Below are 138,520 nucleotides of genomic sequence, written 5' to 3'. Positions count from 1 at the left end.
TGCAGTCTAATAAATGACAGCAACATGATGTGAATATACAACGATAAAAATTCACATATGCAGGCCTGTGGAATACTGGCTAGGCTGTTCTCCTAACTGCAGGAATGACAATCAGCTCAGTAGGTTGTCTTTTAACACAGATGAGCGCTGAAAGGTTCTGTTCCATTATTGTAATGCAGGAGTAGTTTGGATTGGATGACAAGGAAAGTTGTCATAATGTCAATTTACAATAAGTTAAGACTTTAGCCAAAATGTATCTATCTCCAGTAGTATCTCTTTCCAATCTGCCAAATGCACATTGTTCGGGTGGTGATGGGGATTGACAAAGGTCCCTGGCTGAAATCGAACCAGGAACGCCGTGGTAATTGTACATGGTATGTACTGTATCTTATCCTCCCAACAAACAATCTTGAGCAAAAACATATTTATATGTATTATATACTGTATGACCACATCCTCGACAGACCAGTGTTGTACGGCATTGCACTGTAAACACCGGTGATGTGCATGGGGATCACAATACAGGATGGCACAGTGATCATTATAGGGACTTAATTATCCACTGAAGTGACCTTCCCATTCTGGCTCAGAGCAGCGCTGGCACAGGCATTAGGCAGCACAGCGACGGTCTTTAGATGCCAGAGATGCCTGCGAGGACCAGCTTGTAAACTGCCTCTTTCACATGAACCCAAGGAAAAAGGCAAGTTTGAAAGCCTTTGCATGCTTGAAGGCAAGGCTTAAAATAATCGCGTGGTTGATATATTGGTTAAACGCTGCCACCACAGCTGGATCCTCAATTACGGCGCAGTGCAGATAATGGACCGTGCTATTTTCAAATGAGATAATCAACAATAAACAAATTGTTCTTTGATGGCCAGAAAAGTGAATAGGCTTCATAAACTGTATGGGGAAAGTAAGACACAATAACAATAAACTAAGTGCTATTACAAGCCCCAAGGACTTTGTACACTCTATCAAATCAATGCAAGCAGTAAACAGCACAAAAATAACTTCATTATCCTTTGAAAGTCAAGCACCCAAAAAAAGGAAGACGGTGCCTGATTTTTCAAATTTTACAACATATTTTAATGGAACTTTAGAGTCAAGTAGCCCTATGTAAAGGGAAATGATATGATGCCAGAGGAGGGAAGATGAAGACAGGATACTAGAAAAGCATGTCTCACCATTTGCATTCTTCAGACAGTGCTGGAAGTGAAGCCACTGCTGCTGATGAGGAAATATCTAAGCACACAGACGACCTTGTCATTTTCAGGTTAACTTATGAATTTTAAATAAGGGCCTCATGGCTTTTTTTTCCCTCTGTGCACAAGCTCTTTCTTCTGACACAAATGGGTCAGTGCCTGGCTTTGATACCTTAGTTTATTAGATAGCGCTGACTAACCTGCCACTTGGTTGCCTCACAAGTCTGAGATCCTAAAGCTTTTTGACCGCAAGCCTGTCAAACTGCTCAGCCCTTTTCCCTGTCTGACTGACGGCAACATTTGTGCAGCTCAACGCCCGTGTGCACTTCGTGCTCACAAGAGAGATAGATAATGCATTTATTTTCGATCCATGACAGCATTCTAGTGAGTATCTACAGCAAAGACACAAATAGTTTTTAGAAGAAGAGTATTTATTACAACTTGAGTCATTATTTTTGCTAGCTGTTACGAGTAAAACACCTCCAAACCATAGGCTATCTTATGTATTTACAGAACCATAATAATAAAATATTCATTTCTGTTAAATGCAGAATATGTGACGTGTGGGTGTAGAGGATTTGGGGCTGTGGCACCTTTGACAGAGGTTGAGTAAAGACAGAAAGTAATGAGTGACTGCTCGTGCTTCTGTGTTGAAGTGATTTTGCTACATTCCCAGATCTCAGCAATTATTTTGGTGATTTTGGCCAAAACTACAAAACATCCGACACAAGTTGTGATACGTGGCAAATTTTCCTTCAAGTGCCAACTGTATAAAAAAAAAGTGATACCACTGAGGCTCAGCAGTCACCCAAATCCAGCCTTCTTATTACATTTGAGGGCGATACAAGCTGAGGAGGATGGGATAAAACTCCCTCAGGCTTGACGTTCACTAGACTCCTGCAGGAGCAGCTGCCTCCGCTGCTCTGCTCTCCTTCCCGGACCCCTCTGAATGATTTAAATGCCCCTGGATAAAAAAAGATCTGGACCAAGGGAAGGAAAACAGGGCCACTCCTTGGGGCAGAACCTGACATATATGGCTGAGGAAATGTTATTCCGTCAAGCTGCACTGCGACAGAATGTTGTTGATATGGTGAAGTGTAACAGCAATTCACTCATTTTTATGTCTTATGTGTAAGATCTATTCAAGGATTTCCTTCCGTTCATCCATATTCCAAAGAGAAAACACCAACGTTTTTGGATCAGTACACAGAGAAGATCCTTCATTTTCTTTTCACCTATTTTCTCTGACAGTTTATATACTTTTTGCATGGGAGTCTAATAATGTTAGCAATTGAGTGTGACAAGCTCTCAGATGATGAAGCTCTCAGGAGCATCCCAGTTTAATTAAATATTGATAATTTCAGAGGGAGGTGGCACCAAAGTGCTCTTCAAATTCTGCTCCTCTGAGCAATCATTTTGTAGTCAGTCCACACTTCACTCATTCATTTAACACTACCAGACCATGTCGGGAGGAAAAAACACCTCTTCCACTAGCTGTATCAGTTCACATCAGTTCACAACAACAACAGCATAGCAACACACTGGACTGGCGTTCCATCATCACTTCATGAAATCCTTAATTCCACCTGAGTTATGCATCTTAGACAGATGAAAATGAATCATGTTGGTGGATCTGTTTTTGTCAGCTAGACTGGTGGCAAGAGCTGAGTATATTTTGCTTAAACAGGAAATGAATCTTTAGTTTGAATTGGATCCATTTTCTCCTTTAAGCAGCAGTGTATTAGAGGCCAACGGGGACACCTTAAGGTCTATATTAGCATTCAGTCCTCTGCTGCCCAAGTGTCACCATGGGGATGTTATTGAGATCTGCAGGAGCTCACATAACAGCCATTTATCAGTCTACAGAAAATAGTCCACCACTCTTAAGAAATATCATTGTCAACACTCAATCACATCAATTCTTTTGCTCAAATATGTTATTATTTCTGTTCGAATTCTTTTGTCATATAACTTGGCTGGCCAGGTGCCACCAATGAAACCTGGGAGGATATTTCTTTGACAGTTCAAAACTGTACTTAAAATAAGATAAACCTTTAAAGATGGACCATGTTATTGGAAAATGTTCTCCAAATAAAACTTCAGTGTGTTATCGAAAGAATGAAAAAACACATAATACACTGGCAATGGGTGTTGTCTCCTTAGCGTATAGGCAAAACAGCCTATGGCAAGAAAGCTTTTTTCAAGGTTTTAGTTTCAGTAATCTGTATCAACACAACACTTCCCAGAATTTTGGTTTGTGACCCCTTAAAAACCAAGCAATTTCGCTTCACAGGCTATAGCCTCAGTGTGGATGTTAGCAGTTCAACCAAAGAGTAAATGCATCCAGTGCTTCACGCGAAAAGCGCAAAACTTGGAGAAAAATCAAGAAAAAAATGTGTAACAAAAATAGTTTTTCTTTCCGATCCCTTTAACCATCTTGTGACACCTCATCTTTGGGACCCCTGGAGCTCTGGATGGCCAGGTTAGGAACCACTGCTTTACATGACAAACAAAACAGCCTTATAATACTTTAAATCAGCAGTTTTTCCAGTTCTTTTCAGCCTACTAGACACCAGGTCATGAAAAGACCCCATTTTCAAGCCCCATTTGTCTAACACACTGTTCATACATTTTAGATCATAAAAGCTTGAAAAGGAAGCTAATCGGTATCTGGCTATACTGGCATGTTATGTGTACTGTATGATTCCCTTCCCAAAGCTGTTGGATGTCACTGTTATGTGCTGATTAGAATCCCAACCAGCCCTCCCTTTCATTCCTTGTTTCAGAGGAGGGGGGGGGGGGGGGGGTTGAATGGAAGCACCACAAAGCATGCCTTTTCATGGGAATGAATCCCCCTTTAGCCGAAGATCTCACCCATGGACCAGGGAAGCAAAGACCTGGAACTAATTACACTAACGAGTTCACCCTGATCCCTGTAATAGCGAGTGAGTGGAATCATTAACAGCCGTTTAAAACACGCAGATGTACGTGCACTTGGACACACAGCGCCAAATAAATCAAATACAAGGACTTAAGTATGGTTCTCTTGCTGCCCCCCCCTCGCCTGGTCAACACACAGATATGTGCATGAAACAACAACTCTCCCTGGGGAATTTCATTGCCTCCCATCTTTGCACTTGAGCACAACAGAAAGCATCATATGCTCAAGGCTCAACAAATGCACATAGGTTTTTTTTTAATTCAGCTTGTGAACGGACCCCCCCCCCCAAAAAAGTGCCTGAATGGAGGAGGAATTTAAATCTCAATGCATCGTTAGACAGGAGACATCACGTTGGCATTCAGGCGCTGCCAGACAGAGAGCCTGTGCCAACCACAAACGCTCTGAGAGAGTCTGACAATAACCACAGAGCAGCACGGCAGTGAAGCAGCTCAGGCTGCAGGGATCTGCCACAGACTGGGAAGCAGGACTCACTCCAAGGTTAACACCGAAATTGGCTTGTTTGTTGACCTGTATGGGCTAGAAGATAACAACAATGGGGTTGTAAACAAAGACTGGCGGAGGGCTTAATGGACAGCAGCACTCCCCTATGGGACAGTGCTGGAGAAAAGTGGACAAAGCAGCTGGAGCAAACTACAGTGTGTCTGCTGCAGAGAGGAGTCATCCAGCCAGGCCATTAGTTGCAGGATCTCTCACTGATACAACTTGTTTTAAAAGGTCATAGACAAAGACAACAGACTTGTGCTTTAAGAGTTATTCTCCCTATGACCTACATGCACCAACTACGTCCCAAGAACTCCCCCAATTTGCCTTTTCACTCAAATGTCTGCAGATCCCCCCCCCCCCCCCCCCCCCCCCCACACACACACACACACATTGCACTGTTGTGAAGCGAAAGGGACACAAAAGCAGCCAAAGCCACCTGGGAAAGCGATGTGAACTCACTGTAGTTTGATAACAACCGCGGCGCGCATCCACACCCATGTGGATGCTGACCTAAATTACGCCCCCCCCCATTGCAAAGCATCTGTACTGAGGCTTCCCAGCAAATCCGCCTCTATACGAGTCCCGTCACAGCCCACGTTTGCGACATCAAAAAAAGACAAGAAAAGATCTGGACCAGCGCAGCAGTTCTCAGTGTGTTACGTAACGTCTCTAGCAGGCTGTATGTGGACTCACCGTAAAGAGTAAAGGCTGCTGCTCTGACTTTATCCTCTCTGTCTTCAAGCCCGGCCGTCCAGCATGGCCAGCAAGACTTCGCTCGAATGAAGTATGTGCGCCTCTGCTCGGTCGCCCCGCAGAGAGAGATGGATGGCACGGCGGCTTATTTATTCCTTCCTCCTCACAGTCCCGCGGAGAACATTTACAGTCGGAAGCAGCTTCACCCTCTGGCAGCAGCAGGGATAGAGACTTCTCCAAGAGCCGCGGACAGCTCCGGTGCTGAAATCTTTTGCCTTTTATTTTTTTCCCTCCCTCTCTCCCTCTCTCTCTCTCTCTCTCTCTCTCTCCCCCCCCTCACCCTCCTTCCTGAGCTACTCCCTCAACGTCTGAGGAGTCACGCAGCTTGCTGGCAGTTGAGGCAGCAGGAGGAGACCTTGGTGCAGGCTCGCAGACGGCCACTCAAGTTAAATCACGGATTTATATTCATCATATTCACCCCTCCTCCTCCTCCTCCCTCCTCCCTCCTCCCCGTGAGTTAGTCGTGATCATCAATTGGGTTAATAACTTGTGGGCTCCTCAATCAATCTTGGACCCGGAGCGTCTTCATTGGACGGGGCCAACCAGGACCCTGCAGATCCCCCCCCAAAAAAAAGAAATGACGTTATGCTTCCTCAGCAGCCAATTATTTCACGCAGAAATTCTAAAAACGTACATGGGGGGATCATTTTGGAGAATGGGTGTGTAGCTCTGAGGCTTGAATTCCATTTGAGTCCCATGTTTTGCATGGGGGGGGGGGGGTGAGGGGGTGGATGTCAGCAAGGGAAGCCTGGAGTCAGAATTTAGCATATGTGTGACATATGCAGACCTGCCTCTGCACAGTACAGATTAATTGCACTGCTGTGAAGCTGAGAGGGAGGGCAGAAGGATGGTAATCCTCAAATTCTGACTTTAAACCACTTTTGTTTTATTCTGGGGGGGTGATCCTCACAATGGTAACCAAATCATCATATATGAGTTTTGAAAACAACCCATTCTGTTCTCCTTATGCACCAGGAAATATCCAGTATATTGAACATCCTCCATTAAAGAATCACCAGTGAAGTTGCTTTTGGCCCTGCAATCATCGTCAGATTATTGTGACTTCTGTTAGAATAACCCATTCGATCTAATGGATAGTGTCCAAAAACTATAACAGAATTTCTCTTTTAAAACAAAAACATGTGTCCACAACTCAGGCAGTACACAATTTTCTTGACATTTAGCAACATATGTCACTTGACAGTGAGCTAAATATAACCATCCCTCATATGTTTACTGTAGGGCTCCAACAAAAACAGTAAAATCCTGACATTTGAGAAGCTGGAAGCAGTCGTTTTTGCTTGATAAAAGGTTAAGGCAGTTATGAAACTGATAACGATTTTAGTGCAGTATTTAACAGGTTCAGTACTTAGAAATCTTGTTGCTGGCACAGATATATCTCAGTATTAGCTGAATGAATGAATGAATGGGAAAAATGAATCTCAAAGTTGTACCATAATAACCTCAGCTTAGTATGCTTTGCATCACACGTGGTTCCTTCCGGCGTCAGTCCCACATGAAACCGATATACAAATCTTGACATGCAAAAATATTAACTAATCCTCTACAGAGAGAATGTCTGCATTTTTTAATACAAATGCCTACAGATCATCCATTACAGCGTAGATGTGTTACTCCTTGCACATGAGGTGTAAAAATCCAAACAGATGAAATGCGAGTGTATGTGGTGTGACAGTTCACAAAGGCAAAAGCTGAGTCAGTATCACTGCTGCAGCTTGAAAGGCAGGTTCTCCAGGGCCGGTCCACAGGAGGGGATATGGTTGATGTATGAACAACTGTATGTTCCCGGTGTCCTACTGTGTTTTTCCACAGCCTGCTGGTTGAAATGGAAGGCCCATGCATTATTAATGAAGACATAAGTGCACACTGACCCATCGGTCTTGAGATGCTCGGCCTCTTTTGTCAGCGAGGGGGTGGGGGTGAGCTATGGTATGTCACAGGAGAAACCTGACCCCCCTTCTACCTGCCTGTGACACCTTTTCCCTGTAGTCACCTCCACGCACAAATAGGATATGGATTTTTTTTTTTCCCATGTTGGCTACATTGTGTTAGGCTACTACAGACTTGTTGTTCAATGAGAGTTACACATTAAAAGAAACACGTCACCTTGAAAAATGAAATATATCAACCAAACTCTTTTGGCATTTTCTGAATGTGTGTTTCATATACATAGACGAGTGACACTTAAAGACGAGAGACTTTCATTTCACTTCTTTTTTTTTGTTGGCAGAAATGGGTTCTAGATAAAGACAAGTGGCGGAGGCAAAGCCAAGCTTGGACCGTATTTAAAAGAAGTATTAGGCTGGGAAAGCAAATAGCAATGGCCTCAGTTCCTCTTTCAGGATAGCTGCAATGGTCTAAGTGGAGCTGCCTGTCACTATTAACAGTCTATTCACAGTCCCGTTGCATTCTTACAGTAATAGCATTCCCATGGGTTTGGACTTTGCAATCACTGCATTTTCTGCGCTGAATGACTTTCCCTGCAGAAAGAGAGCCGTGGGCCTCATGGCACCTGATTGGTCTGTTCAAGTGGGCAGTAATTGTACCTTTCTGCTGTTCTGAGAGGATTTCTCAGCGAGAGCACCAATTAGAGAAATGACGCCTTATTCTGCAGCTGCCATGTTATTAATCTCCCCACTAATCACATCCAGGTCGGTAGGAAGCAAAGGCAAAATCTTCGGCCTTTATTTGAGTCCGTTTTTATTGCTGACCAAAATGATGATTTCAGGTGCTTGTACTAATTCACTTAAAATCCTAAATGTTGCTACATGAGGAAGCCGAGAAGGCAGCAAGCAGGACAGAGCTGTGCTGTGCTCCAACCTTATCATGGGATAAAGTAATATGTAAATACAAAGAAAAATCTCATTAATGAATTAATACATATTAAGGCATTTCAAACAGGTGAGACTCCTAAAAATACCATAATAATAACATAATACTGCCAAGTCAAGATGCAGTTGCATTTTTCCCTTAGCTTATCATTCAGTTTCATATTTCATTCATCATAGGTCATGTTTCACTCACTATTCTCAGGTTTCTTTCTGTATGCTCAGGCTCTCATCCAATACAGGTTTGTATACACTATTCTCATATTTCATTCGAAACACTCCCGTTTCATTCGGCTTTCTTGTGAATTATTCATGAATTATGGGTTTATGTACATACAGCATGTACACTGTACTTCCTGTATTGCGGTTGTACTTCTTCGCAGCATGACCGGCTGCATTCAGGAAGCTGCATTTGTCTTTTAGGTTATTGGAAAAACCGTCATGTCAGCATGACACCCTGATCCTATGACCTTAGTCATTGTGGCAGACTCTCCACACAATGTGTTGCTCGGTGGTCACGCATCCTCATGGACCATGTGCTTTCACTTGAAAGAGGATGAATATGTTACCGAGCACTGAAGGGGACAAACACCATTTTACACCATTTTATTCCTTTTGGTCGGTCACTTAAAGAGAATAAATAAGGCAAGTCCTCCAGTCTTTTTCATGTGGTTCATGGACACATTGTCCTCACTGGAAATAAAAACAACAGGAGATTGCATTGATCTTGTCCAAATGCCGCATGTGTTTGCATTAATATCCCGAGATCATTGAGCATATTCAAGTGTTGTATTAGAGTCTCGCTAGTGACAGTAACAATGTATACCATTTCATCATTTCAAGTTTTCATTCTCCTCTTGTTTTTTTGTTTTTTTGAGCATGTTAGACTGCAATGTTCCTTCATGTCTGAGTCTTTCAAAAAGTCTCTTTTATTTCTGGACGTCAAACTTCTTTTTATTCAGCTCACAAAACTGAATAAAAAAGCAACAAACAAAGAAGATACAGAGGTCAAACATGGTGATTGCCCAAAGGCAGCAACAGCTGTGCATGCCAAATAATTATGGTGGAATCGCTTTGCTTTTGGGTGATCTTTTAAGTCACATTATCTAAACATTTATTCAACATTTTACAGGGAGATCTTGACTGCAGGCGGTTTAGGATCAGCCAGAGTGAAGGCTGTGGATGAGACTCAGTTTTGTTTCATGTCCCAGCATGATCAGATTAACTGGAAGATGACTCAGCCTCGCGCACACAAGGATTAGGGGGAGAAAGTTGGAGGGATGTTTCAGAACTTCACTATAAATGGGAAGCATAACTCTTAACATGTTCAACACTTTATTTATTTTTATTTTTTTTCATGTATTGTAACTTTTGGCCTGCATTATAACTTGTATCATTAAGTGTACAATAATCTCATGATACTATTTATTTTTCATTCAGAAATCTATGCTGTATACGTATTGTCGTCTCTCCGCAAGCATGGCTTTAAAGGCTGTAGGCTGGAGAAACCTGTTGATGCCAATGCCAACACTGTTGCCAGGCAACGGATCAGCCTTGCAACTAATTTAGATTCACTCCAGTTCAGCCAATTTTCTCTTCCAAAGTTTGAGAGTGTGAGTTTAAGGATTCTTAGAAACTGCACAATCAGTCTGTCAGACAACACCTTGTCTTATATAGCTTTGTCTCTCAGAGGACACCGTCACTGCAGTCAAGCCTGCCTTCACAACTAGAAAATGTAGTTTGTGTTGATTAAACTTCCTTGTTGTTTCACATATTTCTTTTTAGGCTTTCACTCGGGAAGTTACATTCTGAAATTATTTGGGATGCTTTTGAACATTTAGTGCTTAAGAATTTGATGTAGCATTTGCATCTCATATTCAAACTGTCAGGACTCCAAATATGCTAATGTGAACATCTCAATTTGGTTCTGATTTCTGTTTCCATGGTAATATTCCACATGTACAAGCCATTTTGGTGGAAATGAATGATGGAATGATACACATTACCAGCTCCTGATTCTGATTTCGAACCACCAACATACAACTTTCTGTACATTATAGAATTGTACATTGTCAAACTCCACTACCGCCGCCCAGACAATGGTGGTAAGCAGTAAGAGAGGAAGGCATTGTGAAGTCACACACCTGGTAAAAAAAAAAAAAAAAAAAAAAACCACCCCAAACCACAAGCCATTTCAAGGTAAACAGCTTATCAGCATGAGCAATAAGCGTTGGTGCAGGACAGGTACTCAAATATCTGCGGGGGAGGAAGTTGTGAATATCATACACCTCCTGCTTCCAGGTGAAAATGTTCAAACTGTATTTAACATACTGTATAGCTCAGATCCTTAAAGCTACAGATCAAGGATACAGGTTAGTATGGTGGAGCAGATTGCAGGCTTATGATCTCCTTAAAACAATTTTTTCTAATGCTTTATACTATGTATCTCTGACAGCTGCAAATTGAGTGATAGTTAGTCTGTCTGTAGTCAGTCTGATTGCATTACCATAACTTGGTGACATTAATATTAGCTGTTGCAAGAAGCGAGTGGCAGCTGCACAAACAACCATCTCTTTTGGGCATTCATGTTTTTGCACAGTGGATGTAATTTAAACATTCCAGCAGGGACTTTCTTCTTCTTTCTGAGTCAAGTCAGGTCAGAATAAGACGCCACGTTAATATATGGCATCTAAGCGTTAGTCTGATAGCGGCATCTATTGCACCACACGATGTGTTGAAGAAGCTGATAGCAAAGCCAGAAAGTCTGTAATAAAAAGATGCAATGATGATGTTGAACTATATTCAGCAACGTCTCTCTCCACTGTGGCCTCTAGCCTTAAAGCGGCCATAATAAATATTTTCAATGCACTGTATGATTACTTGTATGTTAAAAAAAAAAAGGGTCACTCGTAATGACAAACTCACCTCATTGTTAAGGTTTTCTGGTCCACATATTTACTGTTTTGGTTCACTCTCACCGCTCACACCAACACCGTTTCTAGACCCAGCAGGTAGCTGTTTTCAGTAAAGAAGCTCAGACAAACCAACTGTACGTTACCTGCGCAGCAACAAATGGTAGACAAACAAAGTTTGCTGCTAGCTGGTGAACACAGTGAAGCATTTAGCAGCTAAAGAGCCAGATATTTTCCAAATGAGTAAAATGAGAGTGAAATTTGGACTTACATCCTTCAAGTAACCAGAAACACAACTCCAAATGAATGCTGGACGTGTAAATATCAACCTAGATGGTGATAATATGATTAAGATATGATTCTGATGCCCCCAAGTGACCATAAAATCTATTGATGCAGATTTTAAGACAGATATACAGCCTGCTGAGCATTACCCCTACCCTCAAAGCACAGCGGAGCCCAAACTCAAACAACTGTGGTCATCTTTCCACTCTGGTGATAATCTTATGCCATCTCCAAAATTTAGTGCAGTCCTAAACTCTTAGTGTAGTAGGTGGCATAAAAGATACAGACACCGCCGCACCGTTGTCCAAAAGTTGTCCGACATAGCAACAGTAACAAAGGATGGGTCACACACTGCTCACACACTTGTTTCACCCAGAAATGCATCCCATTACGGAAGCTAAAGATGCTCCACAACATTTCTCCATCGTTATTTAAATGTAAATATGACTGCATGTTGTAGCTTTAAATTGCATGTTTGCCCCCTTTGCTCCTGACGTCTGTACTCGTCTCACACACCCCTGCATTACATGATAGAATGAAGTGGTAATTGGGTTTCCGTCCTCGCGCGGAAATCCGATAGACTGCTGCCAAATGCTAATCTCTTATCTACCTGTCCATCATTGCACAACAGTATGACAAAGCGGAGACGAAGAGCACTGACTCATCCGGAGCACAGCTGCTCTTTGTCACATCGTGGAGCTCATTCAGCGACATGTGGCTTACCTCCTGACTAAGCACAGTTGGTGTGATTTTATCCAGATGCTACCTGCCATCTGATGCTGCTTTAGCCTTCCCATTCAATCACGGCTTTATCTGAACACTGTTCTCTCTCCTCCTCGTCAAACCGGAGCGAAGGATTCACTCTGATACGCTGAGCATTGTTTACCTCTTGGTTTAGCAGATTGCATGTCACGTGTTGCACAATTTCATCATTTTCTAAATTGAATTTAAAATGTGCGCCTTCATGGTCATTTCCTCAATCCTCGAGGCTGATTAATGATTTCGAGATGTTTTCTTTTCCTCAGACAATTTGACGTCTTCGTCTGACAACGCAGATTTATTGCCAGATCTGACAAACCCCCATTATTCAGCATCAATCCCAAGAGCTGACACAGTGGATCTGGCGTCGAGGCATTATGGGCCGCAAGCATCCATTAGGACCGAAAGAAGGGAGGGCCAAACACAATATCTGACAGCTTGAGCTTCTGAATTTAATTAAATGTGTCACAGGTTTCTGCCTATTTATGGCCTGGATAGAGTAATAGGGACAGGCTATAACTCCTGCAAAGCACAGCAAGGAAGAATTTACCTCATTTATCTCCCACTGTGAACAGAGAGCAACATATTTTCAAAATGTGAGCACTTGGAGCTCTAGCACCAACACACCAGACTCGTGAAATGGATTGTTAGAGAGAAGATAAGGGTGATATAAAAAACAACAACAACATACGTTTAACAATATAGGGTAACAATATTGTAATCCTTAAGAGAAATACAACTTAATTTAGGGATTTCACTTCATTTCAACTAGAATCCACAGAGCCGTGTCACACATTTGGGATGTCTTCAAATTGCAGCAGGAAGCTGCTCAGACGATAATAAATGGGAGGGGGACTTTATGGATCTTGAATCTGGATTTGTCTAAGCATTTGCAATGAAATGAACTTCATTTTCTGGCAGTGATAATCAATCTATGCTAAGAAGAGAAAGGTACACATTATCCCAGCAGATTCAGGAGCAGAGCGAGCTTTTGTCTCTGATAAAAAATTGATCTGTCCCACGGCAAGCAGGCTGAATAATGTATTTGAGGACTGATAATCATTCATGTCTTGTTTTTTATATTATGCATTGCACAAAGTGGTGTGATTTGATGGTGGAAGATGTTGCGCTGTAAATATGTTTTTGAACATTCCCAACTTACCTATTCCCAACAACTTTTTTCTTCATTTCCGGTGTTTGTTTGTTTTTTAGCTTGGTGGATAAACATTTGTGCTTAGTCACCCTCCTTTCATGTCCTAAATCTGGTTTAGCCTGGATTTGTATTGATGACCTAAATTTGAAGGCTATATACTTTTCCATTTGCTCAAAGTTGTGCCAATTCAAAAGCTTGTTGATGCAATTTTGTCAGGAATCCGATATAAAAACAGAGACGGCGGCTGTGAGTGGAAACAGTGGGCGAGTCATTAAAGGACTGTGTGATATCTGTAGGATTGTTTTATCTGAGTTTGAAATGACATATCAAACTCAGATAAGGTCTAGATGTATTTATTAGAAACATCATCTGTACATGAAGATGTTCTGTCATGTAATATTGAGCGACTGCATCCTATTTGTGCCTGTTAGCAGAAATAGAAAAGTTGGAGAGAGTATAAATACTTCAATAAAAAAGAGATGTTTACCCACCGCTACCATGGAGTACTTTCTGCTCACACCAGCACGTGTAGAGATGTAGTGTGATCTGTGGCTACCAAGGTAACCCGCTTCTGCTGCAGAGCGCTCTGAAAGGACCTGGCAGTGTTAATTAATTCGACATGAGGTGACAGAAACAACATCTGAGACCACCAGAGAGTCTGGTTCAACCTCCCAATTTCAACTACGAATAGAGCTATGGGAAGTTTTCAGGGAGGTGTCTTCCTCTTGTTTATTTAGACAAACTATTGTCCACACGTGACGTATTCATCTTTTAATATATGGCAGTTAATTTCTGTGCACTCCGCGGAGGGCAGTAATGAAAGGAAAAGCCATTAGCTGTGCATATAAGAACCACCTCGCTGCCTCTTTTGCGATCCAGATCTCAGAAATCAGAAGTAGATAATGTGTAGAGTACAAATGACAGTCCATATTTCCATGGCAGCAGCCCAACAAGAGCATTTTAGCACAATTTAATATTTGATAGGACCCCTTCCTGTAATGGAAACCCCATGTTTCAGCTGCACCTGATGGGGGAATATCACAATAGACAGGATGTGGTCAGCAGTCTGGATGTCAGCTATACAAAAACAAAGAAAACATACAAACTAACAACAAGTCGCCTACTTGAATCAACACACATTTTTGGAAAGCGCTGGTGGGTGAAGATCAGCTCCAATGAGTGACATCTCAGGGTCTGTTGTTTTCAAAGTACAAAAAGCAAAGACAAATATTCTATCACCCGGCTGTTCTCTCCTTAATTTGGACGCTTTACATATTCAAGTTCAAAGCACCCCAGGGGCAATCCACCACCACATCCAGTGCATATTGAACACATCATCATTCAATGCTCAGTGAATTATCATACACAAATAAAAATGTAATTAGACTTCTGTGCGGACGAAAGAAAGGAGGGATATGACAAACCCATTTATAAAAACTGATGAAAAACAGACAGCTGCAGGCAAAACACAGCGTTGCAATGATCTAATTACTTTCTTCCGCACATCCTCCACAATTACAGTACAGCTGCCTCCCCAAATCACTGGGTATGTTAATAAGTAAAATATCTCATGTTACAACTCCATTACACAGAAATAAACAGAGAAGTCGCTGGCTGAACAGGCTGGCTAATTGGAGCTCCACATGAAGCCCTCAGGGGTTTATTATCATTTGTCAGGTATTTAGTTTTGATGTATTATGTGTGTCACCCTTTCATGTTCCAGCTAAACAATGTTAAATGTTAATGCTCTCGTGGCAGAATGGGAACATTCAGGGAATCCTTGCAGCCAGGTTCCAAAATCTTATGGAAAGCCTCCCTAGAAGAGTGGAGGCGGTTGCAGCAACATCTTAATGCCCATGGTTTTGAAATGAGATGTTCAACAATCAGACATGGGGGTTGTTTGGTGTCGATATACTTGTGTAGTGTAAAACAAGAGGAAGAGTCAACCGGCATGCTTTGAGCTAAATGCTAATATCAGTAGGCTAACATGCTCACAATGACAGTGCTAACTTGCACTGCATTTGCTAAGCTGAGTTTTGGATGTATTGGATCAAAGTATTGGACAAAATTGAAATTTTGACCTGATGATGGCGCAAGAGAAAGAATCAGGGAATCACCACTGTTGTTACAATTCATCCTGAAGGGGACATACATGTCTGTACCAAATTTCAAGCTAATCCATCTAATAGTTGTTGAGACATCAACCTGATATTGCTTCCCAGAGCCATGTCGTTGGATGTTTGACATTGCAGAAAATGTTCAAAGAGATCCCCATCACTGATAGTAAAAAGCTGATTGAGAAAGTAGTTTTTCAGTGCTTTAAACATTAATGCCAGGATATGTTGTGGCTAACAAATCCTTTTGTGGCAGTCTTTTCAGCCTCGATGAGCTGGGCTGCAGGATCACTCAAAAGTCTATTTTAGGACACATTTGCAGGTTGCTGTAAAGCTACACCTCTGGTCTAAATATCAAATGAGTGGATGAGCTGCAAAGTCTCCTCTTGACACCTGTGACATGGGAGTTGAAGGTCTGACCACAAGCAGGGGAGAAATAAAGCACGATGACGACACCCCGTCATTATGCACAAACACCTTGGCGCCTCGCTATATCACCCATGATGCTCTCATGTACTTGAGTAAGAAAGGCGTGCTTAGCTTGCATGCATAATTGATGGAGTCAGGTTAGATGAAAGACGGATATGATGTTGTGCACAATGAGAGTCGGAAAAAAAACATTTCCCTTAGGCCGGGCCCTAATGTGAAAGGAAATGGACTGCCACTTAACGCAGATGCACGATTATGGATGCTGCCAAAATGAATACACGATGGTCAAAAGGTTAAGAGGGATTTATAAATAGGACTGCCTATCAAGTCGTATGCCGAAGATTTGAGCACTTATTTGATTAAGAAGAGTGCTCACTGGGTAAGGCGCCCACCATGTTGCTGGGCCTTGAATTTGAATTTGGTTGCATGTTGTTCCTCATTCTGTCCCGGATCACTCGACTTTCAAATGTCAAACAAAGGCAACAAAGACAAGAAGAATGCTTTGGAAGTTACTACTTCCAAGTCTGCGTACTGTCTTTAAATCCAGTATTTTCTTTTTTGGTATCAGTGTGGCTTTCTCTACTCTTTGGTAGACAAAGGAATATATGGTGGCATTTACCCACAATATAACCTGTGATGCCTTTTTTAATAAATTATAGCAATTGGATGTCAGACTTTATAGCAGCCAAGCTGTTCTGATTTATTATCTCACATGTATCAGAATAAAAGCTGGCAGAGTGACATTTCTGTCACTTGCATCCATAAATTGACATTACTTGTGATTCATTTATGACTCAGAATGTATTCCATAATGGCGTTTTAAGCTTTTTTATGGACAAATGTATGTCTATGGTGCTTCGAATTGTTTACAGCTTTTTACTGCCAGCCGGCACAGACAGGTCTATCCTCCCACCTATGGCATTTTGATTTTGTGATATGTTGTGTCATCTGAGAGAAAGGTTCATGCAGCCGTACACAACTGTTCATCTTTCTCTGCTTCATCCTGAAAGTTTCATTTGATGTTTTATTGAAGCTGCTTTATTGCTACTCTGTGTAATCTGTCATCTTTTTGTGCCCACCAGCTCTGGGCAATCTATGCTGCGAAATGGATTGTGGAGGCAAGTTAGACAGACAGCTCGTTGAATAAAACTCTCAATAGCATCAAAAAGTTAGATAACTACAGTTTTTCCCATCCTTTATTTATTTTCTTCCTGAGATGGTTGTGTGCGGCACGTGGCTGTTGTATGCTTTTGTTTTGTATCATTCTTTGGTAACAGTAGAAATGGAAAATTGTGTTTTTAATGTTACTCACTGCTTCTGACTGATGACTTTTAGATAGCAACTAGAATTACCGCCCTGTGGCTGTATGCCTCTGCCAACCAGTCAGGTTGCAGTTAACATCCATATCCGTCCAGCCTCATAAAATACATGTAGTTAATACTTGGAATTGAATAAAAGGGTTAGGGTTATTGCGCCTTCCATAATAATCGTAATACAAAATAATTTCAGTTATATGTAAACCTGTGTATGATTAAGGAAACTAGCCCAACCTAAAATCATTTTTATGTTCCTCTTACAGATACAGATATCTGAGCTCTGTGCTTTACTGTCTTATCTTTGTCTGATGTTCAATTGCAGCTTCTTTTCAGGAGAATATTAACTGAAAATAGAGATATAGGTTAAATGTTTTTTTAACCCAGAAAACGAAGTTAACGGCAGTTTTCAGCCCTGAGTAATGCCTGCAGGTATTCCTTTCAAGCAGCATACCAGTAAGATGGATGACGGTATTTAACCTGAGAGGCGAAACCCAGGGCAAATGAAAGTCCACTGTACTGCTGCTTGTTAAGATAATTACTTTGAGTGCATGGGAATGACTGAAGGCAAGTCTGATGGCAGTTTTGTCAACTCAGATTCATTTCTTATTTAGACTGTGGTGGCTGGACAGTCAGAGGACACTGTTCAGGGAGACTTTAGTAAGAAAATCAACCTGAAACTATATAATAGTAGAAATGATGCACTTGCATGGCATCTTATTTATATACAGGTTTGCTGTGTGCCAATTAGTATGGGGTGATTTGATTAAACACAAGTTTAGATAGGAATATACACTGTGTAAGTGTAATAATCACTGAAATAATAACAATTACATTTTGACCGCTGTTGAGCTTTTGTTTTCTTGTTCAGCAGGGATGAAGGTCGTCACTGTGTCAGGCCAGATGCTATAGTGGAAAGTGACACATACAGTTGCTTTGCATTTTGCAGTTTGGATGCTTGTATTCAAAGCTCACGCTGTGCCATGAGTGAATACAGGATCACAATTATTGCATACTGAGATCTATGGCTGGCATTCTATTGAGAAAAAGTCCTCAGTGGATGACTACACTTTTCTCAATGTGAGTTTGCACCAAAAAGAGCATCCAAACAAGCAGATAGGCAGATATCTCAGAGGGAGTCAAGCTTCTTTTCTTGCCCATTCACAGTGCTAGGATTTTCACAACAAAAGCCAAGTCCATCAGTCAGTGGGGATTGGGAATCAATTCTTCTGTGTCTGACAATTTATAGGTAATCCACTACAAGATATATAATCCTGTTCTTTTAAATCCTGAATCTACTACAGAACTTTTCCAGTGAAAGCATCAGACAAGTGAGCTTAGCAAAGTTAGAAACCATAGATGATATTATGAAACAGCCTACAGATGTATCCCATGGGTTATAGACTGTCAAAGCATGCTGCTGGTGTTGAGACAGCAATTACAGGTAGTAGAAACACCTTAATGCACCTGAAGCCCTGAGATTTGTTATCATGTCCAAGTTCCGAGTCTCAAATCTTTAATGCCTCCAGTCCTCAGATAGAAGTTTAAAAAAGCTGTTTTCCTCAGTGTAGCAACTCACCACTTAAAGTCCTCTAGATTAATCACAATTTCTGTATATGTGCCAGTGTTGGCCAGCTGACACATATTTCAACTTCAGTCCTTTGGCAAGATGTTTTGAAACCAATTTCTGTCTCAAACCATTAGCCAAGGAGTGTTTTGGAGCACTCTGTGACCCCAATTACCTGAATTAACATGCGCCTTGGTTGACTGGATTGTAACCAGAAAGCACTTAACCAATAGGCATAAATGCACTCAAGACACATTGAGAATAGAGACTAATCTGAGCGCTCAGGGACATAATTTGACCACGTTAACAATAAAATTTTAAATAGCTGTTTTTCTAGCCCGCATAATAAAGCAACTTAAACAAGCTGTTCACACAGTAATACAGCTTAGTTGTTTGTCAGGATATTGCTGAATGGAATACAAGAGAGACAGGGTATTAACAATAAATATAAATGAGAGGATATGATAGTTATGACAAACTGCTGAGGGAAAGGTTAATGCCTGGTCGGTGCCATTGTTCATTTCGTCTACGAAAACTTATCAAGAGCTGTGGATGTAGCTTTAGCATTACTTTCAGTTGGCTATCTTTCATGTTTATACAGTAGCCTATTGGTAGGAACGAGTACAGGATGAATGTAGCCCTCTAAATCTTCCTCTAGATGTTCACTATAAGAACAATTTTGTGTTAATTTTCAGACAGATAGCAAAGCTAATTTTCGCCATTCGCGCAATTTCAACACATGGTCGTGTCTTCACATCTTTTCATTGACTTTGTATGCAATCGCACCGCCTCGAGTTCTGGTTGAAAACACAGTCAGAATGTTTAGAACACATACATATTAAAAAAAATCACACACTAAACACTTGAAAGTTGTTTAGTTTTGTCAACTAAAACTAGCAGTAATGTAATGGCAAATGTGACTTTTGACTATGCACGAAATATAAAATACATAGATTTTATTATAACCCTCTTTCAGTTCTTTCAGTTAGACTCTCCCGATTGAATACAATTGTCTTGTTGAGCCTAGTCATTACTTAGATCTACAGTCCTATTATATAAAAAAAGTTACTGCTAAAAATATCAATGACCCACATTATATAATAATAAAGGAGTTAAAAGCTTTCTCTGGCTCAGAGATATTTTCAACAAAGTAGAAACAACACTGACTGAAAGAAAGAAAAAACATCAAAAACACTGTCCTGCTCTGAATGTAACTGATACCTCTTTTCCTCGCTGTAGTAAATCTCACTAACTGTATTGATCTTTTTCCCATCTGGAAGTAAGTGGCTGAGGTGAGAGAGCCTCCACCATGTTGTTTTGCTCTCACATCCGTCTGTGTTGTCTGTTGGCTGCCTGCAGCTGCAATAATAATATGAATGTAATAGACCCCTCCTGGCCATGTTGGCCCCATTCCCCAATGCATGGACTTTATTATGATTATAGTCCCTCCGAGGGCATGTAGAACTAAGATCAGCTTTGCCAATATGGAAGTACACTGACGAGAGACTGCAAAACAAATTCTGAGTGCCCCTCAGCCAGCAAGCAACTCAGTCACAGGCACAGAATTACAACTATTTCAATTATTGTGAGTGTGTGGATCTGCACTGTAGATTGAAGTTCAGCTAAATTCTGGAGATCCAACTGATCCCCTTACTGTTGCAAAGTTTATTCATACCAGTATGTTGGATTTTCGCCTCGCCTACCCTGAAAATGCTGACATTCCCATAATGGTTTTACCAATAAAGAAGTGACTAAGTACCCATTTTTTTTCTCAACCTAGACCTATAATTCACTGACCATCAGTGAGATAAAGAATTTCCTATGGTCCACTGACCCCATAACCTTTGACTCTTAAGTGTCTTAAGTGGTATTCAGTGGTTCATAAAAGCGAGCATCACTCCAAAAGCCAACAAGCCTGACTGCTAACAACATGCCAGCTGGATGAGGAAAGTGCACTTTGAAGGTTGACAAAAGAGACACCAGGTCTTTAATCACACTGGGAAACAAAAGCAGCCTATTCTAGTGATTCTGTCTTTGCTAATTTTTCACATCAAACCGTGGGACATTATGCCAGATAAAGCTGGCAAATATTATCATCAATTCAGAACTCTGTTTTAGCGTGCCAGTGTGGATGTCATCCTCTCGGCAACGGGTTAGCCACCAGAAGCAAGATCAGGGGATGTTACAGGTAAGTAGAAGTAGAAGCTGTCATAAAATAAGCTCAACACAAAACTCACATCAAAGTCTGGCTGCAAATGTGGTTTGAACCCACTATTCACTTCCATGGTTAAATCATCAGCTTTCAAGAGAAACTGCTTCGGTGGAGTATCTGATGCACAACCTGCTGTCAGCCCACCTTGAATCAAGGTGAATCTACCTTCCCGATGGGCATGTCAACAAAACTAACCACATATCAATAATTCTGCTCGGTTTACAGAATCCCATAAGGCCTCTGCTGTCACACTTCAGCCCTAAAATAACGTGATGTCTCATGATGGTGTCTTTGTCCTTGTCTCTACTGAGAGGGAGGTTTATCTGTCCTCTTGGCATGCTTTCAATCATTTAATCAAATACCCCTAAACAGAAAAAAGTTTACTTCCTGTTGACGAATTCATCAAAATACCTATCCTTTAAACACTCACCACATGTAAGGCTTGAAAGGTGGCTCTGAAAAGTTTATAGATTGCTCCTTCACAGAGGACAGCAGCTGTAGTCAGCTTCGATTCACAACAGCTACAACGGATTCCAAAAGTGACCCAAAAGTCCTCTCATGTGTTACCGTTACATTCGAGTGGAAGACCCAGAATGTAGTTCAATTTGAAAGTAATGACTTCTTGCTCTTTTTGTAAAACACAAGCTAAATATTACCACGTTATTTTGCATGAAAATATTAGAAAGACACATATACCAATACACAGTAACTGATAACAGAATTAAAATTTCTGGAAAAAGAGGCACGACTTTGGGTGAAAAGAAATTGATTGTGCAGTGGAAAAACACCTTTTCACCCAGATGTTTAGAAGAGTCAGCTGCTGTCCTTCATGAAGTAGCAAGCTATTTTTCTATAATTTTGCGAAACCACCTTTGAAGCCTACAGGCGATGGCAAAAGAGGTTTCTGGTGGAGTATTCCTTTTAAAAGAGCACAGAAGAACACTAAAGTGTAAAATGTTTGATATTCACCCTTTAGTGTTCTTCGGTGCTCTTTTAAAAGGAACCAGAAACCTCTTTTGCCATCGCCTGTAGGCTTCAAAGGTGGTTTTGCAAAATATATCAAACATTTTTTGACATGCACTCCATTGGGTTTCATGATAACATTGTCGACTGACATTTGAGAATGTGATTTACTGTTTTTCAACTACCGTCAGTCTGTTGCTGATATGAACCTTTCTCAGACATAAGACTCGATCTCCTTCAGGAGAGCATTCTCTTCCAAAATGCACCCATAAAAAGCATCCCATATAGTCTCTTAGAGAGGACAGCAATTGTCCAGCATGCCTTGGCTGGATGATACATTAGTGCGCAGAGGTTGTAGATGGTGTTTGGAGGCTGTGGGGGTTGAAGAGCAGTCCATTGGCTTCGTCCATTAGCTTAATGTGTTCTTCTCCACTCAATAGCCGATACCCTCAATGCCCCAATGTCTACTTTTTCATGTGCTCTCCTCTTTTCACATCTCTGTTGTGTTTGGGGAGATGAGACAGAAAATATTGCACTATATTAGGGAGTTATGCCTCCTCTAACAGCCAATAATGGGTCATGTTCCTTTGTATCAGTGCCTTTCATAATGCCCTGAAGGTACTCCGAATAAGAAGATGAAAGATGGCACCTTTGCTAGTTTAACTTCATCTTTTTATTCTCTTACTTGCACCACAAACACACCTTTCCACACTGGCTGGTTTGATCTTTGCCTCAGACATGGCTGGGCCATCAAGAATATATATAATATACGCATATTTTAGCATCATTTTATTTGTTGCACAGCTTAGTTTTCAGTGAGAGATGTAATATCTGTTTGTCTCAAATCTACTAGAACAAAGTAATGGCCCTGATTCTGCATTCATTCATACGTGTCTTTACTGTCTAAGAGCATCCAGTGGATGTGCCACTGCGTTGGCTGGCATCTGCCGCAGCCTCAGCAGCCATATGCCTCACAGCTGTCAGTGCTGCTGAGAGGTCCAGAGCTCACTGCTCCAGGTTTTAGATATGCAAACATGTGATGATTAGGCATGCAAGGGAGAGACATCACACTTTTCGTGATATAAGTGAGAATATCCTGCTGACTGCGGGAATGTAGTAACGTAGAATCTAGTTTCCCTGGAAAACATGCTATCAAATGCCCAATAACGTGCTCTGAAAATAAAGTACAGTAAAAACACAAAATGGTAATTTTGTCGCAGCTGGAGAAATTCTGTAATCAACATGGGTTTTAAACCTGGCAATGAAAACAGATGAGAAGGATTTCAAATATTCCCAAATGAGGGGACAGTTGTTAACTGTCTTTCCATTTAAACCTGATTGTAAACTTTGCAGTAATTGGAGGGATAATTAGGCTATACAACTGTTGGAGTATACTGTATCTGTTATCTCACACAGTACTGTACTGTACGTAAGAATCATTCATAAATGTTTGTGTTTCTATGTAAAACCTGCTTTTACGTTTTTAGCCATGCTAGCAATGTGGCTCTAGGGATGGAAATCATTGTCTGTTGGTCAATAGGCCAGCTGGTCCACCTCAGCTATTAAATTGATTGGCATGAAATGTGGTGTAGATATCCACGGTTACCAGAAGATGAATCCTATATATGACTTTGGTGATGTCCTCATGTTTGCATTTGTGGTTTTGACAACTATTGGATGGATTGCCAGGAAATTTAGTACAGACATTTATGTTCCTCCTCAGGGGGAATTGTAATAGTTTTTTTGTGATCCTGTGACTTTTCATCTAGCACCATCATCAGGTGAGAGTTTCCATTTGTCCAATATTTTGATTTGTACTTTCTACATACTTGCAACATGAATGACATATCCGATCAGCTTCAGCTGTACTTTAATCGAAGATGGTGAACATGGTAAACATTACACCTGTTCAGTATCAGCATGTTAACATTGTCATTGTGGGCACGTTTGCACGCTGACGTTTGCATTTAGCTGAAAGCACCACTGTGCCGAAGTACAGCCTCACAGCCGCTAACATAGCTGTGGACTTTTGGTCTTGTTAATATCTTTTTTAGAGAAATGTTCAATCAAGCACGGCAAGAGGACATACACCACCTGCACCCACACACAAAGACATAGTGCTGCCAGAAAGTGCTACACAGTATGTCTGAAAATAATGAGTGTCATTAGCCAGTTGTCCAGGTGGGCAAGAAATGGGCTGCAAATATTCCAATAAATAGAGTTTTTTCTTGGCTGAGCATCAAAGCTTGTTGTGCACCTGTGGGCAGTATGGTAGAATCAAAACAACCCCCGTTATGTTTAGCTGGAGCATACCACCACCTGTTTTAGTTTGTCTATTGAGCATGATGCTTAAGTGTTTAACCACTCCCTGAGTGCTCTCTGGGTCCATCAGTTTGTCAAATCTAAATCAATGATATTATTTTTATATGGTCTGAAAAAAAGTTAATGAGTTATCACTGCCTTATGTGCCCCAGGCAGTGGAGAGGCATCTGAAGTGGGCTTGTATGTGTGTGTGTGTGTGTGTGTGTGTGTGTGAGTTCATGCTGGAGGAAGCCTGGGATCCCAGGAGCCACGGAGAAGAAAAATATTCCCCCAGAGAAGAAGAAGGGACAGCGGAGACTAATTTGGCGGATTACCGGGCAGCTGGGGAAAAAATAACATACCAAACACGAGTGTGTGGACCGTGTATTTCACAGGTGGTGTTGGTTGCAAAAAGAAGACTACTTTTCTTTCAGGACACGGCTCTTCACTTTGTCGAGCTCAGGAGTTTTCTGCCTGCCAGCATGACAGACACGAGAGTCAAACCAAGCAAATACAACAACATGTACCTGAAGGAAGCAAAAGGTTGTCTTTGCCAACAAAAATACAGAGTGAAATTTGGATAGCCTTTTCTTTTTCGCTTTTCATAAGGTATTTAGAGGGATTCATGGGCATAGTCAGAAGCTCATTTGCTTTTATTATTTTCTTTTATTTTAGTGTTAGGAGCAGCGTCTTCTTGCAGGTTAAAAATTGTTTTCTTTAAAACAAAATATTGGTATTTTTCAGTGAATATTCTATATCAACTTAGCTGATTGTAATTTTGCACCCATCATTTGGCCAAAGCGCAGTATTTCTATCAGAGGACAGTTAAGGAAAAATTATTCAATATGAATATGTAAGAACTTATAATAGTTGTAAAATGATGATTAAAACTGATTCCACCCCAGAAAAGGGTCTGGACTATATTCATCAGCATGAGTAAGAAACAAAACAGTCACAAACTGGTGTACAGTCAGACATCTGTAGAGCAGTTTACAGTTACCTGATGTGTGGATTGTCATTTTGAAACATTTAAAGATTAGCCTACAGTATAGGGACAGTTTTAACATAAAATCAGCTCTTATCAATGCAAAAGGCATGTGAAAGCAAAGGATGGCAGGCTGGACCAAGGCAGGTTGGCACACAGATAACTCAGCCCACCATGACACAGCATCTCTCAAACAGCTGGTGCCTGGTTGCCTCCTTCCTCACAGTGCTTGTTGTGCTTGGTCACTCTTGTAACTGCAGGAAATGTCGGTTGGTGATTATATGATCTCTTCTGGCATGATTGGATGACATATTAATGGCACAGTGTGTGCTTAGTGGATTCAGTGCTCTCTTGCATACTAGACTATGATATGACATTTTGTCAGCAGTTAAGGCTGCAGTTAAGGCTGTGATCTTACAATACTAAAAAATATCTACAGGTATTATCTGCATTATTGAATGAAATGAAAAAACACCAAACCCCCCCCCCCCCCCCCCCCCCCCCATAAAACAGTGAGAGGAGGTGTCATACATTTTGGCCTGGAGTCTGCTGCACACCTCCATCTCATGCAACAACATCTCAGCAGTCAGTCAGTCGGTGAGGGACATTAAGTCTGATCAGCCACTCAGTGGTCTGGCAAAAAAGGGTACTTACAGTATATCCAAGATAAGGAGGGCTATAATGTAGTCCATTCATACGGTCAGTATTACAATCAATAAACCTTCATCAATCTGACTCAAAGTCAGTCATCTAATCTGATCCCTTTGGAGCAAGCATGGGTATCATCCAATGCAAGCAGTCTAGTGTCATTACAAATGTAACACTATATCACTGCTGTTGTCAGCTGCACACAGACAGATCCATGTAAAATGGCATGTTGTGACTGAACGAGTGAAAGTGGACACGTGAACATCAATAACTGAAGGGAAAAATTAAAAATGCAAAAGGTTTTAAAGTCACCATCTATATATAATACGTATGTCAGTATGTGCAAAAGGAAATGTCCATCAGAAATCTCCATCACATATTATGGCATTCCTACGTATCTGACCTGAAAAATTCACACATCATGCCTTTTAGCATTGTCAGTGTGAGTATCTGGGATTATTAAAAGAAAATAGTGCAAATGCCAAGGGGATCTTTCAGGGCACTATATGGAGCATACACGCCACACTCAAATAAAAGGGCTGAATATAGTGCACTATATAATATATAAGGAGTGACTTTGGACACAGCGTTCGTCTTGTTTTCTCTGTCGCCGGTCTGCCAATCGCTAACCTGTTCTGTCATTTCACGGCAGACATTTTGACTTGTCACAGTAGGAAAAGCACAGGCGTTACTAATGACATTAACGATGGCTCTGGTCTGGTCAAGTATGTCCCAGTAAGCTGTGACAGCAAGCCAGCATGCACAATATCAGGAACCCTGGAGATGAGGCAGCTAAATGGAATTCAGCCATCATTAATTTCATTATTTGCACCTGTGTTTTCCCTGCTGGGCATGTCAAAACGTCTTCAGTGAAAAGAGAAGGTTTCAGAACCTGCCATTCCCTCCCTGTCCGGCACTCGTCCTCAGTGTCCCTCTCACCACCTGTCACCACCATCTCCACACCTGCTCCCACTTCCCTTATCAAGCCCCCAGTATATATAGCTCTTGGTCATACTGCCTCCCTTTTGACCCTCATCTGCCCTTTTGGATTTTTATCTGCTTGTTTATGCCCCTTTTAGACTTGGTTTCCTGTTCTGACTTTGTACCCTGATGCAGACCTCTACCTTTTGACTGATCATTTGTAACCATAAAACCACAGCCAGCTTTCTAATTTCTTGAAATCCTAGCTGTAGCTCGACACTTGTCCAAATTTAGAAATCTCTGTTACGCCTCGAAGGAAGCAAGCAAGCAAGCAAACGAGCAAGCAAGCAAGCAGCTCAATACTTCTATCAAAGGTGTGAGAAGTCAGGGATATCCTCGGGGCGCCGTGAATCACCCGAGTCGCATACTGGATTTTGTTTTAAGGTGGAAGTGCTTTGATATCACCCAAAAAATATTGCCTGACCAGCATGGGTTATTTGTTTGGAGTAGCTCAAGGATGCTGAATCCATCTGACTTCCATGGACCATACCTTGAAGGCACATCCCTCATGAGCAAGTCAAGTTTGGAATTAACTTGGGTAATGTGCAATACCACACACAAGTGGGACACTTGAGAGTTGGATGTACTGTATACAGTTATTTAGTCCATTTTATAAAACCTACTACTGATGCTAAATGTCATTGAGGGAAAAATGAAAAAATAATAATGCAGAAACACAAATTCTAAGAATGGAAAAATGGCCCCCCAAAATTGTGTTGCATTGACAATCATTGTTTTCTTTGCTGAAGAAATAGTTTCAGTGTTATAAGATAACTGTGTAAAGTCAGTTATCTGTATTTACTTTATGAGTTCTTACCATAGACTGTATATAAAGATGGACGACATGACAGCTCCCCAAAAGTGAAGCCAAAACATCTTCATCGCCCCCTGGGGGCTGGCTGCACTATAGGTCATGAGCCCCGCCTCCTCCACGTTAGTGGATGGGACATGGACCAAAAATCAAATTACACATCTAATACATTTTTCCTAAAGATGGTTTCTGTCATTTTAGGTAGTTCTTATCACACTGATGTATGTTTAAGTGTTCATTTTTCTGATAAGTTTGGTTTTAATTAGTTATTTGATGCTATAAAAACAGAGTGAAACATCATGATTAACAGCTGTGATTGACTGTGGTGTGCTCGCGATTGGGTCAGATGGGTGTATGGGCGGGACCTCGACCATGCGGCTCCACTGCCCGATCACCACTGCGCAGACTCTGGCTCCAAATTAGGTCACCAGTGCAACATGGCAGCGGCCGTATCCGGAATATTTTGGCTTCATATACAGTCTATGGTTCTTCCTCAAAGACTTATGACTTGGTCTAATTTCACCTGATGCAGTAAACCCAGTCTGTGCATCAAGTTGGTATATTAGGCCGTGAGACCATGTTACAGGTGCTGGACCTGAGCACAAGCCTCAGCAACCTGACCTTTTAACCTTTTTTGTCCTCAGGAGGATCAATAGAAAACCACTAGGTCACTTTAATGCCAGCATCTGGTCTTTCTTCCACTTCAGAGCACCAATGGTGATGCTGACAGTAAAATTGCCTCAGCGGTTTGTATAGCAGCTATTAAGGAGTTCTGTGTAAGACCTTCTCAGCTTTGTGACCTTTTTAAAAAGTAGGGCACACACATTAGACAAGCTGAGGTCTCCCTCAAGCACGGAAACCTTTACCAGCTTTCAAAAGCCCCAATGAAATCCTCTTTACACAAAAAAATGTTGGATGAGATTGCTATCTTATCACAGCCAATACTTCTCTTTCACACTTCAAACGCCTACAAGCAATTTCTGTTCCAAGGACTGAAACATAACCACTCGCCCAGTCTTAAACCTTTTGTCTATTTGTGTGTCTGTTTTTGTTATGCTTTTGTTTTCTTCCAGTCCAAGATGATATCATCATTCTCCTGGGAAAAGGCGCTGTATGTTGTACAGTATGTATGTAGAGCACAATGCATGATCACCATGAACATAATCCTTATTACAAAAATGTAAAAAATATACTAGACATGTAGTTAAGACATGGAAAGACCAGACAGGCGAGAGTATGTCAAATTACATACACAGGATGCTGACTTTAACTCTCACAGTGGGTGCTCTCTTCCAGTGTCCCCTTGATGCTTGAATGCTAAAGGTTTCACCACTTTGAAAAAGCACCTCTTGTTGTTCGAGCAGCAGTCGGTGGCCTTGTGTGTGTTTGGTGTTAACTGGGCAATAGAGCATTAGCCATCTGTCACACTGCACTAGCATCCTAACTATAATCTTGGCCTCCATCAACTTCTGAGGGAAATATCAGCTCCTTAGCTACTAAATGCTATGCTATTTTCACCAACTAGTTGCTAACTCTGTCTGCTGTGCATGTGACAGCGTACAGTGTGTTTATCAGAGCCTTTTCATCGATAGCAGCTGCCTGTTACCGACAGAGTAAAGTTTCGGTAACAGGAAAACCAAAACAATGAGCTAAAAGACGCTAAAACGCAGGAACTGCCGAATTGGCTGATTGTTCAGTGTGACTTCATAATTACAAGTGACACCAAACATTACACATTGTGATTTGATCCATTGTTCATGTACAAATATGGATTAGTTCAGCTTTAACTAACCTTTTAACAAATGCTTCGTCAAAAATATCAGTATCATTTTTTTTAGATTAACATTAGTATAATCCTATTATAATCCTGTCCTTGTATATTTTTCCTTCTATTTGTTACAACTTAATATTATTATTTTTTGCGCTATTGCATCCTGAGCCTCTTTTGAACAGTTTCTCCTGAGGTCTCTTCCATTAATTGCATATGCGTCAGTTTTTCCTAGATTTGGGCTGGACCAGAACTCATTGCTGTTTTTTGTGTAAAAGGCTCAGTGTGTAAAGATAAATGTGACTTAAATTGACTTCAGTTAATGTCTTTCCCAAGTGAGGCACACTGTCTAAAAACACATTTACTCCCACAAAGTTTTTGGGTTTGAAGGCTGAACCCTGTGAAATATTCTTCAGAAAGTTCTGTTTTTAGAACTTTGATTGCAAAGTTGCCACGTTTTTGTACAGCGTGTAATTATCTGTGTCTCAGAAAAACTAACTCTGCTAACTCGGAGCATTCAAGCAACAAATTGTTTCACACAGTGGATAAACACATATACCATTTTGAAAAAGAAATCTCTCCCTGGCTTTGATACAGCTCACTGAGGCAGATCTCACCTACAGAAATGTGCCACAGGGCCGAAGCCAACAGAAGTGCATTCGTGTGCAAACACATTGTGTCTTATAGCTCCTCTGTGTATGTCCTTCAGTTGTTTATGTGTGCGGTTGCTGTGACCCAGCTGATTGGTCAGGTCCCGGCCTGCCACTACAAATCCCTTCAAGCATAAAAATGTCAGTCTTTCTGAACATCGGGTACCAAATTTTGTGTAAGTCAAGGCCATTAACCCTCAACTGGAATATGTCCAGTTTATTTTGTGCTCTGTCCCTACGGGCTCTGCATACACCTGCATTTCAGTGTGTAAGTACAGTGTGACATGTGCTTGTCTGTGTGTTTGCCTCTGTGTAAAAGTGTTTGTGTGTGTGCATGCCTGCAGGTGTGTATTTACATCCTGGATAATGTCCATAGATTGGTATGCACAAAGAAGTCATTTCCGTGCACAAGCTTTTATCTGTGGTTGTGTGTATTTCCATTATTGCACCATTATTTTATCCCCAAAATTACAGTGAACATATCGACATGGATAATTATGTCCCTCACGAGTTGGGTGAGAATTGTTACTTAACAAATGACCCAAATTATGTTTCATGACATATTCTTCCTAGAGTTAATCTCTAAAGGATTTTTTTAGAAGTCAATGTAGCTTTAAGCAAGATATCAGAATCAGTCAATAACAATAGTTGCTATATAAATAAAACCAGTACAATCATATTAGTAGTAGTAGTGAGTTGGAAACCTTGACAGAAAAAAAACATGATAAATCAGTGTCCTTCAAAGTTTATGTCATCAGTGTTATGTAAAATGTGAAGGTGAAAGTCTTCATTTTGTTTGTGTGCGTGCTCTAGTTCCTCTGTTTTTGTAAGGAACATTTTTACTCTTCGACCTTGAGGGCGAGGACATCTTGAATGTTCCTCACTTCTTTAATTGACTGTTTGAGGGCTAAGACTTGGTTTTATGGTTGAGTTTAGAATTAGATTTAAGTTAAGGTTATTGAACTCATTATGTCAGTGAGGGTCCTCACAAGTACAGAGGTACAAGGGTTAGGGTGTGTGTGTGTGTGTGTGTGTGTGCTTTAATCTTGCTGTAGGGTTAACTCATTATCAGGATAGCAACCTGTTCACACGGTCACATCATGTCTTGTAGAGTCTATAACCTGCGGCCCTCACTGTGCATTCCAAGCCTTATTGTAACTGCCCCTTTTAGAAGCACTCAGCCTTTTACTTTGAACGTGTTCCTTTTGAACATGCTCCCTTTCCGAGTATGTTGAACCCTCTGGCAGGTCCGCTGATGTGGTAAACATCGCTGGCATCAGATTCAGGTATAACAATAGATTATACATTATCCCTGTACACTGAAAACAGACTTATAGAGACTTAGAAGTATATGAAATTCAATTCAGTAAACATCTCGGTGACCAACAATGTATCTGGTATTTATGTAAATGTTGTATTATATATTCATTTCCTTCTTATCACTATGAGCTTGAGCTAGAAACAAACTTTACCAATTTAAATACAAATGTCCCTAAATAAAATGTCTCTTTAAAGGGTGTTTCATCACAGCAGTGTACATTGCATTATTAGGCAGACAGAATACAAAATAATATGGAAATGTTCCCTGGAGGCAACTGAAGTCATTGAATTGTTTTCTTCTTCTTTTTTTTTTATATTTAGAATTCTTTTTTTTTTTCAAAGATGAGCTCAAACCATCAAACAAATAGCTGAAGTGAGACTGCGCAACTAATTTAATGCAACTGATAAACCCACTGCAAACTTTTCAAAGTGATGTACATTATTCACCACCATTGTGTATTCAGTTTCACATTGGACAAAATTACTTTCAGTGGCTGCTTTGATCTTTGTTGGGTAAAATCTTGATTGGAAACAAAAAGGATTTGAGGCATGCAGGTAAACATGGCGACAAATTACTGATTACAGTTATAGATTTGTATTGAAGACGGGGTTTGCTGTAAAAGCAATAAAAGTACAATCCAGAAACAATTACATCCTTGTGATGAGTAACGTTCTTAGATCCTGCAGTCCTGCAGATTAATGAAGAGATTACTCTCGTCTCTCTCTCTCTGTGATTACATAAATCCAGAAATGTGTATAGTGGGACATTTCAAAAGCAAATGAACGAATATTGAAATTTTATTAGGGTTGTAATCACCCAATCAACCATCCATCCATCTCCATCATTACAACTCATGATGTTAATATTGGATAAACAATTGTCATGTCCCTAATCACACAATTCAAACATGTTTATTTATAATCCAATCATTTATGATTTATTTTCAGATAAACATAATCTGACGGCACAGCATTTCTTCTCTTTCAGAATCAGAATCAGAAATACTTTATTGATCCCCAGGGGGAAATTAGACACGTTACATTACGTTTCATGAAGACCAAATCAAACAGGCTTTTACAAGACATCAGCACACCGCTAATATTAGCCTACTTAAAAAAAGAGACTGATTTTCCTTTTATTTAAAGTTCTAACCCTTAAGATTTTCATGAAATCAAACAATGTTTTTGATTGTCTGTAGTTTTTCAACAATAGCCATTCAATGTATTTACATTCTGTAATTACCTCTCTAAATGGTAGTTTCCATTGTTAGTGGCGGAGTCCGCCATTCCCTCATAGGACTTAGATTTCCTTCACATGCACAAGGGATTCAATGCATGCATGTAATCCAGTGTCACTGTTTGTAATATTATCTCACTGATGCAGCCTCACTGCTTAAAGTTGACTCTCTGACAGCCGTATCAGATTTGTATTAAATTACTGCTAATGCAAACCCAACATTTCCTACAGTTTCTGCCACCATCAAAATAATTTGACAATAATATTAACATCAAGCATCAAGTGTTCTTCTTCTCAGAAAAGCAGAGAACTTCATCCACAAATCAATTATGTAATTTGTTTGAGAAGCAAATGTTACTGTGTCTAACATTTCCTACATGTGGCGTGAGAACAAAGTTTAGTTGTGTTTTTCTGAAACCATTTAGGATGACTCAGTACTCAGTAATATGTATCGAAAGTTAGTTAGCATTAGCCATCATAAGCTAGGCTAATAAGCCTGTAGCAGCAAGACCCCTGAGTCTATTGAATTAAGCAAGGGTGTGTTTTATTGCTTGTGAATTTAACTTCTTTGTAAGGGGAAGAGTAATATAGTCTCACAACATTAGATAAATTCATAAAATAATCCCTTTAGTAACATAAAAATGTCTAGCTCCAACGTTTCCAATTCTGAGGATACACATCAAAAAAGCTATTTGGGGATTTCTACACTTGAATGCCTACTTTTACTGGAAATACTTGATTTGTTTTACTTAGGTAACTTTTAGAAAGTAGGACTTTTATATGTAATTTTTACACAAGAGAGCAAAACATTTAAGAGAATCTTCTGCCTTAGCTTTTGCTTCCTATTCATATCAACTCACATTTGACTTGGTCGTTATTAAATAATCTGCCAGAAAACCGTATGAAAGGTAAATCTCATTTTGTGTGTGTTGAGAGAGACACTGGTTGGGGAAAAAAAGATTAGATTAGAGGCGTTAGTCCTCTTTTAACAGGATGTTCAATTAACTACAGCTAACCTGATGAGGCCACGTTTTTGGACTCAAAGTTTTCCTTCACAGATGCAGTAACTGAGCCTTTGTTTGTGGCGTAATGGCTGAAAATAGATTCACTCAGAGTCTGCATCCTATTCATTCACATTGGAGGAGCTACAGAAAGTGATGATGGATATCATCAAAACAATTTTATGTGGGGTCCCCTGTGGAAAGATCGAGCCATTCTCACTGAACTCAGAGCACAAACATCAGAGGGCAGCCTGATGGTTTTCCATCCCCATCGTACAAATTGGTCTGACTTTAATAGTTGATGCAAGCTGAAATGCGGGGATTGTTGTCCAAAGGGCTGTTCATCTGATAATGATGAGCAATTAGAGGAGTACTGATGCTTTGAATGGAAGCTTGGCAATCTGCTCCACAGCTTCACAATCACAATGGTGTTTCACATCCAAAATAATAATAAGAGATCCAAAGCTTCAAACAGCAGCCGCTAGTGATGTTTTCCTGGATGTTACTGTGAAGTTTTTTTTCAAGTTGATTTTATGGCTAGAACCACTTATTGGTATACCGATAAGTATAGATAGCTGCATTTTTCACCATAATCACAAATCACACTGGTATGAAAACACACTTTTTTTTGTACTCAATACAACACAAACACAACATATCCAGTGAGCCGCTGACCTCAGTTCTAACATTTAGTAAGAAAACAGGGTATCAGCAGCGTATAGCAGGATGAGCAAAACTATTAATAGCATCTTATTGTCTGAATAGCATCTATGGAATTCATGCGGTGAGCAAGGCCATAATCACTGAAGCAGATTCCTCTTACATCTATACATCTTCTGAAGCTTTTAGCTCTGTGAATTCTTACAGTAGAAAGTTCCATTATCACATTTTGCGACGACTGTAACCATTCATCCAACAGGAAGCTAATGTGGTGGTGTCCAGCAATAGCTTATGTTGCGTCGCAGTCAACCGTGCACCAAAATCACCATTAAGTAATAATAAGATTAGTTGCAAAGTCTGAGAATTTTTATTTTCTATATTTGGCATGAATTTCCTCCAGCAGAAAATTAAGACTTTCTCCTCGGTCATAACAAAGTTTCTTCAAATAACAGCTTTATATGGCAGTGACACCCCCCAATAGCATAAATGATAACAACAGCATGTGAAAATACGCTTCTTTGATCATTGAAATCATACACTGTTTTTAATGAATAATGATAAAAAGAGATTTAAAGAGCAACTTGCAGTTTGGAGACTCCAGTGAATCAATGTATAGGAAAATGATGTTGAAACAAAAAACAACATCTATATACACTACAGTAACATCTGCAGTTGGTTTTTTTTAAGGGAGTTTAATTTCCACCTCAAAAAAGACAAATTATTGGCCGTGACGTCACATGAGGGAGAGCCGCCAAGCTATGTCGAGTTTAACATAGTTAGCATAGCTAGTCTTGACACTGGTTGTGAATGTATAATCATAAGCATACCACGGACCACGGCCTTATAATTTAAAATAATTTTAAATTAAGTGCCCAAGAGACCGGGAACAGACCAGGATTAGAAGTAATAATGTGGTGTGAGGAGAACCAATGGGTGAGTGACCAGTGTCAGGCTATAACAAAACTAGTATAGGTTGTCTAATACTGGCAGGAGAATTGATTCTTGAAACTAATGCGCAAGTATCAGCATGTATCACTCTTCTTTAATTGAACACTATGTTTTACTGCAGTGGTGAGAGAAATAATCTATTACTCTGAGTTCTTTCAATTATCCGATTAACTACACAATTAGAATAAAAGCCTAGAGGGTCAAGGTAATAAAGCACATGTTGATGCTGAGTGTTCAGCAGGCATCTAAACCCAGAAGTCGTTGCTTTTATTTGCTTATCAGCAAAGTGTCCCACCCACATATCCATCCATCCATCCCATTCTCTCCAGACAAGTGAACACTAGACCCCAGCGTGCTTGTCTCCAACGGATAAGAGATAGGACAGACGTAAAAATAAAAGTTTTCAGGTGCAGTGAGATTTTCACACCCTCGATGGCACAAAATAACAACATTTATTGGGAAAAAACAGATATGTGTAACAAAACTAATAGAAAAACTCATTTGACTTCAATTTGAAATGTATTCTGTATCTCAAGGTATAATATATTTACTGGGAAAAACAGGTTTTTAATTTGCAGCTCACTCTCACTGTTGTGGTCCATTTTTTTCTCCATCAACAAAAAGTGTCACGTTTCAGGTTTACGCACATCAATCAGAAGTAGAGAAATGAAAATGAGCAGCTGAACTAACAATCCATTGTTCATAGCTGATGTGGAGGCACATGACCTCTTGTTGGACCTGAAGTGAAGCTTCTCCTTGCAGTTTCTACATGGAAAGACCAGGGCTTGCCTTAATCTCTAATATAAGGAATTTGAGCTGTTCCTTATATAGAGGCTGAGGCAAGAACTGAAAATTCCTTGAATTTAATCTTGTCCTTTACCTGTTTATGCAAGTGGGATGTTTGAAGACTTAGACTTATGGGTACTGGAAATGTGGAAAGCCCCGGTGAATAATGAATGAAGCGCCTTGACTGATGGGCAGTAAAAACTTATGGCAGCACCCATCCCCTCCATCAAGTCCTGGGATCAATAAACAAAACATTAAATACTAACTTTATGCACCATTTATAAATAGTTTGCACTGCAACAATAAATAATCTTAAAATTGAAACATCACAACAGGGAATGAACTGAGACTAATCTGGATATTTATTTATATTTATAAATATAAATTAAGAGGCCAAGATGTTGTGTAAAAAAGTTTTATTACATTTTTACACAGAATGTAAAATCATTTAATTAATCAGTTATTCATATATTAAATCTTTTAGAACTGAAGAAAAAAAAAATAGTCCCATCATCATACAACCTAGCCAAACCATCACTTGGGCTGATGTCAGCAGCCGCTCTAAATGACCACTTACTCCCGTACAACAGCCTGAGAAATGCAGCACTATTGCATTGTAGCTAATTCAACCTGAGCTCAACATCCCTTCGATATCATGCATTAGCTAATGAGCTTCAGCTGCTGACTACAGCTGCAGAACAGTAACAGATCTTACAGCGAACACTGACTCAGACGTCCTGCAGAAATAAATTAACTGACAGTGTTTCTGGAGGTCCTGGACTGAACGACCCTGCCAATTTAATGACATCATACACATAAAAAAAAGGCATTACTTAAAGCTAGGCACCTATTCCAGGAGGGGAAGAAGGTGTATGAGGCCTAATTAAGACAAAAGTTTTATTTGAGATTAAAAAAATGTATCATCAGTGATTAAAAAAATCTGAATTATAAATAGGCAATAGAGTTAGAATCAGAACCCTAAAAAAAATTCAAGACAGATTAAGAACCCGAAACTGTGTAAAAAAAACAAAACAACAACAACTAACCTCACTGTAATACTATAATATGAATTGGCAGTAACCAGACGCACTGTCTATTTCAACATCTTGAAGATACAAAACATACAAAAAAATGGAAAAGTTCCTCCAGCAGACACTTAAGATGACAGACATGCTGTAATGCACTTGGATGGATTTCACCAAACGGAGTAGACCAGTTTGCAAATTGATCGTAAAGTCACTCCAGAACATTGGGTGGCAGATTGGCTTCAAAGTGGAGAGTCACAGGTTCAGTTTCTGCAGTAACTGTGATCACTGGGAGAAAGGATCAGCTAAATGGCTTCAGTGTAAATTTCACTGTCACTTGTTTATTTTATTTTACATAACATTAAACTATCAGCCAGTCTGTTGCATGCAACATGTACATCAGCCTCAAAGGCCAATTTAGTTTAAATGCTGGAGTTGACAGACATGTAGCTGGTGTAAACTGTGTGTAGTTAGTGAAGCTTTTTGACTGCTGCACCATGAACCACTTGCAAGACTGTCTGGAAGGTTTCATTCATACTGCAAGTTAGAAAACTTAGGAGAAACATTCACAAACTGCTGTTCTCTCTGTAACCACATACAACTCTGAACCCCAAAGGCCTTCAACCTCATCAGCTGAGTGAGGTGGTTTACAAGCTTATCATCTTATCACTGTGAAACCCCCCCCCCCACATCTTCTATGCGAGTCCAGATGCTCAAGATTTGATGTCCCTCTGGCTGGAAAGGAGGCGGGCCTTAGTGTCAGTAACGCACAACATAGCCCTCAAAAAGAGTTACAGCAAGAGGCAACCTCACATGACATGTTTGTGGGGATCCTTATGGGAGACACCGATGGCAATGTTTTTATAGAAAAACTTTACAGTGACCACTATGTCCATTTTCTCTGTGGCACAGTGAGATCTGGTGGGCGTCTGTGGTAAAGCAGCAGCAGTGCTGTCGCTACCTGGATGCATCAGGGATGAGTCTCTTAAACCAGCGGCCCACGGCCACGTCCACTCTCAGCACTAACGTGACCCCGATCAGCAGAGACACGCTGCTCACCAGGAACCCTGAGGCCTCAAACATTAACCTGGAAGGACAAGACAGAGGACTCTGATGCTGGGTGGTACCGATTGTCATTTAAAAATGCTATCATCTCCAACGAGCTGTGTACTAATAGAGGCTGTGCAATACACCTACGTAACAATATGACAATATAGTACATCTCAACTAGATAATATAACTCTACAGATTACCAATCACAACATGCAGCTCCAAGATCAAACACTACCAAGTTCTATACATGAACATTTTTCATCATAATACTTCAGAAATCTGTATTTTCTTTCACATAAAAATTAAAATGATTTGGAAAAAAGCTATTTGTTTCTTCGGAAACAACAGTGCATATTCACAAGCATTCACTAATATTCACTGGACTGGGAATGAGCAGCATAAAACCATTAATAAAAAATAAAAAGGTAGGAATTTCCTTCTTTAAGATGAGCAGATGCAAATATGTCTATCTAACATATGTCCACAGGAAAGCAGGCCGTCACTAATGAACAGCCCGGACAGAGGAAGTGGATGGCAGTTACACCGTGTACATACCCTCAGAAGCCTTTACTGTTAGTGAGTTTGTGTGAGCTGGGAAATCCATTCAGGCACTTACTTGGGTGCGAAAACCTTCCACACCATTAGGTGTCTCCTGAGGATAGCAGCTGCACAGACTGACGCAAAGAGCTGTGAAGAGATGCACAGTTACTGACTGGAGTGATGGGATACTGATAACATACGGAAAGGGGAAGACTGAACAAAAGAAATAAAAACTAAATACAATAAAACAGGTTCAAAATGAAACGAAATGTTTTAAATAGTTAATAGCCGAGTGAACTAAAGCGTTCCATGGTCTATGGACGTACCTGTGCTCCGTGAATAAAGAGGTAGCGTGTTGAGAGTTGTAGAAGAGCAGAGCTGAACTGCTGGGGATTTTCTCTCAGTCTCATCTCCATCACAGCGTCCTCTCCCTCTTCACCACACGCTCTTCCTCCCCTGCTCCCACGCACCTCACACACAAGGGGCCAGAACAGCAGCAGGGGACAACCCACTGAAGACAATGAGACGTGGACACACAATTACAAATCAGCCAGTCACAGATTCAGTTTCATTTCTAGCATTGAGCTGAAAACTCTATAAATTAGCTGCTTTGTTTGTTTTCATTTCCTTTTAGATTAATTCTGCTTGCTCGGTTTCTATATTTCCCCTGAGCAACATCCACCAAAATTACACCAAATACAAAATGCATCACTTGATACACATGTAAAACTGTAAAACAGTGTATTCTTAACTGACATAACTTTATCTTAAAAATGTATTTCTCATGATGGTTATATCTTGGCAATGGCATGTTTCAATGTGTCACATTTATTAGTATTATTATTTTATATATATCATCTATATATACAAATAGACTTTTATTTTGTTGTAAATAAATATGCATTAGCCATGTAGTCAAAACAATACTTTTGTTCTTGAACAAATCAGCGTGCCATCATTTTTGCCATCCTTACTTTTGCAATGCAACAACAACCTATTTTCCCTAAAGGATCATGATTCATTTATTGCTGCTTCTCTAGATAATAACTACCTGCAAACAAGATGTGTGAGGCAAAAGTGTTGAGGGTAACCAGTGAGGCGGGCAGTACGGTGCCTGTGTGTCCATCAGGGAAACCCACGAAGGCAGCGCCCCACTGGATGGAGGGGAAGGTGGGAAGGTGACCTGTGGCATGGAAGAACTGGGTGGCAGCCAGGGACCACAGCACTATTGGAGTCCAGGGCACGTTAAAGCCACCTGGGGGAAACAATGGGAGGTGGGTGAGCAGAGTAAAATCTTTCCTTTTCTTTTTTTTTTTTAAAAAAGGAGAAAGTCCACATCATGAGGGACAAATAAACCACACAAGAACAGATGTGTGATTCCGAGACTCTCACCAGAATATGTATCATTCAGGCCACTGAGGGTAGCGGAGGAGGCGTGAATGTGCAACAGAGCTCCCATTTCAAGCAGCAGCAGGAGGAAAGACAAAGCCATGCCCTCTGGGTGCAGCAGCAGCAGACCGATTCCCAGCAGGCCACAAAACAGCAGCAAAGGAGCAGAGTAGACAGTTCCCAGTCCATAGGCCTCCACAGCGGGCCTGCTGTCCACCTCGCTGCTCCCGCTCAGCTCTCCGTCGTCCAGGGAACGACGCATGCGCTGGTAGATCTGGGGGATGAGGTGGTGAAGCTCGGCTTGGGGGCTGATGCCGGTGCTCGCTCGGTAGCTGGGCGGGGGCAGAGACGGACCTCTGGCTGTAGCTGCAGCCCTGGTCTTCACGAACACAGTGAGAGGATCGAGCCAGATCAGGAAGAGCCCAAGTCCCAGGAGACAGAAGGCGGCCCTGGGGAGGGCCAGCTGGGCCAGGCTGATCAGCTCGGCCAGATTCCTGAAGCTGTCCTCTGGTGTGGCACTAACAGCCCAGTGGAGCCCCAGGCACACAGACAGCAGTGGGAGGATCCAGCGGGCCGTGAACACCGTCCCACCTGAGGAGTTGAGGTTGCCGTAGTGGCGGAGGCAGCGTCTCAGCAGATACGTCCACAAGCCCAGGGAGCAGACAGAGAGGACATAGTGGAGGTTCTTCAGCTGGCTGTCCTGCAACCGGGACAGAGGAGAAAGGAACGGGGACGGCTGGCAGGAGCCCTGTTCTTCCCGACAGCCGTGGAAGGAGAGGGAGAGGTAGAGGCTGCCAATTAGAAGTCCTAAGCAGGCCAGGAGGGTGCTGCTTTCTTTCCTCACAGTCGATGGGGACAAGGCTGCGGAAGGCAGGAGCCCTGCAGGCTTCAGAGGGTCATGGATGGGGGGTAAGAGCAGGCCATCCCAGTTGAGGTGGATGGGAATGTAGAGCGCCAGAGAGAACACCAGAAAGGTCACTGCGCGACCTTCAGCGATCACGTAGCTATCCGAGAGCAGGGAGGCACAGCGGAGGAGTGGCACCAAGAGAGGGGGGACGAGGAGGTGGTGCGGGGTCAGCCAGGTTGCACACTTTGGAGCTTTAGATCCGTTCTTTGCCAAAGTAACTGTCCTGGATCGACGAGCTCTCCACAGAAAGAGAAGTTCGGAGCTGAGGGCAGCAGCTGCCAGGCACCACGCTACCTCGATGTAGCCTTGTGTGAGCAGCTGACCAGCAGCCACACAACCCCCCGTTGTCAGTGCCACGACTACTGGGGCCTTCAGTCCGGGACCAGTCTCCCTGATCAGCACGAGGGACAGCTCAGACAGGACGAAACACATCAAGCAGGCGAATGCCAGGATGGCTAAGCCTGCTGCCATCTTGAGCGGGTGGAATTGAGCCCAGGTAGCTCGGCAGGTGTCTCTGACAGAGGTGAGGTAGGCCTGCAGGGAGGCGGCCAGCTGTGGGGAGGGTGACCGACCCTCTCTAACCGTGGTGAGGTACTCAGAGGAAAGGCGGGAGAATTCATCCTTCAGCCGAGAGAGGCTCTCTGGAGGGATGTCTTTGGCCATGCCAGAGTAAGTCTCCAGGAAACGGTTGACCTTCAGAAACACAATGGTCACATGAGGCGAAATTAAATACACACACACACACAAAAAAAAAAAAAAAATCACACAACTACTGAACGTGCTTATGTGAAGTCTGAAGCTTTTTCTGTGTGGAGAAAAAAAACTCTATTTGTACCTGTTTTGCATTGATCCACAGCGCCTCCAGCTGGCTGAGACCTCCAACTGCACCTTCTGTCTGCCCATAAGGAGGGAATAAAGGCAGGAGAACCTGGCCCACGCTGCTGTACGGGATGGGAACTCCCAGTAGCAGAGCCAGGGTGGGCACCAGGTCTGTCTGGGGCACCACGTCCGGATCGCTCTACACACATGAGAAAATAAAAGCCTGCTGTGTTAGAGATGACTATTCCATTTATCTGTGATTTAAAGCCCTGCTCTGACAGTTCAGAAGAGTCTCTGTGTAATGAGGACATTTAAAGTGAATCTATGAATAACTGATTGCAAAATAAAAGAGTGTCTCAGTCTAAGAGGACACCATGTCTAATAATCTCCCCTTTTCTTGTAGTACTGCCATTTCTGTGTAGTCATGTAACTGATTTTTTTCCACAATGTATTATGTAACACTCCAATTACACTACAATTATGGAAATCAGCGGTGAAGTTCACTTTTCTAGTGTGAGATCCACTTTTATCCCAGAGGAGGCGGAGACCACCTGCCAGCATCAATTTAGCAGATTGAGGGAACTGCACAGCCGACCGTGAATGGAAATGATCATGCATGGAATATTCGATGTTTCATAAGACAGCAAACACTCTGATTTGGTGGGATAAATGTGATGGAAACGGATATTTGTTGATAAAGTAAAAAGAAATAAAAAACACAAATAGATGGAAGCAGGGACAAAACAGGAAATCTGAAATATATAAGATGATCAGCAAAATTATTATTATTATTATTATTATAATTTAGTCTATTACAATTCTATTATACTTTTTTGTCATTACTGTTCTTCCTTATTAATAGAACTTCTACACTTTCTACGCTTAAGTCTTAATTAAGACTTTGAAAGACCTGTCTATAAACCCTGTATTTCTTAACTGTCAGTATATCATTTTATTCACTTACATAGTGGACCAGAACTATAATTTAATTAGGCTTATTATTGTTTTTTGTTTTTTTTACGTTAGACCTGTGATTTATTTTGATTACCACTTCCACTGTGTTTCTATTGTTTTTATATTTGCTACATTTACATTCATTCATTTGGCAGACACTTTTGTCCAAAGTGACGTACAAATTAAGTACTATCCAAATCAAGATCAAGATACGATTTTAGAATCTTTCACCTAAAATATGTCCTCGTGAAGAAAATTGCAAATTCGAACAAAATGCTGCAGGTCTGTGTTCAACGCTGAAGGAAATAGACTAAAAAGATCCTTTACATTTGTATTTATCCCTTTCCCTCAAGCCTCTCTTCAGCACAGCATAGCTTAAAACCTTTTTAAAACTGGTAAGTTGGCTAGAATTCATCCTACTAACTTACCACAAAATAACGTTCTTTTGTATGTCCTTCCTTCGCATGACTGTATTAACCACCTCATGTTAACACTGACTGTGAAAAAGGCAGCTACTCTACTGACCTGGGACGGCGGTCGGGGAAACAGAGGCGAAGGACTGTAGAGGAAGATGGCAGCGTCGGTCTCCTTCTGACTTTCTCCACCGTGATCTCCGGTGTCCGTCATGCCGTGATCTCCCATCACCACCAAGAGGGTGTCATTCTGCAGACGGTCAATCACAGACCTGGAGGAAAAGGATCAATGTAGTCAGAGGGGTTTCAAGAAGAGGTTAATTAGGAATCATGCGATTAAAATACATGATTTCTCAGATAAGGAATATCTGAATTTTAAGTTAAATTGTTAATTAAACATTAATTATTAGCAGTGCTAAAAATGGTAACAGTTTTATTCCTTAACTTAAAGTACAATAACAGTGTCACTAAGAGACACTAAGGGTGCACTATGACAGTACGTAATGACTGCAGCTGGGGGACGCCGTGAAACAAGCTTGCAGCAGCTGTACTGTTGTCTAACCTGATGACTCCATCCATCTGGGTGAGCTTGTCGGCCATGGCCGGGTGGTCGGGACCAAACCTGTGACCGCAGTGATCCACTCCGAGGAAATGAGCGACCAGGACATCCCAGTCATCCCCCACCACTGTCCAAGAAAGTGAGAGACGGAGACATGTGAAGCACAAGTACAATACAAGAAGAGGTACAAAATACAGAAGTGTACCCAATTGTGCAATTCTACTTTGCATACCATTAACAGCATGTCAGTTGCTTATGGTCTTGCATAGCTCACCAGTAAAAGTTTCTGTCACACTGTAGCCTGCACATAATGCATGTCAAACTGTAAACTCTCATGGTACAATAAAAACATATTAAGCAAATACACACTGGTTGTGTAGAGGTGCTGGAGGATCCCATTGTCCACAGTGTGCAGGTCCTTGACATTGAAAGAAGGGAATGGCAGAGAGCGGTGGAATTTCTTAGGAAAAAGACTCTCCCATGTGTCGTCGCCCATGAACACCACTCGTTTGCCTGTGAGGGGACACACAACATCGTCATTTAGTTTGTGCCAACTAATTTTCACCTTAGTTTTAAGACTGGACTCAAAGATTTGGGTGGTAATTATTCATTAATTCATGGCGGTGTAGCTAGATGTTCAACATGCTTGAAAGTTTTAACCGATAGACAGCAGTGTTCTACCCTTTAATAGTCACCACTGCTGTCTATAATAATAATAATAATAATAATAATAATAATAATTGCACTTTGTTAGCAGCTGTGTTATTACTCACCCACTTGCCCAAACTGGTGGATGAGGTTGTCCTCCAAGATGGCACTGGATGCAAAGTTATTACCTACATCCACAAAGGTAGGCAGGGAGCCGGTGGTGAAGCCCTTGATCCTCTGCATGGTGGTCGTAGGCGGGTCAGCACGGAAGGGGTACAGACGGCTGTGGGAAGGCCTGACTGAGACTGTCTCCTCCAGCACGGGCAGCTTGTTCTCATAAGGCCGGGGCGTCGTGTTGTTGCGGTCGAACCGGGCGAAGTCAATCTTGAGGGCGTCGATGATGAGGAGGACGACCCTGCGGAAACGCGGCTGGGCGCGGCAGAAGTCCACGGGCTCCTCTCCGGGCTGCAGCACGTCCCCACAGGTGCTGGTCCTGTTCACTTCCAGCCTCACCAGCAGGAATCCACCCACGAACAGGTAGATGCCTACAAAGTACACCGCGCACATCCAAAAGAGCAGGGACAGCACCGGGAGCCCCTTCATCCTAAACACACGGGTCACAGCAGTACAGTTAAAATTCAGGCACACTTGTTTCACACCAAGGTACAAAAAAAAGTCAAAGGAGCAGCTGTCTGTGGGCAACACCTGCTACACGAGATGCTAACGCTGGCAGCGTGTAACTTGGCAGAAACCTCAAGTTCCACTTCAACCAATAAACACGGCACAAGGCGTTCAGACGTGACAGGTAATATTAACTAGCTAACGTTAAGAGGAGGAGACGGTTAACGTTAGTAAGTTAACGCTGTTAGCCGCGGCTAGCTCGCCTCGCTCTTGTCACTGACCTTGTAGCAGTCGGGTTTTCGTCCTCTCTCGGCCGGAGGGCGGACGTGAGTGTGTGCGTTAACAACGCGGGTACAGGTGTCTCAGGTAAACAGAGAACGACGCGACACCACGCTCACCTTCATTGGGGCACCGGTACAATGAGATTAGATGGCCGTTGACAGCTAGGAACTCCAGCGTGCATGCAACCCGGCGGAAATATGAGGCGGACGTTTTTCTGTGTAGCACAAGAATTAGCAATATTTTTGCCCTACAGTTCGACTTTCAGGCACATCTTGGTCCCAACCGTTGGATACAACAACTGAGACGCAATAAAACCTAGTATTACTCTGTAAACCAAACCAAACCTCAGCCGGGTCTGTAAATCAGAAAAAAAAAAAATTGAAGAAGGGCTCAGTTGCTCAGTCGTCATAGATATTTTTTTCACAGTTCTGATGTCTAACTGTTATGATGAACAATAATGAACCAAGGATTATGGATAACTTTTAAAGTTATTTAATGATTTAGGACAATTATTAACTTGATTTAAAATACCATGCATACAAAACTACATGCCTCAAGCTGTTCATGTTATTTTGGTCTAACCGTCCGTAAGACAAAGTAGAGGGCTCAAACACCCACTGGTTGAGAGGCGGGATGTGTCTGTGTCTGTCAAGGAGCCAAAAACTCATTCAGTGTTCTGTGGATTGTAATTTTGTGAAAAACAATCTAGAGCAGATAACTTTTGTTAAACAAATAAACAATAAATAAATACATTCTATTTAAAGTCTGAGCCATCTCCATTATGGTGCGTCATGCCCTTTTTTGTCTTCTCCTATGCTGCCAAAACCTTTCAGTTAATAGCAGTTTTTATAATTCCTTTTAATGACATTTGGTGTACTTTGGAACACAAAATGAATGAATTCATGAATTCAGGCACTTTTGTTTCTCCCCAGCATGCCACATGGAATGAACCCTGGCATATTTGTACCATAGCTCCACTGATTTCAAATCATAATGGTACATTTTGAAATACATTTATTGACACACAAACCTAGTCAACTCTTTATTTTTTTTTTTATTTCATGGTAATTTAACATTGAACCCAAACAATGACCAAAAACATGGAGGTCAACTTAAACATCCATTTTCAGATCATATGCATTTCTTCATCATCATCAACAGAGGCCTTCCAATGATTACATTTGACGAAGTCCAGTCGTTTCTCATGAATTGTTCTACACCACCTTCTTCTTACATAATTGTATATTTTTAAACAAGTGCTTCACGTCATTCCATTCCACCACGCCAGAAACCTACTGAAAGTCTCTTTACTTTGTAAGTCTTAAATGACACACCTGCCAATATGTTTTTTGCACTATTTTTTCATAAACCTGTAAGCATCAGTGAGGCCTATGAAATGACAAACTTGCTGTCTTTGCAGAGAACCATGAAATGTAATAAATATATTCCATAAGACATAAGAGGTGAACACAAATACAAAGAGGACAGGAACATCTGTTCCTCGGGCTGACTTTGTATACTAACTAGTTATCGAGAGGGAACTATTTCTGATTAATTTAAAAATGGGACACCTTCTCAAGATGATTAAAGATACTAAAGCAAATACTGAACTACGTTTTTCAGGGACATAATGTTTTAATTTAACATGGGCCAAATTGTGAGTTGACTAAACTTTCCACCATTCTGAGGCATCCAACCAGACATCACATGTAGCAACTCTCAGATGCTGGTCCCAACGACGCTGAATACAGCTGAAGAATTGTCACTGAGGGCTGTTAACAAGCCGAATCAAAGCAGATGGCTCACCTGAGCTAACTGTGATTACCACATTAATACTAGTGAACCCGCAGAACCTGAAAACTAGTGATTTGGGCCAGCCCTGGAAAACAGGTTGCCAAAGGAGAAAACATTGTATGTTTCACTTAAACTTTGAAGAAGAGCAGCCAAATTCAAAACCTTTACATCCAATTCTATTCAGATGTATGCAATAATACATACCTCAACTTATTTTTGTGTCCACTGGCCACAGTGGCCCAAACCCTGTTATCAATTTCTCCATTTTGTCAGCCTGCCAAAGTCACTGGTATGAGTATATTTGGCTGAAGGCTGGTGTTTATTTCCCCAATCTGACAATAACTGTACATAAACAATAGTCAGCGAAGATTAAAAATCCTCTTACAAAAAGGTGTGATTTTTCCCAGGACTCCAAGGAAAAACATCCCAGAAGTTTATAAAGTTTTTCCTTCTGTCCTGCCAGTAGACGGTTATGTGAACTCTGCTCACACAGCGATGCCTTGGCGCCCCAATAACTGAAACATAAACTGCTGCTCCTGGTGCCATTTTACTGCTTTGAGTTCATTCACTGAGTTCATTCACTCTGCTATTGAGGTGGTGCTGATTGGTTGACAAGCTCTTCGCTCTTCTCCTCCACCGCTTCCCGTGCTACTTTTGGGCTCGCCTTTGCCAACGTGCCGTAAATGGTCATAGCCTGGAGCGCAGGGACAAGGGATGAGAAGCATTATTGTCATGACGGACGACAACAAAAAGCAACAAAGATACTTTATCTGGTGGCGATTAACATGAATAACATATAATGATGTAGGTATACACACCTGTGTGACCATTCCGCTAATGTCACCAGTATTAGAGGGCAGCAGGATGGTGTTGGACTCTTTGGCAAGGTTGGAGAAAGCAGACACGTACTGCTCGGCCACACTTAGTGAGGCTGCTGCATTCCCATTCTGTACGATGCACAATAAAAATGAGCAAAAGTAAGTGAAAAATCTCTAATTAGCTTTCATACATAAAACTGTGATGATTAAAAAACAAAAACCACTGCTTCACCTGCTCAGTCAGAGCGTCCGACAGCATATGGATAGCCCGAGCTTTAGCCTCTGCTATGGCTAAGACCGCTTTGGCCTCACCTGGAGGGAACACAGCGATTCGTCACATGTAAGTTGTGTAAGTATTTTCAGCCCTATAACCTCGACTTAAAACATGATTAACAGCAGCAGATATGGGAGAAAGCAAGAACCACCCCTTTGAGCACAGAAGCTGCATAAAAACTACAGATTATTCAACTCAAACTGGGTCTCTGAGTGCACCCACCAGCCGCTTTATTGATCTGCTCTGCTTTTTCGCCCTCCGAGGCCAGAATCTGAGCCTGTTTACGGCCCTCAGCGACGTTAATGGCCGCTTCCCTCGTCCCCTCGGACTCCAGCACTGTGGCTCTCTTCTTGCGTTCAGCCTCCACCTGTGCAGAGGAAACACAAAAAACTCATGTTAAAACTATTTTCCTGCTCGACCAGAGTCTGAATTTTTATAGTGGCTTTTGTCTTGCTACTACAGCGAAAGCAACATGGCAGTCCGTTGTTGCTGAAGGCGTATAAAGAGTTCTTCACTACTACGATGTACTGACATAAGAGAAAACTCAGTTAGCATGAATGAAAAAGGATGAGTTGACCTTAGTTGTCCAGCAACATATTCATTCTCTTCGCCTCACCTGCATCTGCATGGATTCTTTGACACGAGGTGGAACATGTATGTCTTTGATTTCATAACGGAGGCAACGGATTCCCCACTCGTCTGACGCTTGGTTGATGGAGTGGACGATGTTGGAATTGAGGGACTCCCTTTCCTTAGAAAATTAAAAAAAACAAATGAAACAAAAATCGGAACATTAGAAGTGCTTACGACACCTTCAATTACAAGCCTACAGAACAACATGAGACACAGCGGTAGTTCGTCATTACCCTGAACACTTTGTCCAGTGTGAGTTTGCCCAGTTCTGAGCGCATGGTGGTCTGTGCCAACTGCGTGACGGCGTATTCTGGATCCTCAACACCGTAACTGGCCTGGGAACAAACACAACTGGTCATATTATTTATCAGAGTACAACAATACGATGGAGCGGACAACCATTCCAGCATCTGAAGCAGGTCTACGTCTTAACAACGCACCTTAAAAGGGTCTAGGATCCTCAAGTAAAGCACTCCATCAATCTGTAGTGTTACATTATCTGTAAAAACAAGGTACACTCATTTTAAATATACTGTATATCTATTCAATGATGTCACACAAGCTTAGCTGTATATTAATCATCAGGAAATTTGATACTTTATTGACCCCTCACCTAGAGATACTGCAGACTGCTCCGGGACATCAATGACAATCTCTTTGAGACTTTGCACATAGCGAATTCGATCAAGTAAGGGTATGAGGAAGTTTAAACCCTAAAAGAGATCAAAGGGTTACTGAGCTAATATTTGACATGAGTGTTCTTTCATCAGGAATCTTCTGAAAATAAGGGGTCATACCGGCTCTAAGATCCGGTGGAAGCGACCCATCCTCTCCACCACCCAGGCTTCCTGTTGGGGCACAAACAGGACCACGGTGTTCATGGGCAAGCTGGACGCCCATCGCTGCTGTGCTGGTGTGACCCACAACCTCGGCGCCGTCCTCTGGGTTTGCTACGGAGACACACAGTTACAACAAAATGCCATGAGACTGTAGAACTTCAGCTTGATGAATGAACGTCATATTTCAAAATCCATCCTTAAAAACATGCTTTCCAAACCCAAATCCTGCTTGATTCATCAATTCATCGTTTAGTCTATAGAAAGTCAGAAAATAGTGCAAAAATGCCTCTAACATTTTCCAAGAGCCAAAGCTGACATCTTCAAATGGCATGTTTGGACGAATCAGCAGTTGGAAACCCAAATATATCCAATTTACAATGAAGAAAAGCAGCAAGTTCTCACACAGGAGAAGCTGGAACCAGCAGATACTGAGCATTATTACTTTATCAATGACTTACGAGTAATCACTGCAAATAAAACACAACCTAAGATTAGAATCTCACAACTTAAGTCTAAACTACTGCTCTGAGGGGTATAGACTGCAAAACACTACAACAATTAATTAAATAAATAGTGATTTAGAACCATTTGTAGATTTACGTTGCTTCAGCTCACTTTATATATTGTACTGTTTCTTATTTTTGGTCAAGCTGCTCAATGTATTTCCTTCCTTTGCAGAACAGTATGTATGTCTCTATATATATATGCATATTTATATATTATGTAGCCCAGTAGTACGTTTTCTACCCAGAATGAATGGTTAGCATGTCAGTCAGTGGTCAGCTAAAAAAAAAGAAAAAGGTGCCTGTCTTGTAAACTTAGTACGGGGACTCAGCGATACTTCTATCGGGATGAAGAGTGACATTTCGTGGATTATGAACACACACACACTGAATGACACTCTAACCGCGGATGGGTGAAGAGCTGTCAGCAGGTCTGCACGAGCTAACAAGCGGGATGTGGTTGTGACGCTTTTGTTTACCTGCAGAAGCGCCCCGCCGGTCCGACACAGCGTCCGCAACATCATTCAAAATAAAGTCAAGGGATTGTATAAAGAAGATTCAGCTTCGAAGACTGGACTCTAACTAAACTCTGTGCTCATGTGTGTGACCCTTGCCGATGAGGAAATGAAAGTTACATCAGTGGTGCGACGGTGAAAAACCCCGCCAGTGCGGGCTACAAGAACCAAGTGGCTATGGTTCCGTTAGTACAATAATGGTCTACAAGAACAACTACTACTTCTACCAATAATAATAATAAAAGCCAAATTTCTTTTTGAGGTCAACCTTTTAAATGCCCCATATTTTATGAGGAGGGGAAGGAGTAAAATAGTCTGTAACAAATTGTAATTTGTGTAAAAGTGGCATAGTATTACTAGAAATAGACTACAGCAGATATCACAAACTCAGATGTAAGCAAAGACAAACAGTATGTGGTAACTATGCGAATCTTCTGCACCTATATAGCTTCGCAGTACCCTCGGTTATTCAAGTTTTTGTCTTTTATCCCTTCCATTAAATAAGTCCGTAAATGCGTCAGGACCCATTGTAATGACTCACTGCATACACAGGGTGGTGCTGTTGATTTTGTTTGAGCTCTGCTGCAGCTGTACAGTGTGGCTCCCTGGAAAAAAGGTCATACTCAGATTTACTAAACTCTAATTTATTGTTGTTTGGGGTCCCCTGGTTTATGTCATGGCTTTTAAAATCACACCTTGAATGTGGCACATGGAGTGTCAGCTTAGGTTTTAGGTGCACAGAAAAACTGGGACAGATGTCAAATGTTGTGGTAAGGACCAAGTAGATAGTGGACAGCCAGGGATTACGCTAATATATAAATGCATTATGTCTTTTTTTTAATTGTTGGGTATTACATGGGCTGCTTTTCGTTAAAGCTCTTGAAGTGCTTGATAATCCTGGCCTGACTTGACACTTCCCACAAAAGCATACAAGTAAAACACATTTAAATAGTATGCAGCAACTATGGCTTAAAAGAATCAAACCACAGAAAGGGTAATGCTAAAGATGAAGATAAAATATTGGGATAAAAATACATGGGAATAATGCATTGATAAAACTGAGAATAAAAAGAACCATAAACTGAGAAATAAAAGATAATTGAGAAACTAAGAAATCAGTGGTCTAGTATGTTGCAGATACATTAGGAGAAATCAAAAGCCATAAAATTGTAAATTAGCTACCACTCACATCCACTTAAAAACACATTTTGTCTGAAAAGGCATATGTTAATAAATATAGGAGACTAATTATAAAGCCACAAACAAAATAAAAATAACAAAAATAACAGCTATTTTAAAAAGGTCATGAAACAGCTCAGCATTTCACTTTTACAAAAAGTTTCAGGTGTTTGGTCTGCTTACAATCTGTGTGCGTCACCTGTTTCTTCCCCCAATCTGTCCCTCTCAGCGATTGGTCAGATTTCTTTAGGCGGCTCCGCCCTCCAGCTTCTCATTGGGCGTGTCAGACGCCAGTAACAGGTGCCTCTACCACGCCTGCCCCCTCCCACAGTCCCCTCAGATTGTCAGTCTGAAAAACTGTGATGAGAGTTTTAACAATGGCGTGGCCGTGGCGGAGGGCTGCCGCTCTCTGCCCAAGTCCAGCACCAGAGAACCACCTGTAAACACCGACTCGGAGCTTGTCAGCCGTTTGAAAAGTCATTTAACGGACGTTGCAATGATACCGGACAGAGTAAATCCCCGCTGAGAGGCTGCCCTACAAACTGTGTGAAACTACTGGATTGTCGCTGGGAGCGCTTTGCCATGTCGTTACTGTGCGTCAGAGGTACGTTTTAGCTTTCTTTTTTTTTTTATTTCTTTATGCGCTTAGAAGCGACCGACATTAAGAGTTAGTTTTACTCGTAAAACCCGAGTTTGTTGAATTCCATCTGATAATGTCAACGAAATTTTACAGAACAGGTTTTCTGGCAGGCGGGCATCCCCCCTCCGGGACTCACAACAGGTTTTAGAAAAGTGGCTAAAACGTTTGTCCTGTCGTGATTTTACGTTTTTTTTTTTTTTTTAAAACCCAGACTCACAAAAACAATACTCATAGTTGAGACTGTTGTCCTAACTAGGATGTCATATGTTATCTCTCTGCTATGGGAGCCTACCATACCAGCTGTTTTAGCAGAACCACCACTGACCTGTGGTGTGTGTTGACTTTGAGATATCACTGAAAAACAGTAGCCATGAGTATAATCTGTCGTCAGTGTAGGGTGACCCCTGCCCAGAATAAGAGTTATGGATTGGGAGACAAATAAACTGATATAATATAGGTTTTGAAAATGAAGTGTTATTTGATGTGGATTTATAGTAACTAAATCACACGTACAGCAATGTTAATGGAACTAACAATCTGACTGATAAATATACTGGATGATGAAAACTGATACCAGTACCCTGGTGTAGAGTCCCTCCTGGGTAACTTCCAAATGATAATAACAATATAATAATTTACTTAATGTGTATTGCATTTGTCAAAACGAGGTTAAAGTCTTTTTTACATGGACATGATATGTTATTATTCATGTTAACATGAAAAAAAGAAGGTGGAGGACAAACCTTGCCTGCTTTAGCATCCTTTACAGCAGCAAAGCACATTATGCAATATCCTATTCTGTGACAACGAGACCTATGCTCAGCAATTTGGTCCAGTTCTGCCAGGAGGGGGGGAAAAAACGACAGAAAATCATGCTGCAGGCTCAAAACAGAGCTGCAGGCTTCATTCACTTTAACCGCACATGTATGCACATCTGTAATGACGGAGCCAGCCCCACCAAACTACTTGTAATATCATTTTTTCGAACAGTGCTTCTTATAAAGTTTGGCATAAAGTGTTATTTTTGTTATTTAAAAGGAGGGATTTTATCAAACTTTTTTTTCTTCCTCTTTTCCTCGTCTTCTTTTCCCTTTCTGTGAATAAGGACAGTATTAATTTTAAACATGGTAATTCAATCTTGTTCACATGTTTTTTTTAGAAATTACAATAATTGAATACAATAATTAAAAAAAAAACATTTTTAGAGTTTTAAGACAAGCTATTTTAGTCTGTAATATACCTTTTTTGCAGTTACCTGAAATATGGACAACAAACATCCATCCAGTTGTGTCCCTTGTGATAAATGGAGACAGGATATGCTGACCTCTGATCTGCAGTACCCTTTCCTGTACTGTTTGTCGAAGTTGATGGCATCCTTTGCAGAAATGATGCGTGAAATGTCACTGAGCATTTGGGTCATAAAGTGAACTTTTGTTTGTTTTAGGACTTGAAATCAAAGTGGACTAAAAGTTGAAACTGCTGCTAAACCTATGGCAGGGTTTGCAACTTTCATTTGTCTGAAGACAGGGAGTATATCCCTCCGTCCTGTTGTCATGTAACTTGATGATCTGTCCTCTTTGAAACGACATTCTCCTTGAAGCCAGTAAATCGCAAGGCCTGTTGACGAAGGAGAGGGAGATGAACACATGGAAGAAATACGTTTTTGAATGCATTCGGTCTAATGCCCTTTTAGTCTGACTGTTCTCTTGCTTTCTACTGTATTATTATTGCTAGTATTTTACCTGCGGGTGATAGCCACAAGCTGGACACAAGTCAGTATTGTGTCGGGAATAAATCCTACACTCCCCAAAATATCCTGAACCCTTCTCAAAATCCCTGTATGAAATTGAAAACACAGTCGAGACGTCAGGCCTTGTGTCTTGTCACAGACACAGCTAATTCTGTTCAAACATCCTTTAGATAGCTCCACTCGTTTGTGTTTACACAATCAAGCAAACGCCTTCTGTCATGGTCTGAAGTTTGTTTAATGCCTTTGCAAATGTTATCCGAGTCACTGTTGTGTAATGACTGTCACAACCATGCAGAGCAGGAATCCTCTCCTGTTGAAGCAGCATCAGCCTCTCATAAAATGATCCTGCTTGTTGATAGTTAGATTGCACTGCTTAGCTTGCTGGTTAATTTAATCTAGCTAGTAGCTATTTAGCTAATAGATCGGTTGCAGTGAAGTTTGCAAGTTGTGTTCACAAGTAACAAGTGGCAAATTGCTACTCAGCGTCCTTTTAAGTAATTGCTGTGCGCTATTATGACACACAAACATGACAATGCCTCACTCATAAAATATGTGGCCTCTGCTGTGTGATATTGCTCTGCCGCTCGTTTTCCCTAATATTACATTTAATAAAAATTGAGTAATTTCTTGTGAGGTTAGAGGAAGCACTCTTTATTTCAGGCTAAGCGTTGTGCCTCCACTCTAAAATGGATACAGTTCATCAGCCCCTTCATATGTGGCATGCAGTTCACTGCAGATATTCCATTAAGGATGGCTGATTTCAGATCATCCTGTCATCACTATCTTACAAAAAGAAACCCAACAATTTTTGGATGTGTGGGGAATATTAAATTCAAAAGAAAATCAGTTTAAACCTGTGTGCTCCTTCGAAAAAAAGGTGAAGAATCAAGGTATTTTTCTGCAGAACCTGAAAACAATGAGCCTCAGAAGTAATTCTGGCATCAATACACCAAGCTGGGGAAGTGAAAGGCTCCAAGCAGGGAAAAGGTCCAAAGAGGCGAGTCAGTTTGGTGCCACTTACTTCAGAAAGCAATTAAGAGTTTCGTGATAAATGGGGCCTTTCACTTTAGAGCTTGTCCATTTATTGATTACTGTTATGGAGAGCGTAAGCTGGTAGGGGTTATGCAGCCCATAGATAACAGGGAAAAAGGGTGCTTGGGCAGGGGTTGATGTTGTGACTCATCCCCCTGGTAGTTCAGCTCGACAGTGTTGCTTATTCATTGCTAGCTGAGATGCTGCATCTCCATGGCGATGTCTTCCCACAACGGATAAGTGGTTGCCCTTGCAAGTGGACATGTGGGGGAGACTCCTGCTGTGGATCAGGGCAGGGCCGAGTGGACACATGGCACACATGGCTCACATGGACCCCATGATTCTGCAGCATTGGAAGTGTGCAGATGCTGCTTCAGGCATGTGATTGCTTTAGTGACGGAATAGCTGATATTTTCTGGGACTAGAGAGTGGTAGCTGGGGCAGGTTGCAAACATATTTTTCTTGTTTTGAGAGAAGGAGTCAGGCTAAGTTGGAGCTCATACACAGCCATCAGAAAGAAGCTTTTGTGGTAACAGCTGGTCTTATGAGACTTGTAATGTCTTTTGAGGGAAGTGGTTGTGGACAGAGTTGATGGCAGTATTCCCTTTGTTGTCCATCACCCGTGTGTCATGAAGTTAATTGATGGTGGGCAGCAGATGATGATCCGCTCGGACCGGACCTGAGGTTGTTATTGGTATATGAGGAGGTGGCAGGCTGGAGGGGGTTGGGATGTGGGACATTTTAAGCTATTAAAGCTATTAGATTTTCTAAGTGGCAGGTAAATGTGGGTTACATTACATACATGTTTGCCAAGTGAGAGATCTAAGCTTTAGTCTGTGTAAGTAATGCATTGGACTGATACTTGATATATATATATAGATATATATATATATCTATATCTATATATAGATATAGATATAGATATAAATGGATATAGATATAGATATAAATGGACAAAACAGCAAATCCAAATATTTGAGAAGCAGGAATAACAACTTTCTGTCATGGATTAACTTCCTGTTCACCTAATCATTGTGGCACTAATTATCAGTGAAAAGCTACTTGGCCGTATCAGATGGAATTCTTTGGTCCCGGGGTTTAATTGCCGGCTGAGCAGTATCCACACAGTATGTTGAGTCTGTTTCATGCATCGTCGTGCCTTTTGTTGTCGAGTCTTCTGTTGACATACGGTCACATTTGTTTAACTCCTCATTTGAAAACAGTGATGTAGCAGTTCTTTGTCATGGCACACACCCTCGCAGCCATTCAAGCGTTCAAGCCATGTATTAAGAACACAGCTACAAAAACTACTTCACACTACTTATCACAACTGCATTGACACTGTTTGCTTGACGCCATTTTTGTTTTGGCTCTGTGGAAGACTGAGTAGGTGAGGAGATAATTCCAAGAAAAATAATTTAATAAAGGATGAGAGAAATGTAGGCCCTGCAGGACTGAAAAGGATAGAGTGGTTGAGCGTAGCGGGCAGCAGAGTTGTGGAATTATGAGGGAAAGAGGCAGAGTGAGACGAGTGAGAGAGCGCTTAGAGATTGTGGGAGTAATCCCTTGGCCATCTGTTGCTCTCTCTCTCTCTCTCTCTCTCTCTCTCTCTCTCTCTCCCCCCCTCTCCCTCTCCCTCTGGCCCCACCCGATCACATCCAACAGCCAGCACAAAGCGGAAGTACGCCACTGCCTGTAGTGGATTCTGGTGTCATTTCCTGTTCCTATTTTCCTGGTTTTGGCCTGACCTTCCCATGACGGTGTCCTTTTATTTGGATCATCCACACTTTATGTCAGTTTCTTTAAAGGCCCTGAAAACGTCTCTTCTTAATCGAATGTACTTAATTTGTTGTTTAATTAGTCATGAATATGTACAGAAATATTCAATAATTTAAACCATGTCTTCAAAAGCCTCTGCCATCTGAACATGAGTAGATTTTGAATGGGGCTGCATATGTAATACAAAAAAGAAAATATATGTGTATACTTGCAATTTCCACACTTTTGTGAAATGTGGTTATTAAGTCTTGCTGATATATGAGCAAATCCACAGAGCTGCATTTGTTAAGGCCAGTGTCCAGTTTATTTAAGTAGTCAGACGACGAACTAACAACTACAAAAGCATAAATAGTTATGGTGAAAAGGGCAAACTTTATACTTTCCTGTGCTGTGGTGAAATTTTGTCAGCTTTTAAGTCAAACCTGTGTACCTTGAAATTAAACCTGAGTAGAGCTTGTAATATTAAATAAAGGTTGCAGTTGGGATTCTGATCCCTCCCTCTTCTGTGAAAAAGGCCTATGAGCCTTTATAATGTTGTTGAACAACATAATATTAAACTATTTTATCTTGACCTTTTTGTTTTAAGGGCTATTTGTGAATTGATGTTGTACACTACATGTTTAAAGTTGAACCCCAGAATCAACTGTGACCAAAACATGCACCTGCTTTAACATACTTGAATCAAGTTGCAGGCATGTTCAGAAGAAAGTAAGCACATTGGAGAAAGAAAGAAAGAAAGAAAGAAAGAAAGAAAGAAAGAAGGGAAATGCAGAAGGTTGATAGCATGATTGTGTAACTAGCCCTTGCTAATAGTGAGCTAAATGGCCTCTTAAGCCATGGAGGGGCCAGGACAGAAAATGATAAGCATCAGTTTCCACCATAATGGTCCCCTTGTTTATTGCCCTCTGCTCTGTGTACCACAGCCCTAAATAACATCATGCAAATTAGTACATAAGGCCAGCGTGCCAGCTCATTTGCTCCAGTGACAAAGAGAGGTAGCCATGGCTGAGACGCCTCAGTGGAAAGCCAAAAAAAACAATTCACACTGCTGGTTTCTCTCCACATTTCCACTGCTCCCTTTCTGCCTCACACTGAGGTATGTAAAAGGCAGGAAACGCTTCGGAAGAAGTGACGAGGTAGTTTTATTCATCCTTTGTGATAACTGAGTTCCTTTTTTCCTCATTGTTATCCGAAAAGTCAACACTGGAAAAAAAAACGTAGGGTTTCAAGGACTCCTTAATTTTTGTGGTTGTTTATGGCTAAAATTGTCAGGGAATCACTCAAGAGTGATGTGTCGGGACAGGATGGGGAAACAAATATTCTCCCGCGCAGTTGTCTTAATGTGCACGCAGAGAAGACGGGATGTCACATGAAAATATGGAAGCGTCATTTGTGACTCCATCATCCCGTCCTGCCCATCTGCCATCTCAGGCTCCAGAGGTTTAGTGGGTTACATGCCTGAACACATAACCCTGCCACAGCAATCACAATTAATCCCCTACAAAGCGCTTCACAATCCCATAAACGTTATTGTATAGATGCATCAAGGGGCTAAAGATGGTAGCTCTAAAAATAAACCAAAACACACCAGTAAGCATTTCCCCCCCTTTTTCAAGATATTTTTGCTTTTTAGCTTTTAGAAAATGGCTGCTGTTGCCAGACATTTTTCAATTTTGTTTTTTGTTATCTAATACCCATCTGCCCCAGTCCACTTTTGCCATTGTGTTTTGTGTGTTTGTTTGCCAGCTGTTGTGTTTTGTGACACAGCTGTCTAGGCTTATGCTTCTTGATTATATTAAAGTTGGTTGCAATCAAATGAAAGTTATTTGTCAGCTCTGATAAAATGTCAATCATAATTTAAAAACTCTTACTCAATGCAAGGGTCATATTATACCTTTATGACATGATAAACAAATATTCCAATACACAAGTTATACCTTTTTTTTTAGCATATCTGAGCTGCCATGTGTCTCTTTGTCAACTTTCCTAAGTGGTTCCCAGGGAGATATAATATTTACATGTGAGAACGATCGAAGAAACTTGACAAATATAAATGATGTGAGAACAAAGATGGATCATGGAAATCAAACTCGATTATTCTTCCTCATCTTCTCGATGGGTATAAGACTAGATTGTTACATAAAGATTAGTTCTTCAATGACCATTAAAATGGAAAGGTAAAACACGTAATGGGGAAATGGACATTTACATGATAATATCCTGTGTCATGGTGTTTGTGTGTTTTGTTTCATCATAAAGCCACCTAAAAACATTGGCTGTTTTAGTTTTTTATTAAAGCTGCCCACCAAAACAAAATAGCTCATCCATTTTGATCAAGCTGATCAAGTGTTCCTGCTCTTGCAGACGGCAACATCGTGAGGCCATTGATGCGTCCGCGTGATTCAGCTGTCACGAGTCATCGACCCACGGCTCTTTTGTCTGCATATAAATGAATTTGCCAGGCTTCAATAATATGAGATCCTGGTCCATTTTCCATGACTCATGCCTCCACGTGTTAGCATTTCTGACTTGGTTTTTTTCCCTACTGGTTCACCAGTGTACTCAACATCTCAGTTTTTTAGTCATTTTTTTTCTTCATCAACTTCAAGTCAATCAAGTCCTGCTGAAGAATTACATCACATTTCAGTTCCAATTAGCCTAATCAGTGTTTTCATTTTGTGTTACAGTGAAAAAAGCCAAGCTCCAAGGACCTTCAGGTGAGTACTTTTCTATTGACAAACCTTTTTATGAACATTTACTGTATTCGTGTGGTCATACACTCTCCCATCATCCTAGTGTTTCCCATTTTTAACATGGACACTGTCTCTCAGTCCTCATTGAATTTGTAGAGCGGGAAGCTGTAAAGCATGTTCTTAATTTCAAGAAGAGTTGGGAGAGATACTCTGTGGGTCCTGTGGGGTTGTTAATGTCGTTTGAAGACAAATGTTCAATGACATAATCTACAACTCTCTCGCCTAGTATCAAGCTGTAGAATTTACTCATCAGATCCTCAATAATGCGGCCATTTGTATAGAGCCAGACCTCTACACAGGCCACCTAACAGTGTTGTTTTTGGAAATATGCCACATGCACTCATTTTCTCATGTAGGTTAATCAGTCAAATGCTGGCAAGTCACTGAAAGCTAGGGTTGATTTTGCTTTATGTAATCCCGTGTCCTTCTTCGCCTGGTCGCGCACAGGTGAGCTTAGATCGTTGGCGACTAAGTCCAAATCCCCACACTCTCCACCTAAGCAAATCCCTCTGGCGTCCAGCCTCACGCCTCCCTTTAAGCCCTGTGACGTTTCTGGCAAAAGCAGGCAGCATGGACAGAAAGTCACTGCGGCTTTGGATCTGCCGGTGACATTTCATTCTCGTTCTCAGTCCCCGACCGGTCCCGTGTTCGCTGAGGCTAATTGCTAAAAGTTAATTATCCAGCAGGTATTTTTCTTAGTCCCGCCCCTTCATCTGTGGGAAAACTTTTTTTGTTTGTTTGTTTGAGGTGTCTGCATTGTGTCACAAACAGTTCTGTTTCACTGACATATTGATTTCAGATTGTCAGCCTTTGCTGGCCTTCCTCGTCTGTCTGTGCCCTCCTTCCTTCCCTGAGCCACACCACATGTGGCACCTGTCCCAGAGCAAACATCAGGGATAATTCAGTTAAGCCTGTCGTCTCCCTTAGGCGAAATGTAAACATCAGTCACTTTTTTTTTTTTTTTGCTTCAGGGCAAAGAAGGATTTGTCAAGCGCTGTCCTGCGTGAGATTTAGAACACCAAAGGTTCTGTTCATGTGATTATATGAGTTTGTTTTGCATATGCTTCAATAGAGTGGAGTGAAATGTGCCCTGCGTGTATGAGAAGCCAGCCCGGGAGGATTGGAGGACCTTTTTTTTTTTTTTTTTTTTGCATTGAACATGATTTTACATACTTCGACCATATCATCATATTCACCCATATCGTACATATTCTTATTCATATTGTGACATTGATATTACAGCCCTAGTAGTTGCGACCTGCTCAATCAGGTCTTTTGAGGAAATGTCACCAAGCAAAAATCTCCCCTAGTCCAAACATAACTCACTGAGGCAACATCAGCTTAACTAACTGTGGAAATAAGACAGAGATTGTGAAGACAATGTTTGGCATGATGAAAAAGTTTAATAATGATATTAACTGTGAGCCTGAATATGATTATATTATTATAATCAACTCATGTTTGTGTCATCGTTAACCAAAGCATGATTTCGGCACAATTTGCATTTAAGTCAGGATTTTTTACAATATACTTTGTATAGATTACAGATTACCGTCTTGCTACAATGGGCCTATGGAGGCTGAAATGGATCACTGTCTTGTTATGCTGCAAATACAATCGATTGTGCATCAAAGCTGCATATTCTGCTGTGCAGATCTCGTACTTACCATTCTTGTGGGAATTCTTGGAAGAAACAGCCTTGGTTAGGGACTGGCCCTTTGTTGGTTTTATTCAGGTTTAAGGAATGAATTACTTATTTTAACAACGTGTGATTTATTGGAAGAGCCCTCAGAAGTTTACATAAGGCTGGTCTGGGATGTGTGTTTGCGCAGTGCTTTCACCACACCTTCAGATTGGTTACTTACTTTGGAACCCTGATGTTAAGTTGTTTCTGGAGAAATACTGTTCATGTAGAACTGAAGGTGACCTTGGGTGGGCCAGTGGCTAGCTGTCTGACTTCCCACTGATTGCCACAGGAAACTGGGCCTTGATAAGGGCTGTGTGTTGCTGGTTTTGTGTATGTGTGCGTTCAGGCCTCTGAGTGTATGCTTGTCCACACATATTCTGTCTAGATATGTAAGAATTTAGATTTTTTTCTTTCAACAATACTCTTACAACTTATACTACAACTATACTATATGCTCTTACTTCTTACAACTTACTGTGTAATTGTTCAGAATACACATCCAAGTTTTACTGTTCAGTCCAGAACTCAATGTACTGTAGATGGAGAAACTCTCATGTGGTTGTCCCAGCAATGGTAGAAAAGTCCTTTTAATAGGTTTATTTCTTCTCCTGCATGCAATATTGATGAGTGGTCTGAATTTGAAATGTCAGCCTTCCAACTGCCTGCGTTTCCTTGACTAATTTATTGGAAAAAAAAAACTCATCATCAATCAATAATGGATGAAGACACTTGACTGAGGGGTGAGTGGGTGGTTCACAGGCAGGAGCAGCGAGTACTGTCTCAAAACATGGACAGGACAAGAAACCACAATTCACCTCAGCTGATCCCTCCTCTCTACAACACACTGACGAGTGTGCTTTCACTGTGTCACTGTGTGTGTTTGCGCAGTCTGTGTGTGTGTTTGCGTGTGTGTGTGTGTGTGTGTGTGTGTGTGTGTGTGTGTGTGTGTGTGTGTGTGTAATACAGAGAGAGAATGAGAACATGTGCATGCATGTGTTTTACTGTTAAGACCAGTTCTCCTCACTCTGAGGAAGATCCCACAAAGCTAACTTTTTACAGTGTTTAATTCAGATTAGGTTAGGTATATTATCAGTCGCTATTGCATCATCAAAGATGTCAGAAATTGCAGTTTTATGGGCTGCATGTACAGTGTAGCTCAACCAATGCTGGATTTTTGAGGCAGATAACTTGAATTTGAGAGTTAAAAATCAGATTATGATACATTGGCCATTTTTACATAACAGAAACAAATATTTGATAAGGATCCTTTAAATGTGGTTATTAAGGATTTGTGACGAAGATATGTCCTGAGTCGAATATTTTTCAGTTGAAAAATAAACTATAAACTATCTATAAACTTATAGATATATAAACTTATTGTTTTCTGGTAATAATCTTTGCTATAGGATAGATTTCTTTTTGTTATTTATCGGCCCACATATACACCAATTGCAATATATCTGCAATAAGCTGCTTTTATCAGTCCAGCTCTAATGTACAGTATATTTGACTTTCATGTTACACAGTAATTATTTTGTTAATTACTTTACTTTGTTATTATTTTGTAATAATTCAGTAGAGCTGCAACGACTACTCGATTAATCGATTATTCGATCAAAAGAAAATCATTTCAGTCATTTTTCAAGCAAAAATGTCAAATGTTTGCTGTTCCAGCTTCTTAAATGTCAGGATTTGTTGCTGTTCTTTCTCATTTATGTTAGTAAATGAAGAGTCTTTGGGTTTTAGACTGTTGGCTGGACAAAAGAAGCAATTTGAAGGCATCACTTTAGGTTCTGGGAAATTGTTATGAGCATTTTTCAAAATGTTTTGACATTTTATAGACTAAATGATTAATTGATTCATGGATAATGAAAATAATCCTTAGTTGAAGCCCTCATTTCCATTAAATTCCTGTTTAGAAAGTTACTATTGAGTAATATTAACAGTTGCCGTCATCGTTGACCTCAATAGCAACTCTTTATAAAACTACATCTGAGGGATCATTGCTAGAAATGTTTTTCTGTTATGTGTTACGTTAATGTTACAGGTAAAAATATTGGTATCGGCCTGACAAATCCAGTATCAGTGTCAGGCTTCAGTGTGCAGGCGTATACTTTGTGTTTTTCCAGGCCGTTATTGCTGCTTTCTCCTCAACAGTGCAGATTGCAGATCAGCCATATAGTGGACAGCACCTGCCGTAAAGGGCCCACAGCCTCTAAGTGGCTCTTATCTAATCCATACATCCCCTTCCCTTATCTCATCTCTTCTATTCATGGGAGCCTGCCCAAATGTGGCACAAGGCAGGGACTATCTAATTAGGGGAAAGGCTTGAGCATCCCCCCGGCTCCTTTGTAATAATGCCTGTGTTTTGTCTCTGCTGTCCTCTCGAGACACTTATTAGGTCTGTGTCACTCATGGTGCTTGTAGGATGGACAGTGAGGGGGGGATCTCTGGGTGCATTCAGCGCAGCTTTTTTTGTTTTGGGGCCTAATTTAATCTTGATGTTGTGTGTCAGTAAGAATGCACCTGTGTCAACTGTTTGTTGTCTCATTGTGTCAAGAGTTGCGTTTACTTATCAGGCCGCTGTAAAGGCTACGTGCAGAGTAAATGTTTCAATATGTTGCTGGGGTAACCAGGAAAATCTTTGTTTAGTGTGGCCTACAAAGGAGCAGCTGATGCCTTGCTTTTATTTCCCATAGACCAAAAGGTGTGTGCGTGCGTGCGTGCGTGCGTGCGTGCTGTAATACGTGTGCATGCATGGGGGCCAACATTCAGGGTTTGCCTGACAATTTGGCCCCAGGGTTTCCCTTGGGTATGACAATACTGTGGGTTTAAAAAACAATACATATTTTACATATTGTATGCTGAAATTTCAAGATAAATGCATGTGTTATATTTTGGGTTTAATCAATTTGATTTTGTGTATTTTATACCATAATTATTTTACTATCTTTTATTATGTCATGTAAAACATCAGCAGTTTAAGCTGTTCCTCCAGCTGCTCTGGTGCACAGGTAGGGTGTCAGATTTATGCTGCTAGAAAGGGAGAGTTGCAGGGAGGACCACCGGTGGTGCAGGGCTGGTAACTACCAGAGCGAAACTGAGCCCATCAGCAGGCACGTGTTGACGCTCCTTCGCCCCACTGCGGGAAATGAAAAGTGGTGGTTGTGTCACGGGCCGTCTAATCATCTCCCCGCCCAGCGTTGACAGCTGGTGCAGACGTTTGTTGTTTGTTGTCCGGCACCACTGGTTGAGAAGGGGCTGACGGGGATCACTGAGGGGTGTGAAAGTTGTCTACACAGACCAACAGATTGACATATTGACAGGCTGACAGAGTGACAGCACTTGAATCCATGTCTGGACGGCTGGTTTCAAAAGCCATCAGGATTCCAGCAGTGATCATTTACTACAAAGATGGCCAGCTGTCATATTTAGGCTTCGTTTGAGGATCCCATTGTTTACCAAAGCGGCCTTCACCTCTTGACCTAACTGAATTTCAGTTTTAGTCTTGATGGTATTGGGGCTGACAGAGACCTTTTCTGCAATAGTAACAGGTCAGGAGTGACTCCCACTTCATTACATCATCAGCAGACCTGCGTCCCCTGTTACATACTGTATGTTTAGAGGGCAATTATTAAGAAAAGCCGTAATTCACAGTGCAGGAGAGACATTACAGGCAGTTGGATTCTGCTGCGTGGGTTTGGCTCTGTTTGGAGATTAACAGGGTCAGTTTGCTGCCCTGGCCTGGCCTGGCCTGGCTTGGCTTGACATAGTGTGGGGGGAGGAGGGAGGAGACTTATCTGCTTTCACTCTCACTAGAGCTCCTGATGTCATTTTCTACCTCACAAAGCCACAGTAGAACTGGCCTGGTTAGTATTACTTCCATCAGACGGAACGTGTGAAAGTGTGTTTCATTTCATAACACCCTTGCGTGTATTTTGGCCCAGTTGTGTCTGATAAATGACCCTGTAGATGGCTGCAGATATGTTAACACTGTACTAATAAATTGTATCTTTTCTGCCGCTTATTTACTCCTAATTTTTTAGGAGTAATAGATAATATAGTATACTCTCCCTAATACAACCCCTCTACATGCTCTCAGTGTATACCACCTGACTATAATTTCAACTCAAAATCTCCCTTTTTCCTTTTTTTCAGACAAGTTCAACACCTATGTGACGCTGAAGGTGCAGAATGTCAAAAGCACAACTATCACTGTGCGGGGGGAACAGCCCTGCTGGGAACAGGATTTCATGTTGTAAGTTATTAAACGCAGACACAGTCAGGTCATGCACGAACTTATTCAATTTTTTTGTATATATGTTATTATTTACTTTTGAGTTTCCCAACCCTAGTTCCTACCTAGCGCTTAGAGCCACAGGAAAGGTGTGTGTTTTTCAGGCTGTGCCACTCTTTCTAGGAAAGTATCTCGATAAACAGCTGCCGTTAATTTCCTCCTTATAATTCATCGGTTTAATTTCCTCATTTTACTTTCCCTGTGAAAGGTATCTATGGTGACGAGAGAGCCAGCACGTTGCATGTGTGTCATTGTTTGTCTTTTGTGAACTCCCTCATTGCAACAGTGTTTGTTTTTCCAGACCTTCATCCTTCTACTGTCCATTAATGATGTGTCGGCTAATTCAACATAAAACATTATTGTTCATCTGCGTTTCCAGCAAATGTGCAGCACCTGTTGCTACAAAATATGTTTATTAAATGCTAAGAGATGATGACTCATCTCAAGTAAAATCTAATGAAAGGAATTCCAAATTTCCAAAGTGTGAACCCCCACAGCTAACTAGCAGCCAATTCTGCTGGATGTTTAGATATGCTTGAAAGATGTTACCTCCATCTTGTCTGGAAATATAATCTAAATTAATGTAATTAAAAAACATTGTTAGTCTATGACTTGTTGAGCTGTTGTTATATCTGCGTCCTAGTAGAAAGAGAGACATATTCTCCATTTTTCTTTTAATTTAACATTATGTGCTAATGCAGTTGCTCATTTAAGGATCATTGCAGCAGCAGTTGCAACATTTTTAATGTGAAAACCACATGATCCTTTTGACATTTTTCATGATTATGCTTATTATTTTTCTTCTGGATTAGATTGTTGGAAAACATAGCTAATGCTCATAGTTTGATTTTGGATGGTGCGTCCTTTAATGCACCAACAAAGAAGACTTTTTAAATTAATTTAATTAAAGGAATAGTTCAAACTTTTTTGGGGAAATGCGCATATTCGATTTCTTTCCGAGAGATGGATGAGAAGATTGATCCCACTCTGTCTCAATGGTAAATATGAAGCTCCTGCCAGCAGCTTAAAAACTGGAATCAGATGGAAACAGTTAACCTGGCACTGTCCAAAGTTGAAAAAGATCTGCCTACCAGCAACATAAAATCTCACAAATTAACACGTCATCTCATATGTTTAATCTGTGTAAAAAGTGAAGTATAAAAAGTACATGTTTTTACAGATTAAACAAACAGGTCAGTTTTGTTATCTTCAGACAGAGCTAGGCTAGCTGTTTACCCCTGTTTCCACTCTTTGTGCTAAGCTAACTGGTTTCTGGCTGTAGCTTCACATTTACCATACAGACACAAGAGTGGCATCGATCCCCTCTAACTCCTGGAAAGAAAGGGGGGAAAAGTGTATATCCCAAAATGTCAAACTATTCCTTTAATATTACCGGAACTATAAAAAATAAAATAAAATAAAAAAAACAGTACTGTATTGCTTTTTGAACCCTGTGGTGCAATAGAAGATAGGAAAGCAACCTGTATGTTTTAGATGTATGCAAATTGGTGGCCAATGTTATTTCATGTGACCAATATGATCCTTAAAGGCTTTAAAAGAGTTTGTGAAAATGTTATGCTTTCATAAAAATGTTTCCACAGTTCCATATTGATCTGTATCTAGCACTGAAGATGCTCGAGTTGGTTGGCACTGTAATGTGATTTTATGTTGTCATGTAACTCATTAACTGCCTGTGCTGATTGTCTGCTTAACATTGATTTGTATTAATTGCCTGCACTGTCCATGTCCTACTTTACATGATGCTTGCCTTACTCCTCTAAGCTTTTTATCCTGTTCAGCTGCTGTTTTGCTTTCTCCTGTTCTAATTTCAGATGTTGTGTGCTTTATTGCTGTTTTAATGGCTAATTTAACACCTGGCCAAGGGACAACAGTTGAAAATTAGCCTTTTGGCTGTATTGTCCCTGAAAATAAATAAATGAATGTGTTTCTGAATTGTAAAGTGGTTTTTAAAGTGATGTGGAAATGACAGGTGATCAGGGAGAGACCCGCCACACCTTGTCATTTGCGTTTTTTTATGTTGATTGCGGTCTTCAGTCTTCTCCATTATCTCTATGTTTTAATAAATAAAAGGCATGAATGACACAAAGATAAAATAAAAATCTCCATTATTGGATAACCAAATCCAAATGGCATCCTAAACAACACAAGTCTCTCAGTTAAAATTAGCAACAGTTTGATTTGAATTTTTGCTAGGTTCATTTATTCTGTGTCATTTCGAATGAGCACATCATTGAGAAAGCCTGCATCTCTGCACCTGCACGCCCTGGATCATCAGCACCCCTCCCCTGCACTTGTCTCAATTAGCTGTTCTCTTTGATTATCTTTTCTCTCATCTTCCTTTTGTTTGGCCCGTCGATAGTTGTAAACTGCCACAGATGAGAATATGCAAATGCCGTTGTCACGCGGCTCCTTTCAAATTTGATATGCCATTTTTATTGCTGTCATCAAGCTGTTTTTGAGCCCTTTGAATAGCATGTTGAATGACAAAACAAGGCTTGAATGGATTATGACAGCTAACACACAACAAAAAGAGGAAGTAGCCTTTGTTTTCAGCCAGTGGTGGGGCCTGGCAGTAATTATATAGACATTTCTGGTTAATTGAGTGTGAATTGAATGACATACTGGAAAGTTCTCGCTTTTTTATTTATTCTTATAACAAAGCCTCACGCTATATACAGTTTCGCCCTTTTATCGAAACTTGACATTGCTTGATACCCGGAATACTTCCTCTTTCCACAGTGAGATCAACCGGCTGGACCTCGGCCTCATTGTTGAGGTGTGGAACAAAGGCCTCATCTGGGACACCATGGTGGGGACAGCCTGGATTCCTCTAAAGAGTATCCAACAATCAGAAGAGGTTGGAATATGCACCCACACGCAAATCACATAGTCCAAAGAAAAAAAGTAAAAAGTAGGAACGATTTCATTCCAAAACACCAATTTTGGGGGAAAAAATGTGACCTGAAATCCATCCATGAGTAGAAAAGCTTTTTTGCATTTCCCTACTGACATTACAAGGTTTCTCATTTGTAAAAAGGTACTGTATTTCACTTTAGCATTTTCTTTTACCTCCATAGACATTCAGATACAACAAGGCTTCAGATAATAATACAAATGCACAAAAAAGAGCAAGCAAGCAAGCAAAACTTTATTTATATAGCACATTTCTGTGCTGCACAGAACGTGAGCTACCACGGAAGTATAATAATAACACTACCTGAGCTATATTAATCTTGGAAAGAAGGTCCAATAGTCAAGGTAAATATCAACATACATATCTAATTGCAGGAGGGCTCGGGCGACTGGATCTTTCTGGATGCAGAGGTCCTGATGAAAGCGGATGAGATATATGGCACCAAGAACCCAACACCTCATCGAGTCCTTCTGGATACTCGCTTCGAGCTGCCTTTTGGTGAGATATCATGGCCGCCAACCCCTTTTTTTCCAGTTGCTTTGTATTTTAGCTGCATATGAAACCTCCAGAATGAAATGGCAAATTTCAAAGAATAAAACCACACCACACACAAAGGTTTAGGTGCTTATGTAAGACACTTCCCCATGCTGTCATCTCAAGTACCTGCTCTGACAACAAGGGGGTGCGTCAGTACTGTAGAGAGGACAGTAGTGACTCTGGTTACCTGAGGGCAATTCAAACCTGGATCCACTGAGTTACACACACGCACATGTTTCCTGCTGAAATGTCAGCAGCCGGTTTCCGAGGCTACAAAGGAGAAAGTATCCAGCCTGGGGCACTGTGTAACAAATTGATGTCGTCTTGTAACCTGGTGTCCTGCAGTCTTATGCAAGCATACCTTGCATTGATCTGCCATCTCAACTTGAGTAGAAAATATAAGGATGTCACATTTTTCCTGAATACAATGAAATCATAATATACATAAGCTTGTTGCATGATGTGACGAAGGACACTTGTGTTGAACAACTGAACACCAGAAACAGAGCACTCTTAGATATTCATCTTATTGACTATTGTCTACTGTATGGTTCCATTGGGGATAAGGCGCATCTGTCCTGCTTAAATTGAGGGCACTGACTCATCAATGGCAGATCCCCCTTTATTAACTTAGGTTCAGTAAATGTAATTTTGTCTTTGCCAGGTTGTTCCGTTGTGGCCAAGAGTATTAAGGAACCATTAAGAATGCTTATATATATATTGCTAACATGAAGAAGGGGAGAATATGGCTGAGAGAGAGTGTCAGTCCATTAACCACTTACTCTGGAATTGTCCACAGCAGCATTTGCATAAATATGTAATTAAAGCTGCAGTTTTTGGGTGGTTTTCTGGCTAATTTGGGGCAGAGGAAGTCCACAACAAGCTTATAAAGTTGTAACATGTTAGCAAACGATTACCTGTTTACACATCCAGCAACATTATCATTCATTTGGAGTTGTGTTTCTGTCTGCCTGATTAATATAAGTCCAATATTTACCCTCCTCTTGGCTCTTGTTTGGTCTTTATCAACTCCTTAAAAAGCGATCTGGCTCTTAAGCTGCTAGATGTTCCACTTTCTTAACCAGCTAGTCGCTAACTTTGTCTGTCGCCTGATGCCGGACAGGTAGCGTACAGTGCAGAGTTTAATAGAGCTTTTTTTTTTGCTGAAAACCACTGCATGCCATGAAATGAGCCATGAAACCGAAACAATGAGCTAAAAGAGGCTAAAAGCTCACTAGCATTGCAGAGTTCAATGATACTCATTACGAGTGTCCCCTTTCACAATACTTTTGGTAATTTGGTTCATTGTTAATATAGAAATTGATCAGAAGAGCGTTAATGTTTTCCATAGTGGTGGCCATAACTCACTCACTACATATTGATCAGTTTCATTGATCAGCCAGTTTGCTAGACTAGAAATTGCTTGATAAAAAGGATTCCTGATTAAAAGTCCCATTGATAATTAACAGTATGAGTTAACTAATGCACTGAATTTCATTACGTTTTTTCCCCAGGGGACAATTCAATCTCCAAAGATCCTCCAAAGATTGGAGGGTGAAATGTCCCCTGTGCTCCTCCCGCTCTTTCTGTCTTTGACACACAGTTCCACAGTTCCACCTGCAGTATCTCCGTTACCAGCACTGCGTAGATAGCTCAAGCCTTGTGATCAAAAGGCATCAAAGTTAAAGCAGGGCGTCTGTCCACTGGGTGGGAGAGAGCCTCTTTCTCTGTTGTAAGAGGAGACCTTTCAAGGTTGCAGGAGGCCATCATGACTCTCTGTGCCACCAGAGCCATTCATTAAAGCTGTCGGTCGGTGTGTCTTTGAAGCCCTGGCCTTTGTGTGTGTGGCCTTTAATGTGCATCTGTCTACAGAGCACCACAAATCCCCCTGAAAAGTGGGAATGGTGAGAGTTCCTGATTTTTCTTTTAAAATATTTTTTCTGGCTGTTGGCATTTTTGAGATAGTATTTTTTATTCTGCGTTAGAAACTATAAGTCTAAAATTTGACATGTTATGTTACTGTCAAGACTCATCTGTAGCATCTCTGTCGCTGTGATGAAAAATGTTCCTGTCAATTCCCCTTAACAGTTTGTGGCCATTGCTAACTAACTATTTTCATTTCCTCATTCCTAAGAGGCTCATGAGAAATTAAACAGGCATAAATGTATTATGATGGCATGCTGGAATATGATGCTTGAAATCAGAGGAAGCAGGATGTTGACTTCAAACACGGGTTAACGTGTATGTGTGTTTGTTGTATGCTTATTTCTGTACCAGACATCCCAGATGATGAGGCGCACTACTGGACAGGCAAGCTTGAACGCATCAATACATTGAGAATTGATGATGAGGTAAAGTGCAAATTACAGAGATCTGCTTTTATTTGTATGAAGGAAAAAGCATCAGTGTGATGTAATGATAAACAAAGTGTATATCCTGCTGGTTACGCAATTAAGCAGATGAAAAAAAACTGCTTGTATGTTCCTGTTTACTACTTTTTGTGCGAATGACGCAGAACTGCTGTATTTATTTTTGTCAATGCTGATGGAGTGGTGCTAGTAAATTACTGTGGTAATTATAACAACATGACGACATGAAAAACATACTTGATGCCTGCTGTTTTTCTCTCTCTCTCTCCCCTCTGTAGTACCCTCTTCAGGATGACGTTCAGAGTCGCCCACTGCCATTTGCGGCTTCCCAGTGCTGTGAGTGTGCCTGCCCATGCTGCTCTCGCCCTCTAGATGGAGCCAGTTCTCCACCCTTCAAGCTCTCAGGCTTTGATATTATTTCCTCTCACTTCCTTGACCGTGTTCTACTGCCTGCCTAATGTATTAACAGTTGAATCCTCTTGATCAGAGTCGATACATTTCAAATTCCCGTCCATATTTCTACAAAGTTAGCTGAGAGCCCTTTTACATGTTAAATATTCTCACTGTTCATATATTACACATATTCTCACAGTATGTCAAGTTGTTTTCCACTCTGAGAACCATTGATGGGGTTCTCTCATCCTCCCACTATTTCAACACAGGGACACTTCTTTTTGTTTTCACAACCCCTACCTCCTCTGACTGTACCTCTCACTTGTAACGTCTGCACTTTCACCAGGCAACTATTTCGGATGGGCTGACTCACTGAGTATGTAAAACACACTTTGATGAAATTCTCCCCCTGGCCAGTCCTCAGTGCCCTCTGCATGTCCCAACGCCCCATATTCCCCAATAACATGTAATCGATAAGGTTTCCATGCAGTATTCTCATTATTTCACTCTAACACTTGATTTTCCTCAATGTTTTCCTTAATTCCCTATGGCCTCTTTACTTCCTTTCCTGCTCTTGCTTTTTTTCCTATTTTCTATGCTCTGTGCTGATGTCATATAATTTTCATGATTCATGTATAGTTTATCCTAAATTATTTGGTTTAGCACACATCCTGGAAAAAAAAGTCAGGACAATTCATGAAAAACACTGATTTGTTTCCTCTCTCCCTGAAATTGTGCTCCACACATCTTTCCAAAAAGACTTAGTTTGAATTCAATAATATTAGGATCAAACATATTTGAATATGATTAGTTATACCTATAGAAATATTTCTGAGAGTCTGCTAAACAACAGGAGCCTATATCAAATCTTAAAGGGTGTAAATTGCAGTTGCATCCCTAAAGTGATAGGTGGCAGTCTTTGCTAAACTATATTTCTACACCACCTTGACATTTTGCTGTCCTCCCACTTTACTCCAAGAGATATCAACAGAATCAGTTTATCCTTCACCCTCTCACTTTATCGCTTTGGAAAGATAAACCTCAGCTCAGCTGTCCCCTCCAGCTGACGCCAAACTCGTGGTTAGCTCTTGAAATAAGTTTTCCAAGGGTCATTACTGGGGTTGGCAAGGTCACTTTCAAAAAGTGTTATAAGTAGGTGCTGTTCTAATGAGGAACACTGGTCTATTATTATAATAATAACTGTGACAACAACTGTATTTAATTATTTTGTAAAATTGTCCTAATCTTTCTTGGAGAAAAACAAAAAGTACTTGATTATATACAATTGCAGCTATACCGGTGGCTATAGTCTTTTAAAAATGCATGACCTTTGCCCTCACAACCTCCCTATTAACCTGGCATCCCCAGTTTGTTTTCTTCAGCTCTTAACAGTTTGGTCCAGATCATTTTATCTAGGATGCATCCTAAGCTTTGACATGGGTTAATGATAAGTAAGGATTTGTAAAAGACTTGCTGTCACACGAAACATACTTACTAATGTTTTAGGAAAGAGTAATTTATTCAGCTTATCCTGTTACCTGTTGCAGCTCTGGATGACCAGGACAGCGCTGTTGATGACCGGGATAGTGACTACCGCAGTGAGACGAGTAACAGCCTACCTCCGCGTTACCACACAACGGCTCAGCCCAACTCCTCCATGCACCAGTATCCCATGGGACCTCGGCAGCAGCACCATCCAGACTCTTGCACAGACTCTGTCCACAGTTTTGACCTGGACTACCGGGATCAGAGAGGAAACAGGTAGACAGAGTATCCACAGAGTCACACACACACACACACACATACACCTTCACTCGCTCAGTCACTTTATATGAAACAACACCTGAAAACCCCAAAACATTCGAATAGTTTGCTTGGCTAAGAATCCAACGTGGCTGGAGCTTTGTGCTTGGATTTTTTTGTCTGTAGGCAGGCTTTCCTTTGTGCCGTAGTAGATGGTTTACTCTGCTGCTTCAGTAGACCAGGAGGGATCCATACTCTAGAGGTGGAATGGATCCTCAGCCGAAGTGCTGGAGTGCATTCAGCTCTCTCTTGCTTTTTAATTGATATTATTGTTGTCCACTGATTTGCACATCAGGAGGCATATCACACTATTTGTTTAGTATGATTGACGTCAGAATGTAGTTGAGATGGCCAAAAGTGTGTGTGGTGATGTATAAAATGATGTATTAACGTTGGAATAATAAGAATATTAGAGGAAAAGACAACATAATATAGATTAGAATGCTATGTAATAATAATACAGCATTATTATCATTATAATTATTATTACACAGCTGTTTTGAAGCCAATTTTGGTCCACAAGATGAATGGTCTCGGTGCAAGGAATCTACTTTTGTGCACTCATGGATTGTCATGGAATACATGTGTACCAGTGAGACTGCTGCAATTCTGCCTGTGTGGACTGATAGTGAGTTGATCCGGATAATTCTACATCAGAAAAAAATGGGGATTACAGCCAGGGAAAGCTCATTGTTCGTATTTCTTTTTGTCTTGAGGGTCTGTTGTGTTGGTTTAAGTTCCTGGTAGTTTGAAAGGCTCTGAACTTGGTTTAGCCATATCACAGAGGAATGTCACACATGGAGGGAGCGGGTCAGTGGCATACACACACATTTCTTTGGTGATTAAAAACTTGTTTAGCGAACGCCATATGGTGATTTAGCAGGCATTTCTCATCTCACTGGTGTCAGGCTGAGTGTTTAAGTGCCGATAAGCATGACTGTTACTGTAGGGATTTACGAAGATCTAAATTCACAGAGGCACACAAACGCTTTCACACTTGCATACACATACAGTTTTATTACCCATGCACGCTAAAATGTGTAACAAGATATTTTTCAGGCAATTTCTATGGTTTTGTTTTCAATGTATCGTTCTGGTGATAATATAATAAAGCTGTCAATATATATGATATATTTTCTTTAGATTTATGTAATCTCTGTTAAAGATGTTGTAATTACAACACTGATGAGTACGCTGAAGAGCAAAATTGTGTTTTCACATTTGCTTGAATCTGTTTTCATCTTAATTTCTCGTACTGCTTAACTTGTGTTTGCATGTTTTTCTTCTTGTTTGTTTGCTTCGTCTTTTCTGTCCCTGTATCCTTTCCCATCCCCTTGTTAAATCTATTCTTTAATCTAAATTAGATCATTAAACCAGAAAGGAAGGGTCAGAATTATACCTGTAGATTCTGGCATGGGGGTTGAAGATTGGGAAAACAAATACAGGCAGGGCAAGCCTCAACTGAGTGACTTCTTGGAAGATCAGGAAGACAATGTTATCCTGCGAATGGGAAGACCCTACCCTGAGCCATCACACACCCCTATCCGACAAAATACTCAACATAGTGGTTTTCTGCCTGCCACCTATCCTGAGGGATATAACACTATTGATCGGCGGCGAAAGAAGAAGATAAGGGACCCAGGAGGGTTGCTCAGTACAGAGGCAGACAAAATGAGAGAAGAGGCTTTTCCCTCTGACCTTGCACTGCTCCGTGAGAAGAGAGGGGAGCTGTTTATGCGGCAGGTAGCAGAAATGCAAGAAGAGGAGGAGCGAATGACATCTTGCCTCAAACCATACAAGAATGGGCTTCTCTACAAGACAAGGATGTGGGCTAAAAATGAGCTGGACACCACTTTGGAGAATTATGTGGCATACAAAAAAGAGCAAGATGCTAGAATGAGGGCACGGTTTGATTTTGATTTAGAGAGTTCTGAGGATCTGCACTACTCCATGGGAGCAGACGAGGATATTGATGACATTGCCTTTATGGCAGAAGACTTTAACCCAGACGCAAGACATTACAAAGATGGATATTCTTTCTCCTATGACAGCCACATAGAAAATTCTCAGGGTCTTCGAGAGAAGAAGTGTGGAAAAGCTAAAATTGGAGGATGGGCTCCAGAGGCCATGCTCTCTCCTGTGGAGGAACCCAGTGATGAATATGTAGACCCTATGGATGAGCTGCAGTGTCTAGTTGAAACAGTTTCTGAATACCTTGCTGAAAAAGAGGAGGAAATTAGCAAGTATGGTTCCCTTCCTAAATCAAGCAAATCTAGGCTATCATCCCAGGGTAGCAATAGAACCGATTCTTTTGGAGAGGACCAAAATAGTTCAACAAAGGATCCTAGAGGAGAAACCCAATCACACCCTCCTTCTGATCAGAGCATCTCAGGAGTCAAAAATGCCATGAGCTCATTATTTAGTTCTTTCACTGACAAAGTCGGAGGAGGCCCCAAACAACCTGTCCCGTCTCCACAAGCACCATCTGGACAACCCTCACAATCTGGACTAACAAAACTGTTGTCCTTTATTCCTAAATCAAATAGCTCAGCTCCTGTAGCTGTTGTATCTCCAGTAGAATGTTCTCCTGAAAAATCATTCAGCTGTTTGCCTTCTCAACCACCATGTGATGCCAATAGAAAAGGTCATAATCAAGAAACAAAAGCTCCCACAAGGAGTCTGACTCAAACGAGTACAAAAGAATATGTACCTGAGTTTGCAACCAAACCTCAAAGTGCTCCAGGAAACTCAGTCATGGGGAAGTTTAATCCTTTAAAGCTTTTTTCAGCAGGAGATAATGAGAACTCAGCTGAATACAAACAGACACCAGAGTCCACATATTCACAAGGCCATACACAATGGAATGAGAAACAGATTCATCAAGGTAAACAGACAATGACAGCAGAAGGAGGTGGAAAATCAGAAAAAATAAGTTCATCACAAGAGATACATTTAGGGCAAAAACAAAATGAAAATACACATGGCAGACAAAATCCAATGATTTACAAACAAGAAAATGTGCCTGTTCTGGGGCCAGCAAGGCCAACTGGTCAAACACAATCAGCAAACACTGGATTCTTTAGCCCTTTGAAGAAATCGTTCAGTTCATTGATCACACCTGCTGTCCCTGTTCCACCTCAGGGAGTTCCACCTGTGGCAGTTTATCCAGTGTTTAGATCCACAGAGAATCCCCGACCAGAGAAACCAGTGGAGGACCCATCATTGAGTAGTAAGCTTAAACTGCCTTTCCTCTCCTCTGAAAATGTACCCACTCAGCAACATCCTAAAGCAGAGGGAGGCATGCTCTCAGGTTTTTTAAAGTTTGCATCCAGTGAAGATGTTAGTGCCTCCATGAACGCAAAGAATCCCGTGCAATCATATCATGATTCAACTTCAACAACCTCCACCACCTTTACAAAGGATCCTTCTGTGCCCCAGGAAAACACTGAGAAAGGATGGTTTTCCAGCATATTTAACCCTACCTCTGCTCCCTCTGGTTCAAACCAGAATTTTACCAGTAATCAGCAATCTCAGAACAGCGAAGTGCCATATGGTTCATATGCACAACATACATCAAATCACAAACAAACAGCAGCCCATCATGGAATGCAGCATCAAGGTCCCAATCAGCCTGATTCAAGTTTTTTGACAGGTCTTTTTAAAGGGAGCTCGACAGAGGACATCTCTCATATGGGCTCTAATCAACCAAAACAAGGAGGACTGCTATCTGGACTTCTTAAATTTGGCTCTACTAGTGACCTATCTGGCAGTTTGCCACAGCAGGCTTCCCATAACAATCAACCACCCAGGAACAGTAATCCCCCACAGTTTCCTCCTCACCCTCCCCCACAACAACATTCTTCAGCTCCACAGACTGGGGGCCTTGTCTCAGGGCTACTGAAGTTTTCATCAACAGAGAACATACCGCAAAATGTCCAGCCTTCTGAAGCTGAAAAGCAGAGGAACATCCCTGGCAATTACTCTGGTCAGCAGAAGACTTTAGATGAAACTCAGCAAACACAACCACGGCAAAAGGGACTGTTGTCTGGTTTGCTTAAATTTGCATCCTCTGAGAATATTTTAAGCAGCCAAACAGTTCAGCAACAACAGAGCAGTGTTCAACAAAATCAACAGAATTTCAACCAACAGAATACTTTAGGTCCAAACCGAGGGCCTCATCTCAGGAATAGAGCATCAAGTCAGCAAGTTGTCCCACAGGAGACAAGTAAACCAGGATTTACTCGACAACAAACAGTTCCACTCCAACAACCACCATCCCACCAAGGTGGTCTTTTATCTGGTCTTTTTAAATTTGCTTCAGCAGACAACATAAACGCACAAAAGCACCCATCACCTCAACAGCACGGAATTACCCCAAGTAAATCCAGCCATGAGCAAACAAGGGCAAGTAATATCCCAATATCCAACCAAAATCAACCACAAAATAGCTCAACACAAAAAGCAACTCAGGCAAGGGGTCTGCTTTCTGGACTTTTCAAATCCCCCTCAGAAAATATGGCTCAACAACAGCAGCCCAAAATAATCCATGAGACACAACAACAAATCAAGGTGCCAAGCAGCCAGACTGCTGAAACAGAGCTGGAAACAGCAGATCAATCTGGAGTGCTCTCAGGGTTGTTTAACAAGTTAACAAAATCACCTGAAAACATTGACACAACCTGCCAGACATCAACAGGACAATCACTGCATCAGAATCCCAATAATTATACAGTCACAAAGAAGACCCCACTGCAAACACAGGCACACACTAATGTAACACAACAATCCTCTCAAGAACATGCAGCAAAAGAGAAGAGGATTCCAAGAACTGCCCAGCAAGGGTTTTTATCTGGACTGTTTAGCAAAAATGTAACTGAGGACCCTTCTAATCCTAAACAAGTAGAAACATCATGTCAGCATACAGAACAACAGACACCATCAACTAAGTTCACTGAGGTACGTTCAGGCATATTAAAAAGTGCTTCCTCAGACTTAGGCAGGGACAGCTATCAAAGAGTTGTTCCAGATTCTGTCAATCCAGGACAGAGTAGACACGCTTTAATCCGTCCACCTACCTCAAATAATACTGAGAGTTTAGACTTAAGAACATCAGCTACTTTTGCAAGATCTCTTCAGAGTCAGGCAACATACTCCTCAATAAGCACAGGTAATTTGTCTCAGTTATATTATTCTGGCTCACTTCAGTCAGTTCAGCCAATGGCTTATAGTACAGGAAATGTTCATTCCCTTTTACAAAACCATACAAGTTCTTCAGTAATGACCATGCAGCCATATATTGGCGGAAGTAATTCCTCTTTGTATGGAGCTACAAGCCAAAACCTTTGCCAAGGTCAGTTGTCCCCTTATGGAATAAGTCCATCTTATGATGAAAACCAGTGGATCCGTGAAAGTGCTCTATGGCAGCAGTTTCAGAATGAGTCACTGAATTATCAATTCCAGGGAGAGGATCAAGTGTATAGTCAGAGCTGTGAAGGTGCATCATCTGCTCTTTGTGGCAACTCCTCAAATGTGTATCAGCCATTTAACTCCTCTACACCATGGCAAGGTGATGTTTGTCACCAAGATCAAATTGGACAATATCAGTTGGAGGGACACAGGAATGATGATCCATATCCCAAGAGAAGATTATGGAACAGTTATGAAGACTTGGGAAACATAGAATATTCACCAAATGAGGAGGGTGCATTGAACTTAACTACTAAACAGAGTAATGTAAAGTTAGGGAAATGGCACTCTTTTAATGATGGTAGCACTTATAGCTTGAATGGGGTTTCATATCATGAAGGCTATTATGAGGAGACTGTGCCAAGCTTATCTTATTCGGCTAACTGGCTATATGGAATGGATAATGCAGGCCGACAAAATTTTCATACTGATGGCATGATCCATCAGAGTCAGTTTAATTTGAATAGACCAGTAGATTCAAACTGTCCTCCAAGTGCCAAAACTGAGAGGGAAGACTCCCTGTACCTCGAGGACACTGAATGGTATCAGCAGTGGCTTGCACTTTTGGAGCAAGGAATGTGGTGGCCAGCAGAAGATGGTGACTGTGGCTACTTTGTTTACACAGATCATGAGTACATTTATGCCTTGCTTACAGATGCAGCAGGTGAATACGTGTATGCGTGTGCCCCCGAAGGTGAGTCTTGGGAAAATGCACAGAAATTAGATGGTTTTCCCAGTGCTTGGCTGCACAATGAAATGGTTTTAGTCTGTGGTTTTAAAATTCCACTTTACAATGAGGATGAGCTTCTTTGGCTACCTGGTCAAGATCACAGTGATTCTCAACTTCTTAATGCCCCCCTAGATTTGTCTGCCGCCTATAGAAAAGGAAATCAGATCATGAATTTAAATATTGAGCAGTTCTCTCAAATGTTTGAAAATTCATTTCTGTCACAAGCGCAGCAAGGTGTAGATTTCACATCTTACAGATTAAACAAAGTCAGGATGGATCCAAGACAGCCCAGTTATGTCTATGAAGACCAGTGCAAAGATGTTATTGACCTTTCCTGTCGTAATAAAGACCGCATTGGTCCATATTGGAACAACCAGGAAATGAAGACATTTCTTGCTCAAAAGGTTGCTGTTTCCCTGAACTCTACTCCTACTGCGATTTCCAATCAGCAGCCACTTTACAACTGTTATGAACCTCGCCAACGGCGGCGTTCATCCACTGGGGTTACAGTGAAGCATGTAGATGATGTATTGGAGGAAGAATGGAGGAAGAGAGTGTCTCCAGGAGAAGAACAACCTAATCGTCAAGTCAAAAAGATTTCTTCCCTCATATCCTCTTTTGTGGGCAAAACATCACAGGTGGAATTAAACAAGACTAACCTATCCGGTAATCAAGCTCCTGACAAAAATTCGAAGAACATTCTTTCATCAGGTTTCCAAAGTCTGAAGTCAAAAATCATCAAAGAAGAATCTACTGCTGTTGTAACTCAGCCAGAAAGTGTTAAACAACAAATGCCCAGGCCAGCTGCTATGCAGGAAAGAATTTTGCCCACAGTACCGACAACTGCTCAAGTGACTCACCCCTCAATACAATCTCATACAACTTCACAGAAACCAAGACTTTCACGTCAGACTACCATGGTACAACAAGCAACCCCACCACCGCAGCCCAATGCCACAGTGCCTTTAGGATTAAAAGAATCACTTATTAAACCTGGTTCACCTGGACAATTTACAGCTGATAAGCCAGTGGATATACCAGTGGAGAAACAATCTGAACAACCACAGGCAGGCTTCATGAACTTTCTGAAATCTGCAGTAGGAAAAGAAGAACCAAAGCCAGATCCCCAGAAATGTTCTCAGACATTTCCCAATCAGCAGAGCAAAACCAGCAGCACTGCTTCTTTACCAGACAGTGCTTCTACAAATAAAGAGGCTACAGGAGTTTCAAATCTCTTTGGATCAATTAGTAGCCTTTTCGGTACCGAGACCTCTCCATCACAGAAAAATCAAATGAAACCTAGTGTTACAGATGGTTCACTGACATCAGCGTGTAGACCTAAGGGTATACAGAGACAACAAACAATGGATCAAAGTGGTACCTCTCGGCCCATGCAGAGCCAACCCCCAAACAAGGGTATATCCCAAGCATTTCCTCCCAATTCTTCCACAGGCCCTGTTACAAGTCCATCAGAAAGTATGCCACCTACAGAACAGAAAAAACACGAAACAGGAACTAAACCATCTGGTGGACTGTTTGGATTTTCAATTGGAGAAATGCTGACAGGATCAACAGCAGCTTCCCAATCTGGACCCACACCTCAAACACCTGCATCAGCTACAGCTCCTCAAGAAGAATCTCTTGGTAAAAGTATATTATCAATGTTTGGTGGGCCAAATCCTCCACAGGCTGCACCTAAAACTGGGCCCTTGCCTCAAGCACATCCACCTAGTGCAGCCCCACCACCTCCCCAACAGGAATCCCTTGGTAAAAGTTTATTATCAATGTTTGGAGGATCGAGTCCTCCTCAGCATCCTCCCCAAACCAAGCCTGCTCCTGAGGTACCACAACATGGAACTGTTCCCCCAAAAGACCCCCCAAATACAGGATTCCTTTCAATGTTTGGTGGTCCCAGCTCCCAACAGTCTCCAGCCCAAACAGGATCTCTTCTAGGGGGAATTCTGCCTGGGTCATCGAGTTCAAATGAAAGCCCAATGAAGGGACTGTTCTCAATGTTTAGTGATCCCAGTCCTCCACAACCTCAACCTACAACATCGCCATCTCAACAAAGAGTAGCTCAATCACAAACTCAACTACAAGGGGAGCCTCAGACACAATCTAAACCGCAAGCACAGCCTCAAGCACAAGGGCAGCCAGTCACTGCTGTTCTTGGGGGCATATTGGGTGGCTTGTCTTCCTCTAATGAAAGTCCAAGAAAATCTTTGTTCTCCATGTTTAGTGGCCCCAGTACTCCTCAAACACCAGGAGCTGGTGGAAGTGCAAATTTATCTACTTCCCCAGGGGCTGCAGCACCCAAAGAACCTGCAAAGAGTATACTAGCCGTTTTTAATGATGTTGCCTCACCCCCACAACAAACTCCCAATTCATCATCTGCTGTTGTTACAGCTACTAAAGACCCACCAACTACTTATTTCCAACAAGGTTCTTCCCAAATGACATCTGTTTCCAGTAGCCATGTTCCAGCGGCAGCAGCTACCAGTGACATATCAAGTGAAGTGCATGTTAGTCCATCCACTGATACTACTGTAGATACTACACAGGGTGCCACAATTAAAGGCACTGATATTGCATCTATGGAACCAAATTCAGAATGTGGCACTGTGCAAAAGGAAACAAGCACAGAAGGTGCACCCCAGGATCCTGCTCCCTCTAAAGAACCAGCAACTTCTGGCCTTCTGTCTATGATCAGTGGATCAGGCCCACAGAGTTCATCTTCACAAGCCGGATTCATTTCAGACAGTCCAGGAAAAGGTTTGCTTTCATTATTTTCTGGCCCCAGCACTGTAGGTCCTCCACCCACAGGGTCTGCACCTGGATCATCAGGCCCCAATGACCCACCAACCAAAGGTTTGTTCTCTGTGTTTGGAGGTTCTGCCCCTCAACCCTCTTCTCAGCCTGGAAGTTCTATATTAGGAGCAATGTTTGGAGGCTCTTCACCTCAAACACCAGCTTCTCAAACAGGAGGATCATTCCTTGGTGGTTTATTTGGAGGGTCTGCTCCTCAGGCTGCTCCTCAGGTTGGTGCCACTAAGATTGGAGGCTCTGCTCCTCAGACAGCGGGACCTCAGGCAGGGGGATCGTTACTTGGAGGCTTATTTGGTGGATCTGTTCCCCAGGCTGCTGGATCTCAGACTGGAGGGTCTATATTGGGTGGGATTTTTGGAGGATCAGCAGCTTCAACTACAGCACCTCAGACTAGTGGGTCCTTTGGTGGCATGTTTGGTGGGGCTGCCAACCAAACTTCCACATCCACAAATAATAGTTCTATATTTGGAGGTATTTTGGGGGGATCTTCTCTGACAGCTACTGCACAGACTGGTGTATCTAATCTGGGTGGCATTTTACCTGGGGCTTCTGCTCCTAATGAGATACCTGATAAAAGTTTGCTTTCAATGCATGGAGGATCTGCACCACCTGCAACACCCACTGCAACAGCTACACCAAAATCTAATGATGACAAGAACATGTTAACTACAGCTCTTATCGACACTACTTCAGGTGTAACTGTTCTACCAAAACCCAGTGATGACAGTAAACCTGCTCCAGCTCTAGCTGGTCCTGAAACATCTGTAATTGACCCTGCTACCAAAAGCAAAGAGCAGGCAGAAACACTACAGCAACCTGAAAGTACAATTCAGTGTCTTGAGGCAAGCTTACCTAAAACTGATGGCAATGTTATAGAAGAAGTTAATTGCCAAGATATTGACAAGCCCACTGCTTTAGCTAATGATGTTCAGCCTAAAGAATCTGAAATTTGTGCACAAGAACAACTACCTGCAAGACCAGAGCTTGTGAGTGGTCAGCCGAGTCAAGATGCAATACCACCTAACGTAGTAGAGGAAACACCAGCCACTCAGTCAACTAGTGCTGTTGTCCAGGGACAACAAAAGCCTCCAGAGCCAGGTAAATCTGTTGGTGACTCATCAGTAGATACAGTTACAGGCTTTATGTCATCCCTTTTCAAACCAACAGTTGCTCCCTCTGAAAGTCCTCAGCAACAGCAGAAAAGCTCACTTTTTGGACTGGGAGGAACAGCACCCCAAGTTGCTACTGGTCAGGCTGGAGGATCACTATTAGGAGGTATTTTTGGAGGGTCTAACACCGAGACAGCAGCTCCCCAGACAGGAGTATCATTACTGGGAGGTTTATTCAAGGGGTCTGCTCCTCAGTCTGGTCCTCAAACCACTGCCCCTACCACTGGAGGGTCCATATTAGGTGGGATGTTTGGAGGAGGATCCACTGCCAAGTCTATGGGTCCCCAGACTGGTGGATCATTACTAGGTGGGATGTTCGGAGGATCTTCGCCAACAGCACAGCCTGGTGGTTCTTTACTTGGAGGAATGTTTGGAGGAGTCACTGCTCAGACTGCAGGATCACAGACTGGAGCATCAATACTTGGGGGCATAGGCGGATCTTTATTTGGGGGTATGGGACAACCACCTAAGCCATCTGAACCAATGCCAGCTGAGCCCAAGCCAATGCCTGGCACTACTCCACAGTCACAGATGAAGAATGATAGTGTGCCACCAAAAGCATCTCCATCCGGCACTGAGACTAGCACGAACAAAATAGTGGACTCAAACCTACCAGATAACGATCAAGTAAAATCTGGCACCCTAACAAGTAATAGTGCCATGGAATCTGAGGCAGCTTGTGCAGAAACCTCTGCTGTCACAAGTACTTCACTAAGCACTACATGTGACCTCACCCATCAGGTCGATAACAATGAAAAAGAAAAGTCAGCTGTTGAGGGAGAGATGATACATGAGAAGCCCATGGTCATTAAAGGAGACTCTGAGAGTAAAGAAAGTGACAAATCAGTCCCACCTGATACCCAAAAAGCAGATAATAATGTAGCTCCTCCAGTTAATCAGTTGCTAAACAATGCAGAGCCACCTCAAGCGAAGCCTCTGTTTGGTTTTATATCAACACAGAGTGATGCAGGAAAATCTCTTGGATCCCTATTTTCACCAACAATGCCGTCAGGTGCTCTGTCAGTGCCTCAAACAGAAGGCGGCAGTGGTCTGTTTTCAGGATTAAAATCCCTTTCTGGAGGCCTATTTCAAGAGGAAAAACCTGTTGCTGGAAAACAAGAGCCACCCACCACTTCATTATTTGGAGCAAAAATAAGTTTTCCTTGGCAGACAGAGCCACCCAAGCCACAAGCTGTCCCAGTTATAACATCTCAACCCAAAACTAACAACATGCCAGCAAGTGGTCAAACACATACTGTACAACAAAAAGTTGCAACATCTGATGCCCAAAAAACTGAATCGGTAGGTTCCACAGATGATATAACAAACCCCCAGATTTGCATCTCCACTCCTGAAGTAGATCCTTCAGCATCCCTGACCCCAAAGGAGAAGGAAAGGCTTGTAGAAACATACCCCTCTGCAGGTCCTACCTCTGGAGTGCAGCTGGACAACCAGTCCGAGAAGGATCTATTGAATGCAAAAAGGCTAGTAAAAGCATAATAAATGGCATCCCCCTTCACCATTTATGATGCATTGACATCTTGGAAAAAAATGTTATCCCTGTCCAGCTCTGCAATCCTTTCTCACTAGCTTAATTTAATATTCAGCTTGAGTGTATGTCCTATATGTCTGTGTGTGTATTCTTTGATATGGGTATTTTGTGTGTAGCATACATAGGTTTACATGTCATTTCAAAACAGAATTCCAAAACAAAATTTACATATTTATACAACAATAGTCAATTCAAAAGTGAAAGTACTTTATCATTCATTAGTTCATTAAATAGAGATAATTTCTTGTGCTTCTCCTCTGATAGTTTGAGATTGATTTATGGATAGCCTGAACTTCCATACTCAAATGATGCTGATTGTCATCCTCATAGTTCTACACTTACAAATCAGGTAAACTAATATCCTGCAAATCAAAATTCTCAACTATGTTTGACAAATTTAGTTTTAGTTTGTGAAAAGACTTCAAATATAAAATCAAATAGTGATTACAACATTATAAACAATGTAAATTTTGTTTGAGCATGGAATTCTTGCATTGTGTATTATTTTATATGGTGAAAATGATTTTGGAAATATTGTGTTTATTGAGGTAAATCAAATATTGCAAATCCTTACCATTTAATCAAATGTTATAAATGTAGCTAATTTGCATTCTGCCCCTATAATTAAATTGATTAAGAAATGCCACTTTATAAAAAGTAAAATTTAAAACGCACGCACACACACACACACACACACACTCTGCATATTTTATTGTCCACATCCATCTGTACTTCAACCCTGTGTCTCCATAGGATTACTAACCATCATACACTGTGTATATCTGTTCTGTCTCGTGGACAGGTGAAAGGAAAACATTCACAATAAAATATGCAGATGTAATTGTGTGCAGAAATATACCCTTTTTAGTAAGGATCAGCAGTTCTCACACCACAAAACAGAGCATACTCTTATGTGTTCACATTTTCATTATTTTCCAACATGCAACAGCCTCCCAGCAAGGTTGGGAATCTTTTTAGGGCATGATGTGGTGTGTGTATACTATACCAATTAATCATTTAGAGATGTTATTAATAAAAGTAGACCTTGGCTAAATAGTTAAATAGTGTTTGCAATTAATTCTTAGTAGATGGGTGGGGTTTATTACAACCCAAAAATTATTCATTGCGTTGATTGTCTGCAGTATGAGCATTGAAACTATCTCTAAAATGAAGAAGTACTTAAAACTAGTTATATGTAACAATCCCCACTTATTTAGTCTTGGCTAGGGGAAAATATATACCACAAGTTTCTGATTTAAAAAAAGAAATATTCTGACATTGAATATTTTCCTCACTCCTCTTTCACCATTGTAGTCCAGTGGAAAGTAGTCGCTTTGGGTCATCAGGAAACCTGAGCCAGACCAGCTCCCAGCTTAGTGAGACTGGCCAGGAGAGCACTGGAGGGTCAGAACTGGAGGAGTCCTTCCACTCCTACCACAGTACTGGCTTTCACCCTTCCACCAATGGTCAGCCACGCACCAATGGGCAGCCACGCACCAATGGATACTCCACTGTCTGTGAGCAGGAAGTGCATAGGCTGTCCCCTGAAGTAGGACGGGGCCTGAAAAATGACACTCCAGCAGAGAGAGGGTCCTCTAAACTCCAAAGGTACGTTTTTTGCTCAGAATTCATCTCAATTTTGCAGGTGCTATAATGAAGATGCATGGGAACTTAGAGATTTTCTCCATCTCTTCCTGCTGTTCTACTCTTATATCCATGTAACCCAGGTTCCATGATGATGGGCCGCCATTACCATTTTCCCCATCCAGAGTTCGTTGGTTGAAGGCCATCAATAAAGTCAGGGTTCAGCTCCGGGAGGTAGGCAGTGTTTCACCTCAGTTCCTCCACCGATTTCTGATCTCTCATCACCTCTTAAGTCTGACTTTCTTGCCCTCTTCTCACCTACCACACATACACAAAGAATACATGTTATACAAAACAGGCAGTTATTGGAAAGTGGTTGAGTTTAACCTCTCTGGTTGTTTAAGATGATGCACTAAAATGTTAAAATTGCAATTGTTTTTTTATTTTTTACATTAAAACATGTTTTCTCCTCTGCGCCCACATGGTTACATACATTCATTCCACAGATAATTTTCATGTTGCATTTGTATTTCCCTCCATTTAACCTTCCTCATCTGTTGGGCATTACAAAAATAATGGGGTGTTTCCTTGTGCCCAAATTTTGAGAATTCAGACAAAGGTATTGACTCCCTGAGTAATAGATGATAATATGTTCCATTTGGAGCCCCTACTATTTCTGAAAAATACAGATTTAGGCATTATTTATGTCGGTACATTCAATGTCCTTTTGATCGAAAGTGTAGGAAATCATATGACATTGTCATATTTGGCTTTTGGTGCCTGAATAAGATGCCATGCAGCCTCATATTGAACCAATCTCCAATGCCAATTCTGGAGAATTTGTATCCAGCGCATGTCAACAGCTGTTGAATCTAATCCTGCATCAAAGTCCGCTTGGAAGGTGGATGGTCATAATGAAAACATCAGAAGATATCAGCCCTAACTGGGGTTCATCCCCTTGATTAAGCTTTTTATGGCACAGCACTAAAGGATAGCTCAAATATAACCTTGCACATAATGATTGGTTTGCATGGACAGGTTGAGACGAACATGCACTGTAAATGATGGAAGTTGTCTGATTGAAGACATGAATATAAATGGAAAGCAAGGTGAAAGCTGTATAAGTGCCATTTATCACAGGACAAAGGGAAACACTTTCTAAATGCTGACAAGAAGTAATGAATTACAATAGATTGTTAATCTGTCTAGCAGTGCGACAGTGGCCAGCATAATATGAATGCTAGACCTGACACTGTAAAACATCCTCACATGCTTGCTTACATTCAAAGAATAAAATGAGATGAGATGTGTGGCGTGTTCACAGTTTTCCTCTGCACAAATCTAGAGCAGGAAGTGGCTGCCAGACCCATTTCCAGTATCAGTTTCAATACCCATATTTGATATGACTGAGCTGCAATCTTTGAATAGAAATTCCAAGGATGTCACTGAATGCAGGGAAAACAGTGGTATTGATATGTTTATCAGTAGTGTTTTCACTTTTTATGAATAGAAAGAGAAAAAAATCACAAATATCAGCAACTGGCAGATGTGGAAACAGGAAAAAGAGTGAATGAGACTGAGAGCTGGCACTCTCACAGCCTCAGATTAGCTTTGTGCTGGAATACATTGCCAGAGGACAGAAGGAGAGAGAGCAGAGAAAGCAAGCAAGAGGGTGGGCGGGAAGTAGGGATGGCTACTTAACCATGGGTGAACTGCTGTGCGATCGCGGTCTACCACTGTCGCGTTTGCTATTCCAGTGGTAGAAATGAGGGATTCAGCACTTCTGCATCTCTGTCAGGTAAAGGAGATCTGCTGGTTTGATTGAGGCAAAGCAATTCATCAAATAATACACCTGGGGATACATTTTGAAGAAAGACAGGGAAATTACCTTTACTGATGTGCTCAGCCACCCTCCATGCAGGTTTAATGGATCTTGCAAGATGATATCTACAGGTTGTTCTTGATTATAATTTTTCCCTATAAGGTAAGGCTTACATTTTAATATATATTTCTGTCCTTTTATGCATTTAGGTCTTAAGTTTGTTTAGACTTTGATTAAATGATACATGACGACACATGTTATACTGTATGAAACTTGTGTTTGGCTAATTAACATAGAAAAGGTCTTTTTTCAGTATTAATCTACATGTTGATACATTTTGAATGATTGTCATTCTTTGAAAAGAGGTCAACTTAAAAACTTTAAAAGCAAGATGTCTTGTATTTTATCCCGGCCATAGACCATTTAGTAAGGAGAGAAAAGAGACAATGCCTTGGACAGTGGGCCTAACCCCAACCAGCCCCTCAACAAGTTAATTAATAAATCACTATTAGAGCGCACACATGGTGGATAATGGCTGTCAGTGCCAGTGGCTCCCAGAATGTTTTTTTTTATATATATTATTATTTGGTATGTAATGTGCTATACAACAAATGTGTTTAAGCCAGTTGTTCCTGTTATTCTATTTATTTTTAGTAAGAGTATTTAATTAACTCATCTGAAATTACAGAACATTAATACAAGATATTTTAATGGGGAGCATAATGCTCCCAGTTAATTTCAGATGATGACCCTGATTCCATTTAGCTGATACGCTCATCAGCTTAATTTCAAATTCAGTAGTGATAGGAGACATTCTATTCTGATAGGCTTGATTATACTTTTCTGCCTACCAAACCCTTATCAGGCTAACACACACCTTCAGTGTTCAAGTGCTTATTGGAGACCTCCAGTCCAGGGGTGGGTTAATGTAGTTAGTAACTATATACTCTGGAATAATTTACTTAATGGAATAGGTAATCCACTTTCCAAAATGAACGCTAAGGCACATCATAGTTATGTAATCTTATGTAAAATATATGTCATGTATTATGTTCTCTCATAAAATAAATTTGACAAAATAATTGTCATAAACTTGTTAATTAAAAGAGTGGAGGAAAATACCTAGAAATTAGCATGCATTCTTCTTAATCCATAGTGCGAGGTAGTTAAAAAACATGATATTGTGTGTGTGTTTTGTTTAGGGCTGTAATTAAAACCTTTATCCAAGTTCAATAACATTTTTAGGAGTCCTTGCTAAAGCTGTAGCCCCATTTTTAGTTACAGATAGTTAGATGAGATAAAGCAATCAAAGAAACCAAAGAGAGATTAACAGTTCTTTTTATATTTGTTCTTAAAAGTTGGCGTTGAAAGGTCAATGCAGTTCAAGTGTCAAGACGTTCCAAAATAACTTCCTGTTCTCTAGTTCTAAAAAAGCAGTATTCTTTCCTGTCTCTGTCTGACCTTTAGGGGCAGTCAGCAGGAATTGTTCTTGGGCCCTTTACAATTATAGGACTTTCTAAATTCCTGATGTAATTATCCTCATGGTCATGCTCAGTGGACAAAGATGATATCATTGAGCTGTTTCTAATATATACTATGACTAAATGGAAGGAGCATATAAGACATATCAATATAATTGATAGTGCCCTTTCTATTTTGTAAACTAGACTATGTTTATCGTATTTACCAAGTGGTTGACATGCAGAAATAAATGTTGATACACATTTAGACTACAGACTTTCCTGGATTATGTAATGCCATCAGATAGATTTATGTTGCATTTTTTTTGCCCTCTAGTGTATACACTGTAGGCTATGGGTCAGAGCTATCACGCTGTACAGCTGGTATGGGTGTGAAAGAATGACATGGCCTTAGAGGAGAGAATTGACCTGTCATCTAATTACTGAGCTGCCTTTCTAAAGCATCCTAATTACATAGATCTAAGCAGCTGCATGTCGTTCATTCTGCAAGTTGCTACTCTGACTGAAAGGATGTCAGTTAAAGGAATACTGTCTATCCTACTTCTATACTGTACTGAGCAGTGTAGTCTCTTATAGTGACCTGTAAATATCAGTGCAAGACTTCATATGTGTGTTGTATGTATTGCAAAAACCGACTAAGTAAAGCATCACTCTGCCTTTTTTTTACTGTTGAAATCACAGTGTCAGAAGTTGGAATTACTTCTTGTTTTTCTCTCTTAACTGTCTGGTCTGTTGGTCATAAAAATAGAATTCCAGTAAATTCAAAAGAAATAAGATTAATGATGAAACTACTTATTTGATTCTCTGCAGATTCATTCCACTTCCTTTAATAACTGCATTTGAAAATGCATTTCTCCTTTTTAAGTACTATATACGAACTTGTGGAGGAGTTTCTTCATTTGGTAGTTTAATAATAATAAATAAATAAGTTTGGTTGATATTTTATGGCAGAGACAGAATGAAGGCCTAGTAGAACTACCAACCAAATGAGCTACAAATAAGATTCATATAGTACATTTAATTGACACACAACAAATGCAGAGTTTTCACTGCTTTGTCAACAAAATAACATTATTTTCTCTTGTCAGTCATGGTGCAGGCACACAGTCATTTGAAGTTTAAAATGTAGGTTTATGCTTACACCAATTTAAGGAGGAGACACTGAGGCAGTGGTTTGTCCATGTTTGGGAACAGCTGATCAGCAGCGCAACTTCTCAGGGATGTTGCCCAGAGGACACCTCAGTGGACAGGATGAACCCTACAAATCAGAGCTACTTCCACTCTCGCCCAAGAGGGGAGACCTGCAGAAGAAGAGATCACAAAGCCCCAAAGTTGGGCAAAGCCTGCGCAGAAAGCTTCAGAAGTGCCTGCAGGGGCCAGAGGATAACTCCCTTAATGACCTGTCATCAGTGGACACTACCTGCACTAAAGCGGAACTCAACCCGTCTGGGGAAAACAGCAGTTCTGATTACCAGGATGGCATTGGGGTTGTGAAGAATACTATACCCAGACTCACTGAAAGAATCAGAAATGAAGAAGAGGAGGGAATTGATGATGAGGAGGCAGAACAAGGCTCTAGTAACATAGTGGAACATATCCTAAAAGAGCTGAAAGGCATCAACAAGATCCAGGAGGAAATTTCTGACCTGAGGCAGTATCTAACATCTGTGCGAGGCTCAGTGGATGAAGTATCTTGTTGTGTTGATGCAGTGCTCAGTGAAATTGGTGAGCTGTACTCTGGGGCTTCAGCTGCACCTCTTCCCAGTCCTGTTTCTCAATCCCCCCGCATCAGGCGAGGAAGCCTGGGTAGGCAGAACGCCATCACATCTCTTCAAGGGAGAGACACCAGTCCATTGTTGGATCACAAAGATTATGGAAAAGATTCAGGATGTATACCATCTCACAGATCCCCCAAACAATGGCATGTTGATAGAGTCACTCTCCATTCAGACCAGCAAACAGACCAAGAGAACAAAGAGCAGAGTTCGAACATGCACATGCTAGGCCCTACAAAACCTGACCCCCGCTACCTGGAGCTTCATCATGGCCATGACTACCAGAGCACCAGCTCTTTGTCATCGTGTCACAGCTCCAACTGTCCTGAAGCAGGCTTTCTCTCTGGTGACACAGAATATGTCAGGTGGCCTTCTGTTGACATGCAGCACAGTATAAGTGGAGAAGGAGGTTGGAGTGAGGAGGACATCTGCTCTTGCGCAAACAGTGCAGAAGAGCTAGACAACTGTGTAGGTGTCTGGAACAGGTGTGCCACAGGGGAGACACAAAGCAGCACACCGGGTCATTCTTCACACAGCAGCTCTGAGCACCTCTCATTGCTGTTTGGACAGCATTACAACTCTCCCTCGAGTTCTTCCAGTATGGTGGACTGGAGGCCTCCCAGACTACAAACTGAGGAAGAAAACTTGGAGTGTGACTGTTCTGCAAACTGCCCATACTCACGCAGTTCTGGTTACCACACCATGGATGCTTGTGCAAATGAACTGGGTAGTGGACCTTCCAGAAGTCTGAGTTGCTCTACGGTGCTGTTGACAGACTGTGATGATGGTTACCTGGAGCCACACTCCCTGTGCGATGACTGTCCATCATCTGGTGACACTCTTGATCTGGGGTCTGCTGACAGTTTGGACAGGGAGTGGACAGATCACAGCATGTCCAGAGATGAAGCTGGAGAATCTTTGTCACAGGAGTCCTCTGAAATAGATCCTGATAGCGCTAAGACTCCCATTGTAGGTTTTGATGTAACAACTTTTAGCAAGGCTGTACTCACTGTCAGGTCAGCTTTAAAAGGGGCTTTGAAAAAGTTGGAAGGATCCAACCCTGAAAGTGTGAAAGATGATAGTGGGTCTGAGGCATCTCCCTCCCCTGTCGGACCAGCTAGTGAACCCGAGGAGCAGAGCAGTACAGAGTATACAGAGGGAGAAATAAGTCTCACAGACAATCACATTCAATTTGGCACTCCAAAGGAAGAGAGTGAGGTTTCAGTCTATGTGGATTGTTGTGAGACCCATGACAACCTGCCATGCTCCCGTCATGCCTCCCCCCATAAAGCAAGGCAGTCTCCCTGCACCCCAACTGAATATCACTCTGTAGAGATTTCACAGGGCAAAGGAGAATGTGTAACAGATGAGGAACTGTCCAACCTTGACTTAACTCCGGACCATTGTCCAGCAAGGCAGGGCGAGAATCCACTGGGTCCATCGCTCAGTACAGATGAGGTGCGCTTAAGTCCAATTAGGGAAAACCACGTTCTTGATGAGCTAAATCTAGGAAAGCCTATCGACGCCAGTCACAGAGAGCGTATAGCAAATTTTCAGCGCATTCTGAGGGAGAAGAGGCAAACCCGTCACAGACTGTCCAAATCTGCTCAGGGGTCCCAGGGGTCCCATGGCTCTCAAGGGTCTCAGGGATCCCAATCTCAAGATGAGTTTATCCCAGGTATTTTTTCAAGGGTATTTTCTTTTACTTTAATCGCTTGCAAGTCTGTTAAAAACAGCAAAAAATACATCTGTAATGATCTGATTAAATTTAAATTGAATGTATATAGCATTATACATGTTTCATTTATAAACACTTGTTGATTTGAGAGTCATTACTTGATTTGTTGTCTCAAATCACTGTCTTGAACATATGCTTAAAATAGTTTGCTCAATTACAGCTACTCTACACGATTTCTAATCCTTCTGTGATTTCTTTTTTCTTCACAGAGTGTGGGAGAGAAGATAATCAGGTCACTCATAAATATTAGCTCCATATTTAAGCTAGACTTTTTTTCTGTTGATTTTGATTGTTGTGGGATAATTGTGTTATTTTTTCCCCCCCATTATTTGCTCGTGTGTATTCCAAAGCGTAATGCAATATGCAAATGGTACAGATTATCATATGGGTAGATATGTAATATTTATTGAAAACTTCATCTTGCTATCCTGGAAAACACATTTGTCCCATCACTTAAGTTATTCTGTACGATAAATAATTTCACTGGTTTCATTCATGTGGTAGCTTAAGAGTATGATTCCCCAGTGCTAGTGTTAGTGCAGCTGCTTTATGTTTTCCCCAGAATTTCTTCAAACACTATCAGAAACTCATACTGTGAGAGTGAACCCCAGAGGGATCTCCATGTTAGACTAAACAGAGACAGATATACAGACACTGATGAAAGACTTAACCTTGAGGAATAAGTACAAGATCTTGTGTACATGTGTAGTCCCCCTAGTCAACCTTTTGGTGGTTTTATGGAATCCTTGCTGTTAGCTTTTATCTACTTCTTCTAAGTTATCTGGGGTGTCTCTTAAAACAGTCTGTGGGCAAGTTATTCAAACTGATTTTACTTGAATCTTGACCTGTGAAATAGAATACCCTCTGTGGTTTTGTATCTGTATAATTTTTTGTATAATGTTGGTCCACCATTGCATTTCACATAACATCTTTTACAATTAGAGTAAGGGTTCAGCAACATTTATTTGATCCTGTGTTTTAAAGGCATCATCACTTACTTTTTATTTGACTTTCAATGTTCTGTAACATCAGAGAGGTGAAACTCAACCAAATGTAGCTTTCCAGTAGGTCCGTCTTCTCACAATATGCTGTGTATAATGTCAACCTTTTTAAGGTGTCAGCCTAAACTCTCACATTTAAAATCTTGTAGGTTCGAGATGAAGAACCCAATGCTAGACAGGCCTGGGTCAAACCAGGGTAAGTCATATATAGTTAACAACTACATTTGGTTTGCTTAACACAATTGGAAGTATAATCTTTGGTAATTTTAATAGTAGTGTAACTATAGTCATGTGACCGTGTTGTGTTGTTGTTGTGATGACTTTTTATTCACTTTTATACTATTTCTGTTGGTGCATAGTGGCGGATCGGGTCTGTATGGAATTGACAGCATGCCAGACCTGCGTAAAAAGAAGCCTATCCCCTTGGTCAGCGACGTGGTCAGTACGAACCTGTCATTCCTTCACTATGTATACTGTATGTCATATGTCATCCAGTTTGTTTTGTTTTTTCTTTGTGAGTGCATGTGTTTCTATTTGTGAGATCACCACAAAAGTCACAGTTATTCTTTTTTACCTTTTGAGCTGAATTTGGGATGAGATTGTTATCAACGAATGGAGACATATATAAAATCAGACTGCTAATTTCTCTCTCCCTCCTCTCTTAAACGAAACTATTCCCCACAACTCTCTTGAATGCATTCACTCTCCTTGGTCAGGCTATGGTAAGTTAATAGAACCTAGTTGCCACTCCCTTTCCTACTTAAGTACAAAATATCAAGTAGGACAAATAAAACAATAGTTGCCTCAAAACATGTATGTCTATAGCATGTTGATCTGTTTGATCACAAACCTCTTGTTTAATACAAATTACAAACATTTGCATGCGTCCTCTTGGTCATGGGTAGCTTTTCCTCCTACTTGATATTATCATTAAAATATATAATCAACAAATCATTCCCCCACTGTTTGGTTTGTATTTTCCTTCACCTGCTGAGCCATGTACAGACAATATAATAAAAGCACATGGGTAGAAAACACTACTAACTGCTGATGGTTTTGTTATTGTTTTATAGTGTTGATACTTGCATAACTTTATCCTTTTTAGTAATCTCCTCTTCGCCAGTTGCTTAAAACTAATAATACTCACATGGGTTTTCTGATCATCTGGCAGTGGGGAAACATGCTATGATAACCCTACTCACCACCCTTACAACCTCCCCGGCCACCTTTTTAACCATACTGACCTTCATCATTATAATGATATTTTGAGGTGTGCTTGGTTGTGGGTTGTATATGCGTTTAATGAATGCTAACTTAGCCAAAACGTTGTTCAGTCTCTCGTTCAAGCCAGGAAGGCGGGGATCGCATCTGCCATGGCTGCACGGTCCTCAATTAAGGATGGGGAGCTGGTGAGTATAACACCTTAAACTTTCACTGCATTCATTATGGAACGATAATATCATCAGCTCCACAAAAAAAAGATTATCATTTTTAAATTCAGTGCTCTCACGATTTTGTAGATCAATAGGGTAGGTCACATTTTTCCCTATGACTGAATCAGGAATTCCATGCATCAAAAATAAATTCTCCCCTCTCTAGAAAAACCATGTCTACAAGAAGACCCTGCAGGCTCTCATCTACCCCATATCCTGCACCACACCACATAACTTCGAGGTGTGGACCGCCACTACGCCCACATACTGCTACGAGTGTGAGGGCCTGCTGTGGGGAATAGCCCGCCAAGGCATGCGTTGCTCTGAGTGTGGAGTCAAGTGCCATGAGAAGTGCCAAGAGCTGCTTAACGCGGACTGTCTGCAGCGTGAGTACCGCCCAGAAAATGTTTAAACCAAGTTCACGAGTGATCTAAAAATGCTGTGTTTACAAGGTAGGCACAAAGGTTCATGAGTAGTTCGATGAATATAGAGGATTTTGAGCAGTTTCTCCAAATTGTTAAATACGTGTGTTTGTTAAATGTTTAGGTGCTGCGGAGAAGAGCTCCAAGCATGGAGCTGAAGACAGGACTCAGAATATTATCATGGCCATGAAGGACAGGATGAAGATCAGGGAAAGGAACAAACCAGAAATCTTTGAACTTATCAGGGAAGTGTATGTCATCAGCAAAGTCATCCATGCGCAGCAGATGAAGACCATCAAGCAGAGCGTACTGGATGGCACCTCAAAGTGGTCTGCCAAGATCACCATCACAGGTATTCTACCGATCAAAATTGACAAATTCAACCACAACTTTAAAGTTTTCTCCACAGCATCACATGGAAGTCTTGTTAATGCTAATGGTTGTCCCTCATGTCTTTGTTTCTCCATCGTCGCAATAGTTGTTTGTGCCCAAGGGCTTCAGGCAAAGGACAAGACAGGATCCAGTGATCCATATGTCACTGTTCAGGTGGGCAAGACCAAGAAGAGAACAAAGACCATTTATGGCAACCTCAATCCTGTCTGGGAGGAGAAGTTCCACTTGTAAGTCACCAAAATGCCTTGGCTATAAAATGTGTGTATAAATGTAAAACTTTTCTTGCTCAAAGTTCTTTCTAATAGTGTGAGTGCCAACAGCAGGGCACACACTAGCCTCAGGCTTCTTTTGAAAAAAAATGTTGCCTTCATGCTTGTTCTTCATAAATATCATACCAGCTCTATTATTATTATTCTCTCGATATTTATTATGAAATTGTATCCTGTATTATGCTGTACTTTATAGTTTAAGTTTATATGTTTTGTTTTTTCATTTTCCTGTTTTTCACCAGCGAGTGCCACAACTCCTCAGACCGTATTAAAGTGCGCGTGTGGGATGAGGATGATGACATCAAGTCGAGGGTGAAGCAGCGTCTGAAGAGGGAATCTGATGATTTCCTGGGCCAGAGTATAATTGAAGTTCGAACACTGAGCGGAGAAATGGATGTCTGGTACAACCTGGGTCAGTATGCTGACTTTTTTATGGGCATGCGGTACAAAGCGTACTGTATGTATACCAGGAGAGGAATGAAACACGGCCTGTTTTATTGGTGTATTTTTAGATGATAAGCACTTAATGGAACTAGGCTATAAGTCAATCACAAATGATCTGGTGAGAAACACAACCTCATGGATCAAGAAAAGATTACCATATAAAGATACATGTTGTTCCTCATTTACCATGTCTGTTTTTGCTGTAGTTCTACCTCAGGCTTTTTCTCGCTAGCCTGCAAAGGAATCATCTACAAAAATCCTACATTTCATTGTACATTTCTTTCTCTTTATGAAGGATTGATTTGCTTCTGATGAGGCGTACAGTCTTACCATATCTGTGTGTTTCTGTTTGGCGCTAAGAGTTCTGTTTTCAGTAAGTCCAGTCAGTTGTTTGTTTGAACCTCATTACCCATGTCTCCTTTGCCTGCAGCTACTTTTTTTTCACACAGGCAACTAATAGCCCTCAGGCCCCTATTGGCCTGCATGAAACAGGCTTTCCCTGGCAAGCTTATTCTACGAAGTCCCTTGTGCTCATTCCAGGAAAAAATAAAACTTGTTTCATTATAATCCCTGAACTATTCCTCTGGGTATGAAGACATTTTCATTAGGATGAGGCATGAATACAGTCACAAGCACACAGGAGCTGATTGTACACTGGTTACAACCAGCACAGGGTTGTACCGCACAAATAAAGGTAGCTTGGATCCCTCTCAGGATAAAATCTCTTCCTGATTTTTATCGTGCAGACAAACCACATTGTCTTTGGAATTATATTTCTGAATGACTATCTCTGTATCGCTGTCTGTTTCCTTTTAAAATCTGTCTCCTGTGCTGTCAAACAGCTTTTATCCAGACATCATCCCGCTGTTGGTCCATAAACACTCCCCAGAAGTTGATTGATAGATTTACCCACCCCCGGCGTTATGTCATATTGCTTTGATTTCTTTAAAACACTCCTCATTTCCACATTCATGTTGCATGTAAGAGTGAGGCGTTAAGTTCTTAAGCGCAAATCATCTTTGGGTTTCTACTTGATTAAAGTAATGAAATTGACTTCACTGTGGCAACAATAAATCTTCCACTGGAACAGTATGGCACGGAATATGAATGTGCCTATAAATCTGCTGTTGTTTCTTTTAAACTGGGAGACATGAAGAGACGTCAGTTTAACAACCCTCTGATAATCACATGAACAACATACTCCTTTGGTTGGGAGTCATTAGGACTTAGAATTCAAAGCAAAATTTATGATCAGTCATGTAATGTGCCCCATCCATTTCAAACATCCTCATCTCTGTCTTCTTGTGCTCCAAAGCGCCCCTCCCCTGCCCTCCTTACCCCCCCCCCCCCCCCCCCCCCTTCTCCTCCTGATGTGTGATTATCAAGTAGCAGCACTCCAGTCGGAAATCGACCGCTCTGCCGACATGTACAAATTGCCCCTAATGATGTGCCTGTCAGGGCAAATAGCAGGGGTGAGCCACCAAGCACTCCACCTACAGAGAAGCTCCGGCTCAAGTGTCTTCTGTGATCAAGTGCAGATCCATATAGCCCACTGCCATTGTCTCCCTCACTATCAGCTGGAGGACTTCTATTAGAGTTGCCGGCTCTGCACTGCCATCAAACTGTGGAAACAGAACCCCCTACAATAGAACTGCCACGTTAATAGTCTGTAATTACTGTTGTGTTAATGGACCTGGTTTCATGTGCCTCCGTGTCACAGATCTGGATTGGAGTTATGAATCAAGAATGTGTGCATTTGTGTTTAATTACAGAGAAGCGGACAGACAAGTCGGCCGTGTCAGGTGCCATTCGCCTCCAAATCAACGTGGAGATCAAAGGAGAGGAGAAAGTGGCTCCATATCATGTGCAGTACACCTGTTTGCATGAGGTATTTGATTCTGCAGAATACACGGGTTGTGGTGGAACCTAAACACGCAGGAGATTACTTACTAGTACTCAGTGTACCCTCACCCTCAAGTATTAGTACTTGAGGGTGAGGGTACACTTGATTTTTAAATTGGCCAAGAGTTATTATTGGACTTGAAATCTCGCAGGATTGTTAGAGTATAACAGGGCAAATTAATTTACTGGGCATTTAACAAAAAATACTGCTGGAATCTTTTGGTGTAGATAGCGTGTGGATGTGACTGATATAGACAGGATTAGAATCACAAATATACTCCTGTAACAATTTCATAATCCTCCCTGTTCCCTGGAAAACTCTATCCAAATCGAATTTAATAGGGCATAGGGCTTACGGCATGTGCTTATAAAATAGACCACCCCATAATAACACAGGCCAAAAGGTTTTACCCCCATCGCTATCTTCACCGCACGGATCCTGTTAAAGTTAACTTGAGTTTAAACCCCCACATACTCGTAAATCAAATTTGGTTCTAGGTCTATGAACGATATGCCACTCAAATGACATCCACACCATGTTTCTGTCCACTACAGAACCTGTTCCACCACTCGACCGATGTGCTTGGCCAAGGCGTGGTGAAAATCCCAGAAGCTCGTGGAGACGATGCGTGGAAAGTCTACTTTGACGACGTGGCACAGGAAATAGTGGACGAGTTCGCCATGCGCTATGGGATTGAGTCCATCTACCAGGCCATGACGTGAGTTTGAGATATCACATAAGAACTCTCTCTCTACCTGTCCATGTGTTGGTCCCTTGTTCCTCGCTCTCTCTCTCTCTCTCTCGCTCTCTCTGCCTTTTGCTCTCATATCAAAGTGCCTCTCGTTGTCCCTGTTGGCCTCAACATGAAAGAAAATCAATCATAAATGGGCTGAGGATGGATCCGTCTCCATGAAATGTCATCCTCCATACAGATGCCCGTTAGCTGGGCCCATCATTCACAGAAAGCCCACTCCACTGGGCCGTCCTTCAGCCTAAATGTGCCCGCTAACTGATGGGCAGATGAAATGACCGTTCCTAATAGGAATCATTACGTGAAAACAAGACCCCTGAGAGGACGCAGGCTGACCAATTAAAGGCACAGCTATTCACGGTGTACATTGCTTTGCCAAAAAAAACTTTTCTCTGTGACAACGAAATGTCTTTGTAAGTGTGAGTAGGTACAAATGGGAGGAAGAGGAGGCCTGCTGCCCAGGTCTTTATCAAGCTTTCCTTGGTGCTTCTCTTTCCAGGCACTTTGCCTGTCTGTCGTCCAAGTACATGTGTCCCGGGGTTCCTGCAGTGATGAGCACCCTGTTGGCCAATATCAATGCCTTCTACGCCCACACAACCGCCTCCACCAACGTCTCCGCCTCCGACCGCTTTGCTGCTTCCAATTTTGGGGTTTGTATTACTGTAGCACACACACACACACACACACACACACACACAGACAATAAACATGTCTTGTCTTTTTGTACATACACACGCACAATCTCTCATCATTTCTTTTTTCTTTTATACATCTTACAGAAAGAACGCTTTGTTAAGCTTTTAGACCAGCTGCACAACTCCCTGCGCATTGACCTCTCCACCTACAGGGTAAGTTAGATTGTACTAAATAAATATCACCACCTTTAATGACTGATATTGTTCTCAATTTACTTCTACAATCACTTGTTTTCATGACTTTAGAGGATACATTAACCCATTTTCAGAAAAGAATAGGCCGTTCTACTTTCATTCTATTTATGGAGTGTGCTCATGTAAGGTTAAGCAAGTGACACCACCGCTTACATGGGAAACCTTTGAATCTAAATTTTATATATAAATGCATATATGTTATAGCTGTCTGCAAGTATAAACTGTAACAGCAATCTGATTATTGATTTTGCCTAAATGATATGTACTATACTCCTGTAGTGGTCATTAATTATATTGAATTTAGTAAATTAAACTTAATGAAACTTGTTTTTCCTCTGTAGAACCACTTTCCTGCCAGCAACAAGGATCGCCTACAGGATTTGAAATCCACCGTGGACCTTCTGACCAGCATCACCTTCTTCAGGATGAAGGTAGCTAAAAGTGTTTCATGTATTATGTCTTTCTTTTTACCGTACTCTCAAATCAAGTCAATTGATTTTTAAATTAGACATTTTGCCATAGCTTGACCATGAAGTTACCACCTGATAAACTGGATGCACAGTATTTAACTTGTTCATTGCAGATAACCCTGTTGTCAGATACTGCAAATGATTCACTGCCAGTGTTGCTATCTTCATCTGGTGTTCAGGTCCAGGAGCTGCAGTCTCCGCCCAGAGCCAGCCAGGTGGTGAGGGACTGTGTCAAGGCCTGCCTCAACTCTACTTATGACTACATCTTCAATAACTGCCAGGAGCTGTACAGCAGACAGTACCAACCTGCTGACACGGTGAGTCACACACTAATCATCCAGCTGTGCCCGGTAAACTGCCTTGAGCCTGACTGCCAGGCATTGCAGTGACTACATGTCTACTAAAGCAGACATAAAATCCATTCTACTGATCGTGTTTATCCTCTATCAAGTCTTGTTTTGGTGACTGACTGTGTTGTGTTATTCTAATCTAGAACAAGGAGGAGCTCCCGTTGGAGGAGCAGGGTCCGAGCATCAAGAACTTGGACTTCTGGCCCAAACTCATCATGCTCATTGTCTCCATCATTGAAGAGGACAGGAACTCCTACACACCTGTGCTAAACCAGTTAGTAAAGGGCTTACACTTCCTTTATCTTTACTCTTTAAAAATGGCAGGAAATCTTGAACAGTTTCTGCTATATTTAGAAGGAGATTCACTTTTGTTCCAAATGTTCTGAACACCTTATATGGATGCTTATATGAGGTTTCTGTTTTTTCTGTCTCAGAATTCAGTTGGATTCATGTCACAAGTTTGTCTTTCTCTCAGATTCCCTCAAGAACTGAGCGTAGGGAAGGTGTCAGCGGAGGTTATGTGGACATTATTTGCTCAAGACATGAAGTATGCTATGGAGGGTAAGTCCACACTCACTGTCAGAAACCCATTATCCCACTCATCGTCACTTGCTGTGTTATATCAATGACGCAGTAAGTTATCATCATTTCCGTCTCACCCAAATCTAACACCAAACATTGTCTTAATGTAGTGTGAGTACTGTAGGTAATGTGTCTTTGGTTCCTACCCCCAACTCGCTCAATAATATATGATAGTTCTTGCATACATGTTTCTGCAGTATCCTGTAGAGCCGTAGATTCATAGTACATAGTATATTCATAATATAGTATTATTCTGAAACTGGAAATGGCAAGAAGCGAAGACGAAGAAGAGAAGTTTTGGGGTAGAAGTGATACAGTTGCATTGAAGAAGTGAAAGAGCGAAATAATAATTGGATGTAAAAGCTGCTTATGTCTCCCAGGAGCCTCTCTGTGATTTTTCCTCTGCTGTACTGTACAGCACCATCAGTCCCCACAGGCTGTCAGCTTTTATCCCAGCCCCTGTCCTCAAGATGAATCCCCTACAGAGACTACCACTGACTGGGAAGTGTCTGTTTCACATACTACAGTACAAGTGGTGGCCCCTTCATTTTCAATCTGCATTAATATAAAATGGGATGGAATGAGTCCTGAGAGATTTTGCTCCAGAAGCACTACCAAAAAGATCTTAGAATTTAGGAGTACTAGTAGTTTTTAGTAGGTCACTAAAAAAGGACACTCAAGTGGTTAAATTTGAGCTGTTCTTTGTTATTGCTATTATATGTGAGTAAACACTAAATGAAGCATTGACTTTCTGTCACTGTCAAGTCACATAAATCTGTGGGCGAATACATAAAATGGGATTAGTGTGTGTGTTCTGTTGTTTGTTTGAATATTAGACCACCAGAGGATATTTTGTCTAGAGAAAAATATTTGTATTGTTTTATTAGGGGAATTATGCCTCGACTCTATGGGAATAACTTCAGCATAGATACTGGTTTAGGTGTCTTGGAACAATACTCACATGCGCATACGTACATTAAAAGCACTGTTGGTTGCTTTTATGGTTGCTCCTGTTACGTACTGGCTGTGAACTGATCCATTCCTAAAGTGGTTTCAAAGTAAGTGATGCGAGACAAAATCCACAGTCTAAGACATACTTTAAAAAGTATGAACCTATCCTGTAATCTTGAAATTAGGATTATGTTTGGTGTGGGTAAGATTAAGATTAAAGGTGCACTCTTTAGCACGTCCATTAAATTGGGAGACTTGTATGAAGCAAATTTAAAAAAGAATGGTCCAAATCGAAGCAGCAGAGGACGATATCCTGATTTTTTGTCCACTGTATGAGTCACTACCTAAATACCCTTGATCCTACCCCACCCATAATGCAACTTGATGGCATGAATCTCTCCCCCTCTGTGGTACAAACTCATCACAACGCTCACAGTCTCTTTGTGTGTTTGTATCTGCAGAGCACGAGAAGCACAGACTGTGTAAGAGCACCGACTACATGAACCTGCACTTCAAGGTCAAGTGGCTCTACAACGAATATGTCAAGGAGCTGCCAAACTTTAAGGGGGTTGTTCCTGACTACGCATCGTAAGTGCTTTTAACTTATTCACTCATAGGCACGGGGAAACATTCCAAATATCCAATTAATAAACTGATAGGTCCCTAACCCAGGTATTGGTTCGGGTTATAACACCAGGAGAACCCCAGTAATAATAACTCTAGTTGTGTTTTATTTTCTCTTGTAGATGGTTCCTACAGTTTGTGCTACAGTGGTTGGATGAAAATGAGGATGTGTCTATGGAGTTTATGCATGGAGCACTAGAGCGAGACAAAAAAGATGGAGTAAGAAAATTTTAATTGATCTTTCATATGTTGTTACCTCTACGTCTACCAAGGAGGTTATGTCAAATTAAGATAACTGAAAGTTGTTTTATAGCAACAATATACTGAGTACTGATAATAACTAAGTATTGTGTATGAATTTGTTTGTGTTTTTTTTCTACACCGTCTCAGTTTCAGCAGACATCTGAGCATGCTCTGTTCTCCTGCTCCGTGGTGGACATCTTCACCCAGCTCAACCAGAGCTTTGAGATCATCAGGAAACTGGAATGTCCTGACCCTAACGTCATGGCTCAGTACAGCCGCCGCTTCTCCAAGGTAAACACACTTGACTGGATGGTGAAACCTGAAAGCACCACATTGTAAGAGGATTTGACTTGGAAAACAGAGCTCTTCTTTATAGCTCATAGTAGCCGGAGCTACATGGAACATGTCGTGGATTTGGGTCTAAATAATTGATAATGAATTGACTGTCAATGATCATGTTGGTCTTTTACTTCCAAAAGCAGCATCTGACTGTGACTATTTTCTTTTCTTAGAAACACTATAACATGAGTGAAATTACAAAACAGTGACAGCACTGTCTGGAGGGACATTAACTTTTTTTGTAAAGGGAATTTGATATTTCCTCATTAAAAAGAAATGTTGAATTGGACATAATACCCCCTTCCTGGGGGACGGAGGGGAAAACACAGTTTTGTGTTTTGGTATTTGCTTTCCTGCATGCCAGAGAATACATAAAGGGACATTCAGGAATGTTTCTAATACAGTTGGGAAAGATGTTCTTTCGGACATACTCCCCGAAAGTGTCATATAATCCCCGTCAACGTTGTGAAATAAGTAGTTGGATTTTAAACTGGTTGTAAATGGTTTCAAATGAAATGCTGTTCCATACACAGTTTTAATGTATTTCTTCCTCTTCATCTTCACAGACTATTGCCAAAGTTCTTCTTCAGTACAGTGCCATTCTGACCAAGAGTTTTCCTTCTTATATCGACAAGGAGAAGATTGTAAGTTGTCAACACCTTATAGCAGGTCATACCTTTGTGTAATATATGTATTGTGTTTAAAAAAAGAGTTCCTGCTACCTGTGTATGTAATCTCTCTTTTCCTGTGTCCTCTTGCAGCCGTGTGTCCTGATGAATAATGTGCAGCAGTTGAGAATCCAGCTGGAGAAGATGTTTGAGTCGATGGGTGCCAAACAGGTAAGTCAAAAGACTAATTTAATGTGCTATGGCATCACACTGGATGGATGACAGTATATTTAATAGTTAAAACCTTGAAAAGTAGATATTTTAGCGGTTGCTACCTGTACAACAGTTGTGTTTGTGTCTCTCGTGTGTCAGATTGCCACAGAGGAAGCGCGGGTATGTGCAGTCGTGGTAGTTGTCATGTGAAGTAGATGACTAGTAGTGCTAGATTAGGACATAGTCCTGACTCTTAGCCAAGGACGTAGTAGAAGCAGTGTATGCTGTGGATGTTATTTTCTTTACATTACATTCAGGTTGTTTAAAAGGTCTATACGTCGCCCCGGTGTCTAATGTGATGCTGTCAATGAAAGTGTAACCATAGATCAACACTGACAGATATTAGACCCTGTGCTGCCTAAAAGGCTAGAGAATATTAAGACGGAGACTTAATTAAATCACGTCCTCTGTATTAGTGTCCTTTAGTGTAGCTACAGTAAGGACAATCAATAGCTTCTCTGTCAGCCGTGACCTCCCTCTGCTTTGAATCCCTACCATGCTTTATCCTGTAGTGTCGTATTTTCTACTAGTGCTTGGTCGGTTGTAGGATTGTAGGTGTTGGACACTGTAGCCAAAGGTTCAACCGGTGTGTTCACTTTACGATTAAAGCAAAATGAAGTGGTGGAGGAGGCGGAGGAGGCGGAGGCAGCAGAAGAGGAGGAGGTAGGTTTCCATCCTGGTCTAAGCAGATATTTGGTTGCGTAATCAGTTTAATGGTGTGCAGTACACCACTGTATTGATTATTTCTCCTATTCCTCTGGCTTGGACAGCATCTCGTAACTGAGGATGAGGAGGCAAAGGCTCTGGTGGGTACTGTGGATGGTAGCAGATTAAATTCATTAGTACAGTACTAGTTTGAACTAAAGTTTAGACACTAGTAGATCCACAATCGTATATAGCCAACCCCTCTTTAGCATTTACAGTAGCTAACTGTTGTACCTTTGGCTAATTGGCACACAAAGTGCTGCTGAGGTTGAGTGGAATGTATTTGATCATGATAATTATCTATCTCGAATACTAACGGCAGGTTTAAGGAAAGGCTTTTCTGACTCTGTTTTGCGAAAGTGTTCATTAATTACAAAATGAAAGTCCGCTTTAGCAGATGAAGAGATGGTAAACCCTGGAAGTAGCCTCATTGGACCAGAATGCACTGCTGCCACAAGACATGTTACATTTTGTGTGTAAGGGCAAGACTTTTCTTGTCTCACTCCTTCGGTACTATCTCTACCCAACAGGATGCACAGCTGAATGCCTGAAGTTTGGGGGTTTGATGGTTACATGCAACAATAACGGAGTTGGATTTTCTTTCACTATTTGTATTCTTGAATCTGGTCGATTTGAGCCTTTATCTTTGAGGTTCATGCTCTGGAGAAGTCTTTTACTGATGTCGCCTGTGTCCGATAATTAGTTAAGCATCACGTCATGATGGGATGGAGACGAGAGGATGTTACAATGTGAGCTCCCTTGAGAGGTCAATAGAGTTTGTGTCAAGAAGTCAGGCTGGCTGGCTTGTTAAGATGGAGGGAAATCATTGGAAAGAGAGAAGGTGATTTGATGTAGCTCTCTTGCTGCATTTCTATGGCATATTTTTACAGAATAAAACACATCCTAAGGTCTTAATTTTGACCAACTAGCTACTGCGTTTTGACTTTGCAGGGCACATTTAACAAAATGTATTTTTTGGGAGAGTGAAGTCACAATCATGTTTTCCCTCTCTTTTCTAGCGCAACAATAGAATGCTAGCATGGCAGGCAAGTTGACTGTATATGCATGCATGTTTTGTGATACATGACTGCATATACTCGCATGTTCATCACACTACTTATGGAAATGAAATATGGCATCACTTGTAATATTTTTTGGGGAAATAGAGGCGGCGAAATTAGCTTGAAAGAACAAGCTTTGTTGAATACGGTTGTGGTTTTTGCGGCTATGATCAACTTTATTATTTTGTGTTGTCTTTTCACCGCCTCTCCTAGTTTGAGGAGAGTGAGGAGGAGGAGGAGGAGGAGGAGGAGGAGGAAGTAGGGGAAGAAGGGGAGAAAATTGAGGTTGAGGTTTGTTGCAGTCTGAAGTGGTGTTAACCCGTCATTCTTCCTACTCCCAGAAACATCAGTGACACTGTCCTACTGGTTATCATGGTGGAGTTTATTGTGTGCAGTTTTATCGTCATCTGTGGTGATTTCTACCTCGAGTCTTCTCCCTTCTTTCAGTGGCATTTTCCCTGGCCTCTCCTCAAAACATTCCCCCTGAAACAAAGGTTATTTGTGAACTTTTTGTTGTACTTTTCCATTAATTTGTGTTTTCTTTGCAACTCTTTTTTGTTTGCAATAGACCGACAAGGAGAAGGTGGGTGCCATATGCTTTCCAATGGGAAAAAACAACTTGCAGTATTTGTGGTGTTTTAAGTGGCTTACAGAAAAACCTTATGTTGGAGATTATCTAGTGCCTCAAGTGTGGTTATAACAGAGCAGGATTTTTTGACAGTTTTTCATCTTTATTTCTTTTTTTCTTTTTTTTAATCTCAAAACATTTCCACCACACAAAGATGGATGCACCAGTAGAAAAGGTAGGTTACATGCATACCGGGGTTTGTCTGCTGCCACAGCACTTAATATAATGGCCATCGATCCTCCTGTAGTTACCCATAGAAGGGAAAATTGTCATTCCAAATGGGAAATGACAGTTAATTGAGGTTGTCCTGTCTTACCCTCCACCTCTCTCTGCTGTCGTAGACTGAAAATGCACTTGAAGACAAGAAGGTGAGTGTAGGTGTACAGACTCATCCATATTTATACCCCCATGCTCACAAAAACACTCTTCGGGCAAGACAAAACACATACAGCACATTACAAACACAACACAATCCATTCCTCGCTGCCTTTTCTCCCCTGAAGCCTTCCCTTTGTTTGAAACCTCAGTAATGGTGCTATGCGACCCTGACAGGCCATTGGACCACTAACGCACCATGACTTCATCATATGGACTAGCTCCCCCACATTTAGATGTTGCCACAGTATACCTGTGTTAGGTATGCTGGTGGTAATTCATGGATGGTTTCCTACTTGTTCCTTCAGCCTGTGCTTGTGAGACTCATTACTTGTACGACACACATCTCAAGCAGTATTTAACTTCTTTTTTCAACGAGTACAAACATTACAGTACAACCTCTCATCCCTTTGTTATCCCTTGGTATGAAGCATGACAGACTGGCAGTGTCTGTGTGCTTTTATTCATAATAACATGATGTAAGACAAACTGCTGGATATTGAAGTTCTTTTTTTAAATCTGAAATTCTTGCTGCAAATTGTAGCTTCAAGCTTTTGCGTTGAAGTAATAAGTTTAAAGGTAATTTGGGGTATTTTGGCCAAAAGCTGCAAATATGAACTGGTGAAAGCCTTTCATGACCTGCTGTTAAAGAGTCCTCCGTGTTCAGAGGAGAGCTGGCGCATACTTCCTCTCTTGAGAATGATGATTATTATTGCATTTTATAGTGTTGTAAAAGCTTTTTGAATAAACATATTTTGAACATTTTTTATGTGCAATAAATGACCCTAAATCAAATTCTATCGAGCACACTTCACTGGTTCTGTCTGCCTGCCTCTCTGCAGATGGACACTGAGGCCAGTGACTTACTGAACGACCTGCAGGTGAAGCTGAACAACGTGCTGGATGAGCTCAGCAGTACATTTGGGAACAGGTAGCCTAATCCTGACACACACACACACACTCATATATTTACAGTTAAATTTGTCACCACACATGCATTTGTGCTGATTGATCATGTTCTTTCTTTCTAGTTTCCAGACGCGTATCAATGATTGTATGCGACAGATGGCGTCTCTGCTGTACCAAATCAAAGGGCCGCTCAACGCCAACAACAAAAACCAGGTGGATGCCGACTCTGACAACATGCTACGGCCTCTCATGGATTTCCTGGATGGAAAGTGAGTGGATTAACAAAGATTTGAGAGTTCTTTTCCCCACTCTGTGCCATATTGCCATGTTTTCAGCCACTTTGACAGGTGCAATCCTCTCTTAACTTCTGTCCCGTTTGTTTGTCTCCCTTTTTCTACAAATTATTCATCTGTGTCTTAAAAGTATTTCCGTAATTTGATCTTGAAAAAATCATTTTGTTTTTAACAATTTTCAACAATACGAGCACCAATTAGGGTTAACACACCGTAGCACTGTCAATGGTGCATGTGTCTCATCAACGTGTGTGTGTGTGTGTGTGTGTGTGTGTGTGTGTGTGTGTGTGTGTGTGTGTGTGTGTGTGCATGTTTTTGCAGGCTGACACTGTTCGCCACCGTATGTGAGAAGACTGTGTTGAAGCGTGTACTTAAGGAGCTGTGGAGGATCGTAATGAGCAGCCTGGAGAAGACTATTGTGCTGCCACAGGGCAACGATACCTTTGTAAGCTCAGCATTCGACGTTATGTGTCTAATGTTTGTGTGTTTGCCTCAGCATTTGTAGATTCTGCAGAGTGATTTGACATTTAAGTGCAGATTTCAGAGAGCAGCAACTTTGTTTTTCAGGGTGCACAGATTCTCTCAGCTGCAAAAGAACTGGGTCAGCTCTCCAAACTCAAGGTATCTCCATCTGTTTTACACCATGTTAAATTACCTGCTGGGGCTCAGTTTTACCAAACTCTGACCACAAATGACTCATTGAGAGAAAGTTCATCTATTTTTGTGGAATTAACTCGTCTCTTTGCTCATCATTCGGATGCACAGGATCACATGGCAGGGGAGGCTAAAAGCCTGTCTCCCAGGCAGTGCGCTGTCATGGATGTGGCACTGGACACTATCAAGGTCAGTTTATACCGCGGGTGTTGGTTTCATTAGGGTGCCGGGTCAAATTAGCTCCATCAACTATTCATCCATTAATGAAGTACCCTGAAAGGTTATGTGAGCAGCTTGTGACCATAAGTTATCTGATTGAACAGGCCAGGAAAAGGTGTGTGGAGGATAAAGTGGATGAAATGAGGATTAGCCAAGTTAGCCGGATCTTTTTGGAAAAATGCTATATCCAGGAAATACAGTGACTTTTTCTAAATTTAAATGTAAATCATGATTTTCAACTTATTTTGATTGATTTATCGCTTCCACAATGATTGATTATGCTCAGAATGCACTTCTCAAAACGCAACATGGTTTCTTTTTGCCCGGAGCAAAGAAAAAAAACCTCACCTTGTTTACTTGAGTAGCTGCTTGTTTCTGTAGTTTTCATATAACACCCAACAATGTTTTACAAAGTCGAACGCCCACTTCCAAAACCATCAAAACCTCCAGAGCGTATAAACCAACTCTGCTTTCTTTTTGGTTTAAAATAATTCCTGAGCAACATATAGTAAACCTCCAGCTGTTCTTTCAGATGTTTATACGCTGACTCGCCCTTTGTCTCCTTTGCAGCAATACTTCCACGCAGGAGGCAATGGGCTGAAGAAGGCGTTCCTGGAGAAGAGTCCTGAGCTGTCCTCGCTACGCCACGCTCTGTCGCTCTACACTCAGACGACAGACACACTCATTAAGACCTTTGTGACCACCCAACATGCACAAGGTAGCTCAGACCACTGCCTAACAATACATCTAAATAGGTATAGGAAGAAAGCATTTCTTTCTACCACGGTAGACCAGGAGAGGGCACTGTGTGTATTTGATAACAAAGCTTTTCATTGCATATTCCCTCTGTAAGGTTCACACCTGTATTTGGTGTGTTGAAAGTGTCTTTGATGCTGGAATCTGCTGACGTGTTATCGCTGTCTTCTCTTTATCTCCTGTGCTGCATCTGTGCCAGTGCACAATGGAAAGGGTATTAGGTTAACTCCCAATGAAAAAATACAGCCCAGCAGGGGTAGGTTTCATTGAAATCTTCTGCCAGCCCTCCTCTCCTTCCCCACCCGCTCTCCCTTTGTACATTCTGGTGGGTAGGTCAACCCTAACCCAGCCTGTATCCCGCTTCTCCTCCTGACTCTGCATTATGAATCAAAGCTTCGTTTTTTTGCCCTCATCAGGCCACATGTAAGCTCATTGATGTGTCTGTGTGTGCTTTTAAACCAGGTTCAGGGGTGGACAAGCCAATAGGTGAGGTGTCTGTCCACATTGAACTGCACACTCATCCTGGGAATGGAGAGCGGAAAGTTACCGTCAGAGGTCTGTTTGAGTTTTCACTAAACGTGACACTAAATATGTGGCATTTGTTTTTCTCACCTGATTACATCATCCTCCGCCTCGGTGTGTATCTGCGTTTTTACACATTGGTGTGTTTTTCCATCGTCAGTTGTGGGAGCCAGTGATTTAAAATGGCAGACGTCCGGCATGTTCCGACCCTTCGCAGAGATCACCATGATCGGGCCTCACCTCAGCGACAAGAAACGCAAATTCCAGACCAAATCCAAGAACAACAGCTGGTCTCCCAAGTTCAACGAGACCTTCCATTTGTAAGTACCGCAACAACTGCACCTGCTGTCGTAAGGGTTTATGAAGAAAGAAGAAACAACCTCTTTTCTTCTTTCTTTCATTTTCAGGAAACTTTTTTTCATTATTAGTTTTGCTGCTATTCAACAGCATAATTATGTAATGGTATTGTCTTCAATATTTGAAGAATTTGACCCTCAGTACTCAGAATGATGTAATGCGACATCAGTAATGTTAATGTTAAACCTGGCTGATCTGTGATGCTTTGCTGCCGTTTCAGAGACTTTTTTTAACATGTTATTGACTAAACGATGAATCGACAAAAAGATCAATGGATTACTCAATCAAAATAAAATAATAATTTGTTGCAGCCGTGCTTAAATCTCCAGCATCTACGGTGCAAAACGGTGTATTTTGAAAGGAAAGCTTCCAGTTGGCTCGCCTGCTGTTGTGCTCTTGAATGACCTCTGTGTTCTCTCTCCAGCCTTCTGGGTAACCAGGAGGGCTTCGAGTGCTACGAGCTGCAGGTCTGCATCAAAGACTACTGTTTCGGCCGCGCTGACAGAGTGGTCGGCTTGGCCGTGATACAGTTAAGAGAAATCACGGGGAAGGGCAACTGCGCGTGCTGGTGCCCGCTGGGCCAACGCATCCATATGGACGACACGGGCCTCACTGCCATGCGAATCCTCTCCCAGCGCTCCAACGACGACGTGGCCAAGGAGTTCGTGAGGCTGAAATCAGAGACTCGTTCGGCCGAGGAGGGCAGATGAGGAGAGCTGGAGAGCGAGGGAGTAAGACGGAAAGGATGGAAGGTCTTCTAATTTCACAATAAGAGAAGCATCTCACATGAATTATTTTCCGTAGATGGCCATGTGGACTCTTTCTTAGACCTTTGATGTGTCTTAGCTGCTGTTGACTGTTTGGTGGCGCCTCGCCAAGCTCACCGACACACTGTCACGTTCACACTCTGGGTATACTGGACAAACACATTATTTACCGAGCTACTGTACAGCACACAGACCACGTAGAAGACGGCTCACTCAACGTTTTTTTTTTTTTTACCCCTCTCCTCATCAGTGCGCACGCCTCAGCCTCAAGGGAACAGAGGATGCCAGCAGAGGATGGAGGAGGCCTGCAGCTGGAGGGCCAAACAAGTTCACACACCTCCCCAGTGTTGTTGTGCAATAACCCCCACCTAAACCCCTCAAACCGTGGCCATGCATTTGATGCCTTACACTCTGCAAACTGTGAATGTGTGAAGTAAAAGTATTTTGAATGCCCTATTAAATACCGTATGGTTTATCTCATAAAGAGGTTTTCTGTTTAATTAATGAATGACTGGTAGCTAGGAGACAGTCCTAGTTTTTAAGGTCTGTCAGTTATTGAAGTTAGTGGAAGTTAAGCTGATGAAATATTGTACTGGTTTCACAAGTTAATCTTGTGTAGCTAATGTTTCAAGAGCTGGTACTTAAACGAATCACCCTTAATTTGACCCCTTAAAGGATTGTTCAGTTAAATGTGTGCCTTGCCATGTTAAGTTTCCGCTCCTGTTTCCCCAGGAAAGGCAACAGTGATATGATCAGTATATAATCTAAGTAGTAAAATCAACAACAATATGATTTCAGTCAAAACCTCATGAATAATGAGACCAGCAGTGTGGACGTTCATTCTGTGCTCCATTAACAACTCTTGGCACAAGATGGAGCGGCCATTTTTTTTCTTTTTTTATACATATTTATTTGTGTCTGTGCTTTTCAAATCCCAAGATGTAAAATGCTGTTTACTGCGTGTTTGAGGTTTTGCGCGGTGGTTTCTTTACAAGATGCGACACACAAGCCCTCAGAATAAAGTGACAACCTTGTGTTTGTTGTGAAGTTAGTAATAATAATAATAATAATAGTTAATTTGTCCTTGACTGATGACAGGGATTTCTGTCTTTTTAGAATTGTTCATTTATATTGAAAGAAATACTACACTTTGAACTTTCAGGTCACAACTTTTTCTTCCAAAAAAGGATATCTGAACATTTGAACACGAGCTCCTCAGCAGCTCAGTTGATAAGGAGTTTAGAATAACTTATGGTTTACATGTATCTTCCTGCTCTGTTTTCTTCTACTCTTCCTTTGAGTGGCCTTACTTGATGAAAAACAAAACAAAATGTGTATCTTTTGAATAAATGTAAATCTTTTTTTATCCTCTTATTTCCTTTGGCTCTCAGCAATGAGGATCGACCACTTTTTTGCCCAAAATGATGTCAAATAAGTTTTCCAAGTGATGTTCCTTATCATTTTGTACTTTTTATCTATGATATTGCAAATGTTGTAACTGTATCTAAGCTTTCTTTGCAGTCTGTTATATTTTGTGTTTTGTAAGTTTTTCCCTTAATCCTCGGTGATAGTTTGGAATGACTGTACTGTAAGAGATGTTTCAGTTTTATGGACCGGAGTGAGATACAGTGAGATGTGTGCCGGTGAATTTGTTCATAACTGATGGAAGAATATTAAAATGTTACTCTTAATGAAGGATGGATATAGCTACAATATGAGAACTTCTGTGTGTGCACATTTTTAAACCCATCACAAAACCACGTCCCTCTTTGTTACATTTCACGATCCCTCGTGAATAATTTGTTGGTTTATGAGGGCAAATGTTTGATAGCCATTCTGTAATATACATGTTCCTTGTGCCAAGCTACAAATGTTCACTTTTGATTTTTTCTTTTTCTTTTCTATATTTTCTAAATTTGTTAACCCTTGCACTATCACTAAATCACTGCAATAGTTAACAAGTACAGTATATCAGTCACAGTAACTGCATTTTTGTGGTGTTTTCTTTGTATTGTCACTACTCTGAAATGTTGTTGTCACCATGTAAACATTCCAATTAATGAATTTTGTATAAAGTATTTGAGAAATATCTGTAAATGTGTGTTCTGACTTTTTCCCAGTATAGAATGACTTTTTGATAGGATTTTATTTATTTATTAACCCCATCATGCAAGTCATGAGCCAAATAGTAAAGCTGAAATAAATATTTTCGTGCATTTAAAATAGTTAAATGCACGATTAAGCAAATGCTAAATTTGCCATGAGTGCCTTAATGTTTAGATTATGATTACAGACAAAGTCTTGCAGACTTATTGCACAAAACGTCCTAAATTAAATAAGAAATGCCAGTAAGATTCCTCCTATCAGTAACTCTTGTTTAACAGGCAGAGGAATTTCTGTGTTATGAAATGCAATATGTTCTTTTGTTTCCATTCCAAGAATGCTCTTGAATTCTTGTCCACACTTTGATTGTCTGGAAATCGATGCACATGACATGCTTTAGTGTTTGCTGTCGAGGTCAGAGACAATCATCAGGTCTGTTACTACTTTGAAAACATGATGTGTGTCTATGTGCACGCACATCTGTGCATACATGCAGCTAAGTCTGTGTGCTTGCAGGCACACACACACACACACACACACACACCTACTGTAGCACACAATAACTAATTTAGCAAGCGGTTCATGTTGAGGTCCCCTGGACGACACAGTGTGCCTTTGTGTTCCAGCCCAGGTATTAAATTCCATTTCTGAAAGCACCTGGATGTGCAAATCAGTCATGAAGTCACGATATTCAGAACTGTCATAACTCCCTTTTAGTAAGTCATTAATTAATTACATAATTATTAACAAGTTTATGCTTCAAAAACGCAACACACGCCTGGCTGTCCCTGCACCTATGAAAGAGGCTACATATGAACTGGACTAAAGGAGCCGATATTGAAAATGTCTGAGAGATAAGTCCTCATTTTGAGCATGCGCACCCATCACAGGGCGCGTTACATACCTGACTGCCCAGATCACAACCATATTGTCAGCTCTGATTGGCTGGAGCCATTCACCTGCACTGTTGTTTTACTGCCCCTCCACTCCTGCCCCGTTTCACCATGCAGGTCCAAAGATCGCTGCACTGTTTGCTCAAGCCCTGAGCTGTTAGGCGCAGGGGGATCCCAGCTCTTCCTGCATGAACCTGAAACCTCCACTGTAGGCGCCTCTCTCACCACTTCACCTGTCGTCCATCCTGGGCGTCTGTCAACCGGCCGGAGGCCCCAGTCGAACCCCCTTCTCTGCCTGGGACTAGGCTGGTGCCTGGACATCCAAACAGAGCACAGGCGAGGGCCTGGATTTACTTCATCTGAGGCGGAAGCAAAGGCGGGATTGAAACTTGTAGCTGTTTTTTCCCTCTCTTTCTTTTTTTTTGGCCCTGTGGCCCTGCGTCTATTTGTGTGCAGGACTTAAAAGACACAAGAAAGCACATTTTTGTTTGAGGTACGTGGCTGATTTTCATTTGTTTTCAGGCATTGGGAAAATGGTGGATGTACAGCACTTTTGTGGGGAAAAATCACACAATTTAAACCCTTTGAGATGTGAGAAACATTTGAAATACATGACCAATCAAAGTCCAAGCCTAGTAGCTCAATCACTTAAGGTTCACAGTAACGCATTCGTTTTCATAGTCGTGTGAGTGCGAGTAGAACAATGACAGAGTGGGTGAAACATACCCAACCAAGCCTTTTGGTTTGGAGCTGGCTTTGGTTTCCTGAACTGTAACAAATACAAACTAGGTTACTGCTTACTGCTGGTCTTGTTTCTTTACTATATATTCAGGGCATGGATTTCATATCGCTATCTTAATCTTTGTGGTTATGGATTATCTGCCAGAGATCTCTCTCTGGTGCAAAGGGTTGCGAAGGGAGTGGCTGGATGTCTTTACAGCTCTGCAGCACAGATAAAGTCTCAAGGATTGTTGCCTGATATTGCCTCAAAGGAAGACTCGCACATGTCTGACATGTTTTCTCAACATGTTTATCGAAATGCACAGAAATATATACTTCTTCACTTTTGGCCGTAAGAGCCACAATGGTTGTTGTTGTTTTTTAGCTTGCAGCTGGCCGTTAAAATAAGAAGTCAAATGATGGTCAGCAGCATCAGTTAGCTAATTATATTTACACCACAAAATGTTAATGACGCAAGTGGACTGAGAGGACAAATCTTTGCTGTTAAAAGACCTCATCAAGGCTCAATTTGCTTTTGTATTTATCCTTCCCTCATTGACATCTCCTCTTCATGACTGTATTTCAGCAAATGTCCCCTGTATGTTGCCAATGTCTACTTTTAAAAAAGCTGCCATAAATGAAATGGTTCCCCCTCACTTTCGCCACAGTTTCCCCTTTCAGTCGCTATCTCGGTAAGATAGAAGAAATGTCTCTTTGCTTCACTAACTGTACGTCACTCTGTGATAAGTACACACATGCTCTTTCTCTAGGTGTGAAATATGGAGACATTGAGCTAAAGATGGGGTCGGTAGTGTCCCACTTTGGCCAGTTGTGTGGAAAGGAGGAAAAGAGAGGTGAGTGGACCGATAGCACTAATGCGTTTACATTCTTCATGTTGTACTCGACGATTAAAGTGACACTTTTCTCCCAATGCTGCTGCAACATCCTCATCCCTCTCTTCATCGCTCTGAATCTTGTTTTCTCACAGAGGAGGAGAGACACTTGCGAGCTAATGACAGGCCTTTCAACCTGTCTTACCACTATGCTGTAAGTATAGAAGCTAACACTGTCTGTGCGTATCCAGCAGATAAGATGCGTTATTTTCTAAAATATAAGTCACGTCCCATCATGTTGCATTTGTCACATTCCTCTGGTTCAGAATAATGCCATCAAGACCTCCAAATACAACATTTTCACCTTCCTGCCACGTAACCTCTTCGAGCAGTTTCGGAGGCTCGCCAATGCCTACTTCCTCTTCCTCATGGTGCTTCAGGTAGATGTTTTTATTTGTTTAGAGTGCTTAGAGTATTGTTTGAGTGCTGTAATGTCAGCGTGGACTGGTAGGGGGGCTTTACATTGTTCAATGACGAAGAATTGATGGGTATTCATGCTGACTGATGCTGACAGAAATGGATGTTTTTGCAAATGTTATCCACAAAATATTCAGAGAAGGAATTTGACTTCCAGAATATTGGATTCATGTGTAAATAGTGCATCCTTTAATCCAACAGATGCAAGCTATTAACGCTTTTTAAATGTGTGTGTGTGTGTGTGTGTGTGTGTGTGTGTGTGTTCTGTTTACAGCTAATCCCACAAATCTCCTCTCTCTCCTGGTTCACCACGGCTGTCCCTCTGTTTCTGGTGCTGACTATAACAGCAGTCAAAGATGCCAGCGATGACATAGTAAAATTGAATTAAATCTATCGATTAACTTAAGGGGAACCCCTCTCAATATTGAGACAGAAAATAAGGAACTACATTCACATGTCATACCTAAACAAACACTGTTTTCTCTTTATCCTGTATCGTCTGAGTAGAACAGACACAAAAGCGACAAGTCAGTGAACAACCGCATCGTGAACGTCCTCATTGATGGAGAGTGAGTCATTTAAGATGCAAATGTCACATTATATACTTGTAAATTACACATATAAACGTACAAACACAAATATACTGTCGTGAAGCAGTTTTGTGTGAAGTGTTGTGCAGTGTCGTGATTTCACGGCACGTTTTATGTTTATATTTTTCTGGCAGACTGAGAAATGAAAAATGGATGAATGTTCAAGTGGGAGACATAATCAAACTGGAGAACAATCAGTTTGTCACAGTAAGCATGGAGATGCTGCGATAAAGATTCAACAGTGAGTTATTTCTGTCATGGTCTGAACTGTATTTAATGATCTCATTCTTTAGGCAGACCTTCTGTTGCTGTCCAGCAGTGAGCCTCTCAACCTGGTCTACGTCGAAACAGCCGAATTAGATGGGTGAGTGTGCAGTACTGTGTGTGTGTGTGTGTGTGTGTGTGCGTGGCAGACGGCTGATGTCTCACACTGTCTTGGATTTCCAATCAGTCCCTCTCATGTCCTCTTGGTCTCCCCCCAGTGAAACCAATCTGAAGGTGAAACAGGCCCTGACTGTAACTGGAGAGATGGGAGACAGCATCGACGCCCTGGCTGGCTTCAATGGTGAGAAGCTGACAGAAACAACATTAAAACAGACACCCAGGATTTTTAGAACTGCAACCTGGCTTCTTTACAAAGTATCGTTCTAAGGGGGGAAAGAAATGCATTTTCGATCAGGATATTGGGATTTCTGTGGTCGACTTTTTATGCACGTAACAATGCAAAACTAAAAACACAGACATCTGGAACAAAAAGAAAACATCCCGACTATCATGTCTACATAAATGGCCCAGACATAACATTTCAAAGTGAGAAACTAAAGAAATAGGAGAAGATTGGTTAAAATTTCAGTCAAGATAATGTCATTTAATCATTTACGTTTGCATATTAGAATATATTACTTTTTTTGTATTAGAGTTGTGGTTAAGCTGGAGGTAAGAATCACTGAACATTGTTGATTTAAACCTGCAACGGTGGAGCCAAACTACCACTTTACCTCATGAATATATATGGCTCCTAAAAAGTGTTCATAAACATAAAAAAAAAAAAGATAGAAACAACTAGTTACAACAAATAAGTTCTGCACAACATATTGGGAGGTGTTAAGTTTTTCTTATAAATGTTTAGGCTAACACTCCCCCCCCCCCCCGAAAGGTGTGAACTGTTGCCTTGGACGTGTTAACTGACGCTAACCTCTGTCTCTCCCAGGTGAAGTGCGATCTGAGCCTCCCAACAACCGTCTGGACAAATTCAAAGGCACCCTGGCTCTGAACCGACGGACCTACGCCCTGGACAACGACAAGGTGCTGCTCAGAGGGTGCACCCTGAGGAACACGGGGTGGTGCTTCGGCCTGGTCATCTTCGGAGGTAAACTCTCAGCAGCTGCGAACTTGTCCGGTTGTTGTTGTGCAACGAATGACGCACTCGTGTCAACATGACGATGAAGCGGTCCAGTGTAGAGCTGCAGTCAGCTCTGCGGGGGCCCAGCAGAGGGCGCCCGTGCTACACATACGCTTGTCGGGCCAGTTCCAGCAGGAAGTTTTCTCTATTATAAGTCATAAATAACATTACAGTAAAATACGGCAGTGAATAGTCATGAATGAATTGTACAAGTGATGGTAAGGACAATCATTAACTCTACTAGAGCTTCAAGCTGCTAATCTTCGGCTGTTGTACTTTATATTAATTGTTACCAGTTGGTCAATGACCAACCTGCATTCAGTTAGCATTTTCTAACTTTGGACTTTTGACTGATAAGAAATCATTTTGTCAGATAAGTTCAATCCTGAATCCGCCAGCCTATTGACCTGAGTGAAGAGTGACAAAATGATTGAACCTAAAGGAAACAAAAATAGATATATTTTGAGAGCGGCTGATATTTTTCACAGAGTTTGAGAGCAAAAGATTCAAAAAGACAGATAGGTACGTTTTAAGAAAGCGGTGCTGCCTCAGTCAAACTTCTATCCATCTCTAGTTTGCATTCATAGGCCCACAGGCCCTTGTTTTGTTGGGAAGTCACTGACTGAAGTATATATTTGATTATGGGGGGAAAAAAAAGTGTACTCGAGAGGCACATTTTACCTTCAAAACAGTCTCTACAAATGCTGAAAATGTACCTCTATCTGCATGATTGTCAGTGTGAACAAGAGATTGAACCTTTCCAGGTCCCGACACCAAGCTGATGCAGAACAGTGGAAAGACAACCTTCAAACGGACGAGCATTGATCACCTAATGAATGTCCTGGTGTTGTGTGTGAGTTTCATGTCCATGCACACATAAATACACAATCTACTTTCAATGCATCTCTTGGTATATAAACACACGTACTATATGAATGAATCCTCAAAAGGTTATGGCCATTATATATATGTATCTATATATATATATATATATATATATACAATTACATTGGCTCTACCTCTTAATTGCACTTTGACATTTCTTCCGGTTACAACATCTATAAATAAAACTACTAGGAGGGAACTTATCAGTGTCAATAAAAGCTGCTGATTACTTTTTTGCCCCTTGAGTTCACTCATGCGTTAGCGTCATAAAAACATTCCTTTTTCAAATGCATGTGTCAACTGATTGATTTCATCAATGCAATAATTATTGAGAAGTATTGAGACCTGTGATATCTTAAATCTATCAGATCTTTGGTTTCCTGGCGTCCATGTGCTCCGTTCTGGCCATCGGCAATGCAATCTGGGAGGTGAGGGAGGGCTCAGTGTTCACGGTCTTCCTCCCTCGCGACTCAGGGGTCAATGCTGCTCTCTCATCCTTCCTCTCCTTCTGGTCCTACGTCATCGTCCTCAACACGGTGGTGCCCATTTCTCTCTACGTCAGGTACGTTCCAGTGCAGAAAGACAACGAAATCAGAGAGCAACAACAAGTTATGAGTGGAAGTTGTCTTCCCTGCATGTCTCACACTTATCCCTATGATGGCAGCGTGGAGATCATCCGTCTGGGGAACAGCTTCTACATAGACTGGGACAGGAAGATGTATTACCCCAAGAATGACACTCCCGCCCAGGCGAGGACCACCACGCTCAATGAGGAGCTGGGCCAGATCAAATACATCTTCAGCGACAAGACCGGCACCCTGACGCAGAACATCATGACTTTCAACAAGGCCTCCATCAATGGGAAAGCTTATGGTGAGTAGCTGTGCTCATATAAAATCTACAGAGTTGAATGGACACACCAGCATGGGCTGAGTGATTGATTATAGAGTGTGTTTTTCTGTTATTCAGGTGATCTGTTTGACTTTGCTGGACAAAGGGTGGAGATAACAGAGGTGAGAGGCGATTGTATATTTTATATTTTGTGTCAAGTGTGCATTACTCCAACTACTAATTACTTTTGTTTTCTCTTGTCTGCGTCTTTTTTCTCTACAGAATACAGCGAAAGTGATCTTTTCCTGGAACAAGCTGGCTGATCCAAAGTTCATCTTTCACGACCACAGTCTGGTGGAGACGGTGAAAGAGGGAAACCTGGAGGCTCAGGCCTTCTTCCGCTTGCTGGCTCTGTGCCACACCGTCATGCCCGAGGAAAAGGAAGAGGGTGAGCGTCCTCTCATGGACATCTTTATGCATGGCATGTGGCTGCAACGGTTTAGAGCAAGTTTATGTTCTGTCTCTGGTGATTGAAAAGGTTTTTCCATGGTTGTGTGAAACCCTAATAGACAGTCCTGAATAATACAGACTCCTCTTCGTTTTTACTCTAAAATTATTTCTTTTCATATTAACCATTTAGCAACTCCAGGATGAGATTCAATTCCCAGCTAATTGCGTTTTCAAAAAGTATTTAAGCCAACATGTGTTCGATTTGAAAATGTTAGACTTCGGGGCCTTCCAGTGGTAGTATTAAAAAGGGCCTGGTTGTAGACAGCAATGCAATCCACGACACAAACTTAACTTGTTTTTTCTTCCTTGCCTCTCTTGTCGTCTCTATCTCCTGGCAGGAGAGCTCTACTACCAGGCTCAGTCTCCCGATGAGGGCGCCCTGGTGACGGCAGCAAGAAACTTTGGGTTTGTGTTCCGCTCACGCACGCCTGAGACCATCACAGCCGTGGAGATGGGCAGACAAGTCACCTATGAACTTCTGGCTGTTCTTGACTTTAATAATGTGCGCAAGAGAATGTCAGTCATAGGTGAGAGACAGGAGTGGCACAGTGTTTGGTTTTTATATGTTTTCTATGTTTTGCATGTTGCCAAAAAAGGATGTTTGAGTTGCTATAGGCTTTAAAAAGAGGTCATGGTTTGAGAATTTTCTTTGGATATTTAATCCACACTGAACAATTTGTTGCCTGTGTGGTTTTCCGATTTGTGTCGGCTGCTCAATAGTGACCTTGTAAAATTAGGAAATTACCAAAGTCACATTATCCTGTTAATTTAAATTCATGCAGTGTTAGTTGTCAAACCTCATGACTCCGTCCTCACTTAACAACTTCCCCCATGATTTCCAGTGCGTAGCCCCGAAGGCAAATTGACTCTATTCTGCAAAGGAGCAGACACCATCGTCTTTGAAAGACTGCACCCGTCCTGCAGCAAACTGATGGAAGTTACCACCAAACACCTCAATGTGAGTGATGCGGTTGGATTTTTGTGATGTGCCGACATTAAAACCAATGTACATTCATTTTGTTTTTGAACTGCTTTGAACTTTCCAACCAAAATAGGAGTATGCAGGAGACGGCCTCCGTACGCTGGCTCTGGCCTACAAGGACTTGGATGAGAGCTATATGGAGGAGTGGCAACGACGCCACCATGAGGCCAGCACTGTCATGGAGGGACGAGAGGAGAGACTTGATGAACTTTATGAAGAGATAGAGAAAGACATGCTGGTTAGTCCACCTGCTGAATACTTTGACACATTGCGAGATAGTTTGATTTACTCAACTGTACATCCTGCGCCATAAATTAATAATAATGAAACACCAAGAAATTATGAAACACTGCCTCAGACTAACAAAAATATCTATATCTCAGATTTAAGTGCCAGCATTGCTTTTTTACATGATTTTAATTCTGCCAGCGAAAGACTGTGAGCATGGCTTTAAAATAGTTGCTTACAGTATTGGAAGTATTGGAAAATATTGTTGGAAAAAAATGGAGATATGAATATACAAAAATACAAAAGAAAACATTTTCACATTACCACCTGTACTTTGTGGTTTTTAGCTGTTGGGAGCGACAGCTGTGGAGGACAAGCTGCAGGATGGCGTGCCACAGACCATAGAGCAACTGGCTAAAGCTGACATCAAAATCTGGGTGTTGACTGGGGACAAACAGGGTTAGTGTTGCGTATTGTATGTTCCCTGTTCAAATCACACATTTCATTATTACACCACCCAAGATGGGTGACGTAATACTGTAATATAATGTGAAATATATTCTCCTGTTCTCTCACTGTTATTCTCAATGTGTCAGGAAACCCCAGGTGCCAAATCTATCACATCTAAACATCCTGAGTCATTCGTGAATGAACTCCGAGAGTGACTGTTTGGCATGTTTGACAGATGAAGTGCATCACAGTAATTGTAAATATTGACGTTTTGAAACAGAGACAGCGGAGAATATCGGCTATTCCTGCAACATGCTGAGAGAGGAGATGAAGGAGATTTTCATTGTTGCGGCCAATACGGCTGAAGGAGTCAAAGAGGAGCTACAGTAAGTCAGTGTGAAAGTATCTGCTGATCAGAGGCTGTTTCATTATGCTGAATTTCCACATAACTAGTACAAAAAATACCAGTAATATATTCGACACAATTTGACGTACATGACGCTTTTTGATGCTTTAAACAACAATGAGAATTGATTGATCGCTAAGCCTCGCCCCCCCTTAGTTACCGTTGCTACACCTGTCAAACTTTCTGTTATAGCATAGCACAAATAAGCAGTTTACAGTATTAACAGTGGCAGACTTACAACTCAAAATTTGCTGTAGTTTTTTGCTGTTGTTATGCTTGAACAAACGACACATTATTATACTTTATCACAAAGTTACAAAATTAGCTTTTAGACGGCCCCTCAAGGAGGCATCATGTTTGCTGTCAAACAGCCATGAAGAAGAGGAGTGGCTGATTAAAGTTTATCATTAAACTCAATAAACTGTTATTGGCATGGTAATACTCAAGCCATACTGGCATGATGTTTTAATTATTGTTTGCAAGTCTTTTGGCAGGTTATGAGTTTTTGTCAAACCATTTGTTTCTATCCAAAACACATTATTTTTGAGCTTCAGAGCTTTTCATTAACTCCCCCAGCCTTCCTCATGTCCTCATGTTTTCAGGAATGCAAGAAGGAAAATGTGTCCAGAGGCTGCGGACGAGCCATCTGTGACCGCGTCTCGCGCAGGACTGTTTTGGCTTGAGAAGACAGAGGCTATGCAGGATGAGAAGGTGGATGGAGAATATGCCCTAGTTATCAATGGACACAGTCTGGTAAGAAGGCTTTTTCCAGTATCCGCTGAATCAACAAGAAATGTTCTTCCCTCTTATTTCCATACGTCTTTGATCCAGAAAAAAAGTCTGGCTGGCTGGGCACAAAAAGTTAATCACTCCAGCTGAAATGTCACCACACTGGTGGGGGTTACATTGTTCAATTAAAAATAGACATTGGTATTTTACAGGCTGATTCTGGTATTTTTAGACTCACAAAAAAAGAAATGAAGGATTCATCGTTTCCTCACTAGAACTGACTGTATTCCAGAGGACTTTCTTTTTAGTGTCTGGTTAAAAATGTTTGAGGGGGGTAGGGTTGTTCAGTGCGGTCCTGTAATCCCTTCTTCCCTTTCGTCCTCAGGCCTTTGCACTGGAGAAGAACTTGCAGCTGGAGTTGCTGAGGACAGCGTGTATGTGTCAGACGGTGATTTGCTGCAGGGTCACCCCTCTGCAGAAGGCCCAGGTGGTTCAGCTGGTCAAGAAATACAAGCAGGCCGTCACTCTGGCCATTGGGGATGGGGCCAATGATGTCAGCATGATCAAGGGTGAGTTGATTCAACTCAGACACTATTACAAGAATCAGAGAGTTGTATTTGCAGTAAAACCAAACAGCTGGAAAATGCTACTCATTATGTGATTTCTGTTTCGTTCCTCTCCATCTGTCCTTCAGCTGCTCATATCGGTGTCGGCATCAGCGGTCAGGAGGGCATGCAGGCTGTCCTCTCCAGCGACTACTCCTTCGCCCAGTTCCGTTACCTTCAGCGCCTCCTGCTGGTGCATGGTCGCTGGTCCTACTTACGCATGTGCAAGTTCCTACGATATTTCTTTTACAAGAACTTCACTTTCACCTTTGTTCATTTCTGGTATGCCTTCTTCTGCGGGTTCTCTGCACAGGTGAGGGACATGTATTGTATTGTAATGTAATTTAATGGGTTAAATGCAATGCGAAAAAATAAGGAATCTAGCAAGGAACAAAATAGTGCATGTTGACTGGTTGAGTATATGCTTCAATTATAATGTTATGCTGTTATAATTATTGCTGACCTGTTGTACTGTACTGGTACAACCCCACAGATATGCCCCATATGCTCAAAGGGACTTCCTGTACAAACACTTCTCCATCCACAAAGCAACATTTTCAAAGCAAAATACGAATACTACATTGCAATGACTGTTTTCACCAAACATTCCAGGAGAGGCATATATACAGAAGCACATACAACATTACTAATGTTGTGTTTGCATGTATGATGTTGTCTTCTCTTGTTCATAGACTGTGTATGACGAGTGGTTCATCACCTTGTACAACCTGGTTTACACCGCTCTTCCCGTCCTTGGCATGAGCCTCTTTGACCAGGTATGCGCTCAGTTTAAAATAGCTCAGAAACTTCATTTTTTTTGTTTGTTTAATATCATATCATTTATCAGTGGCTCACACACTAGGCTTTCTGATCTTCTGTGTCTGTAGGATGTGAACGACCGTTGGAGTTTCCAGTATCCTCAACTCTACACTCCGGGCCAGCTCAACCAGTACTTCAATAAGAAAGCCTTTGTACGCTGTTTGGTGCACAGCTGCTACAGCTCCCTCATCCTCTTCTTCATCCCCTGGGCCGCCATGCAAGACACGGTCCGAGACGACGGCAAAGACATCGCCGACTATCAGTCCTTTGCTTTATTGGCACAGACCTGTCTGCTGGTTGTGATGAACATACAGGTGAGGTGTACAGTTCCGGTCACCAGAAGCATCAAGTGATGAAGTATTAATTTAATTCACTGGATTGGCCATAAACAGGCATTTTCGTCTGGTTATTTTATTTCCTTATCGTATTGCTATATATGCTATTGCAATAAAATTACATGGACGTGATAGGTATATTTTATTCATATCACCACCCTTACAACACACATTGTGAATGAATATGTGCTCCAGAATAAAAAAAAAATGAACAAAAAAAAGCGTCTTACTCAAAATTTAATTTTTCAGCTGTGTCTGGACACCCACTACTGGACAGCAGTGAACCAGTTTTTTGTTTGGGGCAGCCTGGCTGCTTACTTTGCCATCACATTCACCATGTACAGCAACGGCATGTTCCTCATCTTCACCTCGTCTTTCCCCTTCATCGGTGAGTAGATTTTCAATCCTTGCAGTCGCTCACAACAGCACTTTAGGGTTGTATAATGATAAACCCTTTTACTATGTGATTCTAACTGCTGGTCTGATGCTTTTGGATCTCCAGGCACCGCAAGAAACTCTCTGAACCAGCCTAACGTGTGGCTCACAATGTTCCTGACTTCCCTCCTCTGTATTCTGCCTGTGGTGGCTTTTCGCTTCATTCTCATTCAGCTTCGGCCCACCATCAACGACAAGGTGAGAGAACACAACACAGATTATAAAACCGTCCTGTCTTTTATTACCGCTATAGATAAAGTTTGCGTTCTTTGAATGATAAAACATGTGTTTATATGACAATATGTAGTTTAAACTCCCGTATTAAAAAGTCTCCATTAAAGACTTGTCCTTCTCTCCCCCTTCTAGGTAAGACATAAGGTGCGGAAGGAGGCGCTGCCAGCTCCCGCACCTCGCCGCCCACCCACCAGGCGTATCAGCACTCGGTCAGGCTACGCCTTCTCCCACACCCAGGGCTACGGTGCTCTGGTCACATCTCGGAGGTTCCTGCTGAAACTACCCATGAGGAGTCGACCGACCCTGTTTACCCAAACAGACTCTCCCCTGGCCGAGAATCAGCCACAGCACTACCGCACCATCGCAGAGGAGCAGGAGGAGTCCCAGAGCCCTTAGGCAGGAGGTACGCCGGGACTGAACCGCTGCAGAGTGGGAGCAGCATATTGTGTTTTCATTCTGGAGCCTAGCTCACACTCATGAGAACGAGCACAGGGTAAAGTTCACTACCTGGACTGTTTCCAGGTCAAACCTTTACACTTAAAACTGAGTCTGACTTTAACTCTTGAGGTTTTTACGAATGGGTGAATATTGACATCACTGTGAAAATGTGGAACATGGCTGCACTTACAACCTTAAAGGACCACACTGCTGCCTCTGCAGTATTAGCCAGTACAACTCTCATATACTGTGTTCTTCATTACTGCTGACCCTTTCCCAAAGCATACTAGGAGGTTTTAGGTATATTTTCTGCCTTCCATATAGATATTGGTTTCAATTCATTTCATCACAACGACAATCAACTTGTGGAGAATTCCTTTAGCTAAGTAATCAATAATAGCAAAAGTTTAATTGCCTTAAGTTTTCTTAAAACTTCTTCTAAATCTCTGCAATGTGAGAGTCAGGTGCCGAAAAGCACTTTTTAAGTGCAAAAAGGAGATTCACATTATTTCACAACATGCATATTGGTTTTATTGCTTGATGTTTGAGTCTGATTTTCCAACGACATAGCTAATAAACTTTCAATGTTATTATCATTACACTTTCATTTAATATTCTAGTGAAATAAACAGAAACTAAAAGCAGCCCGGGAGGTAGAACGTCAGACTAAAAAGCTTATGGTAAGCTTTGGCAAATGTATGCAGTTTGTACTTAATGGGCTAAAACATGAAAAACCAGGAACTGCGATGAGATTAACTTTGTGTCATGCACGCTACATTTGCTTGCTGTGATCTGTGGAGTTTTTAGAAAGCTAAGATTGCCACTATCTGATCTGGGGAAACTGGATTAGCACACTGCCTGCAACATGAAGTTGCATTTTGTACCTTTTTAATTTTTTTGTTTTTCATTTTTCTCAAGTGAATTGTCAATACTCAGGATGTCATTCTGAGAAAGGATAGTTTCAGTTGAAATCTGCGATGAACCCATTTTCACTCACAATTGTTTACATAATTATTTACATTGTTTTGTTTTTGTTCTGCTCTGTGTTAATAATCTGTTTGTTTTCTTATGAAGGGATGTGTAACTTGCTCAATCTGTACCACTGTGTCACAGTATTTTCAAAGTATAGCCAGGGGTCAGCGTTGTCTCTGTAGCTGTGTTTTAAAATAACGGTACAGTAATGGTTTAAGTGTCATACCAGGGACAGTGCAACGACCAGCACACAGGACATATTACTCATAAAATCCCTTTTATCAGTCTCATTTTATTATGTGAGGCTCCTCAGACTCACATCTGATGAGATTTTTGTTGGCTGATAAACGTTTCTACATAAGAGATCTGTGAATAAAATAAGTTGATTGACTTGTGTAACCATTTGTTTTTAAATACATTGTTTCACCATCAAGGCAAACTAAAGAAAGATGTGGGAAAAGGAAGATACTGCTATATAAATATGGAGAAAAAAGGCTGTTTCAGTCACTAGACCATCATCAGAGCAAATGTTTGTTTTTTTTTTACACATGGGAAATGGAGTTCACAACTGTGGTTTCCAAGGTCCACATGCTTACAGTAGGACACAACATGTCACAAAAATAGGATGAATCAACACAGGATTCAAGAGATTGCCTGTATGTACTGGTTTGATTTGTTTAGATGTTAGCTTTGTTTTTAGCCCCAAATAGCCTTTTTAATTTCACCACAGGATATTGGTACTGATGCTTCTTGAAAAACAAGGCAGCTGAAATAATGCAGACACTGTAGAGTGATTGATAGAAACATGCATATAGTACAAACCTGTATACAAACACACTGTCTCACGGAGACATCAGAATCTGTATGAAGGACAGAAAAAGTCTGATTATTGTAAATATTTTAGAACCGTGACCTCCTTTAGGAAGCCTCAACCCAAACCTCTTCCAGATTTCTTTGCATTATGTATGCTGCTGCATGCACTCTTGCTCTCTTTCTGCCTGTCTTCCCCTCACTCACACACTCTCTCACACTTCCATACATACATACTGTACTGTTACATCTGCACACACACACACACACACACACACACACACTGCAGTCAGCCCACATCTGCAGTGTCCTCTGGGACAGCGAGCCATGACATCACTGGTGGAGGGCTGTCCCAGCATGGCATGTGTCCAGAAAAGCTTTAAGCTTGATTTCTGACCAACAAGAAAAAGAAACAGGTTGGTGTATATTACAGTTACAGAAATAGAATAAAATGACATTGAAATGATTATTGTGTTTTAAGGACCATTTGAAGTCATAGATTTTGCAAATTAGATCTCCTCATTATCCACATACACTTGACATGATGCACCTGTATGCCAAATAGATTCAGCATAAAGGTTAAAAGATCAAACTCAGCTCGTATAGCTTCCTTCCACTCCAGTTTAACCCTCGGACGTTGCTCCTCCCCTTATGGCCATGCAGCACAGTCAGCAGGGTCCACAGCCTCCGGTGAAGGTCACTGAAGGATCCCACAGTATGGAACAGGAATGAGGACTGGTATGCTTTATAAATAGCCTGCCTGTGTGGCACACCCAAACCACGACCATGTACTTTTTCATTTTGAAACAACTTAAGATCGTGTTTCTGATTAATCAGAAAATTGCCCAACTTTCATCGCACATTTTCCTCGACCTACCTTTTGGGGCATATTATTGTAAAATGATGCCAGTGAGAGCAGTGATGGAGCAGAAAACGAAGTCAGTTAAATCCTTTAGGCTATTAATAGACACTGACATGTATTGTGCCAGGAATAAAAAGCAGTTTGATTTGACACAGAAGCTGGGAAGAATCGGGGACAGAGAAAAGAGAAGAAAATGAATTGAAGTCAAAGCACAGTGAGTGCTTATAGTCAGACATGCACGCAAATGTTGTGGCAAAGACACAATAAAGTACATACAGTAAAGATACATGCATACACCCTGATATTGTCATACAATCTCCCTGGGTCAAAGTTCAAGTGGAAAGCTGCTGCCTGGTCTGACTGGTCGGCTTCTGTAAGAGGAGATAGCAGTCTCAACTTAAAGAGCATTTCACACTTGGCGGTCCAACTTGGACTGAGACTCACTGTGTGTTTCAGTCTACCAGGCAACAGTCTGCTGCTCTGTGGTGACGATCACTCAGTGACTCAGTCTGTGCATTCAACACTCTGGTCCAGAGAATAATACCCCAGGGGATGGCTTTTACTGATTTGTCCTCCTAATGAATGTAAATCCAATCTTAACTCTCTTTTCGCTCTGTTTTTGGTCTCTACCAACTCCTGACGGAAATATCTGGCTCTTTATCTGCTAAATGCTAACTGTGCCTGTCTGCTGTTTGGTGCTGAGTACGTAGTGTGCAGTCGCTTTTTCGAGCTTTTTCTCTGAAAACAGCTGCTGAGGCCGAAAATAACGCTATAAGAGCGGTGAGAGGTTCGGTCAGCTAAACAAGGAGCTGAAATAAGTGAGCTCTATAAAGCTCTGTAAAGCCGAGGGGAGCCGCAGGTGATAATTCTCTGTAGGTTCATCACCACAAGCTCTTTCACATTGTCTCATTGTTTTCACATTGTCATTTGACATATTGATTATAGGTGCTTTAATTGAACACTGCAGCTCCTAGGGGTTGTTTGAGGCTCCTTAGAGGAATAGTATTTTATGATGGACGACCTGTTTGTGATTGCTTACCAGAAAGGGCAGGTAAAAGGGAAAGTGTTACATCTGCTCCGCCTACTTCACCTGCCTCCGCCTACTTCACCTGCCTCCCCCTCTACCTCCCACCCTGTGCCTCACCTGTGTGACTGTGAGTGGAGACAGGTGTGCTGGAGTCAGAGCTGAGCCCACCAGCTGCAACCTGTTCCATAATCAAGACCTCTACAAATACTCAGCCCAGCCACTTCCATGCTGTCAGACTGTCACTACCAGTTAGTCTATGCTTCCAGCCTTTATTTACTTACTAGCTATCTTTGGTGTTCTTGTTCCCCAGCCCAACGTTTTTGGGCAATTAAAAAGGGGTGTTTTAAGTCTGAAATAACACCCAAAATAAAATGGTTTACAGCTATTGTTTAAGTAGACATGTGTTGACATGATGGAAAAAGGTGGAGAAAAGACTTGTTTTTTTTACTGTTCCTGTTGCCAAAACAATCCCAGGATAAAGGTTTCTGAAGTGCCTGTCCATTAAAGAATCTTTTGTTCATTTCATGCAAACAGGATTTATATATTTGATATTTGCACAGTTCAAAATTCATCCAGATAACTTTACTTCTCTTGAAGAAGAAAAAGATAAAAGGGTGTTGATTTGAAGGCTTTCTTCGCTCTTGACAGCCGCCAGAGTCCGACAGAGGGGTGTTTTCTGGATTAGACAGATGACTCAGTGTTAAGACTAGTGCCTCAACAGAGATCAAACATTGGTCCAATGGTGGCTTAACTGTTTAGATGTTTGACAAATGGTGTGTTTGTGTGAATGTCTATGAGAGAGACATAGAGAGACAGAGAGAGGCATACAAAGAGAGAGAGAGAGTTGTCTATAAGTAGAGTGTAAGCGGTGTCAGTTGTGTCTAAATAAAGGATTACCTTCAACCTTAGAAAGTGCACACACTCCCAGCTGCCACATTTGCACTAGTGAGGGAGTCTGCTGCATCTACACTCCACACAAAACCAACACACATGACCCAGGAGATCACTTAACATTACCCATAACCTCTGCTGGCTCTCCATTAAGGTGTTTCATCAGGAATCTACTCCCAAACTGCTAGTTCTGGTTACTTCTGTTCAGTTTTTCCGTGTAATAGGCGATTCTAATGAATGGTTTATTGTGTTTAATAAGTTATCCATTTGGTTCATTAGAATCAGGCACAGGAATAGAAAATAGCCCTGACATCTGAGGCTTTCAGTGTAAACAGAGCCTCTCTATAACATCATGTGTTGTTATATTTGGCTCTGTGCACTGGGGCAAACGGGCAAAAGTTCCCTGAACTCCTGTTTTGAAATAGACAATACACCTGAAATTGCGCAACCTACAGGCAGGCAGAGTTCTGTTGACCCCATTTGAAGGGAGTCAAATGAGTCCCCAAGGCCTTGTTTGGCTAAGAGGTGTTAATCCTGCAAAGGTTGAGGGTTCGATACCAGAGGGAAGGCTCCCATAAGCATTGGACACTTCAGATGGAGGGGTCTTCCAAATGTGGAACCACAGCAGGGATCACATTTCACATGCCACATTTACATGTAGATGGCATACAGTGACAGGTCATCAGAGGGAGCATGTTAGTCCTTCTGATTACTATAAAGGCTGGCAAAACTTCTGTATTACACTTTAAAATGTATATTCTTTATTGGCTGTTGTGTGTGCTTGTTTTATTCGTCTTAAGCCTTCAATCACACTGAATGTTTTGTTCGCCTTTGTCAATAATTATCCTTTGAAAGTCCTTTGTGAGAAATTACTGTGCATGACTTACTCTGAATTCTATTAGCTGGACTGCCAATGAACCATTAACATCTAGTTTTCTCTTTCTTCCCATAATGCATCTCCCCTCCCTCTTCCAGCACTGCTTACGTATGTTTTTATCCTCTGAAATAACCTCACAAAACCTTCCAGCTCCCTGCAGTGCAGATTAATCATTTACAGAACTGGCACAACATTGCATTTGTGCATGCATACGTGTGATCGTGCTTGCACCATCCACAATCCCTGGACTGGAAAATGAAGAGCACCCTCTTTTCAGATACCGTGGAGTCACCTTCAGCACGGAGCTGAGTGGAGCTGACAAGCTGGCATGAAAATACGCCTGCTAATGACGCTTTCCCTGCGTGAGCCACCTCTGAGCCAACTGGACTGAAAACAAGGTCACAATCTTGGCATTCGGTTCCAATCCCAGACATTTAAATAAAGAAGATTTAGGCAATGGTTCAAAGAGACCTCGCAAGACTCTACAAGACTGAATCTGTCTGTGTTAGGCTATTTGTTTGTTGCAACAGCAGTTAATGATTCCCAGAGATGCAGATAGCAAGAGCACATCATTTGCACATTGGTGCCTGGTTGAAAAATAATGGAGTAAATCTGCCATATTGAATTAAAAGAGAAAAATAAAAAGTCAAAAATTGGAATGGAGATCTGCAAATGTCCCTCTTCACAAACCGATTGCAACCTCCCTTATACAAATATAGAAATTAAATAATATCTTTGCTCAAAGACACAATGTAATAGTGCTTTAATGGTCACAAACAAGCTACACTTTCAGAGAGTTGCTGGTGCAAAATATGAAAATGAGTGGACTGAGTAATAAATGTAGTAATAAATGGTTAAAATTGATTAAACAACTCCAGTACACACAAAACCAGATACATTTGGTTTAATACTTCCTCATGCACTTTGATAGATAACATTTTTACCTTAGGAAAGCAAAAATCAAATGATCCGGTCTACTGAAGTAGTTCAAGTAACTAATATAATTGAAAATGAACTGTCAAGTTATCTATTATTTTATGAGCGAGACACTCTTCATAATCTTCAAGTACCTCCAAACATCTGGTCTTTCAGTGAATTGACATGTATAATGAAACGTATATTGTCACGTATGACAGAAGATTTGTTTATTTGGTAACCAATCCACCTTAATGACATTAAGCATTATTATCACAGTATTGCATAATAAGATACTCTGATATGATGTGATATATAGATACTATAGTCTACACTGATTAAGAACTGAAAACTGACAGCAGAGAAAATAATGAATATACTCCAAGTAATTCAATAAATGTTGTAGTAAAACAAAGAAAATGAGGGCCAGCAAAGCTGCTTTAAAAAGACAAGCCACACTGCTTTGATGCATTATACCACATTAATAGAAAAATCACGTTTAAAAGGCACATTCATAGAACAACAATGGGACAATCTTGCATGCACACAAGTCCCACGAGAGAAAAGCAGCATCAAAGTTACATCTATATCACAGTTTAGTGGTAAACACATTAGGATACCTGATATAACACCAGTCATACAGTATACACAACAATTATTGCTTTGATTATTGCTGTAAGAAAAGTGAACTATGTGCATTTATTCTCATAGATTGATTGAGGAGAATTCAAGCAGCATATGGACAGTATAATAAAGTCAAACATTTGCATTACATCACCCACTTTTAAAGGGGTGCAATTTGCATAATCATCGATACTGCCACAGAAAAAAAGAAAGATGTTTTATGTAATACTTCTGTCTTTTGATGGCAATCTTTTCAGTTTCCTGAAAGATCCACTTAATCATTGGCTATTAGAGGGCAATCCCCTAAGAAAAGTCCCATTAGATGACAGTTTCATCCCAGTGGTCATGGTGTGGGAAATTTGCAGGTCTGGGCTAAATACGGTTGTAAAACTGCCGTTTCAAAAGACGATTATTTTTTAGATTAATAGTATAAAATGTCCGACAGTGGTGAAAGATGCCCATGTCCTGAGAGCTCTAAATTGTAACACTCCAAAACTCAAAGGTATTGTATTTACAATTATATAAAACAGAGAGAAGCTAAATTAATCTACCAATTTCAAAAGCCGGAACCTCTGAATTTTTCGCCTTTTTGCTTGAACTTACTTGAACTATTAATCACTGATCAAAATTGTTGTCAATTTTCTGACATTTGACAAATCGATTCAGGACTGAAATAAAATGATGTAATTGCTGAAACAATGGGTGTCAATGGTTGACAAATAAATTCAAACAAATTTAGCCCAGTTTTAACCTAGACCTCTTGATGTCTTTTGACCCCCAAATTTACCAAATCGATGCTTACTAGGATGTATCTATGATACAGTATAATTGAGCATTAGGCGTCATTTTGATCTACTGTATCATCATGTGGCTCTTGTGACGGGATGTACAAATAAACTTGACTTTTATCTGGTCCAGTGTCCAGTACCAAAGCTTCCTGCACATGCCACTCTCGATCTTCTCATCTCACCTCTTACAAAAGTCCCCACCATTTGTGCACGAGCAGGTCATCCCCGTAGCCTGTATCAAGGAGGCGGTTGCCACATTCCTCCCAGCGACATACCTCGCCCTTGTCCACCAGTACAAACTTCCATTCCACATGGCTCTCTGCAGGCAGGCTGACCACTGTGGCCCAGTGCCCGTCCTTGGCCCTCTCTAGCGGGATGAATCCCTTCCAGTTCCCCAGCTCCTGCTGGTTCCCTGTGACAGCCACCGTCTGGTATGGCGACTGGGTGACATAATGGATGCGGAATGTCACGTTGACGCTCTGGGGCATGGGCTGGACCGCCACAACCTTTTTGTTATTTTCAGCGTTTTCATCAACAAGGGAGAGAGGGCTGGTTTGTTTGACTTCAGTGGAAGGTGGAATATCTGTTGTATCTATACAAGTGCTGTCTGTTACAGCAGAGGTGTATTGGCCCCCTTCAGTGGGAAGCTGGTAGGTTTTTGTGTGGTCTTGGGCAAAAGATGGGACAGAAAGATTCATCCAGGGAAGGACTTGGTAGTTACTGTCCGTGATCCATTCGTTGTTGTCCATAGTCGCCTCCATGATACTGATTTCAGTCTTTTCATAGTCCTCTTCCTTCTCCTTCTCTGCTTTTGTTTCCTCTTTCTTTTCAACCCTTACTCCTGCCTTCTTCTCTTTAATCTCTACGACCTCAACAACAGCTTTCATGTCTGTCTGCTTTTTTAGCTCATCAGTGAAGCTAGTAACTCCGTCTGTAATCTGTGCCACAAACTGATCCATGGCTCTGTGGTAACTATCCTCAATCTCATGGCCAAACATGTCCTCATTGACTGCAAATGATTCATAATTAGTCCAATCTGCGTGCTCACTGTGCGGTGGCTGGGAGCGATGTGATGGGTAAGGCCCGAACACCATACCTGCTGTATCTTCATTAACGACAGTTGAAGCTACATCATCAGCAAAAAGGCTGTTTTGAGCCTCTGTCTTTCCCTCAGACTGTACATCACAATCCATCACCGGAAACACCATGTTTTCAATGGTCACGTCAAATTCAGTACCAGCACCTTCAGGGCTAACAGCCATGCTTGAAATCCCACTCTCTTCACCAACACCAGGAGATGATATGTCGTTATCCCTCAGCTCACTTTGATCGAATGACGGCAAGTGAATTTGACACATAGTGTCTTCAGTCATGACAGGAGCAGCACCAGTGGTAACTTCAGAAAAATCAGGTGAAGTAATGATGGCATTATCACAAGCAGGTGCATCACTTTCAGATTTAACCCTCGTCTCGTCAAAGGTTTCATCATTTTCCATGCAGCCACTTTGTTGGTCTTGGTAGGAAGACAACATGTCAGGATGAGATATTTCTTCTGACATTAAAAGTGCAGTAGGGATAGCATTATCGCAAGCAGGTGCATCAGTTTCAGATTTAACCCTCGTCTCGTCAAAGGTTTCATCATTTTCCATGCAGCCACTTTGTTGGTCTTGGCAAATGGATGTCAGATGAGGACAAGATATTTCTTCAGCTATTACAGAAGCTGTTACGTTTTCAACTATATCAGGATCAGCAGCAACACTCGCCTTGTCAAAAACGTCATTATTTATTGTTTTGACACTTTGCTGGTCTTCGTAGCAAGAGGACACATGAGGACAAAATATTTCTTCAGCCATTATAGCGGTAGTAATGTTTACGCCATCACAAACAACAATGTCAGAAGCCGCAGGGACACTTGCCTCGTCAAAAGCTTCATCTCTTATCATTTGGACATTTTCTTGGTCTTCATAGCAAGATTGAACATGAGGGTCATTGCATTCTTCAGCCAACACCACGGTTGTGCCATTTTTGTTGTTTTCAGGCTGACCTTCTGTCTCATGTGATGGCATTTGAGGGCCAAGAATGGTAGAATCCGTGTCTTCTCCCAGAGATGGAGCTATTTTATCATCTTTCTGTGGTTGTTGACAATCCGACGACAAGTCAGGGAAATCTGCTATGCCTGAGATTTGAGCTTTTGCATCAGTGGTGATACCTGACAGACCGTCGTCGTCATGATTATCAACCTTTACGTGCACGCTTGGACAGTGCAGAACAGGACTGGTTGCCACACTATCGCCTTCTTCACTACAGGCAACAATGTTGTCACAAGTCAGCATTTTCTCTTTCACTTGATCAGCACCATCGTAAAGAACACTGTCCTTTTGTTTACACATCGGACCGTTTTCCTCCTTTTGTTCACTCTCCACTTCTTGCTCATTGAACTGTGGCGAGTGGGCCTCAAATTTGACAGCTGTAATTGTGTTCAAGTGGTCTTCGTCTATAACTTCTTCAATCAATTCACCAGCTCGACCACCATCTTCATCCAAATCATTATCCCGGATGGGCGGCATCACCTTGTCTGTCACATGACCATGCTGGTCCTGCTGTGTCGATGGCAGGTTTGTTTCTTGTTCCGATGTTGAGGACGACATGTCAGCTTGTTGAACAATTAGATGGTAGTCTACACACTCCTCTTTGGCTTCCTCATGCTCATTTTTCTTTTCCT

General features: G+C 41.4%; 4 protein-coding genes across 4 annotated transcripts; 2 read left to right on the top strand and 2 right to left on the bottom strand.

Moving 5' to 3' along the window:
- Nucleotides 1–38,034: 38,034 nt before the first annotated feature.
- On the bottom strand, nucleotides 38,035–44,962 carry pigo (phosphatidylinositol glycan anchor biosynthesis, class O). Its single transcript, XM_070925179.1, has 10 exons — nucleotides 44,485–44,962; nucleotides 44,081–44,224; nucleotides 43,715–43,838; nucleotides 43,265–43,424; nucleotides 41,802–41,984; nucleotides 40,063–41,659; nucleotides 39,722–39,925; nucleotides 38,997–39,181; nucleotides 38,747–38,817; nucleotides 38,035–38,164 (listed from the first exon to the last, which is right to left on the bottom strand). Exons 1-10 carry the CDS (start codon nucleotides 44,960–44,962, stop codon nucleotides 38,035–38,037), a joined length of 3,276 nt encoding a protein of 1,091 aa, XP_070781280.1.
- Nucleotides 44,963–46,301: 1,339 nt separating this feature from the next.
- Nucleotides 46,302–50,733, bottom strand: LOC139301378 (stomatin-like protein 2, mitochondrial). Its single transcript, XM_070924753.1, has 10 exons — nucleotides 50,603–50,733; nucleotides 49,579–49,731; nucleotides 49,395–49,494; nucleotides 49,222–49,280; nucleotides 49,015–49,116; nucleotides 48,765–48,899; nucleotides 48,371–48,515; nucleotides 48,107–48,186; nucleotides 47,875–48,003; nucleotides 46,302–47,750 (listed from the first exon to the last, which is right to left on the bottom strand). Exons 1-10 carry the CDS (start codon nucleotides 50,645–50,647, stop codon nucleotides 47,643–47,645), a joined length of 1,056 nt encoding a protein of 351 aa, XP_070780854.1. The 5' UTR covers nucleotides 50,648–50,733; the 3' UTR covers nucleotides 46,302–47,642.
- Nucleotides 50,734–51,393: 660 nt separating this feature from the next.
- LOC139301660 (protein unc-13 homolog B-like) lies at nucleotides 51,394–113,070 on the top strand. The gene is made up of 42 exons (XM_070925102.1): nucleotides 51,394–51,408; nucleotides 52,068–52,284; nucleotides 59,685–59,735; nucleotides 65,617–65,716; nucleotides 68,516–68,633; nucleotides 69,065–69,188; nucleotides 71,505–71,578; nucleotides 71,875–71,932; nucleotides 73,537–73,750; nucleotides 86,850–87,143; nucleotides 87,263–87,353; nucleotides 95,086–95,132; nucleotides 95,296–95,374; nucleotides 95,653–95,658; nucleotides 96,271–96,345; nucleotides 96,536–96,755; nucleotides 96,916–97,143; nucleotides 97,270–97,411; nucleotides 97,696–97,865; nucleotides 99,670–99,785; nucleotides 100,355–100,518; nucleotides 101,051–101,201; nucleotides 101,331–101,399; nucleotides 101,783–101,872; nucleotides 102,091–102,228; nucleotides 102,405–102,535; nucleotides 102,737–102,822; nucleotides 104,256–104,382; nucleotides 104,541–104,637; nucleotides 104,809–104,952; nucleotides 105,567–105,644; nucleotides 105,762–105,839; nucleotides 109,493–109,581; nucleotides 109,682–109,828; nucleotides 110,174–110,297; nucleotides 110,420–110,473; nucleotides 110,618–110,695; nucleotides 111,296–111,443; nucleotides 111,681–111,737; nucleotides 111,944–112,036; nucleotides 112,164–112,323; nucleotides 112,785–113,070. Exons 1-42 carry the CDS (start codon nucleotides 51,394–51,396, stop codon nucleotides 113,068–113,070), a joined length of 5,028 nt encoding a protein of 1,675 aa, XP_070781203.1.
- A 4,572-nt stretch (nucleotides 113,071–117,642) lies between these two features.
- On the top strand, nucleotides 117,643–127,990 carry atp8b5b (ATPase phospholipid transporting 8B5b). The gene is made up of 27 exons (XM_070925030.1): nucleotides 117,643–117,697; nucleotides 117,832–117,890; nucleotides 118,003–118,116; nucleotides 118,428–118,526; nucleotides 118,661–118,722; nucleotides 118,878–118,950; nucleotides 119,037–119,107; nucleotides 119,226–119,308; nucleotides 119,954–120,112; nucleotides 120,910–120,998; nucleotides 121,399–121,592; nucleotides 121,695–121,903; nucleotides 122,000–122,043; nucleotides 122,144–122,309; nucleotides 122,710–122,898; nucleotides 123,214–123,329; nucleotides 123,427–123,591; nucleotides 123,929–124,040; nucleotides 124,312–124,417; nucleotides 125,040–125,190; nucleotides 125,552–125,735; nucleotides 125,861–126,084; nucleotides 126,464–126,547; nucleotides 126,659–126,904; nucleotides 127,175–127,313; nucleotides 127,428–127,558; nucleotides 127,727–127,990. The coding sequence occupies exons 1-27, from the start codon at nucleotides 117,643–117,645 to the stop codon at nucleotides 127,988–127,990; spliced, it is 3,588 nt and encodes a 1,195-aa protein (XP_070781131.1).
- Nucleotides 127,991–138,520: the final 10,530 nt, after the last annotated feature.

This window comes from Enoplosus armatus, chromosome 18, assembly GCF_043641665.1.
Source record: "Enoplosus armatus isolate fEnoArm2 chromosome 18, fEnoArm2.hap1, whole genome shotgun sequence".
Classification (NCBI taxonomy): Eukaryota; Metazoa; Chordata; class Actinopteri; order Centrarchiformes; family Enoplosidae; genus Enoplosus; species Enoplosus armatus.
This window is presented reverse-complemented; position numbering and strand designations above follow the sequence as displayed.

Bases quoted from the DNA above. Each gene is read 5' to 3' on its own strand.
- pigo (XM_070925179.1), bottom strand. From the start codon at position 44,962: ATGAAGGGGCTCCCGGTGCTGTCCCTGCTCTTTTGGATGTGCGCGGTG. The intron at 41,660-41,801 runs GTACAAATAGAG...GTGTTTCTGAAG, and splicing joins TGTGGATCAATGCAAAACAG to GTCAACCGTTTCCTGGAGAC. The intron at 39,182-39,721 runs GTAGTTATTATC...CATTGTCTTCAG, and splicing joins CTCACACATCTTGTTTGCAG to TGGGTTGTCCCCTGCTGCTG.
- LOC139301378 (XM_070924753.1), bottom strand. From the start codon at position 50,647: ATGATGTTGCGGACGCTGTGTCGGACCGGCGGGGCGCTTCTGCAG. The intron at 49,117-49,221 runs GTGCGTTGTTAA...GTTTGTTCCCAG, and splicing joins GGATCCTAGACCCTTTTAAG to GCCAGTTACGGTGTTGAGGA. The intron at 48,900-49,014 runs GTAATGACGAAC...TAATTTTCTAAG, and splicing joins CACTGGACAAAGTGTTCAGG to GAAAGGGAGTCCCTCAATTC.
- LOC139301660 (XM_070925102.1), top strand. The intron at 100,519-101,050 runs GTGAGTTTGAGA...TTCTCTTTCCAG, and splicing joins TCCATCTACCAGGCCATGAC to GCACTTTGCCTGTCTGTCGT. The intron at 102,536-102,736 runs GTTAGTAAAGGG...TCTTTCTCTCAG, and splicing joins TACACACCTGTGCTAAACCA to ATTCCCTCAAGAACTGAGCG.
- atp8b5b (XM_070925030.1), top strand. From the start codon at position 117,643: ATGGGGTCGGTAGTGTCCCACTTTGGCCAGTTGTGTGGAAAGGAGGAA. The intron at 118,951-119,036 runs GTAAGCATGGAG...CTCATTCTTTAG, and splicing joins AGAACAATCAGTTTGTCACA to GCAGACCTTCTGTTGCTGTC. The intron at 126,085-126,463 runs GTGAGGGACATG...TCTTGTTCATAG, and splicing joins TCTGCGGGTTCTCTGCACAG to ACTGTGTATGACGAGTGGTT.